Source organism: Euprymna scolopes, chromosome 2, assembly GCF_053919585.1.
Source record: "Euprymna scolopes isolate OS-2025 chromosome 2, ASM5391958v1, whole genome shotgun sequence".
Taxonomy (NCBI): domain Eukaryota; kingdom Metazoa; phylum Mollusca; class Cephalopoda; order Sepiida; family Sepiolidae; genus Euprymna; species Euprymna scolopes.
This window is the reverse complement of record NC_136483.1, coordinates 104,181,894-104,326,072: the sequence shown is the minus strand read 5'-3', so window position 1 is coordinate 104,326,072 and position 144,179 is coordinate 104,181,894. Positions and strand designations below refer to the sequence as shown.

The window sequence follows — 144,179 nt, the reverse complement described above, 5'->3', positions numbered from 1 at the left end:
TTTTCACATTCCTTTTGCAATTCACACGTCAATCATTTCTTCCCAAATTTAATTGTTTATTCTTCTAATCATAATAACTGATCCAGCTACCATCCGTCGCTCAAATCAATTAATAAGAATACAATAACAATAATAATAATGTTTGACCCTTGACCCCGCTTGACACAGTTAACAGATGCTACGCTATTATCACAGCCTAAAGGGTCATAACATTACAATTGGAGAGCTTCCAAAAGTTTTAGTCTTTTAAGGCACAAAGATTTGTTAAATTAAATGCTTATAAGTACCTTCAAGTTTCGAACAGTTACAACGTAATTATTTTATTCAACTATTACCAAAATATTAAAACGACTGACGTCTTTACGAAGAAACCGAAATGCATTATGATGGATCTACTTTCGATATAAATAACCAATTATATATAAGTTGGTCGATTTTTCGAAGTTAAACCAATATAGCAATGTATCTAGCAAATCAATAATAGATTCTGACTAATCAGTCGTTTATGCAAATTATCTGTCTGTGTACTTTGCAAACACACATTTAAAATCCAATCTATTTCATCGATTACATGCTGTATCCGAACCAAAATTTGTTGGAGACACTTCTCGATCTGCACGATTATTTCTTAATGGATACTACTCTCTGTTCATAAGTCAATGAAATTGTTGCATTTGTTACAAATAAAATAAATAGCAAATATATGTTCCATGCGTAAGTACGTTTACAATTTACTTCAATTACTATTTCGTGTTAAAGTTATTTCTTTACGTGACGTTTTCACGATACGTGTATAATCCATTATATACCCAGGTTCTGGATTTGCTGTTAATAAAATCAATCGGACATTGCTGCCAATTTGTAACGTTGCAAAGGAATAGCGGAAAAAAATTCGACTCGGCTTTTTCTTCAATTTTAATAAGAGGCGTGTATTAACGGTACTTTCCAAACCACGCCTGCATCTTTTTTTTTTTTACAGTTCTTCTCGTCTGCCAAGTTGTTAACAAAACTTTGCCGTCTCAATGCGTCTGTTCTATTCTCTCATGCGACCCTAGATTTACATGACTATCGGTACGTGCTTTCCGGTCGCTGCAGCCGCCACGTGGTTCCAAATCTCTCTTTTCCTTTTGTAGTGTAGCTGGTGTATAAGGAGTGTAACGAAGAAACAAAAACGTATGCATATTATATAACCCTCTATATACCATGTATATATATATATATATATATATATATATATATACCTTTTTATTATAAAACATATAATAAACAGCTATAGATACCTTTACCAATAGTTCAACAAACGGGACGAATAGCATATTTGCCTGTTTTCCCAGATAAAGGAAGGACATACCTTTTTGGTCGCAGACATCGCTGTAGTGTTCCAGACTCGCTACTAAAAATATAAGTTATTTTCCACCCCGATAACTCAGACAAGCAAATTGTTTCCCACATTAATAGTTATTCCTGTTGCGATTTTTGTTTTGGGGTTGCGCGCAATTCCTTTCTTGGGGGTTGCATATTACTGTCTTTTCTATCTGAATGCTTCCATAGCTGAACGACTCCCTCCCTGCCGAGAACTTGCCTGTCCCGTCTTCTCGTTCTAATTCGTTCGCTCGAAACTCTCTAACTCCTAACTCTGGTTGCATGTATCTTTAAACTATCTCGTTAGGTCTCGTGACCAAAGACACAAATCGGATGATCCACCTTTGTCACGTATTTTGTTTATGTTAGTTAGCATTCTTTTTCACCAAGTTAACATTCTGGTATCTATTTTAACATAAATAATTTTATCTTTAAATATTTATTTCGCTTCGATAACATTCTTTCTGCAATTCAAACATTCTTTTCTTTGTTATCGAAATGTGTCTAACCTAAACACGGACAAACAGCCATACAGCAGGCTAACTGGTATTTTCCGGGCGCTAATTTGTTACACTTTCCTTTTTCTTCCTTCGATGAAATGTCAACTCCGTCATGGCTTGTTCAGTTGCACACATCGAGATGTCGCAGTTGCTACATACGTGTCCGTGGCTTCATTACAAATTTATTAACTCGTTTATTCAAAAGAGATGAACAGTCACACAGAATAAATAAGGGTTACTTGTGTGCGTGCGAAAAGATAGACCATTAGTTTTTCTCGCTATTCTTAGCTGAATCGTGCGGGACCGTCCCATTAGAGGCGGCGTCTTGAGCACGTCTCTTCTTGGAATATCATCAGAAAAAGACCGAAAAAATTCACATCCAGAAATCCCACCAATACGTCGACTTCCATTTTGGGTTCACCTCTGAATGTATCGTGTCGTTCAAACTTTTCCATTCAACAATATCTTTAATTGTTTAATAATATCTCGGCATATTAGATGATCTGAAGTCTCGTTATCTCACAAGATCGCCAACCTATAAGTAAACGCGGCTGTCATTTTTTTCTTTCTTTATTCTTTTTGTTTGACACGAACACTGCATACTGTAAGCAAAACAGGTTTGTACTAATTCTTAATAACAATTGTACAGCATTTATTCGCTATTTCACATGTTATTTCTGACTATGATTAAATTTAAAGCTATTTTATTGTAAATTATGAGGACTATTTAATAAACCTTTTCCTTTAATTTACAAACCGCATCAGCCACCATGAGTTGCTGGTTTACATTTGAAAAAAAATTATATTTTGGAAAAACAAAAGAGCCAAACGCAAATAATATTATTCTTTTTCATTTTATTAGAATAAACTAAGCATTGTTAGCGCCCTTTTGCAGCGAGAAGGCAACTACTATGTAAGAAACCCATGTCGCTTCTTCGATCACCAAAATTCTTCTCTTGGGACGCCAACCCTAATTCGCCTTTATCTACTGGCTATCGATATCGAAAAGAAAGCTTCAGTAACTAAGACATTGACCTGCAGTAGTGAACTTATTCCCAATAATTTCAAAGTTGTGAAATCATTTTACATAAATCAGGGGTCAATTCTTTTGACTCAAAGAGCTTATCGACAGCATTTTTATGTAAGAAATAACCCAAGTCACAACACAATTGGAAACACAAATTCAAAATAGGCCTGGATTATGGTTCCAATAAGATGGGGCAACGGCACATACGACGAGGGACACCATGGAGCTTCTCAGGCAATGATTTGGTGATAACAGTATCTATCGCTATGGCAATGTCAAATGGCCACCACGTTCCCCAGACTTGACTATCCTCGACTTTTTCTTGTGGGGATATCTTAAAGAAAGGGTCTATGTTAACAAACCTCAAACCCTGTAAGAATTGAAGGAAAACATCAGGACGAAATAAGGGGTGGGTTAATCCCAATCCAGAGATTCTGCAATCTGTCATGAATAATGTTTTGGAAAGAGTACAAATATGCGAGGCTGAAAATGGGTAACATTTAAAAGACATTATTTTTCATAAATAAAAATTGTTTGAATTTTGCATTTATTTTTTAAAATTTCCCAATATCTTAATCAGGTTGTGTTAAAATTACAGAGAGATATCATCAAAAATAAAAAAAATATATATTTAAGTTCAAAACCTTCAGTAATTTTTTGAACACCCTGTATTTCAATATATACTTACTTGCAAAGCGCATATGAACTTTGTTCATATGACTTTAAACTTACATTAATGACATTCTCCTATTAGGTTTTATATCTAAGCAGAATAAAATTGTATGATTTGTATCGTAAACTTTTAACAAAGCTTCTTCCCCAGAACTGGCCACCTTTGGAACACTGTTCCGCTAGCATGCTTTCCGGTTGAATACACCATGGTAGGCATTAAATTTAATGTAAACAAGTTCCTGTTAAGCCGTCCTTCTATAAAATCAAATTTTACTCAATTTACACCATAAGTGATTACTACACCACCACCTTACATTCATTAACCCTTATCCTCGAGTGGCCTTTGGACCTTGATAAGTAGTGACTTCCAAGTAAAAAAATAAATAAATAAATAAATAAAACAGTAGATAGATGGATTTGTCGGTATCTGTGTGAATATTTAACCGATAAACTCTTAAACTACTGGCCATAAAACACTGAAATTAACAGGAAATAGTAATCATTAGAGCTAGGACAACAGCATATTCTTTTCATTGTTTTGACTCTCGAGTGTGTATCCGTTGATATCTTATATGCTTTTATATAGAGTGATGTGGTTCTCGGTTGATTAAATGTATCTACCTGTGTTGAATGTACACTCGAGAGTCAAAACAATGCTAAGAATATGCTGTTGTCATAGCCCTAGTACTCATACACTAAGGATGGTTTATAACGGGTAAAATCTTTGTATAGGTGGATGAATAACACGTACAGAAATATCTCGGAAAGTCGAAATGCAAAATGTTCATTTCAACTTGCGACATATTTCTCTTACTTTTACCCATGCGTAAATTCAGTTATAGCTTCAAATTGTTCAATTTAAAATTTCTCTTATTCTATATGTCGATAGTTGAAACGGTAGGAAGTGCGTTTAAAGTGCTAAATGGTTTGAATCCGATCCCAGCTGATTGCGCCCAAGGCATTTTTTAACTTTTGAAATCAATACTATGCATACGGCACAATATAATATTTAATGAGGAATTGGCTCTGTAATAATAAAAACGAAATCTGCATCAATTAAAACCTATTTAAGCGTATTTTACGATCAAGCAAGGCCCGGCGCTTCCCACTAGTGTTAAGTAATTATAGCTAAGGTCAAATGAGATAATTGTGTATAGATGTATTTATTTTCAATCAAATTTTTAGATGTATTTATTTTCAATCAAATTTTTAGATGTATTTATTTTCAACCAAATGTTTAGATGTATTTATTTTCAATCAAATTTTTAGATGTATTTATTTTCAATCAAATTTTTAGATGTATTTATTTTCAATTAAATTTTTAGATGTATTTATTTTCAATTAAATTTTTAGATGTATTTATTTTCAATCAAATTTTTAGATGTATTTATTTTCAATCAAATTTTTAGATGTATTTATTTTCAATTAAATCTTTAGATGTATTTATTTTCAATTAAATTTTTAGATGTATTTATTTTCAATCAAATTTTTAGATGTATTTATTTTCAATTAAATTTTTAGATGTATTTATTTTCAATTAAATTTTAGATGTATTTATTTTCAATCAAATTTTTAGATGTATTTATTTTCAATTAAATTTTTAGATGTATTTATTTTCAATTAAATTTTTAGATGTATTTATTTTCAATTAAATTTTTAGATGTATTTATTTTCAATCAAATTTTTAAATGTATTTATTTTCAATCAAATTTTTGAGCGATTTTGGAAATTTTAGAGGAGGACCCCTGGAGTAAATGTGGTATTATACTGATTGATTATTTAAATTAAGAGCAGGATAGTTATGGTGACAAAAGATGTCTAACGCCATCCACTTTCCCACACTTTTGAATGGCCGTGTGTCTTATTTGTTCAAATGTTAAAATGTATTTTTTATACTTTGTGCCGGTTCTGGATATGGCCTAAAACTATATCCGGTGGTGAGGCAACAGCTTGCGGGCTTGGGGGAGTGTGGAGCCACCCTTTAACTGTCATTGCTCCCAGGTCCACTTTGACCCGGAATAGTAGTTCCTGTTAAGGTCCCAACTATAGGTTAAATAGAAACCGACTTGAAAAAAAACAACAACTATATTCTAGTAAAAAAATGTTCTTCAAAATAACTGAATTTTGCATTAAATAACCTGAAAAGGGTTGATATGCCGTAAAACAAAAACAAACAACCAACCAACCAATTATACTTTTTGCAAATAAATATTTCAAAAAGTTCGAGTATTTTTTTTTCTTTTTTTTTTTTTTTTTTTTTTGCTTGTTTCCTGTATTCTTGTTTTCATAAGGGTGGAGTATACATTAACACCTCTCTTTTTTCACCATTTTATTATTTGTTCTTTCTACCTCATTTTAGGTAGAGACTTAATCCGTTACTCAAAATCACTCAAATACAAAACACTCTTCTCTATTTCATACATGCAGGATATTTATTTCTCTATTTGTCATTTTTATCAGCAAAAAAAAAAAAAAAAAACGCCATAGATATCTTACACACGAAGAAAGACAGAGATTACGTGACATGCTCGAGAATCTATGAGGAATTTCAAAATGAATCGTTCATTTAAATATTGCTCTCCTTCCGTAAATCATGACTCGATAGAAGTTTCAGTTATTTTTAAGTAAGCATTCTACCATCGTGAACAGAATAATGTATTAAGTGGTTTTCGTAGGTAATACTATTAATGTCAAAACGTTGTCGGGGAGTAGGGGAGCTGGATAGTGACAATTGGTATGATGGGTTGCCTCTACATTGACCAAGGATTTTTATTTTGGGTTTTCCTCACATATGGTCTTTGCTTGGAGTATCTGCCGGAACAGATACTACACTTTAATCTCAGCCCGAATGCCAAGAACAACAGAAAAAAAGGCAAGGTATTTATTTGCTCCCCCACCGAGCAAATTAGGCACAAGGCCGATTTTTAATGTGAGGAGTGAAGGGGAACTGGGGACCAACTCCCCGGGGAGTAGGGGAGCTGGATAGTGACAATTGGTGTGAAGGGTTGCTCCTACATTGACCAAGGTCTTATACGTGGGGTGACCCCCACATATGGTCTTTGCCTGCAGTATCTGCCGGAACAGATACTAAATTTTCATCCCAGCCCGAAGGGCGAGAACAACAGAAAAAAAAGGCAAGCCTATTTTCTGTTTATTTAAAGAGAAAATGCAACTTTGTAATATAAGGGTGGTGGAATTGTATTCATATGCAAAAGACCTAGATAATTTTCATATTCTTTTAAACATTCATTTTAATTAATTCCCTATTAGTTTTTTTTTTTCGATTTTCTTATGGGATGATTATCTTTAGTTAACTATTACATGTAATTATATTAATGCAAATATTCTATATGATTTATACTTGCGTAATATTTGCGTAAAAAGCTTATAGTAAACACAAACCTATTTCTATATATATTTATTTATGTACGCGTATATATATATATATATATATATATATATATATATATATATATATATATATATATATTAATTTGTCTACCAAAATCCTCTGTTGGTTTTTGGTCTACAGACATAAAACTTAATATATAGGGTATTCGAACCCATCTGAAACTTTATATTTGGGGTTTAGCTGGGGTAAATCGGTGCAAAAGTGTTAAAATTTAAAAAATGGCATTTGCCAAGTAAAGTTCAAATGACGGCATTACGAATATGCATGCGTAACGGAATAGCTATTGGTTCATGTTTTAATTCTTAAAATGCAAGTGTGCGTGCATTTCTAGACACAAGATAACTTTAATAAGTTCTTATTGGAGTTTTTTTTGTTTACTAGTTAGCCATTATTTTGTTAGTTGGTATTTACTTTGTAATAGTTGAAAAATAATTACTTCACTGGTTTTCAAAATTAAAGACAAACATGTTTGGGAGCATTAAGAATTGTCGAAAAAGAATACATTTAGAAATATCGAAAAAGAATACATTTAGAATTGTCGAAAAAGAATACATTTAGAAATATCGAAAAAGAATACATTTCCGACTTTAAAGGTAACAATGAACGGACTATAACCTGATCCCTGCTTCCCCCTAAAAAGCAAAATTATTTTATTGGGTCAAGGAAAAACAGAAGAGAATTAGCGATAGCACCTTCCAGAACTCCATGATAAAACCACTGAGGGTGCTGGAATCATGAAGAGGCTCAAATTTCAGAGAAAATAATTAATGGAGAAATTAATGGTTAAAGGCTGATGCGAGAACGCAAATTGATTTGCTATGATTATTAAAAGAAGTGAAAGGTACTTGAAATTGTCAAGATATTTTATCCCTCATACTCCAAGGAACATCACTTGCTTTAGTGAGCTACGATCCTACATGAAAGACTAATGTAAAACTTGAGATATACAAGAATAGGTTACCAAGGGGAAGAACCACATTAATACAAAAGACACTGAAAAGGAAAATCCTATACTACAAACCTATAACATGTCTACAAGTCATGTTGAAAATCTTAACAGCATAGATGAGAGAACTGATCTACCACTTATTTAATAATATAATCACGCTGACACACCGATTCCTGTTAGATCACCGAAGTTAAGCAACGTTGAGCCTGGTCAATACTAAAATAGTGACCACTTATCTCGGCATTGGTTCCAGTCGTCAAAGACCTCTCCTTACCGCTGGACTCAAGCAGTGCCAATTCCGGAGAAGTGTGGTTGGGACATGCGCAACATTTTCCTTATAATTACACGCGCAGTAACCTTTACAGAGTATATCCATTGTCTTTCGAAGAGAATAGGTGCCAGATAAGGAAAGGTTGAGCGCCTGACCTGTTATACATAGATCAAAAGATCCTGAAGGAAATAAAAAGTAGTCATGGCATGGATCGACTACGAGAAAGTTTACATTGTGATCACTCAGGCATGGAGATCGAGTACTTGAAGGTGCTAATATTATCAATTTTATTTAAAAAGCAATGGGAACCTGGAGAATTGAGCTGACAGCTGGAGATCACTACCCACCTAGGAGAAGAATCCAAAGAAGCTTGTTTCAATGAGATTTTTCTATTACCTCTTACTATTCATCATAGTCATGATTCCATTCAAAAACATACTCAGCAATTGTAATACTGAATACAAGTTTACTGATACATAATAAAGAATAAACTACCTCATGTATATGGACGAGCTGAAATTATTAGCGAAAATCAAAATGGAGCTGGAAATGCTGATAAACTCAACCAGAATTTTCAGTCAGGACATTCAAATGAAATTCAGAATGGAAAGGTGTGCAAATGTAGAAATGAGAAATGGAAACTGGAAACAGCGAAGGGTATGTAACTACCCGATCAAAGAGGGGTGGAGGCACTAGGTAGACATAATGCCTACAAATACCTAAGAGTTATTGAAACAGACATCATCAAATTAACATAATGAAAAAGAAGATTGGATGAGAATATCTGAAAAAAGTAAACTTAAATTATATAGCAGTAATTTAGTAAAAATAATAAACACCTGAACAGTATCATTAGTAACATATTCTGAACCAATCATAAACTGAGCCAAAAAAAACCTGAGAAACGTTTACCAGTAGACTAGGAAACTAGTGACCATGCACAATGCACTAAGCCCGAATTATGATACTGACTTGACTTAGTCTACATTAAAATGAATGCCAGTAAGTATGGTAAGTATAGGACACTGTGTGAATCACTCAAAAAAGAATTTGTAAAATGCGTAAACCAAAGCACATAAAGACTAATCACTGTAGCGATAGACATCGTCAAATGAACAATACAAAAAATAGTGAAATACAATACAAGAAATACAATGTAATGTACAGTAGCAGCTAAAAGAACGATCCATAGAACGATAATAAAGCCTCAAGAAAACATCTGTACATGGTTTCAAAAAGGACACTTAAACAAAGAAACAAAATCACTAATAACCGCACAAAACAATTTGATTAGTAGTAACTATATCAAAGCTAAGCAAATGTTGACTCTGTATACGGAAACGAAACAGTAAATACGTAATGAATGTATGCAGCCAATGTATTCCTTCGTCTTCGTTGTTCGCATTGATTCTTCATCGAATGCATGCTCGTGATCTCTTCAGTGTAGATACATAAATAAAACTTTTTTTCAGACAGAAAAATAAGATAAAAAACAACTCAAAATTTTTTTTAAGTTTATTCTTGGAGATATATGCGGCATAATCACGCTGAAACATTGGTTCCCGTCAGATCACCGAAGTTAAGCAACGTTGAGCCTGGTCAATACTAAAAGAAGTAACCATTTGGGAATTCCAGGTGCTGTATCCACTTATCTCCGCATTTGTTTCCAGTAAGTCTTTTGCCTCTCCTTACCACTGGACACAAGCAGTGCCAATTCAGGAGAGATGTCGTTGCGGATTACGCAACCCTTGCCTCACAATTACACGTGCAGCAGCCTTTACAGGGGTATCCATTATCTCTCGAGACTGAACGGAGGAATCGCACTCTTGGAGATAAATGACACACAGAAGAGAGAAAGAGAGAGAGAGAAAGAGAGAAAGAGAAAGAGAGAGAGACTAACTTAACTTCTAATTAATTAAAGAACTATTTAACACAAATGGACAGACAACGAACAGAGATCCTATGAGGTATTTCGCTCTTAGCGATTATCAGAGTTTCCTTTCAGTTATTAGATCATTTCTTATGATTTGTCCCGCGTCAGGTCCGTAGACAGACTGATACTAAAACCTTTGTTTCCTCTCAACTCGACAGACAAACGAGACGTCATTACTTTACTTTTCGCCCATATCTCTCTGCTGTCTGACCCATCTGACCTTTGTGTTTTAACCTACAGCTTCTCTATTTTGCAGTCTGTTTTGCAGATTTTGTGTCCTTACGGTCTGAACTTGAAAGCCGACTCAAAAATTCACACTAGTTCGTTATATATCGCTATTCGCTATAGGGCCATTCATAATGTAACATGTGGTCGTGAATTATCAAGGAGGATGGAAAGACCGAGTATGGGTGGAAACACCTAGGACCCCCACTGGAAGGGTATAAGAAAATATAGAAGTCTTGAGAACGTTTATTGCTACTCAAACTTAACGGTCGGTGACGACGAAAAAAAGCGGTAAACGGCTGTTCTGGTAACTCAAAATGATTTGTTGCAAATAATGGAATAAGACGGAGACTTGTTGCAAGCAATCGAATAAGACGGAGAGATTTGGAAATGTGGAGACGTGTACTTGTCACTCGCACCCAGAGTAATACCATTAGTAATTGACAGCGATCAATTACTGATAATGACTTTTGTGAATACTCCTAGTGAGTATATATATATATATATATATATATATATATATATATATATATATATATATACATCTGTGTCTATGTGTGTATGTGTGTGTTTGTGTATATTTAATACACCAATTAGCCTGACGATTTGTCTGCGATAGCCTTTTTTATAAACATTAAAGTGTTAACGGCAAAAATTTTAGAACTCATGGTGTAAGATTCTTACCCCTCCCCCTCTTGAAAATTAATTGCTAGGCCAATTCGAAATTGACATTGCTTATATGGTTTCCATTATCAACCACTAACCCCGTGACCACGTCTGTGATTGTAATTCTCACTGGTTCATTTTTTTTTTTCAATGTACTTTTATGCGTCTTTGGGAAGAGAACTCTGCTTTTCTCACGGTAAGAAAATAATTCGATGCCTAATGCAAATTATTTAGAATTTAAGAATACGTCATTCTGTATGAGTAGTGGGTAGACATGACCTCACTTTATTTCACCCACGCACACACACACACACACACACACACGCACATAAACACATACACGCACACACACACATACACGCACATACACGCACACACATACACGTACACACACATGCTTAATATTGGATTTTTTTCTGAAAGAATACATTATGTTATGCAGTAAGTTGCTTCTTTGTTGATGGTATTGTTTGCGTGGATAATAACATGAACAAAAAACAGCTGCAGCATAACACACACACACACACACACACACACACATATATATATATATATATATATATATATATATATATATATATATAAGCAAAAATTAAATATGCCGTAAATTTAAAACACGATGCAACTACTTTTCGGGGTTTTTTGGGGGATTTATGTAATCATGCCCATATTCTTTTTATTTTCTTATTCTTCTGATGAGTCATATAATAATAATAAAAGGTTTCCAGAATACAACCAAACAGAAAGAGGAAAGGTGGAAAAAAAAGATGACATTATTTATTCACGGATATTTGATAGCCATTCTCCCCAAATAGAATCAACGTAAAAATAAATATTTAACGTTTACTCATTCTCTTTCGCACCCTCCTCTCACACAACTGCAGCTAGCGCATATTTATTTATTTATTTATTTATTTATTTATTACACAAGAATCACCGCCTATCAAGGCCCGGGGATCACTCGAGGTTAAGGGTTAATGGGTATACATTAGTCAATGTGATTATAGAGTTTTTAACATAGGTAGTGGAATTTTTTGTAAGTTGGATTACATAGGGGGACGGTTCATCAAGAACTTGTTTACATTGGACTTGGAGACAATCAGATTGTATTCAGCTGGGAAGCAGGTCAACGGAAGAGAGTTTCACATGCGTGCAGTTCTAAGAAAAAACCTCCGCTCGTGGAATCTACACACACACACACACACACACACACACACACACACACACATATATATATATATATATATATATATATATATATATATATATATATATATATATACAGGGTGACCACCCCAAAAAAAAAACGGACCCTAACGCTAATTAGGCCCCGTTTTTTAGTGCTTTGTCCGAATGAAATGAAACCTTGGTCATAACTAGTTTATTATATTCAAAGCATCACATCCAAACGCTAGGGTCTTTGGCCTTTTTTTTTTTTTTATCTCAGTTGGCTGTAAAATGCTCAGAAAAACAATTGAATGTCCTCTGTTTTTTTTGAGGGGGGGTCACCTGTATATAGGGGGGGCGTCCAGCTTTGTCTGTTCGAAAAATACGCTTAAGTATGATATTTTAATTTATCCATATTCCGTATATATTATTATAGAGTCGTGATTTCAAAAGTAAACAAAAGTGTTTGGATGCCATCAGCTAGAATCGAAACCGAAAGACAAAATTGTAGCATTCGCAGCCGGTGACGTTACCACTGTAACAACATGACACGTAAATGAACTGATTAAAAATTAAAAAAAAAAAAACTAAGATGAATATACAAAATGTAAAACGATTTTTGCAATTTTGACCCATTTTTGACCCCTTAAAATATTTAAACCAGCTGAAGACCCATAAAAGAACGGTCCATGAAAAATCTAATCCAATAGAGCTTAAACATATGGAGACCAACAGACAGACTGATATAGTGAGTTTTATAAATTAGACTGGCAGGAGACGTCAGGTTTCCCCCGGTCGTAAAATACGCTTAAATATGATATTTTAATTCGTCCAGGTTTCGTATATATCATTATAGAGTCATGATTTCAAAAGTTAAAAAAAAGTATTTAGATACCATCAGCTGGAATCGAAACCGAAAGCAAAACTGTAGCATTCAAAGCTGGTGACGTTACCACTGTATCAACGTGACACGCATATGAACTGATAAAAAATTTAAAATTAAAAAAACTAAGATGAATGTACAAAATGTATAACGATTTTTTCAATTTTGATCCCTTAACAACTATTTTAACCGGCTGAAAACTAATAAAAAAAAAAAACGGTCCGTAAAAATTCAATCATTTGGGGTCCCTGGCGCCGCTACGCGAATTTTATTTGTCAAAGAGATAGTGTTTGAAATTATGGAGATAGACAGAGAGACAGACATATTATTGAGCGCTGTTAGTCCGTTTTTTTTTTTTGCTTAACCTTTTTCAATGAGTTTATATGTTGTAGGAAAACTAAAGTAAAATCTGTTTTTATTAAATGAAATTAAAACAAACGTAATGATCATTTAAACATGACTATTCAAAAATGATCAGTACAACATATACTTACTTAACAAATATAAACTTAATGTTTAAAAATAGATAGCAATAAATCGCATGTGTGGCATTTCGTTAAGAAATATTTGGGAGGAAAGGGCACTTGAATTCGTTGTACTTTAAGAGGGAACATTTATTTGTTGGTTTGTCTGTCATAGAAATTGTTACGTAACACACACAAACACAAACACACCAACGCACACACATGCACACAAACACACACCAACGCACACACAAGCACACAAACACACACAAACACAAGCACACAAACGCACACAAACGCACACAAGTACAAGCACATCAACGCACACACAAGAACACAAACACACACAAACACAAGCATACAAACGAACACACAAGCACACAAACACACACAAGCACAAGCATAAAAACGCACACAAACACAATCGCACAAACACACACAAACACAAGTACACAAACGCATAAACAAGCACACAAACGCACATAAAAACAACCACACAAACACAAGCACAAAACACACATAAACACAAGCACAAACACACACACAAACACAAGCACTCAAGCACATACAAACACGCACACACACACACACACGAACACACGCACACATACACGTGCGCACACATATATGTGCGACCGTGTATGAAATAAAGTAAAGTCATGCTTACTGATATAAAATAACGTATTCCCCATATTAAAAATAATTTGAATTAGGTACCGAAATATTTTTGTACCGTGAGAAAAGGAGCGTTCTCTTCACAAGGACACATAAAAGTACATCGATAAAAAATGAATCAGTAGGAATTACAATCACATATAAACAATGTAAATTTCGAATTGGCATAACAATTGATTTTGAAAGTGGCGGATAAGAAACTTACACTCATGAGTTCTAAAGTTTCTACCGTTAACACTTTGATGTTTGTAAAAGGATGATCGCAAGCGAATCTTCAGGCTCATCTATGTATTATATACATATTGGTGTTACCCTGGAATCCGTGTAAAAACAACAAGCCTTTACAGGTTTACAGATCCCCCCCCCCCCGCCGCCCCGTCTTTTTCAGTTACCGTTGCAAACTATCTTGATTTACTGCAACAAACGTTTGTCACTGTTTTCTGGTCAGATACGACTGTTGGTTTTCTCTGAAATTTCAGTAGCAATAAACCCCCTTCTCCAGACTAGAGAACTCCCCGCACACTGCCAGTGGAGGTTTGGAAGGTTCCCTCACTCACTCCTTAGACTTTCCATTCTCCTTGGTCATTCACAACTACGTACCAGTCGAGCTGCCACCACATATATGTATGTGTGTGTTTTCATGGAATGATAAGTTGGTTTCTGGAGTGTCTGGTAGTTTCAGCTGTATTGGGCTTGTGTGCTGATCTTTCTATGTTTCTTTATTCTATTTCTATTTCAACTTACCCGTGCTTGATTAGCGTTCGTTGGTTATGTGAGTTGTTTTCATTATTATTATTATTATTATTATTATTATTATTATTATTATTATTATTATTATTATTATTTTAGTAGTAGTAGTAGTAGTAGTAGTAGTAGTAGTAGTAGTAGTAGTAGTTACTCACTAGGAATAGTCACACAGGCCATCATCAAAGATTTCTCTCAATAACAACCTATGGTGTTCCCTGAAATTTGAGTGACAACAAGTCTTCCCAAATGTTCACTACTCACCACCCTCTTTCGATAACTTTTTTCAAATTAGTTTCGTTAATCGTAACAGCTGTTTGCCATTGACTTCTCATTGGTAACGACTATCGGCTTTTACTGTAATTTGGATGGCAATAAGCCTCCCGAAAGCCCAGTCCTCTTCGCACTCATCCAGTGGAGGTTTGGTTAGTGCTTTCTTTCCTCGGTCCTTCAATCCTCCTTGAACCTTCTCGATAATTTAGTGTAGTGTGGCATAAGCCAACACAACAATTTTTTTTGTGTGCGAGTGTTAATTTACAATTACACAGTTTCAGTTTCATGATTCCATGTGATATTTCTTTGTGTAGCAGTTTCTATATGTCTGGCTTGCCCCTGTAGCTCATATGCATTAGTCTCCACATTCAATGGTTTTCCTTAATATTTCAACCATTTTCATAATTTTTATCTGTTGTATTATGTCAGTCATTCTTCTGATTATTATTATTATTATTATTATTATTATTATTATTATTATTATTATTATTATTATTATTATTATTTTACTCACTAGGAGTAGCCACACAAGCAACCTTCAAAAATTTCTATTTGAGAACACCTTGTGATGTTATCTGGAGTCTGAGTGATAACAAGTCTCTTCAGATTTCCAGTACTCTCCACCACTGTTATTGCATATGAATTTGCATTATCGCAACAGCCGCTTATTATTGATTTCTCATTAGCAGTAACCACTGGTCTTCACTGGAATTTGGATGGCAATAAGCCTCCCCAAGGTCCAAGTCCTCTGTTCACTCATCCAGCGGAGGTCTTGCTACTGCTTTCTCTCCCCGAGTCTTTCCATCCTCCTTAACCCTCCTTACTTATTTGGTGTGGCTCCATACCCACACACAAAAAGGGGGTTGGACAGGGGTGCATAACTCATTATTAGTTCTTATAGAATCATCATCAGTGATTGCACACTATTAATAACCGGTGGTGTTCCCTGGAATCTGGGTGACTACCTCTTTTAATCACCATTTTAAATGATTTTGCATCATCGTAACAGACGTTAACCATTTTACCATTAATTACTGGCTGGTAACGACCATTGGTTTTCTCTGGGTTTTTGGGGTAGCAATAAGCATCCCCAGTGCTACAATAGTTTTTTATATCTGATGGGGGTAGTTATTTAAATGCTGCCCACATCAGCATTATGTGGCACAAGGCCGGAAAGTGGGAACCCCGCAGGCTCCCCTAAAGAAGGGGCACTCAAAGTTGGGAGATTCTATTTATAAACGCTGCTGCTAGGAACTGACGAATCAAATTAATTCACGTTCTGCTACTAATCAATCAGAAACCAGAATTGTTCCATAAAAATGAAACCTTTTAGCATCCCAGCACATATTTTTTTCATGTCAACACGAGAAGGATCTTTTGCGCTTTGACTGCAAAATTATAAAGTCCGGAAGCTGTACAGAACAGCTGCCCACTGGGAATTCTTCATCTCTAGGATTTGTATAGAATAACTCCCCATCGGAAACGCTTCTGAAACTAAAGATGGCTTACAATTAAAGATTCCGAAACTTTCGTTCCAGTGAAGGTCTGCTTAGTGCTCCCCATTCTCAATCTTTTCATCTACTCTGACCCTAAACGATTGGTGCCATCAGATTTTTAGGGATGATGCAGGAAATCAATAAAATCTTTTGCAGCTCCAGTTTGCTTGGATTCATGTAGTGGTGTTCTTTCAGTTTTTGTTGTCTTTCTATTTGAAGCTGCAATGCAGCCTATTGGCATTTGCATTTTATGTAGGTTGGTTTCCGTATTCGAGGATTTTCCTTACAATCATACTCATCATTGCCTTTACTCGTCATTGCCGTCCGTTATATATTTTCAGCTTTTACTTTGACTCCAGTTTCGCCCAGTTTTTTTTTTAAGTTTTTCGAGGCTGCTTCTAGTGATCCTATGATTATTGGTGTTATATTAACTTTCTAAATTCTCTTTATCCCTTTCAGTTCTCAAGCAAGCTCCGTATATTTTCTTAATTTATTGGTTTTAGTTTTATGCTCTTCATTTTCACCCTGTTATCTGCTGGGACGGCAAAGTGTATGATTTTGCAGAATTTTCCCTTCTTATCAACTATTATGACACCCTAGCTTCTTGCTTAATGTCCTAAAGAATTTTGTGATTTTCGTCATCCAGTACTGCCTCCTGCTTTTTATCTGTACACCTTTCCATTCCATTTGAGTGTCCTGACTGAAGATTCTGTTGCTGTTACCAGTTCAATTTTGCTTTTCTCTAATAACTTCAGGTTTTCCATATGCATGAGGTAGTTTATTCTTTTTATTGTATGAGTAAACTTGTATCCGGCATCATATTTGATGAGTATCTTACTGAGTGGTATCATGGATATGAGAAACAGTAGTGGTGATAGAGAGTCTCCTTTAAGCGTGTCTCTCTGTATCTCACTCCAGTAGTGCCCTCCAGCTATCAGTTCCAGTCTCCATGTTCCCATTGCGTTTTTTAATCAAATTAATAATCTTGTCCGATATTTTGCATACTCTTAAGCACACAATTATCCATGCCTGAATGTAAAATTATAAATTACTAGATGGTCAAAAGTCATAGCCCGTTGATTTAGTATGTAGTGCTTTATACAAAACTGATGGTTGAATATGGTTAAATTTGTGTTCACTTCTGCATCAAATCGATGCCTCCGTTCAGTCTCAAAAGACAATGGACACCCCTGTAAGGGTAACTGTGAGACAAAGGTTGCGTAATTCCAAACAATAATTCTCCTGAATCGCCACTGCTTGGGTACAGTGGCAAGAAAGACCCAAGACTAACTTAAAACAATGCCGAAATAAGCAGAGAGTACACACAGCACCTGGAATTCCAAAATGGTAACCCATTTTAATACTGACTAAACTCAATGTTGCTTAATTTTGGTGATATAATGGGAACCAGCGTGTCAACGTGATTATGCCGTATGCATTAAATACTTATTCCTATTGATCCCTACCTTTTTTTTTACACAGTGATCACCACTTATCAAGGCCCGGAAGCTACTCAGGGATAAGGGTTATTGCACGTACATTACGTTAGTGTGGAGATTTGATGAAGTGTTTACTTAAGGGGGCGGTTCATTAGGAATTTGTTAACGTTGGACTTGAACACATCCAAGTTGTAGTCCGGTGGGAAGCAGGCAGACGGAACAGAGTTTCACAGGCGTGAAGTTCTAAGAAAGAAGCCTTGTTCATGGAATCCACGTTTTGATTTAGGCACAGATAAAGAGTGGGGGAAATTTTTCACAGTGGATTCAGCTAGACGGGTGTTTTTCGTGAAAGATTGGGGATGGGGGACGAGAGATTGGAATTCAGAGGAGCACCTGCCATGGAAATAACGATAAAACAAGGATAGGCTCGCAACGTCTCTTCTGTGGGAGAGAGGTTGCAGGGTAGAGAAAAGGGCACCCCCCCCACTAAGCTACGAAGTCTATTTTGTACTCTGTCAAGGCAGGATAGGCTGTTTTTAGCATCTCCTGCCCAGATATGGCAACAGTATTCCATCCTTGGACGTACTTGGCTTTTATATAGATAGAGAATTGCATCAGTAGTGAGATATCTTCTGGAGCGGTAGAAGGATCCCACCATCTTTCCAGCGACCTTGGCAACAGACTTGATGTACGTGTTCCATTTCAGATCAGGAGTAAAGGTCAAACCCAGAAGCTTGTCAAAACACGGGACCTCTCCCAGACGAGAGCCATTCATCACAATTGATGCCAGATGGGGATCAGAGCGTTGATGATGTAAGGATAGGAGTTTGGTTTCGGATAACTAGCCACGTCTTCCCCCACTGAACCACGCGCTCGAGATCAGAGGAGAGAGAATCAGAAAGAACTTTGTCATTTACAGCCTTTGATGTGTTGCCGTAGATGGTCGTGTCATCAGCATAGATGTCAACGAATGATTTAAGTATGTGTTTAGGGAGCTCATTGATGTAGATCAGGAAGAGAGTTGGACCCAGGATTGACCCCTGAGGGACTCCAGCATTTATATTGCAGGCCTCTGATTTTTGTCCATCGACCACTACTTTTATGAGCCTATCGGAGAGAAATGATTTAATGATTGAGAAAACATTTCCAGTTATACCGTAGCTGGAAATCTTGTGAAGTAGACCCTGTACATGAAACACTTATGCCTATTAATCCCTAACTGTGGATTGAACGGATACCATAATATTTAGTTCGCTGCACTTTACCATGGCAAAACTCCACACAAAGTTTTAGCTAGATCGACTATGTAGTCTTCGAGAAAACGACAGACTAAGAGAAATATATATTATAGATATTCTTGGTATCGCCTGTACTGAGAATTGAACCTTCAACCATAAGAAAATTGTTACTTAGAATTGATTATTAGTTACACTTTCTCCGTTGCGTTGCGAGTCCATGTTTATTTAATTCAGAGGATGGGTGGATTCGTAGCGCAATGGATAAAGCATTGAGTACAATCAGTACGAAGTAGTAGTCTTTTGTAGATCAAAATTTCAATCTTTTTTTACTACAGGTGATAATAATGACTAATAATGCAATCATTAACACTTCTATGCAAGCATGACTTATGGAACGAGAACAATCGCTTGGATTATTTAAAAGGTTCAGTTTGAAAATTTGTATAGATTTCTGCACTTGCCAGACGATAGATATTATAGTTTTATCAAGAATAATCTTGACTGGAAAATTATTTTTATTATTTATTGAAAAATGATGTTTCCCAGTTTGAATCGTTAGAAAAAAATATATGTAGGATCATTAAAAAATAATCCCTTTTATTAAGTGTTTATAATTTATAAATGAAATATTATTCTTGCCAGAAATGAATAGGATAAAAATGTTTACAACATTTAGAATCAAATATGGCCGACAGCATTGGGTTAAGTAAAAAAAGAAAGAAAGTGTTATTCACATTATTTAGATTTTTCGGACTACTATTTTCATCTTGAGTGTTACTTTCACAAGCTTTCGATCGATATAACCTCCGACCTTCATTTTGTCGAACTCTGGAATTTTTCTATCGAACTCGAGAATCTGCACGAAATTTCGAATGGAACTCTCTAGTTAATTCGCGAGGGTAGCATGTTCCCGTTCCACTAACCATGATTGGGTAGAAGCCCTAAGTAATTTGCAATTGTATTTTGAGTGTCGGCCGCACTGAAGTTTGAATCTTCAACCTCTAGAAAAGTGTAACGTTTACAACTGAATTTACTAAGTACTTTATCAACTGCGCCACTGAAAATAACACTAAAGATGAGAACAGTAGTCCGAAGAATCCAAATAATATAAATATTCAATCATCATCCCAATAACTTCAGAAACGTAATATCAAATCGGCGAGAAACTGATGGTCAATGTTAGCAAAAAAAAAAGAAAACACTATACTTCGGAATACAAAACCTTAAGGAGTTAAGCAAAAAATCGTGTATTAAACACGTTAGGTCTGGTTTGGTTTGGTTGTTTTCTTTTACGGCGTATCAACCCTTTTGGGGTTATTTCATGCCGAATTCAGTTATTTTGGAAACAGTTTTTATGCTTCAAGTTTTTCATATATTCAAATATTCATTTGTAGAGTTTGGTTTAGTCGTTTTACGGCGTATCAACCCTTTTCGAGTTATTTAATTTCGAATATAGTTAATTTGAAATAGTATTCATGTTGCATCCACTTATTTTGTAGAAGGTTTTTATTCTTCAGGCGCTTTGTATCTTCAATCAAGTTTGTAGTGCTTGGTTTTGTCGTTTTATAGTGGATTTTATCGTTTTTATTCCTATCCTGCAGAACAGGAATGAGTTTTGCAATGGGAGAGGGAAAGGGGTTACTGTATTAAGGTTTGGTATATTTTAAGCTAGGAAACCAGTCAGAAAGTAGGGGAGATAGAAAGAGAAAGGGGAAATAGGAAGAAAGAAAATGAGGAAAGTTATGTAGTTTTTGGTTTTGGTTTTTGCAGGAATTAAATTTTACAAAAGGAAATAAAAAACAAAAAGCATCAACGTAAGGTGCATTTCGTTTCAGGAAGCCGATATCTTCAGACAACCAGTAAACACGTTAGTATTTTGAATGTAATTATTATTATTATTAGTAGTAGTAGTAGTAGTAGTAGTAGTAGTAGTAGTAGTAACAAATGTGCCAGCTTGGATGACAAAAGGCAGAACCACACTGATACAGAAGGACACAGAGAAAGGAACTGTCCCAGCAACTATAGGCCTATAACGTGCTTACCCACTATGTGGAAAATACTAACAGTGCAACTGAGGGAACAAATCGACCACTCCCTAAATAATCCGGGATTTCTTCCCGAGGAACAGAAAGGATGCCAGAAAGGAAAAAGAGGAACACATGATGAATTTAGCCATTGCATGGATCGACTACAAAAAGGCATATGACATAACCCTCCAAGCACGGATAATAGAATGCCTAAAAACGTATAAAATACCAAGCAGAATCATCAACGTTATTGAAAATGCAATGAGAACATGGAGACTGGAACTGACAGCTGATGGACAACACATAACAGAAATAAACATAGAAAGAGGTATCTTCCAAGGAGATTCACTATCGCCTATATGTTCATCATAGCCATGATGCCCCTGAACAATATACTGAGAAAGTGCAAGCCAGATATAAGTTCTCTAACACGGAGAAAAAAATGAACCACCTGATATACATGGACGATTTAAAACTTTTTGTAAGGACCGAAAATGAACTCAAGACATTAATAAATATCACTAGGATCTTCAGCCAGGACATCCAAATGGATTTTGGTATGGAGAAGTGCACACTATTAGTGATAAGAAAGGGAAAACTGGAGACAGCCGACGGCATGGAACTATCCAACCAAACGGATATGAGGGAACTAGGGGAACAAGACGCCTATAAATACCTGGGAGTTCTGGAAGCAGACGCACTCAAAGCAATAGAAATGAAAGCGAGAATTGGAAAGCAATACCTCAGGGGAACAAGAAAATTCTGGAAACTAAATTATATAGCAGAAACCTAATAAAAAATATAAATACATGGGCAGTATCACCAGTAAGATACTCTGGACCGTTCATAGGATAGACTAAAAAAGAATTGAGACAGCTCGATCAAAAGACCAGAAAACTCATGACCATGCACAATGCACTTCACCCAAAGGATGATGTTGACAGACTTTATGTGAAAAGGAAATACGGCAGGAGGGGACTGGTCTGCATAGAAGACTGTGTGAATGACATTAAAAAAGAACTAGAAAAATACACAACGCAAAACAGTGAAAGAATAATCATGACAGCGAGAGACAGAAAAAATCAATAAAACAGAAAACAGAGAGACAAAGGATAAAACAAGAAAAGGAAAATAGGAAGATACAGAAGATTCATAAGGATGATAAAAAATTAAAATAACGAAAACACTTATATACGAATGCGAAAAGGACACATAAGGCGAGAAACTGAATCCATAATAACCGCAGCACAAGATAACTCGATAAGAACCAACCACATTAAAACAAAGATCGACAAAACACAAGAAAACAGTAAATGCAGACTCTGTGGACAAAGAGACGAAACGATAAACCATATAGTAAGTGAATGCAGCAAACTGGCCCAGAAGAAATGCAAGAACAGACGCAACCAAGTGGGAAGGGCAGTACAGTGGAAATTATGCAAACAACTGCATCTCGAACGCACAGACAAGTGATACAAACATAAGCCGGCAACAGTACTTGCAAACGAGAATTACAAAATCCTATGGGACATGTACATACAAACTGATAAACCCATCCAAGCAAGAAAACCAGATGTCGTAATAATTAAAATGAAAGAAAAACCCAGTCAAATCGTAGTCTTTGCTGTTCCAGCTGACCATAGGGTGAACCTCAAAGAAAATGAAAAACGGAGCAAATACACAGAGCTAACCAGAGAGCTGAAAGAGATATGGAAGATCAATAAAACAAAAATAATATCTATAATAGTAGAAGAACTAGGAACAATCCCAAAAAACTTTGAAAAAAAGAATGGGTGAAATTGGAATCAGAGGAATTACTGGAAAAATACAACGAACAACAATAATGAAAACAGCTGAAATATTAAGGAATATCCTTGGATGTGGAGATTAACACACATGAGCAACAAGCGTGGACCAGATAAACTGCTGCAGAGGCAAAAGATGAAACGCCACATGGAACCAAGAACATCGAAGCCGCATATCTATAAGTTCTCTAACCCCACCCCATTAAGCATTAAACATTAGTGTCTGTACGTATAAAGAATAACTTTTGTTTAATTGCACACACGCACACGCGCACACACACACACACACACATATACAAACACACACACACACATATATATACAGTAAGTTATGAAAATATATATGGCAATTAAGCTACACAGAATATTTCTCGTTTCATTCTCGTGAGAATTCGTCAGGCTTATACTACCAAGCTCTACTTATGTATTGAGCGTTGTTGAAGTAAATACTGAAAAATTTACGCATAAATTATATCTTCGTATATTAATTTATGCGATTAAATGGAGTAATCCTTATATATATATATATATATATATATATATATATATATATATATATATATATATATATATATATATATATAACTTTGTGTGTGCGTGTGTGTGCGTTCCTTCCTCATAGGTTTCGAAACGGATGAGCCAATCTTTCGCAAATTTAAAAGAAAGATAATTTATATGTTTGGCAGTGTTCTTAGATATGTTTTGTACAGAGATTAATCCGATAAGTATCGAGAATCGAAAACAACCGATCTTTAAAATAACTTTTCTTTCTTATAGATAAATAGATATAAAAAAAAAAATAATAATTTTTACAGGGGAATATTTACGCTACACCGGCCAAAGGAGATAATAAAATTTCAGCAAATCATTTCTTCTTTAAAAAAAACATAGTTATTATAATTGGAGATATAGCTTAGTGGTAGAGCATTCGACTACAGCTTGAATGATCCCCTGATTAAGCCCGGGTGTACCTCAACATTTTATTGTATTTTTTCCCTATTAATGAGTTAAATTTACGATGAAATAAGAGGCGCTATTTAAAATCGCCCCAAATCATTTATTCGTTTGCATATTTAAAAACTAAACATTAACCAGAAGTGACTTTTCCAGGACATTTATCCTCAAGCCTAAATATCAGCTGACATGATATTGTAAACAAACACAGACGGAATTTGATGAACGACATTATCATTATTATTTATTTTATTTTATTCTATCTTATTTTTTGCGAATTAGTCCACCAGGCAAATTATTCCTTGTAATACATAATAATAATTCATAGGAAATCTGCATGAATTAAAATATCATGTTTAAGCGTATTGTACGACCTGGCAACGCCGGGCTGCCAGCTTATATATATATATATATATATATATATATATATATATATATATATATATATATATATATATACTAGCATTTCAGCCCGGCGTTGCCCGGGTGTTTGGAGGTGTATGCTGAGCCAAAAAAAAAAAGAGTAAATTTTTTTTTTAATTTGATCCCTATTATGACCCCTTAAAATTAATAGTTTCGGGCTCAAATCACTTTATTAAGTTAGTTCCAGGTTCAAGGAACCTATATCTAAAATTTCAAGTTTCTAGACCCAAAATTGTCGGAGGAGTTTGGTAGAGTTCTTAAAGGCCAAATCGTTGAAATTTGACCCCTTAACAGCCAAATTTCTGGCTGACACCCGTCACATCGATTTTCCCAAATCTCAGTACCCGGTATTTCAAATTTCGAGTCTATGGACTAAAAATTGACAGAATTATGGCGTAGGGAAATGTACACAGACAGACAGACAGACAGACAGACACGTTCACTTTTATATATATATATATATATATATATATATATATATATATATATATATATATATATATATAATGTAATTCAATTGAATGCCCCTTACTTGGCACACTTTTCGGCAAACAAACAACTGATGATGCGTCAATATTTTCAAAATTCTATTTTCTACAATAAATGATTTTTATTGCTTATATTTTTGTGAGTTTTTTATCTAAAAAGTCAAGAGAGTTACCTTCCTCCGCAAGAAAATTCGGGAGTCGCAACTTTGCCATATAAATAAGTATTTTAACTCGCTCTTGTGTTATACACATCAAGAAAACAACAATAAAAAAGGCGTAAAATAAGATGGCGTATTGCAAAAAAAAAAATCAGTAAAAACAGAATACTTTGTTTTGTAGTGTATAAGTTTTAATATCCCCCAAAATGCAGTTTTAATATTATAACAAATTAAATATATGATGACATTGTCATTGTAAATAAGATCATAGCTAAACAATGCATGCACGTATGTAGCAACAATGTTTGTATAAATTACAACGTATACCAAAATACATCGTTATTGCTCACTATCTTATACTCACCGTAGATTCACAAGATTGACATCAATGAATTAACAACTTTACAATCACACTATATATATATATATGTGTGTGTGTGTGTGTGTGTGTGTGTGTGTGTGTGTGTGTGTGTGTGTGTGTGAGCGTTGATGATACCTGTTCATCTCTGACGAACTGTACGATGGCATGATATATTATTTTTTTTTACACAGTGATCACCACTTATCAAGGCCCGGAAGCCACTCAGGGATAAGGGTTATCGCAAGTACATTACGTTAGTGTGGAGATTTGATGAAGTGTTTACTTAAGGGGGCGGTTCATTAGGAATTTGTTAACATTGGACTTGAAGACATCCAAGTTGTAGTCTGGTGTGAAGCAGGCAGACGGAACAGAGTTCCACAGACGTGCAGTTCTAAGAAAGAAGCTTTGTTCATGGAATCCGCGTTTTGATTTAGGCGCAGATATAGAGTGGGGGAAATTTTTCACAGTGGATTCAGCTAGACGGGTGTTTTATTATTTCTACCATTATGGTAACCCTACAAATACATATGCAAACACACTCACACTCACACACACAAAGACACACACACTCATGCATACGCACACACCACACACACACACACACACACACACACACACACACACACACACACACATATATATATAGAGAGAGAGAGTATGTCACAATAAAGCACTATGTATATATATAAATATATATATATATATATATATATATATATATGTTCATCTCTGATGAGCTGTATGATGACATCTGAATTATATTTTCCATCATAATGGTGACCCTACAAACAATATATAAATAGTAATGACAGCTGTTCGGCACTGATGATCTGTACGATGGCAAATATTTTTCATCATGGCGAAACACGTGTAAGATAATAATGGAAAAATAGTGTAATTCGCGTATATCATAAGTAAAAAAAATATATATGCATACTGATTTTGTCTTTGATAATTGGGGTGTAACTTTACAGTATATATTGGAATGTAACTTAACAGTATATATATATATATATATATATATATATATATATATATATATATATATATATATATCCGTGGAAATATTTTTTTATTCACATATATTTCCTTTTTATACATAGCAATCCTTATTTAAGAAGCTCAGTGTACTTACATGGCACATACACACACACACGCATACACACACACACACACACATACATATATATATATATATATATATATATATATATATATATATATATATATATATATTAAAAATAATTGTTGTCTTTTATTTTTCGCCAGCAGAGTCTGACTTTTGGTTAACAAGTTTGAGTTCTGTTGCCATCATCACCGCTTCGATTACCGCTTCCATTTCAAACTCGACCGATTCGCCATCAAGCGTTCTAGTTTGGACAGGGGTGGCAAGTCCCATAATTGTTTCGTAAAACTTCTTCCTGTGGATCTCTCTGTGCTTCTCCTCATGCATCTCCATATACACGTTAAAGATGTCGGCTGAGAGTATGCCGACCATGAGGATGTTCTTGATGATGAAGGCCGAGAACTTTTCGCTGAACACGGACCAAAGCACAAAACGGACACACATGAACAAGATATTGACCAACACGATCTGAAGGACTTTCTGGATCATGACCAGACGCCGGAACATGTGGCTGGAGTGAGCCAGGCCACGATGGATAATAACACACGGGAAGACCGGAATAACCATATTAATGACTACAATCATAAGCACAAGACGGAACATTATCATTTCGTTGCCTCCTGAACGACCATACCTTTCTTCCTCTTCGTATAAGAGTTCTAGCAGGTCCATAGTATCCAACAGATCGATCGTCACAGTGGCACCAACTTCGTGTATAAAACTCTTCATTTTTTGATTTACAGATCGGTGAATGTTTGACACAAGCATCAGGAAGAAGATGACCGAGGTGATACCCACAGCTGTTTGCATACCCGTTGCACCTTGAACAGTCTGTTCTTCCCATTTTTCAATCGATTCTTCAGGGGTCATTGTGAACAAGACAATGATCTTTAATGATATCGTTATGCTGTAAATGAGCCAGGCTAAGGGCCACCAAGGAAAATACGTTTTGTCGTGTCCGTCGCGACATCTAATGGGATCAGGGGTCGATTGAAATCCCAAAAAGGTTTCGTAGGTTTTGGGGGCCCTTGCAAAATGTTTGTACGATTTGATGAAGTAGATTAGGAAAAGGAGAATGGCTACCCAGTCTGGTATGAGGATGAACCACCAGTAAAGCGACTCGCTGTAGAAGACCAAAAGGTAGTCGAGGAAGTGTACTTGTAGGATTATGAGGACCATACAAAGGAGCCGAGAAGCGTAATGGTTGACGTGCTCGCACAGATGAATACATTTTTTTCCGGCTGACATCAGGGTTTTTGTGTTGGAAGTTTCTGGAATCTATAAAAAAAAAAAAACGAAAAATATCTAAGAAAATAATGCATGCTTTTGATTACGATTCTCATCTTAATTGTTATTTTCGCACCGTTGTGATCATGAAGCTCAATGTAATTACAGAGCACACACACACACACACACACACACATATATATATATATATATATATATATATGCATACATTAATCTCGTAACATTACGATACAGCCATATTTCCCTTATAAGTAATGTTGCAATATAAGTTACTTTGATTAATCCTGCTTAGTATAATACACCATCGCTTTATTTCTTCATCATCATATTACACATGAAAACATACACCGTCTCTAAGTACTGTTGTTTTCACGGTTACCGCTGTCGATAAAAACCCTTTAGCGTAAATCCCCTGCATAGACATTATACATCTTACATACGGATAAAATACAACCATAACCCAACTACCCCTACACCTCCCCCCGAATCTTAAATACATAAACTACTTACATTAATTTAAAACTATGATAGAAACCCTATACTTTTTACATTACACTTTATATTGTACGCTCATCATCTATCTTAGAATTCAATATTAATCCTCTTAACAACATCAAAAGTTTTATTTATTTCGTTCCTGATGATTTCCTCGCTAGACGTCACATCCCCATTATGTTACCTAGCACCTTCTCTACTCTTCTGATGAGAAGCATTAGGCTTGGAAATACCTTGGTATAAAGAGTCCCCTTTATCCCCAAAATAATTGCATGTATATCCTTATTAAATAAATTACTCATTCTATATATTCTGTATATATATATATATATATATATATATATATATATATATATATATATATATATATATATATATATATATATATATCCGGCGTTCTTCAGGTGGATCTTTTATTTTTTCGAACTTGATAATGTTTCTGCCGAATTCAGTACATCTTTTAGACTTTGTTGATCTGCCTGTCAAACTCGGTCACTCATACCTAATTTCGAACTGAAATTTCTATTTAATCCATGTGGATAAATCGTTCTCGTTCCGTCAGCCATAACCAGGAAAGAACGTTAATTATTGTATTGTTCTTAGTTACCATCACCTGTAATAAAGGTTAAACCTTTGACCTCCAGAAGCTGTAACTTAGAATTGATTGCTAATCAACTCATTTATCCGTCGTGCTACATGTTCAACTTATCTTGTGTATTAAATAAAGCATTCACTTCGTAATTTCGTATAGGTTACCGAGTTCGGCATTTGCAAATGATTGGAAGTTACGCCCGCCGAAACGGTATGAAAATAACAAAGTGAGAATAGTAGTCCGAATAAACCGAATAACAAAATTATACCCAAAATTTCGAAACATAATTTTACATGTGATTAAAACCATTATTATAGCATCGTGAAGAACAGTCAAGCAAGTTGGCACCACACTGTGGCTCGGCTTTCGTCTGGTGACGAGTGTGTTTATTCCAGCCCACCATCTTGGATTAGAACTGGACGCCTGTCAATGCACTAATAAACGCTTTCAAACAAACAACACTTTTCTCGCGGTTCACATGTATTCTGCTCTATTCGGTTTCTGTAAATGGAAACAGTGGGCGTGTCTGGTGAAAGAACCGGGGAGGGGGAGATACGGAAGACGCCCCTATCGCTAAACCTCAGTTTACTGAAAACGCGTCTGTCTCGACTGAAGTCCAACAGAAAGGAGAGAGACAGACAGACAAGCAGGAAGTTGGAATGATCTTTAACAATTTGGTCGGGATAAGGGCAGATAACTCTCTTTTGATTGCAGCATGTAACATGCATAAATTATAAATAAATATGTTTTTTTTACATAGGCATCACCACATTATCAAGGCCAAGAGGCCACTCAAGGATAAGGGTTAAAGAGTGTACAGTAGAAATTGGACAATATAGTAATCATTAGTAATGAAAATTTGGTAAATTTGATAACTTATATGGAACGGCTCATCAAGAACTTATTTACGTTAGACTTGAAGACAACCATATTGTAGTCAGCCGGAAAGCAGGAAAACGGAAGACAATTCCACAGGCGTGCAGTTCTTTGTTCATGGAATCTACGTTTAGGTTTAGGCACAGATAAAGAGTGGGGGGAATTATTGATAATGTTTACAGCTAGACGAGTGTTTCTTGTGAAAGTTTGGCGAGGGGGTACCATAGATTGAAGCTCAGTCGAACACTTTCCATGAAAATAACGATACATCAGAGACAAACTCGCAACATCTCTTCTGTGAGATAGAGGTTACAAGGAAGAGAAAAGGACATCTCCTACGAGGCTACGAAGTCTATTTTGAACTCTATCAAGGCAGGCCAAGTCTTTTCTAGCAGCTCCTGCCCAGATGTGGCAACAGTATTCCATCCTTGGACGTACCTGACTCTTATATAGATAGAGAATAGCATCAGCAGTGAGATATCTACCGGATATACTACATTCGATGAAATCTCTTACCTCTGCTGCTACTAATGCTGCAATTCATAAAAGACTGTATATTACTAAATAGTGACTATTCTTTAACTGTTCAATTAACTGAAATAAGTTGGCAAGGCTAGTTTACCATAACGAGGCTTTATTAAACAGAATACTATTTAGTTAGATATTTTTTTTTTCACTAACCGGACACTTCCAGTAAGTGAAGTACTAACATACAAAACAAAAACTGTGGAGGAGACATTGATATAATCCAAGTTAAACAGCTGGTCATTAATACGGCTGTGATAACAGAATATTCTTTTCATTCTTTTTACTCTCAAGTACATATCTGACACAGTAAGACACGGTCAATCAACCGAGAACCAAATCAATCCATATAAAAAAACATTAACAGGTATATACTCAAGAGTCAAAACAATGAAAAGGATACGCTGTTGTCACAGCCCTAAGAAAATGTGTACAGGTGTCATTAGATTTCAGAAAATAAATAAAACGTTACTGTAAAAAGCGTTAATCGGACCCCAGTTTAAACAGTAAAATTTTCACAGACCTTCCTCCCCTCACCCTTCTCGTAGAAACTAATTTTCCACTATTTTCTGACTTTGTGCTTCATCTTGTCGCAACAGCAAGCAAGCAACTCCAGAGCACACCGTCAACAACGTGAGATCATACAGAAAAACACGCGGCCAACGTTCCCTTGTGTTCCGCATTCCTCACCTCTGTGTCTTGTGGGAAATAAAGTTTGTTGTATTATAAAGGTTCACACCGCCATTATGATAATATTGTCCTACATATAGCAACGTTGATGCACGTGTACTTAGCTAAGTGATTCACGTTTTCAATTTTAAAGTATAATATCTGACGAGTCGATACATTTTTATTCAACTCATAATTGTTTCTGTTGTTGTTGTTGTTGTTGTTGTTGTTGTTGTTGTTGTTGTTTTCTAATTTCCCGGCCTTGTAGCACAGCCTCATGCGATGGGAAGCAAACGAATATTAACTACACGCTTTAAAACATAGTAGAAATTTATTTATTTTTCTTGTTAAATTAAACAATGACACTTAAAAGGCCGGCAAAAATCATAAGATCTCTCGGTTGAAGTTTATTTTTTCTTACGAAGAGTTTTGTACTATCGTTAATTTCAGCTGGCGATCTCACTTCCCACTGTCTTACCTCAAGAAATTTTTTTTCGCTATACGTGTGTGTCTGTGTGGTAGGAGAAGAAAGGGGATGAATATATATATATATATATATATATATATTTATATATATATATATATATATATATATATATATATATATATAGGCAGCATTTTTCATTCAAACAAATATTATTAAATGCAACTTTGCTTTATGATTCATTTTTTTTAATTTTTCGAATTTCCGTATAATCTTTTGTACATCGAAATCCAAAATATTTTTTAAAAAAATGCCATAGTTGTTCCTATTTACAATGCCTCCCCACGGGACAGAGTTAGACACCAGGGTCGTTTTTTAACGTGGAGAAAAGGAACAAAAATAAAAATTGTCTCAGTCGTGAAGGATTTCTCGTCCACTGCCAGAGAACAAGAAATTGAAGTTCAGCATCTGAAAAACAGACACTACACTTTGATCTTGTCCCGAAGACCATGTTGCGATTCATCCACGAACATGAAACCCATTGCAATGCGCATGGAGGAAGCTTCACATGCTTCTTGGAGTGACTAAATTAACAATATATTGTAGTCCACATTGTTTCTTATGAAATTATAAATTCACAATATATTGTAGTCCACATTGTTTCTTATGAAATTATAAATTCACAATATATTGTAGTCCACATTGTTTCTTATGAAATTATAAATTCACAATATACTGTAGTCCACATTGTTTCTTATGAAATTATAAATTCACAATATATTGTAGTCCACATTGTTTCTTATGAAATTATAAATTCACAATATATTGTAGTCCACATTGTTTCTTATGAAATTATAAATTCACAATATATTGTAGTCCACATTGTTTCTTATGAAATTATAAATTCACAATATATTGTAGTCCACATTGTTTCTTATGAAATTATAAATTCACAATATACTGTAGTCCACATTGTTTCTTATGAAATTATAAATTCACAATATATTGTAGTCCACATTGTTTCTTATGAAATTATAAATTCACAATATATTGTAGTCCACATTGTTTCTTATGAAATTATAAATTCACAATATATTGTAGTCCACATTGTTTCTTATGAAATTATAAATTCACAATATATTGTAGTCCACATTGTTTCTTATGAAATTATAAATTCACAATATACTGTAGTCCACATTGTTTCTTATGAAATTATAAATTCACAATATATTGTAGTCCACATTGTTTCTTATGAAATTATAAATTCACAATATATTGTAGTCCACATTGTTTCTTATGAAATTATAAATTCACAATATACTGTAGTCCACATTGTTTCTTATGAAATTATAAATTCACAATATATTGTAGTCCACATTGTTTCTTATGAAATTATAAATTCACAATATACTGTAGTCCACATTGTTTCTTATGAAATTATAAATTCACAATATACTGTAGTCCACAATGTTTCTTATGAAATTATAAATTCACAATATACTGTAGTCCACATTGTTTCTTATGAAATTATAAATTCACAATATACTGTAGTCCACATCGTTTCTTATGAAATTATAAATTCACAATATATTGTAGTCCACATTGCATATTATTGTACAGTGATAATAGCTTGAATTTAAGTTTAAAATGTAAAAATCAAGTATCATTATGAAAATATGCTTTAAACAGAAGCATTCATCTACTAAAACCACTTTAGGTTTTCAAACCGGAGAATTTGTTCGAGTCACCAGCTCTATGAAGTTTGTCGACCAGGACTAAGGAGGCCTTCCTCCCCCAGTATTTATATCAGAGTTTTCCCTTCTCCTAGTTAAATGATCTGGCAAGATCTACGTGACTATTACACCTAGAGGGGTAACCATGCGCCAGGTTTCTACAATTTGTATTTCTGCGCCCCGCATAGATGAAAATAAAAGTATCTTGCTTTATCAAAATTTTGTTTTATATATATATAAATATATATGTGTGTGTGTGTGTGTGTGTGTGTGTGTGTGTGTGTGTGTGTGTATAAATATATATATAACAAAATTTTAATGAAGTAAAATGCTTATTTTCATCCATATGATCTTGTAGTTCATTATATATATATATTATCAGATACAATATATATCAAATTATTAACGAGGTTGCATTTTTTTAATATTTAAGGAATGAGTGAATAAATAAAAATCCATGAAACTTTGAGAAAGTGTTTACAATACTATTCAGCTATTCCAGTCAGAAAATATAGTATTTAAAGCAGTATTAGCGAAACTATGGAAGAGGATAGGATTGTCTGTTTATTTCAGTGTGTCAAGTTATTAACGAGGTTGAGAAAAAACAATATATCTATAACTTGTGTATTAAAATAATTTTCAAGCATTAAATGAACTAGGAAAAATGCTTAGAACACAATAACTACATAGCAATTTCTACGTTGACATATAGGGGATATGCGATCCTATTTTTATGAATGACTGGTAAAAGACGTTGGTTCACAGAATTGGTCAAATTTGTAATTTCGTCAACAGTTATTCCTTGCGATACATCGGAGAGCATCCCACAACTCATCTTTGCTCTTAAATTGGCGCTTCATGATACTCCAAAGGTTCTCAGTTGGGTTCAAATCTGGTGAATTCGCAGGCCACTCCATCTTCCGTAGCCCAGAAAACTCCAGTTGTTGTAAATACTCTTTGCTTTTATTTGCTGCATGCGAGGGAGCATTATCCTGACTCAAAATAATGGTTCTTCTGTATGTCAACCTTTGCTCCTTCAGCGATGCTTCAAAAAAAAAACTATGTAAGCATTTAACACCATTTTTACGCCTTCTGGGACTCTTCATGAGCCAACTAAAGTACTTCCGATAATCCTAGCCCAGATCATTATTCAATCACCACTTTGTTGGCGCCTTAAACGCTGATGAAGATGTCGTCCATATAGACCCCATCCCTTGCTCCAGCCATCTGGGTCATCAAGAGTGACACGCACTTCATCCGTGAACAAAACTTTGGAAAAATCTGTTTTCATGTTGTCCTCTACCCATTTCAATCGATTTTGTATATGATGTTGCTTTAATGGAGGTTTTGTCAGAGGCTTAAACAGACTTTTCTAGTTCTTTCGACATCGAGTACTTTTTGAGACATTCTTCAATCCAGCTTGATTAAAGATTTCTCGACTTGTTTGCCCAGGGTTCTTAACACTTCGCGTTTAATTTGGAGTAGGGAACGGCGTGAAACAACTCTAGATTTACCTTTACGTACCTTTGTAGGGTCCTTCTTCACAGTTTGATTGTACTTTGCTATAATTTTTGATATTTCGAGGGTAGTTTTCCTGTTGCTAGCTCTTCTGTAATAGTACTCTTTTCAGAACTACTCAAACCACCTTTATGACCCATTTTGTTGACGAAACAAATTGCCTTGTTAATAATTTGACACACTTCAAATACCGTGGATTCATCAATTACGATAGCAAGTCATTTGCATTGCGCGGGACAGTACGAAAATTTCACAGTATGCGCAGCTCTAGGTGTATCAGAATTTGGGGGGAATTTTTGACACCCCTAACAGAAAACTCCGAATAAAATATAAAAAAAACTCCTAGGTTCTCTTTTTAAAGTGGGTTGTGTATTTTCTGTATGGAATATACTTCCAAAATAAACTATTAAAGTTGTTTAAAAAATAATAGAAATTTGTTATTTTTTTTTACAAAACAGTGTTTAGAAAGTGCCGGTGCGCGTTCAACCAGCCATTTTTTTTTACGTATGAAATCAATTAAATTTTACGAGTGAAACGTTTTCAATTTTTAAACTTTAAAAATCTATCAAAATTTTTCTATTGGTTCAATTTTTACAATATTTTCAGGGTCAATGTGTAATTTTATGCTCTTTCCAATAAACCGAATATAATATTTTAGACAAACGTTTTTTTTTTAATTCACCCCCACCCCATTTTGAAATGTCTATTAAAATTTATATAATTAATTTACTAACCTAAGTTTTATATATCACAAATTGAAGATCAATAAATAAAATATTCTAATATTCTAATTTAAACCAAAAAAAAAAGGAAGTGTTTTTGGGGGAAATTTACCTGTAAAGTCTAAAGTGTAAAACCTTTTTTTTAAAACCACGTTGATTTTTTTAATGAAAGCTCATGTTATGCTTATATCGTCAAGTAAATACCGGACGCTGACGACAATTTTTTTTATTTCATTCAATGTTTTCTTTTTTTAGGTATTTGAAAAAAATCACTCGATAAAGTAGAAAAAATATAATAATCCAAAACTCGTGTATTTCATTAAGAGAATTAAAAAAAATCGGTCGACTGGATTTTTGTTTAACGGCAAAAACTTATAAGTAAATGTGTGCTTTTTTTTTTTAATTACGGAGGCCCCAAAATACTAATTTTAATTAACATCACGTAATAAAAAAAGAGACAATAATTATGCCCTTTTGACGAATCCGTATTTGATAAGTTGCAAATTAAACCTGTCATTATTTTAAAATTTTCTCTTTCCTCATTTTATTGAGAGAAAAAATTACGGTTTGAAATTACATTGTCATATTGATTATAAGCTTCGAAACAGAGACAGTCTATATAATCAGATGTTTATTCAAGTTTTTAATGGCGGCTTCTGATACTCCTAGCGTAGCTCAGTATTGCCGACGTTTCCGAAGCTTTTGATACCGATAAGTTTCTGAAACTGGTAAAAAAATGTTATCTTATTAATAATTTTATATATATATATATATATATATATATATATTATCAAATACAAAGTCGTACTAATATTATCCACTAGCAGGCCGCCCGGCATTGCCCAGTCATAAAATACGCTTAAATATGATATTTTGATTAATGCAGATTTCGTATTTATTATTACACTAGCAGGACCCGTTAACGTGCGTTGCCCGATTGAAATATGCCCTCTCCTCGTAAAAAATTAAACTATGGTTGTTGTTGTTGTTGTTGTTGGTGGTGGTGGTGGTGGTGGTGGTGGTGGTGGTGGTGGTGGTGGTGGTGGTGGTGGTGGTGGTGGTGGTTGGTTGGTTGGTTGGTTGGTTGCCAATCCCCAACGTTCTAATGTTAAGAACGAGTTTTAGAATAGGCACCCCTAACCTTCTCAGGCTAAGAACGTTATATGGGTTAGAACGACCAACCTCGCCATGGTAAGAACGGCTTTCGGAATAGACACCCCATTTTATGAAGGAGGACTGTCCAAGTATTTGCCCAAAGTTCAACCTTGATATATGTTCTCAGCATACCCACCCGCAAAGTACACTTTTTTATTGCGCGTGCGTAGAACAGTGAATTACAGGGCATAATGCATGTCATTATATTTCGAAAACTACTTGTCTCCACCAAAGTTAAAATAAGTTGTCTTATTCAGCATTGTCTAAAACCTATAGGAGTCCTCCGTTTAAAGGAAATAGTGTAGTTCCTAACAATGTAAAAAAAAGTACCTAAAAAAGTTAATGTCTGAGCAGTGTGGAAAAGTAGTCCTGAAAAGAGAACTAAATAAAAAACAACTATAGTAATATATATATATATATATATATATATATATATATATATATATATATATATATATATATATATATATATATATATAACAAATAAGCATATAGGCAATGTAGTAAGGGGGAAGTGTGTACTTTAGCAGCATAAATTATTTATCAGACAAAGGAAGAAAAAAAAACTGGCGCAAATGTAGTCAAATACAAACTGAATGAAAATATTTTTGGATATTTTTTAAATTGCATTTTCACCTCAAACAAAGCACATTGGCTCTTTGATGTAGAGGCTACTATCAGGAACATAAGCTACAGGAGTACTATGTAGGGAGTTAGGCAGCAAGATGTCTGTTCACATTACACTTGAACTTCTTCATGTCAGTACAGTTGGGAAAGCAGGGACCAGGAAGAGAAGTTCCGAAGTTTAGCAGTTCTAGAGAAGAAATTACTGGAGTAGAAAGCTCTCTTACATCTAGGGATCTCTACTGTGAAGAGATGGGATTTAGCTGCTTGTCGGGTTTATACGTCGAGAGAGTACAAGTGAGTACAGTTCGCCGGAGCATTCACCATTAAAATACTTGTAGAACAGGCAGAGGGATGCAACATTTCGTCGATGAGACAGAGGCTGAAGCTTAGATGACAGTTCAGGACGTATCGGGTTGGCGACCTTTTGAAGTCTATCTAGGGGCGAGAGACTAGTAGCAGATGCACCAGCCCAAATGTGACAAAAATACTCAATACATGGGCAAATGATGGCCTTATAGAGGTACAGGAAACTTTCAGGGGTTAGTAGTTTTTTAGCACGGAAGAGAGAGCCTACCTTCTTCGCAGCGGTCCTGGCAATGCTCTCAATGTAACTGTTCCAACTCATGTTCTCTGTGAACGTTAGACCGAGGAGTTTAAAAAAATGTACTTTCGGGTAATGAGTCTTTGGTCATTGCTATTGGTGGTAGAAAAGGTTTCTTGTAATTATTGAAGGAAACAAGTTTAGTCTTGGCAGCATCGATGTGACCATCCATTTTTGTCCCCATTTCACTACAAATTGGAGGTCTTCCTCTAGTGTTTCTGACATTTCCTTAGATATGTGTTCATTTGTTTTCCTGTCGTGCCTGTTATAGAGCGTGGTGTCATCAGCATATATACCCATCTCAGAGAAAATTTTGTCATTTATGAATATTAGGAATGATAAAGGTCAAATGATAGACCCCTGAGGTACTCCCGCATTTATATCATATTGTTTAGATGTACGACCGTCGAGGACAACCTGGATTTTTCTATTACTTAAGAAGGATTTAATTATATTAAGTATTCGTCCAGTGATACCGCATGATCTGATTTTCGTGAGAAGACCTTCATGCCACACTCTGTCAAAAGCCTTAGATATATTTAGGGTTACGGCTCTACCCTCCCCTGCTTTGTCTAGTGAATGGTATATACGTTCAGAGGTTACAGTTATGATATCTGCTGTGGAACGGGCTTGCCTAAATCCATATTGTTGGTTGGTCAGAAGTTTAGAATCTGTAAGGTGATGGGCTAAAGTTTAGTTAATTATGGACTCAAATATGTTGGCGAAAAGTGAGAGGATGCTAATGGGGCGATAGTTTAATGGGTCAGTTCTTTCGCCAAACTTTCTTAAAAACTAGTACCACAGAAGCAGTTTTCCAGCAGTAAGGAAAGCAAGATTCATTAAGGGATTTGTTGTAAAGTTTGGAGAGAACTGGAGCTACCTCGGCGGAGAATTTTTTTTAATTTTTACGTAATGAAAAGGATAATTTATCTGGAGGTAATTCAGGCTTAGAATGTGGAAATGTGTTTTATATAAAAAGAAATAGTTTCGGAAGTAAAATATAATTTTTTTTTTTTTTTTTTTTGCCTAATTGCCCGAATTTAGGTTCGGTGCCAGTTTGATGTAGGGGGCTATTACAACTCTCTTTTATCAAGAGATTCGTCGGACGTTTATGTAAATGCCCCCCCCCGTAAATCCCACAATTAACATTATTTTTCTTTTTTCACGTTAATATCATCGATAACAAACGTAACTTACAGATAAGAAAAAAGTAAAAGTGTAAAAAAAAAAAAAATTATGACTTTTATCGTCGGGGATCAGTTTTCAATTATAATTGATCACCCACTTTGTGACCATCATCGAGAAAAATATTATCGCAATATTTTTCTCGATAATGTAACAAAGTACGTGTTTAATTTAGTTGAACGTTTATGTGTAAATAATGTTAATCCAAATAACGCGTAATATCATGTGTAACTTTTAACTAAATGCTATAGTTAATTTTTTAAACATCAGTTTGTAAAATAAAGGATAGTAAAGCATAAATGATTTTAAAAGAGATCAGTTCATTTTAGCATCGGTCAATTTAGGACGGCCAAACAGGATATGATGTAAAGAAATTTGCGAATTTATTTTTTAATGTAACAATGTGTAAATTATGTTAATCGAAATAATGCGTAATGGCATATGTAAGTTTTAACTAAATGTTATGGTTAATTGATGTAAATATATGTATGTATAATAAAGGAGAAACGACGATAGTAAGGTATAAATGATTTTTAAAGAGATCAGTTCATTTTAGCATCGGTCAATTTAGGATGCGGAAAACGGATATGATATAAAGAAAGCTGCGACCTTTTTTATGTAACAATGTGTAAATAATGTTAATCCTAAAAAATGCGCAATGGTATGTGTAACTTGTAAGTAAATGTAAAAATCAGTCTGTAACATAAAGGAAAAGGGACGATAGTAAAGTATAAATGATTTAAAACAATGCATGGCGATTGATCGGCCATATTGATTAAGGGCTGCAATGTTCGTTTTTTGTATGTTAGTGTACAATCAGGAATAATAGAATTTATGGTCGCAGCCAATGAGAATAAGCGGAATGTTATTAGGGAGAAATCATTATTTTCGAATAATGAAGTGCAATGGTAGTTGTATGTGTCTGCGTGTTTAATCCAGTTAATTAGAGTGTCGGGTCAATATAGTTATAATGGTAATATATTTATCCGGTCCTTACTGGGAGGGTTGGAGAATTTTTCAGGTAGAGGGGAAATACGAATTACTATTCTATAGATCTTGGCAATCATGATGATGTCGCTCGTAGGAAGTCAGATAGGATTTTGTTATAACGATTAAATGTGTCTGTCACGGCATTCAAAAGTTACATAAGATGGTGGGTAAATTTGTATGTGTTATCTATTATTGCAAACCTAGGTAATTTGGTCCAAAGGGGAATTTCTGCAATCAAATTATTCTATATAGGGGATTATATTGGACCCAACATATAGTAATGATTTAAAAAGTTAAAAAAAAATGACTAGTGCATCACCACCGAGAATCGAAACGAAAACGTTTAGCTTACGATTTACTTTTTCCTTTGACGTTAATGCCTGACCTATGAAGATCTGTTTGCAGCAAGGCTAAAAATTACAACATTAACCAAGAGCTATTACGTTACGCATACATATTCGTAATGCTGTCGTTCGATCTTCCCCTGGCAAATAATTTTTTTTTTAATTTTCACACTTTTGCGCTTTTTCCCCGGCTAATAGCTAAATATAAGGTTTCGCATAGGTTCGAATATTCTATGTATTAAGTTTCATATTTGTAGACCCAAAAATGACAGAGGAGTTTGGTAGACAAAAGTTTTTAAACAAATATATATATATATATATATATATATATATATATATATATATATATACATAAATATATATAAAAAAGGGGTTTGTGTTTACTATAACCTTTTCACACAAATATTACGCAAGTATAAATCATGTAGAATATCTGCATGAATATAATTACACGTAACAGTTAACTAAAGATGATCATCCCATGAGAAAACCGAAAAAAATTATAGGGAATTAATTAAAATGAATGTTTTAAAGAATATGCAAATTAACTAGATATTTTGCAGAGGAATGCAATTCCATGATCCATATATAACAAAGTTGTATTTTCTTTTTAAATTAAATAAATAGAAAAAAAAATGGGGTTTAATATGAATGTCAATACACACAAAAAATAGAGGAGTATAGATTCTAAAAACATTTTAAAGTATTTGTCAAGGAGAATGAAACTAGTTGAATATTTATTAATCAATATCTACTAACAACTGGAGGGCGGGGGATACACGCTTTGCCAAGGTGTAAAATACGCTTAAATATGATATTTTAATTTCGTATATATTATTAAGGAGTCGTGATTTCAAAAGTAAAAAAAAAGTATTTGAGCTCCATCAGTGATACCGTATGATCTGATTTTCCTGAGAAAACCTTCATGTCATACGCTGTCATAGTATTCAAAGCTGGTGACGTTACCAGTGTACCAACTTGAACCGATTAAAAATTAAAAAAATAAACTAATGTATCACGATTTTTTTCAATTTTGACCCATTTTTGACCCCTTAAAAACTATTTTAACCGGCTAAAGACACATAAAAGAACGGCCGTTAAAAAAATCCAATCATTTGAGGGCCCTAGCGCCGCTCTGCGACTTTTAGTTTCGGAGGAGATGTCACATGATAAGGGCTGTCCCCTTTTCATATAAGTATAAAAATAGAGAGATTAGTTAAAATGAAAATGAAATAGCATAGGCGAAATTCGAACCTCGTAATCTAGGTTTAGAAATAGATTACGTGTGAGAATTTAAAAATGTAAAACAAACATTTGTTTAGAATATAGATAAATATTTCAAGGAAAGAATGTTGCCTATCAAGTTTGTTATGAAATTTTAAATTGAAAGAATGCAGCTTATAAGATAATGTTTTTAACATATTGGAAAAATAGGTTACTGAGAAATAGGAAAAGTTTTGGACACGTATGTCCAGAACACGTGAAAGAAGGCACATGTTTTAACATGTGTATGACGTCACGGAAAATAGAAAGTTCTAGGAATAGAGAAAAACTTTAGTTAGAAAACAGTCAGTGAGAAAACTCAGAGACAGTCAGGCGTCTAGGAAGCGAGACGTCACTTCAAGGAAAAATGTGAGACTTTGAATTCTTGGTGATGGAAATAAACCATTATGTGTTTTGTAAAGCTCGTCTTGTCTTATGATTCTTACAAAAAGGTAAAGTGAAATTGTATTATATATTTGTGCTATAAAATGTCTCATATTACAATGTGAATCTACATCATGTCTACACAATGTCTGAACACTATGTCCTCACTCAAAGAGCTTTCTCCTTCTTATTCTTCAACACATCTAGGAATGAACATTTTAATATAAGAATCTCTCTAAGTCTCTTACAACTTCTCTCTCTCTCTCAGAATCTTTCAAAATCCCTCTCTGTAATAAGACAAACTCTCACTAAGACTCGTATCTTTACTAATAAGAACTCACGTAACATACGCGCACAAGTGGTACCCTCTTCTAATATAACCTTATATAACAGAGATAGAGTTTGAAAATATGGAGACAGACAGATATATAATCTTTTATATATTAAATTATAAAAATTTCACTAAATTTGGAGTTATCTAGAGTTTCATGAAGGGATTTTGTCCCCTTTTTTATCCCTTTGCACAAATTGCACATAACTAATCTAAATTTAGCCCGCATTTGGGCCCGTTATGCCTAGAATAATGACTGATTGATTAGTATAAGAGCTAATTATGCTGTAAATATAAATAATAAACCTATAAACATATTCAACTTAATAAAAATAGAGAGAGAGAGATTAGTTTTCCTTTTCTGTGCGCGTGATAACATTGAGTTTTAAAAGAAAGATTGAAAAGAACAGTCACAACATACTTGTTTATTTAGATTTTTGTCGGACGTATATTAGCAAGGCCGACTAGAAATAAAAGCATGTTACAGATGTTGCTGATATCCAAGAATGTGGCTGTGAACACGATTCTTTTTTATCTTTCTTTTACGACGAGAACAGAGTTACATGTGCACAGAGAATAAATTACTCCCAACGTGTGGACAGGTAAAATGACTATGCGAGTTTCAAATATTCAAACTTTCACACGTATTATATTAATAAATACCGCCAACATATTCAGAATTATGAGTTCTGATATATATATATATATATATATATATATATATATATATATATATATATATATATATATATATATATATATTTGAAACTTATGAAATTTTTATAATGATGTTTTGTTTATTTTTTAATGAGCCTAGGTACCCGGTGTTGCCCGTTGTTTCGTAATTTCATTCATCCAGAGGAATTCTCGCAATAAAGACGAAACATTGATGAAGACATAACTTGATTTGTTCTTTTCTTTATTTCTCTATTTCGTCGGAATACTATTTCCATCATTCTCATTATATATATATATATATATATATATATATATATATATATATATATATATATATATAGTAAAGCATTCTAATATTCGAAATGATTCATTGTTATGCCAAAAGTTTTTTTTTTTTTCAGGTAATATTTGATCTCTGCCAGTGCTATAATAGTATATTTAATTGAAAATATCTTCAAGGAAGCAGCTTTTAGAGGTTAAAAGGATACAAGTTATTGCTTTATCTGGTGAAGAATATTCTCAGGTAAAAATTCCTAGGAATATGGAATGTTCAAGGAAGGGAGATCAAACAACGATTAAAATGTACAGGGAAACAAAGTCTTTCCAAAACGGAAAAGGATAAGACCATAAAAAAGTCTACAACTGCTAGGAAAGACAGATCTTTGCAAAAGAGCATCTCGTTCAGATAAGAAGGAAATAGCTTGTTGCTTAACTTAGAAAGTGCGCAAAACAAACACGTATCAAAAACAGACAGTGAGAAGAAGGTTATTAGGAGCGAGATTAAAAGGATGCAAAGCAACGAAGAACCATACTTGTCTCACGCCAACAAGAAAAAAAATGACTGGTATTTGCAAAAAAAAAAAAATTGGACACCTGTTGATTGGGCCAAAGTTGTTTGTTCTGCTGACGAAAGTAACTTTGAGGCAAGTTAACAGCTTCTATTTCCTAAACTTTGAAAGGAGCAATTAAAATTTTATGTGAATACACATCCATAACATTTATTCAAAAATTACATCAAATTCTCATTTTTTTTTTCTTTTCTTTTCATCAGATTTTTGGCACTCCTGGAGCATTTTATGTTCGCCGTAGGGAAGGAGAGGCATTTTATCCTGATTGTGTAGTTACAACTGTCAGATTTGGTGGACGAGGAGGAGGAGGAGGAGGAGGAGGAGGAAGCGTAATGGTTTGGGAATGCATGGATTCTTCAGGCATATGAGAGCAGAATTAACTCCGCAATTTATATTAACATGCCAATTAAATTTACCAACCCTTTTTGACAAAAATATTCAATTAATAACATTTCAAGTGATGTAATCTGCCAACACGTGCAACACGTCAAAAGTTTCAATGAGTCGGTTTGAGAAACAAGGGATTATCATAATGAAGTGGGCCCTCAATCTCTAGACCTAAATTCCATTGAAACTTTGTGGTCCCAAGAATTAGAGGCCAAACGTCATAAAAAGTGGCAGAAAATAGATCCTACCACCTGCAACATTTCATCCAATAATATGCAAAAAGCGAATAAAAGCTGTTATAAAGACAAAAGGACATGCCAAATATTAATTGTTGTTAAAATAGATTTATTAATGTTTTCTCCACTATTCTTAACCTTTAAATGTATAAGTGTGAATCATGATTTCGATTTTTTATTAGTGCTCCATAATTTTGACCATCTGTGTATATATACAGGGTGTCCCAATAAAATGTATACATACTTTAAATGACCATAAAACCAACATTTATTAAAATAAAGAAAGTTGCATGCATCAAAATATTTTGAATAAATATAAAAACCAACTAATTATCGAACGTGTTCAAATTATTGGCCATTGTGGCCCATGAACAGCTGACAAAGTTCACTGATTGAATCTAAAACGTTCCGAATCAGTTCAATTGATATGTTAACACATCGTCTTTCAGTGGCTACTTTCAACTCATTCATTGTAGCTGGTTCAGTGGTGTGAACCTTGTAGTTTAAAATACCCCTACCTCCAAAATCCAAAGTGGCGATCAAATCCAGGGAGGGCAGTACTCTATACTTCCTCTTTGTCCTTCGAATCTGTTTGGCAGGTGACCACCAAGATAGGTTCTTACGTCATGATAGTGGGGAGGTGCTCTATTTTGCTGGAAGTACCATTCTTTATTCCTAAACATGTCTTGGAAACGTGGCATAGCGAATTCATGTAGCAAGTTGAGATAATTTAAAGAATGCATACATTTTATTGGGACACCCTATATATAAGTATGTGTGTGTGCTCGTGTGTGTGTGTGTGCTCGTGTGTGTGTGTGTGTGTGTGTGTGTGTGTGTGTGTATAAAGAGAGAGAGAGAGGGTGTGTGTGTGAGAGAGAGAGAGAGAGGGGGGGGGCTTAAGATGTATACAATAATAGAGATGGTCGGTAGATGTTGTAACCTCTTGTATTGCAATTTGCCGTAGTGAACGACAAGAGATGAAAGAAACTATTTCATTAGCATAAATCCGTTTCTTTTAACGATGTAAAAACACTAAGTATTTTACCATCCGTGTTTCTCCAGATGAAAAAATAAACTAGTACTTACCTATTGCCATGACAACTACAAGATCCCACCAGATGTGACGAAACATTTTTTATCATTCAAACAAGGTTAGAAAAACGTTAATTACTTTCTGCGGTGCATGTCTTTCTCTTCAAAAGATAATTAATGTAAATATACTTTAATATCACTTTGTAATTGGTGCCGCTTCGTTTAGGATTGTTTATGAACGCTGAGTGAAAACGCACTTGCCAATAAACGACTAATTGTCTATCATAAGACCTACGGGGCTCCAATCAGAAAACCTTGCCTTACATTAAACTATCCCCATGACTAAGACAAAACGTCTTTATCTATATTAGTGTTTTTCAGCGAGAGTTCCATGGAACCTTTGCGTTCCGCCAGTACTGTCCAGGGGTCCGCAATTTCTAAATTAGAACAAAAAACAAATAAACAGATTGTTAAATTCAATTTTGAAAATCTATTTGAATATTATATGCATACTAGCGGGAGATGGGACCTTTGTCCGGGCTTAAAATACGCTTAAATATGATATTTTTATTTGTCCAGATTTCAAATATATTATTATAGTCATGATTTTAAAACTAAAAAAAAAGTATTTGGGCGCCATCAGCTAGAATCGAAACTGAAACCAAAACTGTAGTATTCAAAGCTGGCCACGTTACCACTGTTCCAACGTGACATGCATTTAAACAGATTAAAAATTAAAAAATAAACTAAATTAATCTACAAAATGTATAACAATTTTTTCAATTTTTACCTATTTTTGACCCCTTAACAACTATTTTAACCGGCTAAAGACCCATAAAAGAACGGCCCATAAAAAATCCAATCATTTGAGGCCCCTAGCGCCGCTCTGCGACTTTTAGTTTCGGAGAGATAGAGTTTGAAAATATGGAGACTGACCGACAGACGGACGGACAGACGAACAGACAGACATATATCCTTTTATATATTAGATTTTTAGATGATATATTGTTTAAATATATTAAATTTTACGTAATTAAACTCGCTACATTTGAAAAATTAGATTGTCTTGCCATTATTAGGTTTGCTTTTAAATATTCTTATTATAGAGTCAACGCTAAAAGAATTGCACTAAAAATCATAGGAGTATTTTTATTTCATTGTATTTTATAAATGCTGTTTTTTCGTTTTTTTTTTTTTTTTTTGCATAAGAAAACTAAACTATTGCATAGGGGTTCCATGAGCTAGTAGAATGTTTCCATGGAGTTCTGCTCCAACAAAAAAACACACCCTATGCGACGAAGGCCATCAACTCCCCGAATTTCCTCCTATAACAGACAACACACTATGCAACATATAAATATCTGTGCGTGAGGTCGCCAAGCTAATCAAGAACCTTGATTCCAGTAAAGCAACTGACCCTGACGGCATTCCAATTATAGTGCTGAAAAAGCTTCAACCACAACTTGCCCCCATACTTACAAAACTGTTTAAGCGTTGCCTTAAGGAGAAGTGCTTCCCAACACGCTGGAAAACCTCATCAGTATGCCCTGTATTTAAGAAATCAGGTGATAAGTCCTCTCCCTCTCAGTACAGACCAATAAGTCTCCTGTGTGTCATGAGTAAGTTGCTGGAATCCATATTAAATAGAGAAGTAGTCAACCACCTCAGCAGAAATAACCTTCTTAGTGACACTCAATATTGTTTCCGTTCTGCCAGATCTACAGCATATGTGCTAACGGTTATATCTCATAGGATTAGTGAATCTCCTGACAAAGGCTTCCTTTCTTGGGCAATTGCTCTTGACATATCAAAGACCTTCGATAAGGTATGGCATAAAGGCCTACTTCACAAGATTTCCAGCTACGGTATAATCATTTCTCTCTTATAGGCTCATAAGAGTAGTAATTGATGGGCAGAAATCAGAGGCCCTCAGTATTAATTTTGGAGTCCCTCAGGGGTCCATACTGGGCCCAACTCTCTTCTTGATCTACATCAATGATCTCCCAAAACACATACTTAAATAATTCGTTGGCATCTATGCTGATGACACGACCATCTATGGCAACATATCAAAGGCTGTAAATCACAAAGTTCTCTCTGATTCTCTCTCCTCTGATCGCGAGTGCGTGGTACAGTGGGGGAAGAGGTGGCTGGTTACCTTTAATGAATCTAAAACCAAGCTTCTATCTTTACATCATCAACGCTCTGATCTCCATCTGGCATCAATTGAAATGGATGGCTCTCGTCTAGGGGAAGCTCCATGTTTTAATAAGCTTCTGGGCTTGACGTTTACTCCTGACCTGAAATTGAACACGTACATCAAGTCTGTTGCCAAGGTCGCTTGAAACATGGTAGGATCCTTCTACCGCTCCAGAAGATATCTCACTACTGATGCAATTCTCTATCTATATAAAAGCCAAGTACGTCCAAAGATGGAGTACTGCTACCACATTTGGGCAGGAGCTGCTAAAAACAGCCTATCCTGCCTTGACAGAGTACAAAATAGGCTTCGTGGCTTAGTGGGGGGATACCATTTTCTCTTCCCTGCAACTTCTCTCCCACAGGAGAAACGTCGCTAGCCTGTCGTTGTTTTATCGTTACTTCCATGGCAAGTGCTTGTCTGAGCTCCAATCTCTGGTCCCCCTCGCCAATCGTTCACGATAAATACCCATCTAGCTGAAACCACTCTCAAAAATTTTCCCCACTCTTTATCTGTGCCAAAACCAAAACGTAGATTCCATGAACAAAGCTTCTTTCTTAGAAGTGCACGCCTGTGGAACTCTCTTCCGTTTGCCTTTTTCCCACCTGACTACAACCTGGATGTCTTCAAGTCCAACATAAACAAATTCCTGATGAACCGCCCCCTTAAGTAAGACACTTTATCAAATCTCCAATACTAACGTACTGTACACGCAATAACCCTTATCCCCGAGTGGCTTGCGGGCCTTGATAAGTAGTGACTAATTTATATATATATATATATATATATATATATATATATATATATATATATATATATATATATATATAGGCCGTATGTTTTCATTCAGACAACTATTGTTAAATAGCACAGAGTGTTCTTGCTTAATAAGTTTTCTTTGTAGTTTTTCAATTTTTCTATCTTTCTTGTTTCTCGGTTGAATCTGTGTAAGAAAGTTCCATAGTCGTCTTGGCCATTTTTTTCTTTTTTGTTCTTTGCAAGTACTTTCGACTGAGTTTTCAACAGTCGTCTTCAAGCAGTTTTGATTATTGTTTGTTTAAAATCCGGATGCTTTTATATGCTTCAGTTAAAATTATATTTAAATTTCTTGAACTAGTGAAGCGTCTCGTGCGTAAATAAAAAAAAATTATATACGTTTTTAACGTGTTAGGAACGCGGCTAAAATAAATGTATAATGGTTTTAAAAGAGTGATTTACAATATGGTATAGAATTTACAGTTATATATATATATATATATATATATATATATTAATTATTTATAACTTTACATTATAATGTGTTGTAGTGGCCCCCACTCATTTACATATGTGGATAATATTACTCATAAATAGCAAGGCTCGGTTAGTCTGAGTGTGTGTTAATCAGAAGCCACTGAAAGCTGAGCCGAGAGCAGATATGTTCTCCAGCCAAGACTCTCTTACCTGACAACCATTATGTAAATATACTTTTCCTAATACACTTCTTATTGATCTACCTTTGTTTTGTTGAGTCTTCATTTGTATTGCATTATACGTTATTTGGTTCAACCTGCAAACATAACAGTTGGCGACGAAGATGAACGTCAAACATAACACAATGTAATGTTGAAAATATTGTCCTTTTCAATTTCAAAAAGTCAGATTGAAAAAATGTATTTAAAGTTTCATATCTTAATGAAAACCGGTCTGATGTTTTACTTAAGAAGTATTAGCTTTTTCAAATTGAATACATTTTTTCACCTGTATAATTATGCTATCTTTTTAAAACTGTTCACGATCATTTTACTTGTTTCTAGCCTATAACTTCTAAGCCAATATTGTATATTACTATTGGAAAGTTCACTTAAATATAACCGTATCTACTTACTTCGTGATAGTTTGAGCTTTATAATTTTTCTCATTGCAGATATAATAACTCAATAAATTGACAAAAAGGACATCAAGAACTCGATCCTGCAAGAAACATTCGGATTCATTTTGTTATATTTGTGAAGAGTTTCGAGTAAATGATGAAAAAAGTGTAACAGATTTGATCCGAAAAAACTTATCATGTTTATTTTGGTGTGCATCTCGGTGATCAAGACAAGACTTTGGTTCGACATATAGTTTGCAAAATATGTATTGAACATTTGAGGAAATAGACTCGACGTTCTTGAAAATCCTTGAGGTGTGGAGTACCAATAATTTGGTGAGAGCCACAAAATCACTTCAACAACTGTTATTTTTGTGCAATTTATTTAACAGGAATTAATAAGAAGAAGCGAAAATCCCAGGTTTTACCTAAATCTTTCCTCTGCAATTAAACCAGTGGTTCATAGTGATGAAATTCTGATATCTGTTTTCAAAGAGCTGCCGGATTTACCCTATGAAAATTTAGATAAAGTTTGAAAAACTAGATAATACAAATGATCCAGATTATTACCGCCATCCTCAGGTCATTTTCAAACTGAATACATTAATAAATACTCTTACATAACTTTATTGTTTGATCAAGAAGAACTTAACGATTCGATAAGAGATTGAAACCTCTTTAAAGAATCTCTTGGCTCTCTAAAGAAACTCTTAGCTTCTCAACTCAATGATAGACATTTTTTGCATCCTGGAACAAACATGACTTTTTACCGAACACGGGATGATGAATTTATTAATTTCTTTGAAGAATTGCCAGATGTGTGTGTGTGTGTGTGTGTGTGCGCGCGTGCGTGCGTGCGTGTGTGTGTGTGTGTGTGTGTGTGTGTGTGTGTGTGTGTGTGTGTGTGTGTGTGTGTGTGTGTGTGTGTGTAGATATTCCTGGACGTCTCCTAAAGTTAGGTATAAAAGAATTTAAACTAGATGAATGGAAATTGCTTGGCTCTAAAAGACGTTTGGAATGTGGGCTCTTACATAACTCCAATATGTATACATTACTTATCGGGCACTCAACAACACTAAAGGAAACATACGGTGCTATAAAATATAAAACTGTCTTAACACAGCAGAAATATGAAAATCATCAATGGGTTATTTGTGTTGATTTTAAAATGGTAGACTTTTTATTAGGAGAACCAAGTGGTTATATAAAGTTTCCTTCCTTTCTGTGCTATTGAGATAGCAGAGATAAAACAAATCATTGGAAAATAAAAAATAAAAATTGGCCTGTTCAAGACAAACTAAATGTTCGTGAAAGAAAACGTCATTCATGAGCAACTTGTTCCAAATTTAGGGATAAAACTAGAACTCATGAAACAGTTTGTCAAAGCTCTTGATAAAACCGGACAATGTTTTCGGTACATTTCATCAGAATTTCCAGGATTAAGCACTGAGTAACAAAAGACTGGTATTTTCGATGGTTCTCAAATAAGAAAATTGATAAAAGATCCAAACATTGCACATTCCATGAAAGAAAATTAATTGGCTGAAAATTACAAAGATATTGTCGAAAAGCTCTTAAATAACTTCTAGGTTCTTGAAATAAACATAAACATAAAAGTGCATTTTCTCCACAGGCATTTAGAAAGATTTCCTGACAATCTTGACAATTTCAGTGACGAGCAGGGAGAAAGATTTCACCAAAAGTAATGGAAAAGCGTTATCAAGGCCGATGGGACAGGATAATAGTGTCGGGCGACTGCTGGTGTTTTAAACAAGACAAGCCAGATATTTGCAACTCAAGAAAGTCTAAAAACAAAAATTATTACCCTAAAAATATATATATTATATCATATTGTTGTAAAAATTGCGCTTGTATTCATGAGGAAAAAGCAAAAAAAAAAACAAAAAAAAACAATGAATTTATATTAGTAAATCTGCCCATGAAACCTTTATGTTTTATTTTTTTGCCACTTTACAAAATTTTCTTTTAAATAGATAATTTTTATAATAAATGCAACATTTCATAGCTAAAAAACTAGAGCTAAACAGGCAAAATGAGTATGATTTTTTGGAATCAACACCTTTGAATCAGCCAATATTAGTTTCAAAATTTTTCGGAATCAACACCTTTGAATCAGCCAATATTAGTTTCAAAATTTTTTGGAATCAACACCTTTGAATCAGCCAATATTAGTTTGAAAATTTTTTGGAATCAACACCTTTGAATCAGCCAATATTAGTTTCAAAATTTTTTGGAATCAACACCTTTGAATCAGCCAATATTAGTTTCAAAATTTCAGACACCAAATTTTTTTTTTTTTTTGTAGAGCTGTGTTGTGATTTAAGTGGAGCGATAGTGCATATGGGAGGAAACCCTCTAAAAATCAGAAGAACTAATTATATCAGTAATAAATTTATCAATAAGAAATAATTTCTCAATTATTATTTTTTAATAGGATTTTCACAGTATAATAAAATCAGTACGGTGTTGTTTGGCCATTAAATTATTAATTGAACTGAAAGATATTTATAACAAGAATAAAAAAGCATTGGAAATGCAAAAGGATATCCCTATATAGAGAGTGCTACCGCCTCTCTGATATGATTGGATGCAAATGCCGAGTAAAATCGCTATTTTTTCCAGTGCGGCCGTATCCGAGATTGAACTCACTATACGAGTTTGTAGTGTAATTCAAATCTTGTTGGTAGCTGAATACTTGATGTTTCGCCAGGGCTATGAAGGGTATTGTTTTTTATCGTGACGCCATCACTAGATTGTGTGCCTACCACAGCTTAAGAGAATCCCATCTACCATGAAGAGAAGGATAGACCGCGCCAGTTTCTCAACCTGGTATTTTACCTCACGATACATACAGCACCTCGCCTTCCCAAATAGCCACCCATCTGGTATGAACCAGGTTCAACGTTGCTTAACTTCGGTGATCTGGCGAGAACCGATGCGTCAACGTGATTGTGCCATATAAGTGCCGAGTGAAAACACACTTGCTAATAAACGACTAATTGTCCTTCATAAGACGTACAGGGCTTAAAGCAAAAAGCTTGTCAGTCATTAAACCAACCTCGTAATACAGAAAGAACGTCTTTATTTAAAGAATACATCCATTTAATACGCCTCCCCTCCGTAATGCACGACTTATAAGATTACTGCGTTAATGTCATTTAGATTGTTGTTAGTGTCCCAGTACCCACGAGAACAGGTGTACAAATTTGTCGCGGCATCTATATCTTAAGATTGCCATCTTAACAGTGTGAAACGAAGGCGCTTAATACCTTTTCAAGAAGGAGAGTCTCTCGTAGGTGACTCGATACTAGATATCAGATTACCAGAATTACCAGGACGGGCATAAGAGTGCCTTACTATGCGTAGCATATTTACATGATGTTTGCTTGTTTCTTTTCCGGAGGAATAAAATTGAAAACTCAGACCTATACGAAGATCAAAACTTTTTATCGAATTTGTCCAATTCTTTTTTTTTTTAATAAGATTTTAATAGTTTTATTAAATAATAACGATGCCGTTTGGCCATTACATTATTTATTGCACCGAAAGATAATGTTTTGATCTCTATTTATAAAACGATGTTATGTAAATAACATTCTAAAGTTTTAACCTTTTAAGAGATGGCGATTTGGTTAGAATTTGTTGTCACACATTTATAACATAAGATACATTCCATGTTGAATAGTGATGTATCCTGAATTAAATGTATACGTACATACACACACACACACACACACACACACACACACACACACATACACACACACACACACACATATATATATATATATATATATATATATATATATATATATATATATATATATATATATATATAACAGTATAGTTACATTCCAAGATCCAAATAATTATTTTTCATGCAAAACAGCTCCTCCAGCATGTTAAAATTTCGGGAGATTGAATTTTTTAAAGATCCGTTTCGTTATGCAGAAGCAAACAATTATTATTATGTCATTATGTATTAGATGAACAAATATGGCTGCTGGAACAGACATACATCTATGAACTTTTTTTTTTCTTCTTGCAGCATTATATTGTCATGCAAGAATTTTTTTTAAGTATATGCACGAAAAGAAATGGTATAGACATTGCATAACGAAACGGATATGTAAAAAAAATACACCTAAGTTTTAGCTTGCTGTAGGAGCTGTTTTTCATGAAAAATTAATATTTTAATCTTGGAATGTAACTATACTGTTATTCTTTTGTGTATGTTTTGTTGTTGTATTTACCATACATTGAGTTTTTAAACAAAAAGGATTAGTGTACACAAAGAGTGAAATATAATTGAAAAAAAATCTTTTTTTACCAAGACAACATGTATGTGTGTGCTTTCGAAAGTTAGACGAGTTAATATATACAAGCGTTGCTATCTATGTCTTTAAAAAGTCAGCATATGTAAGGGGAGGAAACTCATGCATCTCTAATGGGAAAATCTTCAAGGTTCAAGGAAGCTAAAAATACCAGTTATATAGTTATTTAAAAAATAGTAATAATAAAATAACGACATAAATTAATATGCTATAAATTAGCAAGTAGTTTCACACAGGCCCTTCTACCGCGGTGGTTAATGCACTCAACTATAGTCCTGGTGGGCATATGTTCGAATCATGTTATATTTAGCCATGATGATGAGTCGTAGTGACGGAGAAACACGTGTCCGGGGATAACAATTTTATCTATAATAAACAACAAATATATACATATGCATATGTTTGTGTGCGTGTGTGTGTATATATATATATATATATGTATGTATATATATATATATATATATATGTATATATATATATATATATATATATATATATATATATATATATATATATATATATATATATATATATATATATATACTAGCAGTTCAGCACGGCTTTGTTCGGGCTGTATATACTGTTTATAATCTCTCTTTCTCTCTCTCTTTCTCTCTCTCTCTCTCTCTCTCTCTCTCTCTCTATATATATATATATATATATATATATATATATATATATATATATTAAAAGGTTTCACTCATGTCCAGGTAACTTACATCTTAAATTTCAAGTGTTTAGAACCAGAATTGGCGGAGGAGTTTGGTAGAGTCTGTAACGGTCAACTCTATCAACTTTGACTTCTAAGCAGTCCAAATTTCTGACAAAAACTAGTTAAAAAAACCTGCTGCATGTGTGAATACAATTTATGTAAAATTTCAAATGTTTAGACCAAAAATTGACTGAGAGTTCAAATTTTTTAAAACTTTGATCCCAATTTTGGCCCCTTGACATTTATTGTTTTGGGCTCACATCAAGTTAAAAAGTTTGATCCATGTCCAAATAACTTACATCTAAAATTTCAAGTGTTTAGACCCAAAATTGGCGGAGGGGTTTGGTAGAGTTTGCAAATCGTTGAACTTTGACTTCTTGACAGCCAAATTTCTGGTCGAAAACCGATTTAAAATTTTTTTTCCAAATCACAATACCCCTTACGTCATGTCTCGAGTCTCTAGACCGAAAATTAGCAGAGTTATTTGCTAGGGAAATCCACACAGACGGGGATACACTAACAGAAACAAGTTCATTTATATATATATATATATATATATATATATATATATATATATATATATATATATATATATATATATACTAGCATTTCATCTCGGCGTTGCCAGGGTGTTTGGAGGTGTATGTTGAGCCAAAAAGAAAAAAGCCGTAGTAAAAAGACAGGCTCAAACCCGTACCCCGAAGGGGGGAAAGAATGGCGAAAAAACGTGACGTCTTTGCTGTTACGACCACCGCCAAACCGGATGTGATGTAGGTTTCAATTAAGGCTAGACAATCGAAAGGAAAGGGTGACTTTAAAAAATATCGGCGAAAAAAAGCGACCCCCCCCCTGTAGAAAATGCCCAGTTATATTAAGATATTGATGTTTTTAGCTAATTTTTCGATATTTGTCGTATAAAAGGTCGGGTTTAAAAATAATACTGATTTTGTTAAAGTCTGTCGTTTCTGTCGAAAGTTTTAGGCACACATGCAAACATACATACATACATACATTTATACATTGGTAACTAAAAAATTTCGAACCAAACCGATTAAAAAGCTTGCCCTATCTCTGAATACCTTTTATGTAAAATTTCAAATGTTTAGACCAGAAAGTGTCTAAGTAATTTGGTAGAGACCGAAGAGGTAAATTTTTTCTTAAATTTGACCCCTATTATGACCCCTTAACATTTATTGTTTGGGGCTCAAATCAAGTTATTAAGTTAGATCCATGTCCAAGGAACATATATCTAAAATTTCAAGTGTTTAGACCCAAACTTGTTGGAGGAGTTTGGTAGAGTTCTCAAAGGTCAGATCGTTGAACTTTGATCCCTTAACAGCCAAATTTCTGGCCGAAAACCGATCACAAAGATTTTCCCAAATCTCAGTACCCTGTATATCAAATTTCAAGTCTGTAGACTGTAAATTAACAGAGTTATTGCGTAGGGAAATGTACACACACACACACATACACTGACACGTTCACTTTTATAGATATACTAGCATGGGTGCCCGTCGTTGCCCGCGTGTTTGGATGTGTATGTTGGGCAAAAAAAAAAAGTGGTAGTAGGAAGGCAGGCTCGAACCCGTACCGCAGAGGAGGAAAAGACGGGAGAAAAACCTGACATCTTTGCGCTTACAACCACCGCCAAACTTGAAGTGACTTGTGTTTAAATTAAGGCTACACAATAGAAAGGAGAGGGTGACTTTAAAAAAATATCGGCGAAAAAAGCGACCCCCCTGTAGAAAAGTGCCTAGAAGTGTGCGTTCTATCCCAACCATTATCAATGGACCAGAGGTCATCTCGTCAGCGTCAGACAAGGCCAAACTATTTGCAAAGAACTTTGCAGCTAATTCTACCCTATGCGACGAAGGCCATCAACTCCCCATATTTCCTCCTATAACACAGAACAAGCTAGGTAACATACAAATATCCGTGCATGAGGTCGCCAAGCTAATCAAACACCTAGATTCCAGTAAAGCAACTGGCCCTGACGGCATCCCAATTATAGTGTTAAAAAAGCTTCAACCAGAACTTGCTCCCATACTTACGAAACTGTTAAAGCGCTGCCTTAAGGAGAAGTGCTTTCCGACTCCCTGGAAGACCTCATCAGTTTGCCCTGTATTTAAGAATTCAGGTGATAAGTCATCTCCCTCTCAGTACAGACCAATAAGTCTCCTGTGTGTTATGAGTAAGTTGCTGGAATCCATATTAAATAGAGAAGTAGTCAACCACCTCAGTAGGAATAACCTTCTTAGTGACACACAATATGGTTTCCGCTCTTCAAGATCTACCACAGATGTGCTGACGATTATATCCCACAGGATTAGTGAATCTCTTGACAAAGGCTTCCTTTCTAGGGAAATTGCTCTTGACATATCAAAGGCCTTCGACAAGGTATAGCATAAGGGTCTACTTCACAAGATTTCAAGCTACGGTATAACTGGAAATGTTTTCTCAATCATTAAATCATTTCTCTCCGATAGGCTCATAAGAGTAGTGGTAGATGGACAAAAATCGGAGGCCTGCAATATAAATGCTGGAGTCCCTCATGGGTCAATCCTAGGCCCAACTCTCTTCCTGATCTACATCAATGACCTCCCTAAACACATACTTAAATCATTCGTTGACATCTATGCTGATGACACGACCATCTACGGCAACACATCAAAGGCTGTAAATGACAAAGTTCTCTCTGATTCTCTTTACTCTGATCTCGAGCGCGTGGTTCAGTGGGGGAAGATGTGGCTGGTTACCTTTAATGCATTCAAAACCAAACTTCTATCCTTACATCATCAACGCTCTGATCCCCATCTGGCATCAATTGTGATGGATGGCTCTCGTCTGGGTGAGGCCCCGTGTTTTGACAAGCTTCTGGGTTTGACCTTTACTCCTGATCTGAAATGGAACACGTACATCAAGTCTGTTGCCAAGGTCGCTGGAAAGATGGTGGGATCCTTCTACTGCTCCAGAAAATATCTCACTACTGATGCAATTCTCTATCTATATAAAAGCCAAGTACGTCCAAGGATGGAATACTGTTGCCATATCTGGGCAGGAGCTGCAAAAAACAGCCTATCCTGCCTTGACAGAGTACAAAATAGACTTCGTGGCTTAGTGGGGGATGCCCTTTTCTCTACCTTCTCTTTGTGTGTCTGTCTGTGTACAGGAATGCGCTTTTAAACGAAATTTCAAATATATATATATATATATATATATATATATATATATATATATATATATATATATATATATAAGTGAACGTGTCTGTGTTTCTATGTGTCTGTCTGTGTGTCTGTCTGTGTACAGGAATGCGCTTTTAAACGCAATTTCAGATTAAATATTTCTTTTAATCGTTTCTTTTTGTTTTTGTTTTTTTGTTGTTTTTGTTTTTTGCTCTTATTTCTGGCACATTCAAATTCCCCCGTAGTGCTCTTTAATTTCGCCAGTAATATTGTTTTTGTATGCTATCAATTTCTCCTGACGAGATGATAGCGGAAAGAGCTCTCGAGAAATTCCCGTATATTGTATCCAAACCCTTATATAAATTTTGTAGCTCCAAACATTTATTTAAATATTTACGGAAGAGGTACAGTCAATCTCAGATTGACAAGTTAAACGATATTATTCGGTTAATGAGCAAAATTAGATCTGCCAACCTTTCCGTAGTTCTTTTTTTTTTTTGCGTTCTTGTCTGAAACAAGATGTGGCCCCACTCTACATTAGTAAACGCATTGCTGCATCTAAGGTTAAACCCAGCTTATCTATGGAGCATGCATTTATATGAGATGATATTGATGAGATGACGGAGGAGCTGGAATTTTATATTAGTACCCGCCGTCATCTCTGGTCCGTAGTGAATGGTTTCTTGTCCTTTTTTGACTATTTTCGTTTTTGCAAGTATTTATCTATCGGTGATGAATATGCTAAGCAACATGCTCCCAGTGATAATAAATAAACAACTTGCTCTTCTGGTCTGAAGAAAATATGGCTGTGAGCCTAATAACGGAAGCAAACATATTTTTAATTTTTCGAAAACTGTTCTTACAGACATCGAAAATCGAGTTTTATCTAAGGGGTTAGATTTCTATATCTCCCCCCCCCCCATTGGTATAAATAAAGAGAGAACATTCTCTGCTTTTGAAGTTTTGTTTTTTCAACTTAAATATATAATACTCCCTATTCCGTGGAGGACATTTCTGGGATGAAATCAAGCCTTAGCTCACCGATATAGCAATGTATGTGTATGATTTCTCCTGACGACATGATAGCCGAAAGAGCTCTCGAGAAATTCCCGTATATTGTATTCAAATCCTTATATATATATATATATATATATATATATATATATATATATATATATATATATATATATATAGTCGTGCCATCTTGCACTGATGATTCCCGAAAAGATGAAGCATTAGTGTCAGTAGGTATTTAATAATTATTATAGTATATATATATATATATATATATATATATATATATATATATATATATATATATATATATATAAATGGGCGACTTTCTAAAACAAAAAACGGATCTCCGAGGCGGGGACGTTAGCCTTAATATCGTTTACAAAAATCAATAACAAACTCCGTAAACAGATAAGCGATAACAACTAAACAGTAAATTGTCTGTGGCGTCATAGCGTAATGGGCTAGGGCGCTGGACTGAAATATGTAAGGCCAGTGATTCGAATCCCAACAACAGTCAAGCTACGCTAAAGAGGAGTAGGACTCCGAAACAGTCGTGTCCGTAGATTACTGTTTTTAAGAATAATATATATATATATATATATATATATATATATATATATATATATATATATATATATATGTGTGTGTGTGTGTGTGTGTGTGTGTGTGTGTGTGTGTTAGTGTGGGGACGCTTAATCAGAATCGGAAAAACGGAACTTTTGAAAGTATAGGAACCAGTATCGGAATCGGAAAAAAAACTGAGCCAATTTTCCGATAGCAAAAACGATTCTTTTAAGTGTCTATTTTATTTTTCGCTTATATATATATATATATATATATATATATATATAGAGAGAGAGAGAGAGAGAGAGAGAGAGAGAGAGGGAGAGAGAGAGAGAGAGAGAAAGAGAGAGAGAGAAATAAAAATGAACAAACCGTATTATGTGTTCATCAACGTTTCGTCTTTATTTCTCTCGAAAAAAAGACGAAACATTGATGAACACATAATACGGTTTGTTCCTTTTTATTTCTCTATTTTGTCGGAATACTATTTCCATTATTTTCATCATATATATATACATATATATATATATATATATATATATATATGTTTTATTTTTGTGTATATATATCTATTTATATTTATATATATAATGTTTTTATCTTTATATTTTATATATATATATATATATATATGTATATATATATATATATATATATATATATAGAGAGAGAGAGAGAGAGAGAGAGAGAGAAAAAGAGAGAGAAAGAGAGATGGAATTTAGGGAAAAGAAAGAGGGTGATACACACATACACGGACAGAATGAGGAGGAGATTACATCCACTATTTGTGAAAAATTAATTGTCTCTAACGAAATCTGAAAAATTGCGCGTTTATTATTATTTTATTTTTATTTTTTAACAATAAATGAGTATTGGAGGTAGTTTGCTTACGGACAGTATTTGAAGAGTTCTCGTGAGAAAAATATCGATTTCGGACAATAAGGATTTATTGTGAAATAAATGCAATTATTCATTTATTTGTAACTTGGTACACGTGTGTGTGTGTGTGTGTGTGTGTGTGTGTGTGTGTGTGTGTGTGTGTGTGTGTGTGTGTTATTTCTATCTTTTTTTTTTCAAATTTTGCAGCAGATTATTATTGAATAGACATTAATCTACCAGATTATCAAAAAAAATGAAAAACGTCAATATTTAAATATTCGTAGGGGTGCTCAATCTCTCCTTCTTCTCTTCTTGGCCTTTTTATATTGTTTTCTTTTCTCCTCAAAGTCCATGGCACCTTTGCGTGCCAGGCTCCTCCATTTTGTCCGATCCCTGGCAGCCTGTTCCCACGAGGAAGGGTCGATGTTAGTCATTGCCAGGGTACCCTTTAATTGGTCTTTATAGCACCGTTTAGGTTCTCCTCGTGGTCGAGTCCCATTGGGGAGCTCGCCATAAAGTATTTTTCTCGGCAGGATCCATCCTACTGATGAGGCCTGCCCAACAGAGGCGATGGTGAATGATGGTTGCCTTAACGCTGGTCATTTTAGTCCTGTCCAGTACTTCCAAGTTAGTGGCGTAGCTCTCCCTGGTGACATGCAAAAATTGCCTCAGCTTCTGTTGCTGGAAGCGTTCCAGTTTTTTTTTTTTTTTTTTTTTTTTGTATCGCTTCTGTACAATGTCCATGCTTCACAAGCATAAAGAAGTGTGGAGAGTACTACTGCCTTGAAGACCAAGTGGCCAATTTCAGTTCGTGTTTGTTAAATTATATGTATTGTGCATTCTTTCAATGTGATCGTACCGTAGCAAAAGACGGCATATTTTTTCATCCAAAAAGATAAAGAAAATTAATATTATTAAAAGGAAGCCTGGTTAAGAACTACATGCCGTCTATATACAACTAAAAACACTGCAGACGTATATATGTTTAAAATTAGCAGCATGAATTCACTCTAAAGTCCAACCTTCTTCCTCCTAGTAGGGGCGGTGGTAATGTTCGCTGTGCAGTTTGAAAATCCGATTCTATATCAGGCAGGTTTGGCACCAAAGGTATTATGGCCGCAACCCGACTAACAGAGCTCTGGAGAAAATGCAGAAGGAGTTAACACCATGATCTCTCGTCCTCTGGTCTTCTCTCTCTCTCTCTCTCTCTCTCTCTTTCTCTTTCTCTCTCTCTCTCTCTCTCTCTCTCTCTCTCTGTATGTGACAAGCAAAACAAACAGGTCCTGGATATGACCTTAAATTATATACAGTGGTGAGGCTCCAGTTTGCGGGCTTTGAGAAATGTGGAGCCATCCTTTAATTGCCATTGCTCACAGGTTCACTCTGACCCGGAATGGTAGTACCTGTTAGGGTCTCAACTATGGGTTAAATAGAAACCGACTTGAAAACAGCAAATATATTCTATTAAAAAAATTTTCTTCAATCTTTGGATTCGGCATTAAATAACCTGAAAAGGGTTGATATGCCGTAAAACAAAAACAAACAACCAAAACAAACAAAAAATCAGCAGCAACATAACAGACATTCAGTAAGGAGTGTAAAAAAAGGAAGAAAAAGATTTTTTAAATGCGGTTTTGCCACCACCACCGAGAGAGTAGGCCAGTGAACATGAGAGCGTAACGTCACTTCCTGATCAACTTGTGGGTATAGAAAGTTTCCGGTATTCAACCACGTGGTCACGCTAACAGACATAAAAAATATGGCTGTGTTACCGTTTGTCCATGTATGTTCTAAAGAGAAAGAATAATTCTCCATTTGGATAATAATTATTATAATTGCATATTGGAAGAATTTTAATCTAACAAAATATAGTAAGTGAACTCATTTTTGAAATTTTTATTTCTATCGGAGAAAGTCGAATATTTTATTTTATTTATTTTTTACTGCAAAAAAGAAAAACACTTTTTATATAATATTTTTCAGTCCATTCATTTAATAATAAAACTTTTCACTGAATATTTCCAAATATTGTAAAGCTAGCATTTTTCACGGCAGTTTTTTTTTTTTCTTTTTTCTTTTACGATCGGTGAATTTTCAATATCTTAGCACCGGGCGTAATTTATTTCTGTGAAATATATTTTAAACTTCAAATTTTTGTTTTTTATAACATTTTAACTGTAAATAATTTACATGTCGAGTTCGTTTTACTATACACATAGATTCGAAAAAGTTATCCAAAGACAAATATATAACAAATAAATGTTATCAAAGGCAAGATAAGTTACTTTTCTACCTAACGATATTTTTTTAGTGTTTTATTTAATGTAAAGTGTTTCTCCGGCTCGAAAAACATATGATGGTTCCCGATGTATTTTAAAAATGCAAATGGCGGCATGCTTTCTGTTGCACACGGTAAGTTTGGGAAAACGAGTTTAAACAAAAAAATATACAAAATACTGTTAGAAACTCGCTCAATATATTTTACCATGACATAGGCGACATATATTCGGTAGGTTTCTACAGTATTTTGTATAATTGGTTTGCTTGAACTCATTTTCCCAAACTTACCGAGTTCAATAGCGAGCATGCCGACATTTTTCTTTTTAAAATATATCGATAAACATTGTATGATTTTCGAAGCGATTACACGTTTTAAAGAGAGCAAAACCACTAAAAACCTTTCCAGATAGGTAGAAAAGTAACTTATCTTGCCTTTGATAACATTTATTTGGTATATATTTGATTTTTGACAACTTTTTCGAATCTATGTGTATAGTAATACAAACTCAAAATTTAATTTAACTTGAAAATACTATTTAAAATTCACATGCGCACACTGCACAAGCACCCTTATTATTATCATAATAATAATAGTAATAATAATAATAAACTGGTGTAGATGACATCGACTGGCGCCACGCCAACTAGTTGTGAAGGGTCAGGGAGGGTGGAAAGACCCAGCTGGGAGAGTACTAACCAAATCTCCACTAGAAGTGTGCAGTTCAAATCTGGTACCTTGGGAAGGCATTCTGTCAACCAGACCCCAGGAAACACCAATGGCCGATGCCAACGAGAAATCAGTGACAACGGCTGTTGCGATAACATGCAATAATCTGCGTAAGTGGTCAAGAGGTGGGGAACACTGGAAATCTGGGGAACTTGTTGTCACTTGGTTTACAGGGAACACCACAGGTTACTGCCAGTGAACGATAACTGAGGGTGGCCTGTGAGACAACTAATATGCTACACATTTTGATGAAAAACATGGGGGAAAAATGGGCATAGAAGAACAGAAACCCAAAACTGTAAATATAATTTCTGTATTTAAAGTAAGAGTTATTTAAATATTTCAACATATAATCTTGTGGGGAAAATCCAGCTTCCCAATAAGGGGCACTCTGGATAGGAACAAAAATAATCTCAGTCATGAAAGATGTCTCCTCCACCGACCAAGGACAGAAAAGGTAAAATGTAGCATCAAAACAGATACTACACTGTGATCTTGTTCCGAAGGCCAAAAATATTTGTGTTTAATGTTTCTTTAATTGTTTGTTCCCTAAATTCATAATTCAGTTTTATCAGTATTTATATTGCTTTAAAATTACTTTTTACATAGATAATATTTATATTTTATATTGAATAAAGTTCAGTTTCAGTATTAATTGAACTGTGTTCCTTTTTATTTTTAAAAATGTTTTATTGCTCTTTTTCAAATGGCCCTCATATAGTACTGACAATCCGACAAATCTTACCTACATTGCCTGCAGACATTTTCAGTTAACAGGCCTTCTTCTTACTTTCGGTGGCTGTGGCTTTACGATGTATACGCGTTAGTCCGTCAGCTAAGGTTGCTGCTGAGTGGGGCGAGGTGATCTCGACCCAATTACTTACCATGGTCATCAAATGTTTATTTTAGCACACTCCAGAGAAACAAAAATTTGGGGTGTACTTATTTTTCTTAGTGGCATCATGCCACGAGAGAAGAAAAGGAGGAAAATAAAACTGTGTCTATCCTGACAAAGACGTGATGCGGTCGAAAGTTAGGTTTATGAACAAATAATTGTTTCTTTTTTTTTTTTCTACTCTGCGTTGAATCAGCTTACTACACTAATATTTGGAATTTATACTTAACACTTTTATCATGAAGAAAAAGAAAAAAACTTTCATATTATTTACAGGACTTTACAGAGAAGAGCGAGCTTCTTTTTGCTGGGATCAAAAGGGGCAAGCTCATTTATTATCCATCAGTGAGGAGACAAGTTAACAGACTTATCTTCACTCTTATATAAAAGTCACTTTGTATGTGTGTGTGTGTGTGTGTGTGTGTGTGTGTGTGTGTGTGTGTGTGTGTGTGTGTGTGTGTGTGTGTGAGAGAGAGAGAGAGAAAGTTCCTCATAGGTTCCGAAACAGCTGAACCTATCCTTTGCAAATTTCACATAAAGCAAATTAAAATGTCTAGCAGATGTTACATGATAAGGGCTGTCCCCTCCCTTTTCATGTAAGTATAAAAATAGAGAGATTTAGTTAAAATGAAAATGAAATAGAATAGACGAAATTCGAACCTCGTAAATTAGGTTTAGAAATAGATTACGAGAGAGAATTAGAAAATGGAATGTAAAACAAACCATTGTTTAGCTTAGAGATAACATAGTTTCAAGAAAAGAATGTGCGTTGTCAATTCTATTATGAAAAATTCAATTGAGGAATGCAACTATACAAGATAACTTAATAAACATGTTTTTAACATATTGGAAAAATAGGTTACTGGGAATATAGGTTAAAATTCCTTTTGTAAACAAAGGAAAAAGTTTTGGACACGCATATCCAGAACACATGAAAGAAGACACATGTTTTAACATGTGTATGACGTCATGGAAAATGGGAAGTTCTAGATATATCAGAGAGAGTCTGAGGACGACAGACGACAGTCCAGACATGGACATTCGAACGTCTAGAAGCGAGACGGTCACTTTTGAAACTTAATATGTGAAGCTTTGAATTCTTGATGATGAAAACCACGGCCGGTCGTGAGAAGAAATAAACCCATCATGTGTTTTTAGAAACGTCGTCTTTGTGTTGTAATTCTACCAAAAGGTAAAGTGAAAATTGTTATTATATGCCTTGTATATCATGTGGTTTAAAATGTCTTTACATACACAATATGAACACTAAGACTGTCTGAACAGTGAACACTATCTCCTCACTCTAAAGAGCTTCCATTACACTTCTAAGTAGAAACATTTTAATATATATAAATATGAATCTTCATAACACGAACACGGAACGCAACAATCTCTCCTACAATATCCCTTTCTCTAAGACAGCAACGACAAACTCTCACTAAGACTCTCTAAGACTCTCTAAGCATCACTTTTAATAAAACTTAACAACGAACAATAACAATAACAGTAACAACAAGAAATACGAACGAAACAACAATAATAATAATAATGAACTATATAACATAGTGTTCTTATGCTTGGTACAGAAATTCATCCGATAAGTATTGAAAATAAAAAAATCCGTGATTCTCTCTTATAGATAAAAAAGAATTTTTACAGGTGAATATTTTACGTTACACCGGCCAAGGGGGAAAAATAAAATCTCAGCAAATCATTTCTTCTTAAAAAACAGATTTTTTGTGTCATCTGGAGATATAGCTTAGTGGTAGAGCATTCAACTATAGATCGAACGATCCCCTGTTCAAGCCTGGGTGTATCTCAACATTTTATTTTAATTTTTTTCTTATTAATGAGTTCAGTTTACGATAAGAGAAAAGGTACAATTTAAAATCGACAAATCATTTCCTCATTTGCATATTTAAAAACTAAACATTAATCAGAAGTGATTTTTCCAGGGCGTTCATCGTCAAGCCTAAATATCTGACGTGATATTGTAAACAAACAGACAGAATTTGATGAACGACATTGTTATTATTTTTTCTTTTCGTTTATTTATTTTATTTATTTTTATTTTTTATTTATTTATTTATTTATTTTTGCGAATTAGTCCACCGGGCAAATGCATGAATTATAATATCATGTTTAAGTATATTGAGCGACCAGGCAATGCCGGGCGTCTATCTAGTTTTAAAATAATGTTGGAAATTTGTTGAATCTTTTAACAGGTTATTTTAAAGTGCAGGTGAAGCGAAGAAAGGAGCGCTTCATTTTGGGGAGGAAGCAAGAGCAGAAGCGGAAACCTCTCCCAAACAAGTGGAGCGGATAAGACCATGTTTATTAATTGTTGTTTCACAAATAAATCGGACGCATCTGAATTTTCACGTCCACCATTTCTTACCTCCTTTGCACAAAAACTAAATTAGCTAAATACAGTCCAAATTATTTTTTTTAATTAACGTGAACACTAGGATATTTCAATTAGAAGTCAAATATGAACAGGTAAAATTATAGAGGAATGAAAGGCGAATGAAATAAGGTATAGGTTGTTTAAACAGTTACATTAAATTCGGCTTAAATTTGCGAATTTGGAGAAAAAAATGACAAGTGTGGACTTTCTTTTTGGCGCGACTATATATATATATATATATATATATATATATATATATATATATATATATATATATATAGTCATCGACATACAGTTTTGTTTCGTTGTATCACAACTCATCAGTGCCGCTATATATATATATATATATATATATATATATATATATATATATATATATATATATTTAAATAAATGTTTAGAGGTACAGAATTTGTATATAGTTTTAGATAAAATACTAGGCGGAAGTTTCTCGAGAGCTCTTTCGGCTATCATCTCGTCAGGAGTAAATCGATAGCAATCTAAATAATATTGTAACGAAAATAAAGAGTTCTATTGGGGAACTTATTAAATGTGCCAACGTACGGGGACATTAATTAAATTTATTTACGTTTAAAAACGATTAAAAATATTGGCACAACGAGGGAGAAAAAAAAAAAGGCGAGAGAAAAAATTCAAAGTTCCTCAAAGAGAAACAATGCGTTTGATGTTTCTTTTTGCCGGCACAAAGAAGGTTGACGCACCGCGATAGAGACGGCCTCCAAAATCTTTAAATGGCTTTTGGAGTCCGCTCTATGTAGCACCTCGAACCAATCTATTTTATATCTATCGGCACAGCACGGGTTGTCAACCAAATGCTGGCCAATAGCAGAGTCCAAGGCTGCAGAAATAGGGAGACCACCAAACACCATCCTCCCTTGTCTGATCTTCGATGGAACATGCTGGTTTATACGAGTCAAAAGGTGCAAGGATGTTCGCCCAACATAACCAGCATCGCACTGGCATCTAAACTGATATACAATATTACTATTTTGGATGTAAGGCAAACTATCCTTACGGAAAGACGGAAAAGCAGGTCTCGTAGTATATACCAAACGCAAGGTCACCGAATTGAAGCATTCGTAAATACTTCTTCGAATCTGTTTGGAAATCTGATGGAAATTCTATTACTCCCCTCCCCAATCCACGGTAATTTCAAATAAACCGGGCATTTCAAGGGTCCAAACTTTTTAGGGGATTTAAAATCCGCAACCTTTTTGAAAATACAATCATCAATAAGGTCAACAGGATAACAATTATTGATGAATATTTCCCTGATCTTATCGAGTTAAACATCTAATCTGTTAGGCGAACAAATCATGAGGGCTCTATGTACCAAAGTATTAATTAAGCCGACCTTACGTGATTTAGGTACAAAAGACAACCAGTTCATATATAGGCCAGTAAATGTCGGCTTTTCTATAAATTTGGCGTTCGACAAGAACATCCAAGAAAGGAAGCGAATTGTCCTTCTCACTTTCCATAGTGAACTTAAGAGCCCCATGTAAAGAATTCAACCTATTAAAAAATATTGACGCTTCACTTTGCGAAGGAAAAATAGCAAAAGTGTCGTCAACATATCTGAAATATGCAGTGGGTTTAGTTGTAGAATTAAACATAACGGATTCATAGTACCCGACGAAAATGTCCGCTAAAGTTGGGGCCAACGGACTCCCCATTGAAACCCCGTCAACCTGACAGTACATAATATCACAAAAACTAAATTCCACGGATTTCGTACACATTAAAATGAGTTCAATAAGAATCTCTTTAGAAAACCGTGGAGCAGTCAGGCGACCATCATATAAAGCGTCGGCACATATGCGTATAGTCTCATCCAACGGTATGTTGGTGAAAAGACTAGAGACATCAAATGAGCACATGAAAGACGTCTCTGCATTAGAATCCAACCCACGTACACAATCAACGAACCGAAAAGAATCTGGGATACAATGCGTGGTGTATAACTCACGCACAGGTTGCAGAATTTCCACAAGCCACTGAGCCAAAGAATGTTGCGCTGAACCAACCATTGATAAAATGGGTCTCAGTGGAACACCTTGCTTGTGAATTTTGGGGAGACCATACATTCTGGGACGTTGTGACCCAAAGGGCCTAATCCTGTCATAGATATCCTTGCAAAAAAAATCGGTTTACTCCTGACGAGATGATAGCCGAAAGAGCTCCCGAGAAACTTCCGCCTAGTATTTTATTTAAAACTATATATATATATATATATATATATATATATATATATATATATATATATATATATATATATATATAAAGACAGACATTGTTGAACAGCACGGAGTGTTTTTCCTTTTTTGTAAGTTCTCCATTTTTCGTATGATCGTTCTAATATCTCAGTCGAATTTGTATAAGAAAGTTCCATAGTCGTTTTTGTTCATCTGTTTTTTTTTTTGTTTTTTGTTTTTTGCAAGTACTTTCGACTGATTTTTTTTTTTTTTCAGTCGTCTTCAGGCAGCTTTTGATTACTGTTTTGTTTAAAATCTGGATGCTTTTTTTATGCTTCAGTTCAAATTGCATCTAAATTACTTAAAATAGTGAAGCGTGTCAAAGTATTGTTTTTTATCGCGTTAAGAACGTGGCTAAAATTAATGTACAATGATTTAAAAGTGTGATTTACAAAATAGTATAGAAGTTACAATTTCATTTTTATTTAATTAATCTATAAATTTACATTACAACACACACACACACACACACATATATATATGTATATATATATATGTATATATATATATATGTATATATATATATATATATATATATATATATATATATATATATATATATATATATTGTATGGTTATGCAGCCAAACACTTTAAAATGTCATTGCTGTTTTCAAAATTTATTTTGTTAATTTTTAGTTGCTTCGCTCTTTTATGCAGTGCTTCCAGTATATTTAGTCTTTTATAGGATTAACTCTACACCTTTCAGATACAAGCTCGATTTTCCAACACCTAGAAACAACATGGCTTCCTACATTTCCGATTTAGAAAATTTCTAGCTGAAAACACGAAAATCATCCAAACGTAAAAAGAAAGAACGATTTTGACCAAAGTTAACACGCTTATACAGGTTAACATCACAAGTGCATTTGAGAAGTTTTATCACCGTACAAGCAGAAGGGTTCAGCGTATAAAATCAACAGTAAGATTTTTGATAAGACATGGATGCGTTTAAAATGAATGTTTCTGTTTAGAGAACAATGAAGCATGATACTTGATTTTTGCCTTTTAAGTTTTAATCCAAGCCATTTTATATTAAAAATAATTGGATAAAATCAACAGTAAGTTCTCTACAGTGCAGTGTAGACCACTGCGTATTGTGCACTAAGTCACTGCGGAGAAGCATGTGAAGTTTTTTCCTAGTGCAAAGCGGTAGGTCCCCGACTAGACCAAGCAATCAATCGATTTGATTGAAAAAATGGCAATAAAATTATTGGAAGTCTGGAACATTCCTTGATCGTCATTCAGTCCTGGGCAATGTTGAGTCCCCCTGCTAGTTTTTATATGACACTTAGAGATTTTGCTTCTTTTCATCATGATTCCAGTTTTAACGAGTAACCTCGATCCAATCACACATGCCGTCATCCAGAAAATTTACTAAAGAATCGTTTTTATTTTCTTCAGCTTTTATGTGTCATACTAAGTTGATTTTAATTCCAATACAAGTTCAGCATGTTATAATTTTTTTTTAAAGTATAATTTTCATGATTTATACACAATTCATGTTGAATCTTTAAAAAAAAATAATCGTGCCACTTAATATGCAAATTATTTCATGTAAATTCATAGCACTGGAAAAAAATAGCACCGGTAAAAATGGCACCGGAAAAAATGGCAAAAGTGAATAACTCGGTAAAACTGGTACTTTGATGATGGAAAATTCGGACCCAAGTGCAGGTTAAGCTTCCATTCCTCTAGTTTAAAATAGAACTAAGCCCTCTTTTCTTTCCCCAAAAATCAAATAAATATTTTTAATAGGCATTTACACTGGTAGAGGAGGAGGGTAAGCATTTTTTAACTAGGGGCTAATCACGATCAACATAAAAATAAAAATTCTTTTTACTAGTTTGAACGATTTTTTTAGTGAACCAGTGTGAAGTCTTTGTGGAGGTAGAGATAAGGAATTAAAACTTAATTCCTCGTATGTCTCCTCTCTTTCTTTCATTATAATTTATAATCCTAGCCAAGTCAAAAGTCACACTACAGAACAACTGAAAACAAAACTCATAACAAGTGAACTAGTCCAATACCACGCAATACTGATATTTATTATGTTTGTCCCTTTTTATGTTCTTTGTTTCTGGTCAGATAACTTTTAATTTTTACCAGTTGCTAAGAGGCTCCTCATCAATATTGAATCCAAAACTATATAGTACAATTTTGAAGGGATTTTTCTCAATAGACAATGATTTTCAAAATAATAATGTCATTATTTCAGTACATTCCGTACTATTCAGCATAAGTACCCAAGGCTCCAATAATAGCTAATTTTCTTTCACAGCAGAAAAGTTATAATTACGAATCGGGGGAAAACATAAACAAACAAAAAACAAAACAAAAGCACTGATAATTTCATAAATATTGGCAAACCAGAAGAGTATTCGATTCAAAGTTAACAGCAAACGGTGTTTGAACAGATTCTGTCCGTGATATTAAACTTCATCAGTAATATAACTTCCGGCGAGAGTTTCAATTTCCCAAGTTTGTTTATTTATTAAATAATTTGGCCAATATATACTAATATACGAGATCCATCGATCATGATAAACGGTGAGGAATTAAAGGTGGTAACAGACGTTAAGTACCTGGGAAGCACATTGACTTTCAACGGACGTGCAGACAAGGCGATACGACGCTGCTGCATCTAGACAGCGTGTGTTTCGTTCGGAAAACTAGAACAACAATCATTGTCAAGGAACGGCATGAGACTACAAATAAAATTCAAAGTTTATAAGCAGTGCCATTATCTGCTCTATTATATTCAGCAGGAACCTACACACTGTACAGGGACCACAATAAAAAAGGTTGGAAGAAATACAACAGCGTCACCTAAGAAAAATTACGTAAATTGAATAGAACGATCTTACACCAAATATTGAAGTACTCAACAGAGCCAACATCGACAGCATAGAAGTCGTACTCGCCACGACACAACTGCGATGGACTGGACATGTGGTCAGAATGGAAAACAATCGTATCCCAAAAGTTCGAGTGTATGGAGAATTGGAAAATGGGCACAAAAAAATTGGTGGACAGAAACTCCGCTACAAGGATGTGATAAAGCGCCACCTAAAGGCAATTAATATTAACACGATAAATTAGGAAGAGCCAGCAGCAGACCAAAGCTGCTGGGGCAGTAGCCTTCACAAAGGAAAGGCAGAAATAGAGGCAAGAATAAAAGCCAGATCGGAACAAAAACATTACGAAAGGCGCAACTTGTAGGGAAGCATTCCACACTGAACGTGAAATAAAGCACCGAGACCATGGTTAGTCATCTTCAATTATGAAGGATTACGTGATGCTGCTGATGCTGCTCCTGCTGATGATGATATAATATGGCTATATTATTCTACTACTTCTCCCTACTCGGTGTTGCACAGGAGTCTTCATTTTATTTTATTTTTAACTATGTCGTCTTTTGTTGCTTGATTTTATCAAATTATTAAATTTAAATAGAATTTTGAAAGTTAAATTTAATTATTACGGTATCATTTGGTCATTAGATTATTAATTAAACTAAATTGTTATAAAATTATGACTTATTTTACTAAGGAAATGTTACTTTGACATCTGCCTATTAAAAATGGATGTAAATAATAATATGAGCCCTATGAACAATACAGAAAAAAGTTTAAAAGGGAATGGGAGAGATTAGAATCAGAGGGATGGCTGAGAAGATAAAACGGATAGCAATAATGAAAACGGCTGAAATATTATAGAAAACCCCTTGAATGCGGAGATAAATGCACATGAGCTGCAGGCGTTATCTGGACATATAAAAACTGCCACCGAAGTAAAACACAAAGAAACACCACATAGGATCAAGAAAACTGAAACTATATAATTGTAAGTTACAGCCACCCAATCCCCCCAAAAATTGTCGGCATCGATTGGCACCACATCCAATAATCGATGAGGATCAAGGAGTATGGAAAGACCGAGGAGAAGAAGGCGCTTATCAGTCCACCACTGGATAAACGCGAAATAGACTGGAATCTTGAGGAGGCTTATTGCCATCCAAATTCCAGTGCAAACCAATGGTCGTTGCCAACGAGAAATCAATTGTAAGCGGTTGTTGCCATAACGCGAATTAACTTTCAAACTTTATCAAAAGAGGTGGAGAATACTGGAAATCTGGGGAGACTTGTTGTCACTCAGACTCCAGGGAACGCCACAAATTGTACTCAAAGAAAAATCTTTGATGATGATGATCTGTGTGAAAACTCTTGGTAAGTGAATAATAATAATAATAATAATAATAATAATAATAATAATAATAATAATAATGATGATAATAATAATAATAATAATAATAATAATAATAATAATAATAATAATAATAATAGCCTACCGCAAAATTGTTAGCGAAAAGTCGATAGCGTCACTGATGGGGAATTTGTGAAGAAAGCGGTCGTATCGTTGAGTGATGATGAGTCTTTTCATGTAGAAGAAGAAAAGCTTCCGTTTCGATCCGTTCGTCTCCCATGAAGTTAAAATGAAATTGTTGTAAATGTTTCTTCTTTATATGTGCGATGCACGCGCACGAGCGTATCTTGTGGGTTTACATTACGTCCGACGGTCAATTTCACTCGTTGACTTTTTTTTTTTTATGTATCAGTTTTTTTTCTTTCTTTCTTTCTTGAATTCATGTTTCTTGTTGTTGTTATTGTTGTTGTTTTTTTCTTTTTATAAGAAGAATGGTGGAGTTATAAATGATAAAGGCGGAGTTCTGACTGGTTTCCCGCCTTTCTTCTTTTTCTATTGTTGTTGTTTGTTGTTTTTTGTGGAACCAATCATCAACTGCAGGTATTTTGAGTGTGAAAATAAAAATCAGACGCCTCATGATAAAAATCCGACTCATAAGTTGTTTTGATTTTATCGATTATTCAATGATTCACACTTAAAATATTGATTGATGAAATTTTACAAGTCTATTTATCAATCAATTATTATATGGTCGGCTATGAGTAACCATATTTCCTTTTGTTTGTAACTTTGTTGAGATCTAAGTATTTCTTCTGTTTCATTTGTCACACGAAAACGGAAATCGTATATTTCTATTTGATTAAAATTTTGATATAATTTTACAGAATTTTTGGACGAGGATTTGCAACGTTACCCATCCGACCTAGACATCCGACGCACAATACGTTGTAGCAGAGTACGTTTCAAGGAACAGAAATCTTGTATGTTATTCTCACAACTTTTCGGCCGTTGTAATCTATGACCTTCTTCAGGTGCGTATTGCCGTGCGTAAGAGTCGAGGTTTTTATTACTTTTCCTAAGTAATAGAAACCTCGACTCTTGTGTTTTTGTAACAACGACATTTATTTTCGGGCACCTTCCCGAATAAAACGTGATCGTGCTCCTTCTCTGACCTCTGTCCTCTCGAACGTGCTCCTCTGTCTGTGCAAAGGTTCTTTTTTATAACCATTTTCTTTTTCCCTGCCGTAACGTCATTTCGCACACAGCTTGGTATTTGCATATAGCCGCCATACGCGCGTCCGTACTCTATTGCAGATCGATGATTTGTGTTACTTAGAATATTCGAGCTACTGTTCCCATCTTGGATACTAATATGATAGGCATCTAAATAATACTAGCGCTATATATAAACATTTGATAAAAGAACATAACTCTCCCCTCTCTAATCTTAGAAACAAAACTTAGAACAACATAAAAATTATACAATCTTCTCTCTCTCTATATATATATATATATAAATAAAATGAACTCATTTTTTCCCGTGGGATTTTGACCTTAATAGGATTAAAAATCAAGATATTTCATGCAAATACATTATGCACAAACGGCAGAACAATATCTGAGGTTTGTTATAGGCTTATTAGTTCTCAAATTCCTCGATAATCTTAGATTTCTATACTTTTTCTGCTGAGAAGTCACGGCCAAAATCGGTTAAGATCAATGGAAGTGGTAATATATTTTCTCTCTAAAAAATTCCTCCTCCCCCTGCCACCACTTAACACCGTTTGGAGATCATTCACAAGGAACAGTTGAGAAGAGAACACCGGTTTGGCTTCGTAGTTCTTTCATGTGAAGTTATTTAAAATTACTAAACTCAGCTGCAGTGCTCTGTGGCGTAGTGGTTAGCGTGCTGGACAATTCACATTATATTTTCACGTTCGCGCCGACCTACCGTAGTCGTTTTTTTTTTCCTAAACAACTGGAATGGACTTTTCTTGGTGGCCGAACTGTTAACGTTGCAGATGTTTTTTTTTTGTTTTGTTTTTTTTTTCACACTTTATTTTCCTACTTTTACTCATGACTCCGGGTTTGATCCTTCCTACTTACCTACCATAACATTTTTTGAAACTCCCCCCCGTCCCGGAAACAAACACTCGGGCAACGCCGGGTACCCCCGCTAGTATGAGAATAATATTAAAAAATTTTAAATTCTTGAAGCGTCATATATTAGAACCCTTCAATCCACTATAAATGATATTGCATTCAAGAAAAGTAATAACGTTCTAAAATGTCTTGTGTGGTTCGTATTGGACGGACTTTGTTAACGGCGTCCACGAACCTGCTGATTTTAATATTCGAATTTACTTATATTTACCTTATATTTTAGTTTTCACTTTTAATTCTCATTTTCGCTCCTTCGCACTTGTACTTCAACACCTGATGATGATTCGTGGACGAATCGAAAGCGCTCGTGACAGCAACAATTATGGAACGTTTATTAATATTTTTGATTTTGATACAAAAGGATTATACGGAAAATCGAAAAATTTAATAAAAAATGTATCATAAAGCAAAGTGTCTCCGTTGCATTTAATAATATTTGCTTGAATATATATATATATATATATATATATATATATATATATATATATATATTAAACTTGAGCCTAATTTCCAACTTCAAAAACAATTTTTTTAAAAAGTTAAATTCAATTTTTCATTTTGTCACTAATGATAAAATAATGAATATTTATTGCATTTCGGCCTTCACGCTTAAAACTATAATATAGAAAAACGCATTTTAGGTAAATGTATAGATAAAATAAAATGTAACACACACACACACACACACACACACACACACATATATATATATATATATATAGAGAGAGAGAGAGAGAGAGAGGGAGAGAGAGAGAGAGATAAAGAGAGAGAGAAAGAGAGCGTGAGTTGCTGATTATTTGTTTAGATTTTTAAAAGCATTTTAAAGGTAGTTCCACTGTAATGAAACCATGGTACATCTCTGAAATATACAGTATATATATATATATATATATAATGACCTTTCTGTCTGTGTGAGGAACGGTCTCTACTAAAATACTCTGTCAATTTGGGGTCTACAGAACTGAAACTTGTATACAAGGAATTTAAACTTGTGGAAAAAAACGACTTCGTTTTAGCCGGTAGAAATACCTGCTAAAGAGTCAACATAAGAAAAAATAATGGAACCTGACAGGCATAAGTCGACAAAACGTGTTATTTCTACGCATACGCAAATATACATTGATATTATAACAATGTTATTTCTTAATAATAAGTTTTTAAATGCTTATGGATTTAGATCAGACACTAACGAATAATGCTGGGGAGCATGTTCTGGTTTCGATTCTAACTGATGACACCCAAGTCATATATATATATATTTATTTTTGAAATCACTTCTATATATTGGGTACAATATAATAATGAATAGAGTATTGGCTCTATAACAACGAATGTGAAATATGTAGAAATAAAAATATCATATTTAAGCGTATTTTATGACTGGGCAAAAAAGTTACTTTTTCTGTATGCATGCTGGGCGGTCTCAACCAAGCTACTGTGTCAATTTTTAGTCTACAGACTTGAAACGATACCTAGAGAATTTAGATTTGTTTTTTTAGCCGGTAAAAATAACTGCTAAAGGGTTAAAATCGAAAAATTAGAACTTGGCAGGCGTAAGTTGACTTGATGTGTATCCTCTACGCATGTGTAAATATACATTATAGGTTTGACTGCTGAAGTCATCTTTAAAAAACAAAATTTTGAAAGCACTATTATATATTGAGTACAATATAAAAATTTGCTCTATAATAATAAATATGAAATCTACATAAATTATATATCATATTTAGCTTATTTTAAGATCGGATAACGCGGAGCAGCGCGCTAGTACACACACACACACACACACACACGCGCACACACATATATATATATATATATATATATATATATATATATATATATATATATATATATATATATTAGATTACCAGTATAGCTACATTCCCAGATCCAAATATTTTTTTCATGCAAAACACGTCCTCCAGCATGTTAAAATATATTAAAAAAAAAAAAATAGTATATATATATATATATTAGATTACCAGTATAGTTACATTCACAGATCCAAATATTTTTTTCATGCAAAACACGTCCTCCAGCATGTTAAAATATAGTAAAAAAAAAAAAAAAATAGTATATATATATATATATATTAGATTACCAGTATAGTTACATTCCCAGATCCAAATATTTTTTTTCTCATGCAAAACACGTCCTCCAGCATGTTTAAATTTCGGTACATTTTTTTTTTTTGACAGATTCGTTTCGTTATGTAGAACTAATCTGTTATTATTATGTCCATGCCGACTCTTTTCTTGTATATACTACTCAGAAAAAATAGAAATTCTTTGGTTAGACAAAAAAAAAAAAAAAAAAAAAAACACATGACAATATAATGTCAGAAAAAGAAATAAAATCCATAAAAGACTCAACATAGTGTGTTAGTTCCGGCAGTCATCTTGCTTCATATATATGTGTGTGTGCGTACGCGTGTGTGTGTATGTGTGTGTGTGTTTGTGTGCGTGCGTGCGTGTAAGAACTTCTTTATACTCAAACAAAAATACCCTCCAAATAAAAATAAACCATGCATCTTTTAACAATATTAATACATCGTTGATTTGTAATTTAATAACAGTCAGTCACATGCATACGTATGATACTCGAGTGTACATAATGCGATGATCTACGCCAACTAGAAACGTGCCGGCGATAACAGATTTCAGATCAGACGTTTTTGTTTGCGGGTGATTACTGGAATGCAACCATTACTAAAATAGATAATGGGAACTTTACTATTTTGTCAACAACGTTCAATGACGCTCGCATTTCTATTTGCGGTTTAGAAAGTGAACTAGGTTCTCAAGAAATAAAACAAAAACAGTTAGTCCTTCATTTTATTTTTAGAATCAGAAATAGTCACGTGATATAGACCATTCTTCGCACGGTAACGATTGTGATAATTAAGCCACGCCTGTTTTTATAATGATGTTCTTGAATGGGGAGGTGATAAGAGTGATTGCACGTTGCATATAAAAAAGCTCTGCTTCTATAATAACTCTTCCGCCTTCCCCCCCCCCCAATATGAACTGCGGCTATTTGTGTTGCTATCTTTCGTCGTAGGTTTCTCTTGCATTGTGAAATATTTCTTTTGTTCACCACAGATGAAATTACGAAATCGAATAAAATTGACTGTTAATTTCAAGAAACATGCATCAGTTATCAGCAAGAATCGTATTGGAATTATAAGTGATGCCTCTTTATATAGTCCTATTATGTCTGACTTGAGAAAGGAACAAGCAACTTTAATATACGCATCAATGAGGAATATATGTTATCCCATTTAATATCATATCGATTTTCACAAGCCCGGAAGTTTGCTGGAATATAAGTTTGACTTGAGGACATTGCCAAGGCTGCTGCAAAGAAAGTGGGATACTTCTACCGTGCTAGAAAATTACTCACACCAGAGAGTATCCCACATCTTTACAAGGCTACAATTTGCCCATACGTAGAGTATTGTTGCCACATCTGGGCTGGTGCATCTACCACTAATCTCTCCCTTATAGGCAGGGTCCCAAAAAAAGAATCACAAATATAATAAGTCACGTACTATCGGTCAAGCTCCAACCTCTGTCCCATCGCCTCCATGTTGCTTCCCTGTGTCTGTTTTACAAGTATTTTCATGGAATGTACCCTGATGAACTCATAGCATTTGTACTCCCCGATGGACATACTTCCGACTAATCCGACAATGTTGAGGTCCCTAGATGTTGGAGAGTCTACTATTCTAATAGTTTTTTTCTTCGGACTGATAAACTTTGGAATTCCCTCCCTGTTTTCTGCTTTTCTGACTGCTTTAACCTAAAGAAGTAATGTGAACAAAAATTTTAGAGTTCAACTCCCCCACAGTCCCCTGTTAGACACGATTCCAAATAGTAGCACTTTACATTCAATTGCCAATATGCCTTGTTTCAGGGAGAAAAAGAGCAGAATAAGTGAGGCGTGCGTGGTTCCCCGTGAGTGCACAGTGAATGAAGCATAAAAAAATAATATTTAATAATATAAGTTCAGCATTTGCCCCCCCCCTCCATTTAACCCCAAAAGTCCTGGTGAAAATGAACAAACAGGGCAGTTTTAGGCCTTACCATATGTAAATTTGAGTTCTGCACCATGCAAAAAAAAAAAAAAAAATGAACAAGTCATTTGCACCTCCTCATTCAGCCCCAAAAGTCCCCAAGGCCTTAACATATTAAAATTTAAGTTCAGCACCATGCAAACCTGCTAAATAGACACACAGAGAAAATTTTGGACAAATATGGTAAAATAGTCCCCAAAATGGAGTGTTTTTATTAGCCCTAAAAGAGCCCCAGAGGCACACCCAAGAGTTATCGCGAAGTATAGACAAACAAAATTATATAGAAATCAGTTAATTACAAATTTTCAGATAGTTTTATAAAAAATCCAAGCCATCAATTTTTTTTTTTTTTTTAATAAGCACAAAAGTGTCAATTTTAGCCATTTAAACCCGAAAGGCGCCCCTGGAGGGGGGGGTGCAATCAGAGTTTTCCCGGAAAATCCGTTCTGTTACTTTTTTACTTATACCATGTTTAATGTTTGTGTAAAACTTCAAAAAATTCCAAGACGTAGTTATTGAGAAAAGTGCGGACGGACGAACGGGCGAATGGACAAGAGTGAATTTACGGCTCCACCCTCCTTTTGTCGGAGGGGATCCAATAAATAAAAAAATAAATGGACATGAATTTCACTAGCAATTTAATCAGGTCCACAATTGAATCGACCCTCTCGAGGTTAAAGATTAATAAGATTGTTAGTTGGATGCTGAGAGGCTTGAAAAGAAGGAATGAAAAAAAAAATTAATAAAACTTAAGAACGTAACCTGACAGGTATTCTTTGACATTGTACTCGAAGACGATTATGTGGTAGCCTATGGGGGTGCAATACCGCGGCAATGTTTACACAAATGGTAAGGAAGTACTGGAAAAGCCAGCCACATACACACGTATAATACTCTGGTTTCTGTTATATGAAGATCTGCGCTGACTAGAAACATACCGACGATAACAGATCGATTTCAGATGTTCTTGCATTATGAAATGTTTCTTGTGTTCGCTCCAAATAAGGCGTAGGGATTTGGGTAACAATATCTTTGCACATCAACATTTATATATCTGCACATTTATACTGTTGCGAACCAGGATATAATAATGCCCTAACTCGCTACGAGAAAATAATGAAACGAATGGAATTGAAGGAAACAAAGGCTCGCACAATACTGTCGAGGAAACAGGAAGCAGGAAACAGAGAGGAAATTTCAAAGCAACCGGCCCGAGAAAAAGAAAGCTATCAGTGTCGAAAATCTTCCAGTATCTGCAGTGAAGGGATGGAATTTTGTTGCTCATCGGTTGGTTCGGCCGTGTTTTATTAAAAGAGTACAAGGACGGTTAGTTCATCGGAACACATTCTGTGGAAATATTCATGAAATAATCACTGGGACGCAGTACTGTGACGATGTGAGAATTAAATGTTAAACCGTTGCAATTGTTTCAAGAATCCCTTCATTGCGGGGAGCCTATAGTACAACACATTGAATGATATTCAAGAGTTATTGAGTCCTTCTTGTAAAACATAGCAGCAGCAAGAACTCGCATTCTACCACCGCTTTTCTTTATCCTTTTCTTTTATCTCTTTTTCCCCTTTATCCCCCACCCCCGAGCGTCCAAGGTAAAATGGAATTTCCAGGAACAGAGCTTCTACTCAGGAACCTCACAATTTGTAAAAAAAACCGTTGCTATAAACTTGCTTTCCTGAGGGCTACTACATGGCCATCTTCAAATCTGATTTAAATCCAATATGCATTTTTATAAACCTTTCGTGAGGATCATCAAATTTTATTCATTTCTTTTTTTATCTTCTATCCTCACATATTTGTAATTATTCAACTGAGTAAGTTAACACCTTACACAGCCTAACATCACAAGCGCATTTGAGAAGTTTTATTTCCGCACAAGCCGAAACGCCCGACATATAAAATCAACAATAGGTTCTTTGATACGACAGGGGCGTGTTCGAAATGAATGTTTTTGTTTAAAACTCAATTACACCATGATACTTGACTTGTTCATTTTAAACTTGAATTTAAGCCATTATCACCACACAAGCAGTAAGGCCAGGCATATAGGATCAACAGTATGGTTTTGATATGACAGGGGCGCGTTTCTGTTTAGGGAACAATTGAAGCATGGTACTTGACTTTTGCATTTTTAACTTTAATTCAAACCATTATAAAGAATAATTTCATAAATCAACAGTAAGTTATCTACAGTGCAATGTAGACTAGAATGTGGTGTGAAGTAAATCACGGGGGGGGGGGCATGTGAAGCTTCCTCCCGGTGCACCGCAGCGGGTTCCCAATTAGAGCAGGTAACCAATCGATTTGATTAAAAAATGGACAATTTCACCGATTTCGATGACAATAAAAATATGGGAGTGTGAAACATTTGTTGATCATTATTCAATCTCGGGCAACGTCGGGTCTATCTGCTAGTTTGCGATATAATTGTATCTATCCGTCGTTGCACAGGAGTACTTTTTTTTTACATATTTTGTTTCGTATTTAAACGTTTAAAGGTTATGTATATAGTATTCTAAACGGTAAACGATATACGTAACAAGGATCGGATGGCAAAAAGAAACGAGAAAAAGAAACCGAATTTCTGGATGGTTTGTTCTTTCATTTCATCGCTCTTATTTCATAAGCTATCTGTTTCGATCTCATTTGCGTCTTTCTGTAACTATATTTTGAAAAGGTCTTTAACAATTTCATCATTTTGCCTCTTCTTCTCTTACCCACCCTTCTCCTTGGCGATTTTGATATTTTTACTACCAGGGTCGTTCCAAAAGTAAAGATTCATATTGTTTAACTCAAAAAGTAGTAGAGCTATTTAGACGGGAGTAGTGCCATTAAAACAAGCGACCTTTTGTGTTCCACTAGTTATTATTCTATACAGTCACTACTATTCTCAACATACTAGCGGTAAACGATGGCTATGCGTGAGCGTCCGGAGCGCACTTTGTCATAAGAGGGTAGTTCCAAAAGTAAAGTCTCCTATTTTTTAACTCAAAATTTTTAAGATCTACAAAGACGAGAGTGGCACCATTAAAACGAGCGACCTTTTGTGCTACTTTTCTACACAGTTACCATCATTGCCAGAAATTGAACACATTTCTGCTTCTGACGCACGTCCATAACATAACAGGAGTTGCTTTCATAGAGTCTCACACCGTCAATATCTGCAACAGAGAGATGAAACTTTCAGGTCCTGAATGCATAAGTTCAGTCATCATAACAATGTAATTTGCAACCCCTTCTGATTCATTCGGGCGGAATAAAAAAATAGGGGGCATTACTTTTTGAACGCCCCTCGTACTATTCAAAATTGCTTTACTTGTTCTCCTCTTACTTTTCTCACCCCCACCCCCATCCCGCGAATAGATGACTATTATTAATACGATATGGCCTTGGAGAAATTATTTCTAAACACTCGTAATCATTTTGAAAGAAAACATCTATATATTAATAGAACAACGTGTGTTATTTATTTCGTGTGTCACGCTTACATCCGAGTGATTGTCGTTTAAGTGTTATGGATTTCCATTTCTTGTAATAAATAATTTTACCAAGAATTCTTCATAAGTTATGTTTAGGTTCCGATTATAGATGAAGGCACTCAAGTTATATATATATATATATATATATATATATATATATATATATATATATATATATATATGTGTGTGTGTGTGTGTGTGTGTGTGTGTGTGTGTGTGTGTGTAACTTGAGTCCCTTCAGCTAGATATATATATATATATATATATATATATATATATATATATATATATATACATATATATATCATAAGTTTTGGTTTAGGTTTCGATTCAAGCTGATGTACCCAAGTCATATGGATATCGCAACTTTATAATATATAAAAATCGATAGAACCTTAACTCTATAATAATATATACGAAATCTGCAAGAATTAAAATATCATATTTAAGCATACTTTACAACCTGGCTACGCCGGGCGTCCCTACTAGTGTAGATAATATCGGGGCGTCTCTATTTACACTGAATATCTACAAAATGCCAACATCAATATATTACATATAAAAGAATCGCCTGTGGGATTTCCACAGGTCATTTTAATTACGCATTCATAATAAGGCTTAAAAGACGTGTACTTTTGTTCTTATAAAGTAGTTATTAAAATTTTAACCCTGAGCAAAATGAAGATTGTTACGTTGTGAAAGTTGAGAGGGGAGGGGGCAAAAATCATCAGGTAAAATTGTTGTCTGCTTGTTTAGATGACATTTTCTTTCCAATATGTAATACTGGCTGGCAGCAAGTGTCAGACAAAATTTGTTATTCATTGATGTTTCATGCAAGATAATAACTCATGTTGTTTGACCGTATTTTTAAAGAATTACGAAACCGTCACACCGTAAAAGAAACAAAACAAAAAAATAGGCCGGTGTCAGATGGCGGGGACAGAGACTTTTAAAAAGCACAGGGTGTATGGCACAGTGTTGTAAAACACATGTGCGTGCGAAAAGACTTTTAAAAGATAATGAAATGCGTTGTTTTTGAAGAACCAATAAGACTCTTTGTTGCCACAGTAAAAACAAAAAACAAGAAAGAACAGTCCTTTTCTATGGTGCTGAGGCATGGACTCTTACAAATGCGCTGAAGAAGGGACTGGATGACTGTTACACTCGGATGCTCAGGATGGCCCTCAATACATCATGGCTGAGCCACGCAGCAAACTAATAGCTTTATGGTGACCTACCACCAGTATCATTGAAAATACAGCAGAGAAGGATGAGAATAGCCGGTCACTGCATGAGACACAGCGAAGAGGAAACCAGCAGGCTAGTTCTCTGGATACCAACAGATAGACACCCAAACCGTGGTAGAAGAACAATGACCTACATTGATAACCTGCTACCGGACACAGGATTGGAAAGTGTTCGGGACCTGTAAACTGTCATGCAAGATTGAGGGAACTGGAGAAGTCTTGTGGATTCGGTGCTGAAGCGTCCCGAAAGACGACGGAGATGAGATGATGATGAGACTGAAGAACCACAAATAAATGCATTTCATTTGCACTTAAAATAAAATGCCGAGTCGGATTTTTATTTATCTCCTTTTTTATTTGTGTGTTCCTTTGCGATGGTACCAGACAGCATGTGGATCCGAGAGATATTAAATATAACGACACAGTTAAAACGTGACGGCCACGTTACGCATTGTATGTTGGGTGTGTTAGATTGCATAGAAAGAACTTATCATTTCAATGTTTCATTATGTAGTAAGGAAATGTATTGACATAAATGAACCAACCACTCCATTCCCTAGGTTGAAGTTCTGTACTTCATTATGTGGCGAAGCTCTCAGAATAGAGTATACGAAATTTGAATTTTCTTTTTTGTTATTTTTCCTGAAAGTAATGATGTGGAAATTTTGGAATTTCCTTTTTTATTATTATTATTATTATTATTATTATTATTATTATTATTATTATTATTATTATTAAAGTTCTATATGCTCACGTTTCTGCTTAGATTAGTAACGGAAAATGTACGTGCTTTAAAAGTATTTTAGCTGAGGTAAGTATTTTCATAAGAGAATCGAAATAAAATGTACTCTTACCAATAAAAGAATAAAAAAAACACTAGGCTAATTCGAATCAAATATCAAATAAATATCGAATTGATATTTAAGTCTGATTTATTAAAAACTAGCAAGATAAGTTTATATGTTAGGGTAGTGGAGCTACTCAATGTTTCTCCTGTATCATATAGAAATGATATCAGATATAAATACAAAAAATTATATCGTCTTTAACGTTAGACAAATGAACAGAAAACGATTTCACAAATTGCCATTTTAATTTATAGTAAATTATTTGCAACTTATTTTAATTAACATTTATTATTTGAAATAAATAGATTTGACATATTTCACTTTCTTCTCGATCTCGAGATGCAATGAATATTATTTATAACAATGGCAAGTCTATATAGGAAGTCTATATTGAAGCATGGGTTGCGCAATCATCAACCGCATCTGAACCGGCATTACTTTAGTCCAGTGGCAAAGTGAACGCTATGCTTCAAGTGTCGAAATCCTTGAATCACTTGGAGATCGCCGCATATGCAATTGTTGCTTCATCTTCAGCAGCACAGATATCTTCTGCGGCTTTCCTGGTTGAAAACCCTCACTTCCAGCAGTAATAAATCAAAACTCGCAGCTCAATGTTATCAATTGCAATCTGGAAAAGAAAGATTAAGACTACTATAACAATATAAACGAAAAAAAAAAACAATTAAAAATTGAATCAAAGTTCAATTTTTTCGCAATACTGTTTCTATTTCCATATCAAGTAGTGTAGCAAACGATGAAAATCATTTTTATGCAGACAAAAACTCAGCAAAACGTGATCCGAATTCGTTTCGTAAATCCAGGATTAAATTCATAAATAACCCTCGAATCATCTTGCTTCTTTGTTTGGAATGATGGAAATTGAGCATAACTTTTATTTCTAAGTTGATGTTTTCACGACACAAGTTTTTTGTCAAAGGGAATAATATGATCATGCATCGCATTTATTAGCTAAGTGTAGAGTTGAATGTAAAAAGTAAAGAAGAAAGCGTCCACGTGTGTGTGCATTATGTGGCTACACGACTTTCCTTCCGGTGGGATCTGAGAGAGAGAAAGAGACTAAAGATGGCGGCCGTGGACTTATAAAATGTAGTTTCGTGGGATCGCACGAGTTCACACTGCATATGCAAATGGCATGGAGTCAGTTTTTTTTTTGTTGTTGTTTTTTTAAATTTTAATAAAATGCATGTTGGCAGAGGTGGGGAGATAACGCATGCTGAAAGGTGAGAGAGAAAGTTGATAGTGACGAATTCTAGCTGAACTTTTGTTTATTTATTTATTTTATTTATTTATTTTTATTTTATCTATTTTTATTTTTTAGTTCTTTTACTTATTTTTTATTTTTTTATTTTTTTTACATGGAGGTCACCACTTATAAAGGCCCAGAAGCGACTCGGGGAGAAGGGTTATTGTGTGTACAGTAATCAATGAGATAGTGTTGTAGTATTCGTTAGTATTGGAGATTTGATAAAGTGTCTTTACTTAAGGAGGTGGTTCATCATGAATTTTTTTAGGTTTTCCTTGAAGACATCCAAGTTGAAGTCAAGAGGAAACAGGCAAGCGGTAGAGAGTTTCACATGCGTGCAGTTCTAAGAAAGAAGCTTTGTTCATTGAATCTACGTTTTTATTTAGACACAGATAAAGAGTAGGGAAAATTATTGACAGTGGTTTCTGCTAGACGGGGTTTATCGTGAAAGATTGGCGAGGGGGACCAGAGATTGGAGCTCAGACGAGCACTTGCCATGGAAATAACGATAAAACAAAGATAGGCTCGTAACGTCTGTTCTGTGGAAGAGAGGTTGCAGGGAAGAGAAAAGGGCATCCCCCACTAAGCCACGAAGCCTATTTTGTACTCTGTCAAGGCAGGATAGCTTGTTTTTAGCAGCTTCTGCCCAGATGTATCAGCAGTATTCTATCCTTGGACGTACTTGGCTTTTATATAAATAGAGAATTGCATCATTAGTGAGATATCTTCTTGAGCGGTAGAAGGATCCCACCATCTTCCCAGCGACCTTGGCAACAGACTTGAGGTACGTGGTCCATTTCAGATCAGGAGTAAACGTCAAACCCAGAAGCTTATCAAAACATGGGGGCTACTCTAGACGAGAGCCATCCATGTCAATTGATGCCAGATGGAGATCAGAACGTTGATGATGTAAAGATAGGAGCTTGGTTTTAGATGCATTAAAAGGTAACCTATTTTTTTTTTTTTTTTTTTGCTGTTTACCAGCCCATTTAACTGCACTTAGTTTTACTTAGAGGCAGTAATTTTAGAATCACTATATCCACAATAAATGCTAAAATGTAAGATGTGTAGTTATTTTGGTGAATTATTTGAAAACATCGCAGTCTCTTCTCTCCTAAATAATGGGAAGTATAATCCTCCTTCGGGGCAAGCATGAACACTCACACTGAATTTATTTCTTTTTGAATAAGTAAGTACAAAGAACACTGGTTGCATTCATTTGAATTTTATTTCAGCATTTAAAACATTTCTAATTTTATTCAGTTTATTTACAGAAAAATTCAAGCGTGATATATGGTCCGTGTCGAGCCGGGCAGCGTACAAAAATATCAGTGAAAGGCTGTTGTTTGAGAAGAGGGAAATATAGGATAAAAACATGGCCTATTCGCATATTCCATCAACTCGCATATGGTAGGTGGCAGTGATAAGAGATAGGGAGTTACTGTTGGAGGGATGTAATAGAAAGCCGACTGAGACAATATTGTCTCTTTGAAGATGTTTCTGTCTAATGTTTGTCGTCGATCGGTCGGTCAAATCAGCTCTCAGTTTTTATTTTATGCTTTTATTTGTTTGTTTGTTTAATTTTTTTTTACGTGGAGTTCACCACTTATCAAGGCCCAATGGCCACTCAGGGATAAGGGTTATTGTGTGTAAAGTAATGAAAGGGATAGTGTAGCAATAGTATTGGAGAATTGGTAGGTGTCATTACTTAGGGTGAGGGCGGTTCATCAGGAATTTGTTTGTGTTGGACTTGAAGACATCCAGGTTGAAGTCGGGAGGGAAACAGGCAAGCGGAACAGAGTTCCACAGGTGTGCAGTTCTAAGAAAGAAGCTTTGTTCATGGTATCTACGTTTTGATTTAGGCACAGATAGGGAGTGGAGAAAATTATTGACGGTGGTTTCAGCTAGTCGGGTGTTTTTTGAGAAAGATTGGCGAGGGGAAAGGCTGACTGGGAAGCTATCAGAGATCTTATCAGAGACGCCCTATGGGGAAATATTTTTTCTCTTCCTGCTGAACAGTGTGCAACTGAGACCACTGAATGGTTCAAAACTGCAATCGAAGCGCATGTTCCCATGCGGAAATTCTATAGCAAGCCCCACTCTCCCCAATGGTTTACTTCGACTTGCGCAACTGCCATTGCTCAAAGGCAGCATGCATTCCGCAGGTTTAACCGACATAAGTCCAGTTCAAACAGACAAAAGTACAAAGAAGCTAGAAGTAACGTTAAGAAAGAAATAGCGACAGCTAAGAGGGAATTTACGGAAACCACTAAAAAACGCATCGAAGCACAAAAATTAGGAACTCGTGACTTCTGGAAAATCTACAACAGTGTAGTAAATAATGGGCAATCAACAATTCCCCCACTAACCAACAATCACGAGGTTCTTTGCTCAGCAACCGAAAAGGCTAACATGCTTGCCAGTCGGTTTGCCTCCAACTCTACACTGGACCCTCTAAACCACCCCCTACCTGACTTTCCTATGCGGACAGACGCCACGCTAGACGATCTGGAAATCACCCCTGCTCAGGTGCATGCTATCATAAAAAACCTTGACACTTCCAAAGCATGTGGACCCGACCTCATCCCAGCTGTGCTATTAAAAAAGTGCTCAGCCGAAGTAGCTCCAGTTCTCTCCAAACTCTACAACAAATGCCTTAATGAATCTTGCTTTCCGAGCTGTTGGAAAACTGCTTCTGTGGTACCAGTATTCAAGAATTCTGGCGAAAGAACTGACCCATTAAATTATCGCCCTATTAGCCTCCTCCCACTTTTCGCCAAAATATTTGAGACCTTAATTAACCATGCTCTAGTCCAGCACCTTCAGATGCTAAACTTCTGACCGACCATCAATGTGGATTTAGACAAGCCCGTTCCACGGCAGACATCCTCACTGTAATCTCTGAACGCATATACCATTCACTGGACAAAGCGGGAGAGGGCAGAGCGGTAGCTCTAGATATATCTAAGGCTTTTGACAGGGCATGAGGGTCTCCTCAGGAAGATTAGATCTTACGGTATCACTGGTAGAATACTTAACATAATTAAATCCTTCTTAGATAAGAGAAAAATCCAGGTTGTCCTCGACGGTCGTACGTCTAAACAATATAATATAAATGCGGGAGTGCCCCAGGGATCTATCCTTGGTCCTCTGCTGTTCCTGATATTCATAAATGACCTCCCCGACAAGATTGCCTCTGAGATGGGTATATATGCTGATGACACCACACTCTATAGCAGGCACGACAGGAAAACAAATGAACATATATCTAAAGTAATGGCAGAAACACTAGAGGATGACCTCAAATCAGTAGTGGAATGGGGACAAAAATGGATGGTAACGTTCAATGCCACCAAGACAAAACTGGTTTCATTCAATAATTACAAGAAACCTTCTCTACCACCTATAGCAATGGCCAACAACTCTTTAGCTGAGAGTACGTCTTTCAAGCTCCTTGGCCTAACGTTCACAGGAAACATGAGCTGGAACAATTACATCGAGGGCATTGCCAGGGCCGCTGCGAGGAAGGTGGGCTCTCTCTACCGTGCTAGAAAACTTCTAACACCCGAAAGTATCCTGTACCTCTATAAGGCCACTATTCGCCCATGTATGGAGTATTGCTGTCATATTTGGGCCGGTGCATCGGCTACTAGTCTCTCGCTCCTTGACAGGGTTCAAAAGAGAGTCGCAAATCTGATAGGCCCTAAACTGGCATCAAAACTTCAGCCTCTGTCCCATCGTCGAAACGTTGCATCCCTCTGCCTGTTCTACAAGTATTATAATGGTGAATGCTCTGAAGAACTGCAAGCACTTGTGCCCCCACGACGTGAACACCCTCGACAGACCCGACAAGCTACAAAATCCCACCCCCACACTGTAGAGATCCCTAGATGTAAAAGATCTTTCTACTCCAGTAGTTTCTTCCCCAGAACTGCTAGACTTTGGAATTCCATTCCAGGTCACTGCTTCCCCAACTGTACTGACATGCATAAGTTCAAGTGCAACGTGAACCAACATCTCGCTGCCCTAATCCCTACATAGTACCCCAGTAGATGTTTCCCCTGATAGTAGCCCCCTACATTAAAGTGGCAATGTGCCTTGTTTGGGGTGAAAATGTAATAAAAAAAAAAAAAAAAAAAAAAAAAAGGGGGGGACCAGAGAATGGAGCTCAGACGAGCACCTGCCATGGAAGTAACGATAAAACAAGGATAAGCTCGCAACGTCTCTTCTGTGGGAAAGAGGTTGCAGGGTAGAGAAAAGGACATCCCCCACCAAGCCACGGAGTCTATTTTGTACTCCATCAAGGCCGGATAGGCTGTTTTTTGCAGCCCCCGCCCAGATGTGGCACCAGTTCTCTATCTTTGGACGTACTTGGCTCTTATATAGATAGAGAATTGCATCATTAGTGAGATATCTCCTGGAGCAGTAGAAGGATCCCACCATTTTCCCAGCGACCTTGGTCACAGACTTGATGTATGTGTTCCATTTAAGATCAAGTGTAAAGGTTAAACCCAGGAGCTTATCAAATCCTGGAGCCTCCCTTAGACGAGAGCCATCCATTTCAATTGATGCCAGATGGGGATCAGAGCGTTTATGATGTAGAGATAGGAGCTTGGTCTTAGATGCATTAAAGGTAACCAACCACCTCTTTCCCCACTGTACCACGCGCTCAAGATCAGAGGTGAGAGAATCAGAGAGAACATCATCATTTACAGCCTTTGATGTGTTGCCATAGATGGTCGTGTCATCAGCATAGATGTCAACGAAAGATTTTAGTATGTGTTTTGGGAGATCATTGATGTAGATCAGGAAGAGAGTTGGGCCCAGTATGGACCCCTGAGGGACTCCAGCATTAATACTGTGGGGCTCTGATTTCTGCCCATCAGCAACTACTCTTATGAGCCTATCTGAGAGAAATGACTTAATGATAGAGAAAACATTTCCAGTTATACCGTAGCTGGAAATCTTGTGTAGTAGGCCTTCATGCCAAACCTTATCAAAGGCCTTTGATATGTCAAGAGCAATTGCCCTAGAAAGGAAGCCTTTGTCGAGAGATTCGCTAATCCTATGAGATATAACTGTTATCACATCTGCTGTAGATCTAGCAGAGTGGAAACCATATTGCGTGTCGCTAAGAAGGTTATTTCTGCTTAGGTGGTTGACTACTTCTCTATTTATTGTGGATTCCAGCAACTTACTCATGACACACAGGAGACTTATTGGTCTGTACTGAGAGGGGGATGACTTATCACTTGAATTCTTAAATACAGGGCATACTGATGAGGTTTTCCAGGGTGTTGGAAAGCACTTCTCCTTAAGGCAACGCTTAAACAGTTTGGAAAGTATGGGAGCAAGTTCTGGTTGTAATTTTTTTAACACTATAATTGGAACACCGTCGGGACAAGTTGCTTTACTGGAGTCAAGGTTCTTGATTAACTTGGCGACCTCACACACAGATATTTGTATGTTGCATAGCGTGTTGTCTGTTATAGGAGGGAATATGGGGAGTTGATGGCCTTTGTCACACAGGGTAGAATTTGCCGCAAAATTTTTGGCAAATAGTTTGGCCTTGTCGGATGCTGTCGAGATGACCTCTGGTCCATTGATAATAGTTGGGATAGAGCGCACGTTTCTGTTCAAGATCCTATTTGCTATTTGCCAGAACTGGTGGGAACCAAGCCGCTGCTCAGCTACTTTGGACTTAATGGATTGCGCATATAGTTCTCTTGCATTTTTTATTACTCTTTTACAGTGGTTGTTGGCGGTTCTGAAAGCAGCTTTAGTTTCAGTGCATCTATTACGTTGGTAGCTATGGAAAAAGTGATTTCTGTGTGCGATGGCAGCAGCACATTCGGAGGAGAACCATGGCTGGCTGTTAGGTTTTTGTTGGAATTTTTTGGATGGTATGAATTGGCCTATGCCTACAAGTAACCATTCCATCAGATCTGATACTATAGAAGACACATCCTTTTTAAACATGGAATGGAGAGGGAGATCAGATTTTTGCGCAGAAATAGAGATTATTGGGGTTTAATCGTGCTTTTGGGATCATAGTATTCTAATTTGGTTGAGTGGATCAGAAAAAGGAAAATATTAGGCCTTTTATTGACTACGAAAGCCTTGTCTCTCATATTAGAAATAAAGTCACCGGTACCAAGGTCACAGGCTGCTAGAAAATGCATTCGTTGGCCGGATACAGCCGTTGGCCGTAGGTTGCCGATCCTTGAATTAAAGCATAATAACGTGGTGCACCATCTCGAAACGCAACAATGTCAACAATGCCATCACTGCAAGAGTTGAAAAAACGTAATGTTGTCATCTCCCCTAACGGAAATATACATGCGACTGGGAACCGCGTGTTAATTTCATATGTTATATAAAACTTCCTCCTTGGAGGAAGCCGATTAAACCCGAATAGGGTGAGTGTCGTTTCACACACACACACACACACACACACACACACACACACACACACACACACACACACACACAAGCACACACGCGCGCGCACACGCACACACATACATGCCATCATTCACAAGTTGAGGCTTTAAAATAGTTGGAGTATGTCTCGATAAATTATTCTTGGAGCAATATAGTCTTGAAAAAAAAAAAAAACAGGAATCGACCATAAATTTTAAACTTTGTTATTTCTAGACACGTGTTTACTTTGACGAATCTCTTTCCGATTCTATAAACTGAGTTGATCTTTCATTCGTCCAGATACGGCAATTATGTCAATTGACTTTAATATACATGTGAAACGTTATTTTGTCGCCGAATAAAATGTTATCACAAATTTTCCTTTTCAATTCTATCTACAAATTCAGAACACCTTAATGTTCGATTAGGATAGAGAGAATAAAACATTTGAATGTGATGAACATTTGCAAAATTACTCAACTAAAATCCTTGCCTAGCATAAGCATATCGAGAACATAACCTGATTTTTTTTTTTTCAATTCAGTTGAATAAAAATGTTACATTTGGTCATTTCTGTCGGGAATTTCAACCTTTTTTTCGTTATGCACTGATCCTGCCTTTAACTAAGTTCGCAAGTGAAGGGGTCGTTTGGTCTGCAGGGCCAACTTATAAAATTTATTTTAAACTTGTCCTGTAGTTTATCATTTTTTTGCTTTTCAAAAACGTGCAATTACGACAAAAAAAAACAACTTTTGATTAAGTTATCACAGAAACGTGTTAACTCAATATTTTTCAATCAATAAAAATCGTTTCAAACTCAAAAAGTAATAAGCCAATATGTCAAATTAACAAACTTTATAAAAACACGTTCACGAAAATAGCGTTCTCTCACCAAAGCTCAAACCAGGCGTACTACGAAGAACCCAAGAACGTATTCTCTCAATTCCCCATTCCCACCCCGCTTCCTCCGCGCTTTTGGCCGAATCAGGTGAAATGAAGTAGAACACTTCAAAACTTGCGTGCAAGTTCCATTATCTCTTGCATCCATCCGTTCTTGCTGATATCTATGGTGGTTCTTCAATATTTGGACCCTAAGTTGCAGTCTATTTATGCTCCATTGTTGTGATCGTCTAAATGTTCATACGCAGGTGTGTGTGTGTGTGTGTGTGTGTGTGTGTGTGTGTGTGTGTGTGTGTGTGTGTGTGTGTGTGTGTGTCATACATGTATTTTCGACATACCTTATTCAACTGCATCGTTGATTTTGGTCCATCGTCCGTTTAATATGCTTTATTTTCTATGAACCTAACAAATGTGAAAGTGGGTCAATTTTATTCAGCCTTTTTAGACACTAAAGCAATCCCACAATCCCCTTGTGTAACATTTATAGATAATTCATATTAATTGTTGGCGCAGTACTTGACAAAACCCAAAGACGCTATCGACATCAAAAATAACTCTAGCAAGACCAGGAGCCACTGCAAAATCCCCCCTCGCCCCTTCCTCCATGTATTAAATAAAGAGTCCAGTTCGAAATTTAATGCAGATTCTCGAATTCGGAATAAAGATTCCTGAATATTGTTTCGCAAAGTTTCGACCAACTATTCCTCTGGCCTCTACAGTTTCAGGTGAGAATTGTCTGAAGATAGCGGTTTCAATCCTACCCAAAGCTGGCCAGGGGGTTACTTGGCCAAAACGTGGTGAGACAACAACTGTGAATGGCATTAATTGCTGAGAATACAGTTAGGAGATTCGAAGTTCCTATCCCGTCGCGGTTACCACCTGAAGAAGGCAAGAGGAATAGTTAGCCGAAACGTTGTGAAACAACAACTAATAAAGATGAGGATAATAGTCCGCAATAGATAAATTAATAAATAATACTCATCTCAATAATGAATTCCAATTAAATAATATATAAAGATTCCTGAGTTTGACAGGACGCACTTGAAGAAGGACGGAAATTACATTGGCTGTAACGTTGTAAGAATAACACCAAAGCTGAGAACAATAGTCGGAATAGTCCAAATAACTAATTCCACATTGTCATTAAGCAATATGGGATGATTTTAATAATAATGAATATGCAACATCGCGCATGAGTAAACGCTAAAATGTGTTGTCCGCTATTTTTATCCTAATGTTCTTGATGAACCTAACCATTGTGAAAGGAGGTCAATTTTATTCAGCCTTTCTTGACACTAAAGTAATCCCACAATCCCCTTGCGTCTTCTGCCATTTTTTTTTTTTTTTTTTTATTTATCTTTCCTGTAAAAGATGGGTGTAGCCGTTATTAACTGACTTTCCTAATCATGAATTACTTTTACTGGGTTGTACTTACTTTTTAGTTTATTTGTTCAGTGTGTGTGTGGGTGTGTGTTGGGGGAAGGCGGATATTGTTTTTTTTGTTTTTGTTTTTTTTCGTTAAAGAGAATCATCCATTTGACCTGTTTATTCGAACATAAAACCTTTATTCATCCAGCAAGGATATCCGGCGTTGCTCGGCGAGGAAGGGGGGGGGGCACGGATAAAATATAGCAGTGTTTACGAAAAAGAAAGTGTATGCAACATTTTTCTTTGGAAACTTTTTCCCTTTGCACATCCTCACGCTCTCTCTCTCTCTCTCTCTCTCTCTCTCTCTCTCTCTCTCTCTCTCTCTCTCTCTAGTTTGACCTAGTGTCAATGTTATTTTTCGAATAATTACCTGTAAGAATAAAGGAAATAATTTTTTTCTGGCCTCTTCCATGCTAATTTGTTCAATCGTGACAAAAAGGGTACGTATATATACATAACGAACCGGTAATACCTGTAGGAGAAAAGAAGTTTAAGTGAAATTAAATCTCTTTGCCCTAAATAAAATAATAAAAAAAAGGAATAAAACAAAATGACACCTCTTTTTCGTTTAAAATGCACCGCATTTATTTTTCAACAAAAACAACAAGATGAATAAACAAAGGTTCGATCGGTGAAAGTTCTTGCGAAGTCATTATGATTAGAATGTTAGATGAAAGTCCTTCGAGGAATTAATAAGGTTAGAAGGTCTTGTGTGAAAATACTGTCCTTATTTTAAGGTTGGTGTTTTAACTGGCGAAGTTCGCCTTATTCAAAAGTCCCATACGGTAAGTAATTCTTAAGGAAAGTAATTCGTTGTTATTAATTAGAAAATGTGCGGAATGGGTGCGTGTGTGCATAAGTGTGATTTTTTAGTGCTCGCATAGCGTATGTAATTATGGTTTTGACGGCTTTGACAGCAACGATGTTATGAAAACGAGAGGTATGTTCTCGTGTGATGTCGAAGTGAGAAGAAGGGAAAAAGAAGGGAAGAAAGAATGTTTGATGCGTTTTTATACATTTTGGACCGGCTCCAAAACAAGATTGCTACTGCTGATATTTTGTTTTTGGAAAAGCATTAAAAAAATAATCTTCTAAATTTTCTCATTGGTCGCTTGTGTCACGTGATACTGTCGTCCGCCAGAAATATGTTCATTTTACTGTTTTTGTTTGTTGTTGTTGTTGTTGTCGTCGTCGTCGTTGTTGTTGTTGTTGTTGTTGGAGGAGGAGGAGGAGGAGGAGGAGGAGGAGGAGGAGGAGAGGAAAAGTGTGTGGGCGTATTTGAAATTATGCCGTTGCTAGAACTTATTTGCGTGCAAAATGCGCGGAGTAATTGAAATGAATAAACGTTCGTTTATTTGCGCACTAGCGCGCGCATGTGTGTGTGTGTGCTTGTGCGTGTGCGTGTGTGTGTATGTGTGTGTGTGTGTGTGTGTGTGTGTGTGTGTGTGTGTGTGTGTGTGTGTGTGACTGCACATACTTAATGTAGTACTTAGCTCTGGTCGAGAAATGCCGGCGTCTACCCTTAAAAGAAATAAAATAAAATTAACAAGCGGTCCCAAGCCACATGAATATCCGGGACACGGGAAGATGACATAAAATAAAGAAAACAGACCAAAATTTATGCCGTAAACAATGAGTGCAAATCCAGAACAACTGTCACGCAGACGGATTTGTATTCGTTGTTTTCACGGCATCTTTTTTCATTCTTTTTTTTTTTTTTTTCATTTTGAAAAAAAAAAATGGTCTTAAAATTATCAGACGTTTTACTATCTCGATTATATTTGACAGTAAGTCCATACTCACTTATGCGGCAAAATCACGTTGACACACCAGTTTTCGTCAGATCACCGAAGTTGAGTCTGGCTAGTACTAAATGGGTGACCATTTTGGAATTCTAGGCGTTGTACGTGCTAACCGCTTATCTCGACATTGTTTCCGGTCATTCTCAACCTCCACTTGTCACTGGTATTTAACAATGTTGACTTCGGAGAGTTGTGGTTGATAATTGCGCAACTCTTGTCGCAAAAATTCCACGTGTAGGCACGCTTACAGTGGGTATTACAGTGGTCGATTGAACCCTATACACGTTTTCTCTTCTCGCGTTCTGTTGGACGATTTGTTTGGGGCAGACTTAAGTAAACCATAAGATGTTGTAAGGAATGAACTCTATCTCCTATCCATATCCACTGGACACTCCAGCATCGACTATCTGGGCCTGAAGATAACTGCTGCCAGACCTTCGACAGCTAAAAGAACTTTCAACTCTTCATTTTCTTCACTCGGATACTGTCCAACTTTGTTCCACCTACACTGAACGATGTCCGTAACTTTATCGAAAAATCCTTTCATTGATCATATAAAAAAGATTTTGTTTTAACTTTTGTGCGACGGTTTTCGTTATTTACTACTAATATATAAGTGCGTCTGATTTTTCTAATGACTATTGTTAGTTCAAGAATAATCTCATCTGTACACCCTCTTAACATTATTATATAGTGTGACACCTTCCTCTTAAAAATTGCGGATTTGTTAATTAAATTCACAATCCTTTCTGCAACCCAAACATATTTCATAGAAATAAACTTCCACCTATGCCTGCATTGCTCACCAAGTTTTAGTCATAAATATCCAACAGTCTTCGTTTTATTGCTGTACAATCATATGATATGATCGATTGTCAAAAAGATAAGTTAAATGTTTGCTGCTTTAAGAATCATTTTCGGCAAAAATTTACACAGGTGTAATCAATTCAAACAAAATCAGATCAATTCAGTGAAACAACCATCGCTGAAAAAAACACCTATGGAGCTTTGTTACAGTGAAAATGCTGTTCCAAAGTTCACAAATGATTATATAATAGCAAATGGAAATGTATATCGGTGTTGGTTGATGCTTTTGGCCCAGGAATAATCAACCCATCAAATTCCTGTGTATGTACTTCTACACTAACAACCAACTGTCCATCACCATCATGGATAACAAATATATTTTCATATATCACTGTGTTGTCATTTTGTTAAGCATAGCAGAAATGCATCATTTAATCCTGAAAATGTTACACAATAATTTTTTAAACTGCCTCAGTGGTTTCATTTTATAGCGTGGAACGATAAAATTATCGCCATAGAAAAGACGATATGATTCTATTTTCGTTTGATGAAAACAGGTTTTCTTTTCTTTTTTTTTTTTTTGTTGCAGACCATCTACTAGTTGGCCAGTTGTTTGTAAATCCCAAGAGCAATACGAGCCTTCTATCATGTCTGAAAGTGACACAATGTTTAACGAGTAACATTGGAGATGCACTGCTGTACAACTCATGCTTTCCACCAATCCAAGTTATGACAACAGGACTATTGCCAGCACCCTCAAAATGCAAATCCAGATGGTTTAATGCTTGAAGGTACATGGTCATGGTTTTGGTTTTTAGTGTAGATTTAAGTGAGGGCCATATCTTCAAACTCAACACCAAAGTGTACCTGGATATTCTGAAGAGTTTGGTGACCCCCTGGTACAATCAGGTGGCCGCTGGCAGATCCTGGGTGTGGCAGCAGGACTTTGTACCGGCCCACAAATCCAAAGAGACCCAGGCTTGGCTTCAAAAGGAGTGCTACAACTTTGTACCCTTTTCTCTCTTCCCCAGACCTGTAGCTGCAGGACTACTTCGTTTGGTCATATTTCGAGAACATCACCAACATAACCTCTCACAAAACCAAAGCTAGCCTGATCGCCGATATCCGCCGAGTATCCACAGAGCTCTTGCCAGCGCTTGTGAAAAAGACATGGGCCCAGTTACGGATCCATATCAAGACAGTGATTGAGGCTGAAGGCAGTTACATTGAATAAATGTAAGGTCTGCTACATAATCAAGTTACCTTAATTGATTTTTTCACTAAAAGTTTTAAAATAAAGTTGTAGTGTTGTTTTCTTTAGGACGATAAACTTATCGTCCCACCCTGTATTTTACGTTGACGCCCTCAGCAACATATTTACACTGTATTAAATAATCTTATCAGAAGAACATCTGAAAACAGTGGAGTCTCCTTTCCAACGTGAATCCATTGGCGATAAATCGTGAACGAGATTAGAAATTCCTGTTGATAACAACTGTGTTTGTTTTATTAATAAACATTTCTTGCAGATTAGTGTCCTTCCTCATAGTTTCACCCCAGCTCAACACAAGTTTCTGGCTTAAGAACAGGAGATTCCTATAAATTCTAAATGTTATTTACTTTCTATACAAATTAAATATACCTGATGGTTTATATATATATACTAGCATTTCAGGCCGGCGTTGCCCGGGTGTTTGGAAGTGTATGTTGAGCAAAAAAAAAAAAAAAAAAAAAAAAAAAGCGGTAGTAGAAAGGCAGGCTACAACTACCGCCAAACTGGAAGTGACGTAGGTTTAAATTAAGGCTAGACAATCGAAAAGAGGGGATGAATTTCGAAAATATCGGCGAAAAAAGCGGCCCCTCCCTGTAGATCTCTGCGATCTCTGCCAAATAACTCAGCTAATTTTTTGTCTAAACATTTGAAATTTTACATAAAGTGTATTCAGACATTTTTAGTCGTGTTTTGGCTGGAAATTTGGCTGCTAAGGGGTCAATGTTCAAAAGATTTGCCCGTTGCGGTCTCTAGCAAACTATTCAGCCAATTTTGGGTCTACTCATTTGAAATGTTACAGAAAGGGTATTCAAACATGCAGCAAGCTTTTTAATCAGTTTTGGGGCGAAAATTTGGCTGCCTAGAGATCAAAGTTGAAACAGTTGACCTTTGCAGACTCTACCAAACTCCTCCGCCAATTTTGTGTCTAAACACTTGAAATTTTAGATGTAGGTTACCTGAACGTGAGTCAAACTTTTATATATATATATATATATATATATATATATATATATATATATATATATATATATATATTTAAAGTGATGGTTGTGTAGTTCCAACGAGAGAAAAAATGTATATTTAGAAGAGTGTAGCCATCAACAATTGTGGTTTTTTTTTTAAAGGTTTTCATCATATTTTTATTTTAAAATATTTTTATAACGCGTTTCGAGCTTTGGGTGTGCTCTCTTCAGATATTTTCGTAAAAAGTTTTTCTTTAAAATGGGAGTTTGTAGAATTGCCTCCGCTGATATTAAATATGTTTTTCCGAGTGATGTTCAGACATTCTGTTGTTGTTGGTGTTCAGACATTCTGTCTCCAACTGTAAGTGTTCAGTGTCCGGTCAAAGTTGTTTTCAAAGAGTGTTTTTTAGTCCATATGGTGAAGGTTTTTATGGTTTTTTAGGGTTCTTTTTAAAGACTTTCTTTCCCCATGTATAGCATACACTCACACACAATCAAACACGCATACATATATATTCATGTACATGTACACATGCACACGCACGCAGGCACACACACATACCCACACGTACATACATAGAAATATATGAAGGAGCATACATATATACATATACACATACCCACCAACACACTCACACACGTACTCGCATACATCCACCGCTAACAATTATTTTTATTTTTTTTATTTTATATATATATATATATATATATATATATATATATATATATATATATATATATATATTACATACATATATATACACATGTACATATATATATATATATATATATTTTCCCTTCCAAAACACGCATGTATACATGCGCTTAATCATTCAGACATACGTACACGCACCCACACACACACAAGTAAGATGGAGAATAGGTAGAAGACATATATACACACATACACACATATATGTACACACATATATGTATGTGCACATACACTCACAAACATCCACATACTATGTGGGCACATACACATGCACACACACAGACATATGCAGGGGCTCACACATACGCGTATGTCCATATCCACACGAACACATTTACCCACTCATACACGTGCATACATATGTATATATATACATATACACACACATACATACGGATGTGTATACACTCATCCACCCATATATATATATATGGGCACATGCACTCACAATCACACACATACATACATATTCATACATCCCACCTTATGTATATATTGGTTGAAGTTTCCTTTCCAATCCAAGCACATATGCATACATGGATTCGGTCACCCAAACATAAGTGCACGTACACACACAAACAAGATGTAGCATAGATAACAGATGATATATACATATACACGCACGCATACACAATCATATGCGCACACCCACGCACACACACATATACACACGCACACACGCGCGCACATACCCATACATACGTTTAATTTCTAGTTGTTTGTTTAGTTAAGAAAAATGGTACTGTACTGGGTATGGGCGCGCGCACCCGCGAAAGCTTGCGTGTGCCTTATTGTGCTTTTTTTGTTGTTTCGTGTGTGAGGGTGCACACCTACCCAAGCATGCATGCGTGTAAGTGTATTTTGTGTTTTGCCTATTTATGTGTATAATTATGGAGAGATGTTTAAGGCGGGGTTAAACTTTGCTATGAAATTTTTTTCTTGTGTTAGCAAGTAGAAGTAGTTGTCAGTTTGGAAGATGGGCATTATCTCGAATCTGCCTCCACTGCATGTGTGCATATGTTGTGATACATGTAGGTGTCTATTTTCCGCGATTTTGATGTTGGATCGGTGTAGGGCTACTCTATTACTAAGGTTTTTTGTAGCGCCTATGTAGGATTTATCGCATGCTGGACATTTTATTACATAGATCACGTTTTTTTAGGTGCAATCCAGGTTTTTTTTAATTTTGAATGTTTGTATGGGGTTCGTAAATGTGTATGTGTTTCCCTGTAATATTATGTTGCAGACTCCACATCGTTGTTTGTTGCATTTTGTGACTCCTTTTGTTGCGTCTTGATTGAGTTTGGATGAGGTAAGAATGCGTTTTAGGTTTTTGGGTTGGCGTTTGCTTTTTATTATTTTTGTTGTTTTAAGGAAGTTGTTTAGTTTGCTGTTTTGGTTAAGTAGGACGAGGTTTTTCGTTATCTCTGTGAAAAGCTCTGGGTTGTTTGTGTTGTGTGTGGAGACGTATGTTAGGATTTGTTCTTTGTTTCGTTCTTTAGGGGTTCTCAAATCTTCTACTGGTATATTTGTCGCAAGTTGGATCCCTTTGTCTATAAGTTGTGATGGGTATTTTCTTTTTCTTAAATTTATTCGTAGTTCCTTGAGTCGGATTTTTCGAAGGTTATTGTCCGTGATTATGGTGCAGATTCTACGTGCTAGGGTGTAGGGAATTGATTTTATGCAGCTTTTAGGGTGGTGACTTTATAAGTGTAGGTATTGTTGGGTGTCTGTAGGTTTGCGGTAAATGTCTGTGATAATGTTATTGTCTTTAATCTTTATCAGTATGTCTAGGAAAGGTAATTCTGTAGAGCTTTGTTCTATGGTGAATTTAATTTTTGGGTGTAGGTTCTGGAGTATGGTGTGTAAGTCTGTGATGTCCCCCCATGTGGGTTTCCATAGGATGAAGCAGTCATCTAAGTACCTTTTCCATGATTCTACAAACAGTATTTTAGTGCTGTGGCCAAATTTTTGTTCTATTTTTTTATATAAGGTTTCTTCTTGGTAGGCTAATGTAAGGGTTACGTAAGTCGGTGCCATTTTCGTTCCCATTGCTGTACCTAGTGTTTGGATGTAGTTGGTATTGTTGAATTCGAAGGAATTGTTATTTAGAATTATGTCTATACTATCGATAATGAATTGCTTTGTGAATCTGGGATGCAGTGTTTGTGCGTGTCTGTTGATCCAAAATAGTATTGCTTCTTTTCCTAATTCATGGGGTATATTACTATATAAACTGCTAACGTCAAATGTAACTAATAGTGTCCCGTTTTCTACTGTATGTGGTAAGGTAGTAAGAAAATGGATGTCGTCCCTTATGTAGCTCTTAACTTGATCTGTGAAAGGTTGTAATAAGATGTCTATTAAGTTGCTAAGTCTGCTTGTCGGACAGGCTGGTCCTGCTACAATGGGTCTAAATGTAAGGTCACTAGGGTTTGGAGCGCTAATATATTCTGAGTTTTGTGTATCGATGGCAAGTTTTATTGTGCCAGATTTGTGTATTTTAGGCAGTCCGTAGAAGTTGTTGGTCTTTGTAATGAAATTTGTGAGGAAGTCCTTTTCTTTCTTTTTTAATATTTTGTTGTGTGTTGTACAAAGTTTTGTGATTTTTGAGATGGTGGTGTTATCTATGTTGGTACTAATGGGTTTATAGTAATGTTTGTCATCCAGTAATTCTGTAATTTTTGTTTCATAATACGTTTTGTCCATGATTACTACGGCACTGCCTTTGTCTGCTTCTTTTATTATTATGTCATTATTATTACGGATCTTTTCGAGTGCTTGTTTTTGCTTATGTGTGAGGTTGCTTGTGGTTTTGTGTTTTTTTTGGAGGTTAAGGTTCCAGAGATTTTCGAAGTAGCTGTTTAGTTCTTTTGTGTTGTTCTGTTTATTAGGGAAATATGTTGATTTGTTTTTTACTAAAGAATCATCTTTGTCTCCTTTGTTATCTAGTGTTTCTATTAGTCTAAATTTCCGTTCGAATTCTTTAAGGTCCTTTTTTAGTTCTGCTATATTGCTTTTAGGGGTGGGGCAGAATTTGAGGCCCAGCTTCAGTATTTCCATTTCGTTCTTTGATAAGGAGTATGTGGATAAATTGATGATTTTGGGTCTAATTTTTTCTAACCTGGAATTGTTGTTCCCTGGGGGCTTCCTAAAAAATGGTGTGTGATTGTGTGTGAGTGTATGCTATACATGGGGAAAGAAAGTCTTTAAAAAGAACCCTAAAAAACCATAAAAACCTTCACCATATGGACTAAAAAACACTCTTTGAAAACAATTTTGACCGGACACTGAACACTTACAGTTGGAGACAGAATGTCTGAACACCAACAACAACAGAATGTCTGAACATCACTCGGAAAAACATATTTAATATCAGCGGAGGCAATTCTACAAACTCCCATTTTAAAGAAAAACTTTTTACGAAAATATCTGAAGAGAGCACACCCAAAGCTCGAAACGCGTTATAAAAATATTTTAAAATAAAAATATGATGAAAACCTTTAAAAAAAAAACCACAATTGTTGATGGCTACACTCTTTTAAATATATATATATATATATATATATATATATATATATATATATATATATATATATATATATATGTATATATATATGCACATAAAGTTATGAACAGTACATAGGGCCCGAGCAAAGACGGGCTGACTTGCTAGTATGTATATATATATATATATATATATATATATATATATATATATATACTAGCAGGGAGACCCGACGTTGCCAAGGATTGAATTATGATCAACGTATGTTTCACACTTCCATAATTTTATTGTCATTGAAATCAGTACAGAACCTGCTATTGATTTTATAAAATTATTTTTTATATATAATGGCTTGAATTAAAGTTTAAAATGCAAAACGTCAAGTATCATGGTTCAATTGTGCTCTAAACAAAAACAATCATTTCGAACGCATCCCTGTCATATCAAATAACCTACTGTTGATTTTGTATGCCTAGCCTTACTGCTTGTGCGATGATAATGGCTTGAATTTAATTTTAAAATGAAAAGTCAAGTATTATGGTGCAATTATGCTTTAAACAGAAACATTCTTTTTGAACGCACCCCTATCATATCAAAGAACCTACTGTTAAGTTTATATGTTGGGCCTTTCGGCTTGTGTGATAATAAAACTTCTCAAATGCACTTGTGATGTTAGGTTGTGTAAGGTGTTAACTTTGGTCAAAATTACCTGTTCCTTCTTTCATTGGATTTTTTTTTTTTTAATTATTATTGGTTACGGATACTTATCGAAGATATTCCAATACAAACCCTATCTAAGAACACTTCCAGGCACATAAACTGCCTTTGTGTGAAATTTCATAAAAATCATCCCCCCCGTTTTTTAGTTCACACGCGCGCGCGCGCGCACACACACACACACACACACACACACACACACACAGTTCCTTATATATAACAGTAGATAGATAGATAGAGAATATAAATAGTTATTCCTGATGTTGTTTTAATATCTATTTCTAAAGTTTTTCGATGTAAATAACTTCCGGAACTTTCCATGTTTTAATGCGTGAGGAATAGCAAAGAAAGTTAAATCAGAAAAGGTTGAATTTCATGAGAACTCACTAAAAAGGCTGAGTTGTTTTTCTCAGCTGCGTAAATGTATTCTTATAGCTTTAACGTAATTTTTAATTTTTTTTTCTTCTTAAATAGGATTTTATTTCATGAAGTAATGCATTAACATTGCTAACTTCTTTCTAAGAAATCGAGATGCATTCTAGTGGATTTAGAATTTAAATTATTTTGTGTCTATATTTTTTCTAAATAGAATTAACTTTATGAAATAATGCATTAAAATGACTGACTTGTTTTCTAAGGAACTAAAATGCATTCTTATGGATTTAATGAATTATTTAAATTATTTTGTATAAATATTTTTCCTAAAAAGAATTAATTTCATGAATTAATACTAACTTTGCTTTAAAAAAAATCGAAATGTATTTTAATGAATTTAATTCATTAATTAAATTTCTTTTTGTAAATATATATATATATATATATATATATATATATATATATATATATATATATATATATATATATAGTGGAGATGGTAATTAATAAAAACTGAAGAAAGTGCTCAATACTGTTGTAGAGCAAATATGCGTTTTATTTTTTATTACCGTATCTTTCTGTTAAGTTACATTATTGTTTCGGCTACACGGCCGTTTTTTTTGGCCGTCTGTAGCGTCCTCAGACTTTTACAGAAATGTTCGCACTCTTTCATCCCAAAATAGCGAACATTTCTGTAAAAGTCTGAGGACGCTACAGACGGCCACAAAAAAAACGGCCGTGTAGCCGAAACAATAATGTAACTTAACAGAAAGATGAGGTAATAAAAAATAAAACGTATATATATATATATATATATATATATATATATATATATATATATATATGACTACTTCATTTAACCACATAAATTAATATACGAAAGTAGAGATTTATGCGTAAACTTTAAGTATTTACTTCAACAGTGCTCAATACGTAGGTAGAGCTAGGTAGTAAGTTATAAAATATATATGGCGATTAAGCTACACAGAATATTCCGCATAAGCCTGATGAATCCTAGCGTGGATGAAACGCGGAATATTCTGTGTAGCTCAATCACCATACATATTTTATAACTTACTATATATATATATATATACGTATATATATATATAGACACGCGCGCGCGCACACACCACTACCAACAATAACTCACACATTTTATCTGTATTTTAATCTAAACATAAATACCATGAACAAAGCCTCTGTCTTAGATCTGCGTAGCTGTAGTACACTGTTCTGCTGGCCTGCTTTCCAGCTAGCTATAATATAGTCGTTTTCAAGCCCAATGTAAACAAGTTTTGGATGTTTAAATAAATAATCAAATTCTACCCAATTTCCACCACTAACGGTCATTAGGCTGTTATCTTAGTGACCACCTTACACTCATTAACTCTTATCCTCAAGTGGCCTTCGGATCTTGATAAGAGGTGACTCCCTTGTAAAAAAAAAAAAAATAGACAACAAAATTAAACTGACCCTTGATCATGAAATATGTCTTCACATGTTTTTTTTTCCTCTATTTTTTTAGTGCAGGTATTTTAAGTGACTGTTTCTGGTCATTTTTTTGGTTTTTTTTTTGCTTATTTTCCCTTTCCATTTGAAACAAAAAATTCTACATTTTTAAGCATGATTTTGACCTGATTATAATTAGACTGGAACAATCTATGCTAATTAGGTTTAACCACTTATCAAGGCTAAAAGCCACTCGAGGACAGAAATATTATCAGTTGAATGATGAATGACATCATGAAAGGATTGAAAATGATGAATGGAATAGATAAAATGTGATTACCTATGAGAAACGGTTCATGAACAAGTGCTTGTTGGCAGTGGATTTGAAGATGATCGTGTTGTAGTCTGCAGAGAAGCAAAATAGGAATTTCTTGGAAAGAATCTCTGTTTATGGAAATCTTGTTGGCTGTTAGGCACACAACGGAAGAAAGGAAAATTCTTTGCAGTTGAAGTAGCTAGACGAGTTTCAATGTCTTACAAGGAGGAACCAGAGATTGGAGCTCAGTCGAACACCTTCCATGGAAATAATAATAGAGCAGAGAGAGATTAGCAACGTCTTTTCTGTAAGAAAGAGGCTGTAGAGAACAGAAGAGATCATTCCCCATCAGATTGCAATTTTGTATTGCATACAGGAATGTTTTGAGTTACACCTTCCGAGATGTGGAAACGGTACTCCATCTTATGACGACCCTGACTCTTATATGGGTAGATCATTGCAGATCATTTATTAAGAGCAATTCTTGGTACTCATGTATCTTTTGATCCAGATTACCGTAACATTGACTCGAGTTCGACTGGTAGCTGACAAGAACTGCTGGAACAAGCCGAGTGAAATAAAAGATGCCGGTAGGAAACATAATTAACAACATTTTTTTATCGATAATTTAAAAAATAAAAATAACAAAAAAATAGAAATAAAAAAATAAAAATAACAAAAAATAGAAATAATAAAAAATAGAAACAATGAAAAATAAAAATAACAAAAAAATAAAATAACAAAAAAATAGAAATAACAAAAAATAGAAATACAAAAATATAGAAATACAAAGAAATAAAGATAACAAAAAAATAGAAATAACAAAAAAATAAAACAACAAAAAAATAAAATAACAAAAAAATAGAAATAAGCAAAAAAATAGAAATAAAAAATAGAAATAATAAAAAAATAGAAATAATAAAAAATAAAAATAACAAAAAATAAAATAACAAAAAAATAGAAATACAAAAAAATTAAAATAACAAAAAAATAGAAATAACAAAAAAATAGAAATAACGAAAAAATAGAAATAACAAAAAATAGAAATAACAAAAAAATAAAAATAACAAAAAAATAAAAATAACAAAAAAATCCTACTTTAAGTTTAATAAATATTTTTATTCATTTTTTCTAACTTTCAAAAATTGTTAGTAAAAATATGTTAACGTGTCTGTGAAAGTTTATACTGTTTATATTTTTTTTGTTCAAGAAAAGTTTCAATATTTTTTCAGTTATTATGTGTTTTTATTTTGGTTTCAGGAAAAGTTGCAATATTTCTTTTGTTTTTATGAGAATGCTTTTTTTTGTGAAAATTTGAACTGTTTACTGTATTTTTACAGTTTTATCAAGAAAGGTTGCTATATTTTAGTTTTTATGATTTTTTTATTTTTGTTTCTATAAAAGTTTCAATGATAAAAAATCTATTTTAAGTTTAGTACATATTTTTATTATTATTTTTTTTTAATTTTGAAGAATTGTTAGCAAAATATGTGAATGTTTTCATTAAAGTTTATACTGTTTATGTTTTTCAACATATTTTATACCAAATGATTTGAAAAATAAAAGTAAAAATATATCCCCTCCTTCATTACCCCCCTCCTCAATACTCTAATACTTTTTTTTTTTTAAAAGCAACAAAAAAGAAATCAACTATTTTTTTTTTTTTTTTTTGTTGCTTTTTTTTTGTTCTAGTGTTTTAATATTTGATCAGCACTCAGCTTGTTCTAGCGGTTTTCATCAACTGTTGATCGAGCCTGAGCCAAAATCATTGAAATCCAGGTCAAAAGATGTATGAATAGCCAATTGTTAAACTCAAAGCAGTTATATAATTACTATCTATTCATTTTTGCATTTGCTTGTTCTCATTCATGAAGTGTTTGCTGCATTTATGATTAGAAAAAGTTGGAAGGCTCTATTTATAGACAAGGGCGATGGGAACTGACCAATCAAATCGAACGACGCTCTGCTATCAACCAATCAGAAACTGGAATCACTCCATAAAACATACTGGATCTTTAAAATTCCTGCACATAATATTTCGTGTCTACATGAGAAGGAATTTTGCTCTTCATCTGCAAACTTTTGCAATTCAAGACTTCTATGGACTGACTACTTAGGCACTATTTGGCTAAGAAAAGTGATAAAATAACTTGAACTCAGTCTCTTTTGAAATGTCAATACAACAAGTCGTTATATTTCTCTCCTCGTCTCTTGTAATGGTTTTGCTAAACCAGATGAAACTCGTAGACTCAAGTCCATTTCTATAGAACGTATACAGTGGCAGATTGAACTCATTTTTGTACTCCTATTTTCATAACTCTCTCCAGTTGTCTGTTGACAAAACTTAATTTAAATTGTAGAGAAATTTATCCTTTTAACTAAGATTTGGTGACTCCTTTTTGCCATACCAAAAATGGCAGTAGGATAGATACTAACGCAGCAACCCTACTACAAAAAAAAAAAAATAGCCATCTTGACATTCTTTTGCTATTTCTACAAATTCATTAAAAACAACTTTTTTTTAGATCATTAAAATCCATTTTTTCACTTTAAATTGGTTCAAATCACTAAAAACACAGAGGATTTTAATTTTGTTTATTTTCATGCGAACCTAAAAGGGCTCCAAACTTTTCAAAAACAAAATGGCCACCAATCTTCAAAACGTTTGCTAGTCCGGAGGTGGTTGTTCAATCTAGATTAAACTTAAATATGAGGATGAACTTCCCATTTTGAAAATTAAAATTATGAGGGGTGGGTAGGAAAAATGATTCCAGTCTAACTAGTTAGAATTTACTTACATGCCATCAAAGTAAAATGTGGTACAAAGTCGGAAAGTGGAGATAGCTAACCCCACCCCCGCCGCTCCTCAAGTGAACACTGGCTAAATACAAAAATAGCCAAGCATTTTCAGATACGAGCACCTTAAGCAATTAACAATAAAGCAACCTCAAACCAACTAAAAATATGAGGCACTGCTTGAAAATACTGTATTTTATAGAACCAAGCTCTGCCCCGTCCCTATCGGACTGACTGATGAGAACAGAGAGAATGGTCTTGGTGTGTATGAAAAAACTATGCACAAAAAAAGAGTAGAATTCAATTTATTTTTTTCTTAAGTGAACTCAGTATAGTTGCCTATAAATGGTTTATTCTTCAGTTTCATTCTAATCTATAAATATAAAAGTGAAAATGTATGTATGTATGTGTGTTCGCTTTTTCTGTGTGTCTACAAAAGGCTTCTTTCAGAGAAGTGGTTGCTCGCTTCACAACTTTTTAAAACTTTTTATATCACATATAAATCGTAATATCTCACAGTTAACAACAAAGCTCGCCTGTCTATTTAATTTGCTCGATTTCGGGAAGAAATTCAATATTTGTCGCTCGCCGCATGTGGGTTAGTCTTTTTTTTCCTATAACATCTTGGGGGGGGGCGTTCAGCAGTAAATGAAATCCCGCAGTCAAACTTGACCTCATTAACTCATTAAAACGAGCACCTGCCAAATCCAAGTAATTAAATAAATTCAAACGTGTTTCCATTAGTATCTCGCGGTGGGGCAATCGTTAACGTTGCACGTTTTTCTTTTTTTCACACTTTAATTTACAACTTTGCCTCAACGGTTCGGGTTCGATCCTCATACTTACTTTTTTTTACACCCCCCCCACACACACACCTCCAAACACCCGGGCAACGCCGAGTACCCCTCGCTAGTATTTAATAAATCACAATTGCAAAAAACAACTACCGTCAGGGTTAAAAAAGGCTGTACACCAAAATGTACACAAATTAATCTGGTATTTTTGTTTTTAGATAATCAAATAAAATTATTCCCATGCAAATCTAGGAAGACATCCTTAATATGGGAGGGGATGGCTTTGTTGACTCTTTGCTTGTTTGAATAAAAGATTGAGTTATGTCCTTTGTCCATTAACCTTAATAAAGACCGAGAATAACCAACGAGAGATTTTTACCAATTTGATAAATTTTTTGATCATTACCAAATGTTAAGATAAAAAAAAATTATCAAATTGTTGCTTCTTTATTATAATAGCAAAATTCGAAAATTGAAATATTGAATTTCAAATAAAACCAATGGTATCTACTTAACTGTCGTATTGCAGTAATGAACATATCTAAAAATGAGGATGAACGATGGAGTAGAAAAATAATTATTAATAAAAATAATTTTCGAAGACAATTAGTGAAAATTTAATTTTGCTAAAAAAAAGAAATAAAGTGGAGAGTTCAACAAAGGAGGTAATTATTTTCTAAAAACTAAGATAAAAGATTGGGTTTGGCAAGTTTTTAGAAAATAACATGTCAATTTTTTATCTTATCGCTTTTTTTTTATTTATGGATATTTTCATTCCTGTGACATAACAATTAAGTGGATACTTTTGGTTTTACTAGAAATTCAATATTTTGATTTTCGAATTTCGCTATTATTATAGAAAAGCCATAGGATCTTTATTTTCGTAATTTAAATACTATAATATGTTGCTTTTAAAACTTTATATTTCATTTTTTTTGTTTAGGTTGTAGGTTTGAATTTTTACGATGCAAGGGGAGACAATTCTATTTTTTAAATGTACAAATTAGCTCCCTTTATTATTTTGCAGAGATGGGATTCATTTTAAGATGCTTTTATTCTTTTATTGGTGGACCCATATCGATCCGAATGTTTCCAATCGTGATTTATTAAACAAACTGACTAAACCAGATCACGATTTGAAACCTGAAAAAAAAGGGTAAAAGTCACACAGCATTAAAACAAGCAAATATATAAGGGTTAGGTTTAAAATACCCCCTCCCCACCTCTTAAAAATGCGGTTAAAATACTTACTAAAAATATATAAATAAAAGAAATAAAGTTTATTCACTTTCTGAGTTAAAGAAAATAATAAAACTCATTTTTAATACGAAGGAGTGGGGGGGGTAGCTGACCTTAATCTTAGGTTAGGGAAAAAAAATTTTTAAAGTTGCTTTATTCAATGTCAATACCAATTGATTGTTTGACGACGGCTCCATGAACATAGTTTCTTTCCAGGGGATTTAGATCTGTAAAACACATTACCATGGGATTGCTTCCCTGAAAATTACAACATCGTAATTTTCAAATCCAATGTCAATACTCGTCATTAAACTGTTCTCAAAATCAATAAAATTTTGTTCATTATTATTGATCATTTTTTAATCATCTCATGTTATACTCTATCATACAAATGACAAGTTCGTTTATCGCATTAATTTTTATCCTTGAGTGGGTTTGAGTCTTGATAAGTGCTGACTCATTCAGTATGTTTCCTAAATCACAATTAGAAACATTGAGATCAATATGTATTGTGAACTATAGGATTACCTCCCTTTTTTCTTTTTTTTACAATATTTAAACAAATTTAGGAAAATGCATTTTTCATTAGTCAATCAGGAGGTGACGGTGACTAAGTGGTTAACAACATGGACTGGCAATCTGGTGTGCCAAGTTCAAATCCAGTATAATTACTGGATTTGAACTTGGCACGCAAGAAGTAATAACGTTATATTCGTATCGGAATCAAAAAATTTGTACATATTTTCTGATACCAAAAATGATTCTTTTAATAGACATTTGTTTGTTTTGTTTGTTTTCGTTTTTGTTTCAAAATTGATTTATCATTGCTGGTGTTAATGTTCCATCCTAGTTACCCTGCCCAAGGACAGACTGATGATCTCCCCTTGTATTGGAGGAGGGCCGCCAGGGGGCGGAAAGGAGACGGACAGTTCATTACTTCTCTTCGAGACAAGTCGCACATGTCGGTACTCTGAATAAACATCTTCCATTTACCACATCATCGTCTGGACATTATTTATTTCGCTTTAACATCTGGTAGCAGAGCGAAACAAAATGAGTTCCAGAATATTTGAACCACCAAAATTAAACCCGGAATTTTACGAATAATGGAAAAGAGAAATTCAACTATGGCAGTTAGCAACAAATATTCCGCCTTCTTGCCAGGCACCGGCCGTATTTTTGTCCCTCACGGGACAAGCTCAGGCAGCTGTATTAGAAATGAACATCTCATTACTAAATGCTGAGGAAGGAATGGACAATCTTGTTGAAAAACTGGATACACTTTTTATGGAAGACAAAATCAATCTACATTTATTTGTTACGAGAATTTCGAAAATTACCATCATTAACCCGACACTTCCATAAATCACTATTTGATTAAATATTTCAAATAACTTTACCTGAACCAGTCCTGGCTTATTGCGCCCTTAAATCTGACAATCTCAGCCACGAAAATGAGAGATTAATTAGAGCAACAGTAAATAACCTCACCCTAAACGATATGACGATACACTTTAAAAAACTATCACGCATGGAAATGTAATCCCTTTGGGCCGGGATCAAAGTGCAGTATCTGTTCTGGCAGATACTGCAAGCAAAGACCATATGTGGGGGCAACCCCACATATATAAGACCTTGGTCAATGTAGGGGCAACCCTTCATACCAATTGTCACTATCCAGCTTCCCTACTCCCCGGGGAGTTGGTCCCCATTTCTCCTTCACTCCTCACATTAAAAATCGGCCTTGTGCCTAATTTGCTCGGTGGGGGAGCAAATAAATACTTCTTGGCCTTCGGGCCGGGATCAAAGTGTAGTATCTGTTCCGGCAGATACTGCAAGCATAGACCATATGTGGGGGCAACTCCACATATAAGACCTTGGTCAATGTAGGGGCAACCCTTCATACCAATTGTCACTATCCAGCTCCCCTACTCCCCGGGGAGTTGGTCCCCATTTCCCCTTCACTCCTCACTTTAAAAATCGGCCTTGTGCCTAATTTGCTCGGTGGGGGAGCAAATAAATACCATCTGTTCTGTAGATGTTGCACTTAAGATAATTTGTACCAGTCAATGGAGGGGAAACCCTCTATACTGGGACAATTATTATATTTGGTAACCAGAGTGCCCCCTTTTTGCCTACTTTTAGGAGAGCTGGTTTTTATCCCACATTAAAAACGGCCTTGTGCCTAATTTGATTTGGTGGGGAAGCAAATAAATACATTACAGCGTGTCTACTGGTGGCGGCGGTGGCCTCACTTACAGTCAGGTGGATACACATACACAGAATGACGAAATCCTATACGCGTGACGTTATCACAAGCCTTCTCCCTTAACCGTTGATTTCGCCCGCGATAGCAACAGTAATAAGAAAAAGTGGTCACGCTGTAATTTTAGCCAGTATTCAAATCGAAAAATCTCGAATAATTGTTACATTTGTGATTGCAAATTTCACTTTGTCAACAAGTGTCCCTATTCCAAAAGTAATTACCACACACAAGAAAGCATGGTATTATTAAATGAGTGTAAAAACGATCGCCATGATGTAAATGAGAACTGTGAAGAAATCGCCAATATAGTGTTGCTTAAGCAAGAGAAAGTTGACAATACGCTTTTTGGTCAAACAATAAACTCTGCCATCTTGGATTCAGGAGCGAGTGCCACCGTATGTGGAAAGAAATGGCTAGAGTGTTTTCTTGAAACTTTGCCTGAGAACACAAAAAAACAAAGCAGGCACAAAGTCCTTCAAATTCGGCAATGGCATTAAAATAAAATCACTCAAAAGGGTAACTCTACCATGTATCATTGCTAAAATGAACATTAAAATAACATTAAAATGACATTAAAATAACATTAAAATGACATTAAAATAACAAGTGATGTTGTTGATGCTGATATCCCTCTGTTATTAAGCAAAACCGCAATGGAAAGGGCGCAGACGACCCTCAACTTTAATGATGACACAGCAGAAATGTTTGGCAAAAGAATAAAATTACTGTGCACCACTTCTGGCCACTACCACATCTCTATATCCAGACCTCTACCGGACCGGGGTAAGTTACAATATATTTTATTTCTAAACAATATAAATAAAAAAGACAAAGAAGAAAAATTAAAAATTGCCACCAAATTAAATCGACAATTCAGCTACCCCAGTGCACAAAAACTATGTGATCTTGTCAGAAGTGCTGGTTCAAAAGATGCTGAATTTATGGACATCTTAAGGAAACTCCCTTACTTGTCAGACCTGCATCAGGTATAAAAAACCTGCACCTCGATCTGTTGTAGGATTTCCCTTGGGAGCTTATTTCAACCAGACTGTAGCCATGGACATAAAGGAAATTAATGGAGATAAAGTACTACACCTGGTTGACCATGCAACAAGATATAGTGTTGCTGTCCGGCTTACAGGTAAGGAAAGTTCTGATATCCTTATTGCTATCTTCAAACACTGGATTGCATATTTTGGTGCCCCTGGAGCCTTTGTTACTGATAATGGCAAAGAATTTGACAATCAATTCTTCCGAGACATGGCTCAAAACTTGAATATTGTAGTCCATACCACTGCCGCACAATCTCCTTGGAGTAATAGATTAAACGAAAGGCACAATGGTGTTCTGGGAGAAATGGTCAAGAAGACACTAGAAGACGTCCAGTGTAATTTTGAAGTTGAACTATCTTGGGTTGTCAATGCCAAGAATTCACTTCTCAATTCATATGGTTATAGTCCTAATCAGCTGGTTTTTGGTAAAACTCCTAACCTGCCTTCCCTTTTGAATGATCAACTTCCTGCACTAGAAGGTGTAAGTACTAACCAAATTGTTGCCGACAACCTCAATGCAATGCATGCTGCAAGGAAAGGTTAGAGTGTGAAGCCTCTGAGAAATTGAGACGAGCCCTTCGTCATCAGGTGAGGACCACCATAACTGATCAAGACAAAAATGGTGACCTTGTCCTTTTTAAAAGAAATGAATCTGATAGATGGCTTGGTCCTGGTGCTGTCATAGGCTGGGAACATAAACAAGTACTGGTAAAACATGAAGCCACATATGTTAGAGTGCATCCCTCTCACTTAATTTTATATCCTGAAACACATCATAACACCTCTGAGCACCATGACACCAGTAGACAAATAAAACATCAGAACCAAAATAATGACACAAATGGATATATGCCAGTAGATGACGGGAGTGAAACTGCTGATAATCCTGAACAGAATAAATCTAATATATGTGATACCCCACCAAAAATGATCATCAAGTCTGTGCCATTGCCTGACAGGAGTGAAACTCCTGATAATCCTGAACAGAATGGAGCCAATGTATGTGACACATTACCAAAAATGATCACCAAATCTGTGCAACTGCCTAAACCAGGCCAAACTATAATATGCAAATTCATCAATGATGAAGACCAAGAATGGAAGAAACTGAATGTGATCAGTAGAGCTGGTAAAGCCACTGGCAAAAATAAATATTTAATGAACGTTGTTATCGTGGAAGGTGATCCATTCTGGGTCGATTTTGAGAATGAGGTCTTGGAATGGGAAACCAATAATGACGACCAAACCCTCACTGAACAAGCCCCAGAAGTAAATCTAATTACCGACTCCTCTAATGACGAATATGACAAAGCCAGGAAGAGAGAACTCCAAAGTTGGGCTGAACATAATTCTATACACAAGTGCTAGATCAGGGCCAACCAAAGATAAGCACAAGATGGGTCAACACTAACAAAGAATCCAATGGCAAACGAACCTTTAAGGCCAGACTTGTTGCCAAAGGCTTTCAAGATAAAGATGCCTGCAATGTTAGAAATGATTTGCCAACATGTTCCAAAGAAAGTTTAAGGACAATCTTAGGAGTTATGTCAGCAAGTGGTTGGATATGCAAATCCATGGACATTAAAACTGCCTTTTTACAGAGCAAACAGTTAGATCGACCCGTTTACCTTCTTCCACCAAAAGAAGCCAATGTACCTCCTAGTTGCATTTGGAAATTATCCAAATGCGTATATGGTCTAACTGATGCATCTCGATCCTGGTACCTAACACTTAGAGAAGAACTGGTAAAGCTAGGGGCCACACCATCGAAATATTCCCAGGCTATTTTCACTTGGCATTTTAAAAATAAGCATAATTGCCACTCATGATGATGATTTCTGCTTTGCTGGGTCAGAGACGTTTGAAAACAAAGTCATTAATGAGCTTCGTAAACTTTTCAAAGTAAAATCTGAAGAAGTTGCTAAGTTTCAATATATTGGATTAGAAGTTAAAAAATTCAATAATAACATCAATATTGGGCAAGATGAATATACAAAGAAACTCAGACACATTCCGCTGCAGAATAGAAGAAGGTCGGAAGATAAGCTAACATCAACTGGGATCACCGAGGCCAGGCAGCTAATAGGTCAGCTCAACTGGCTAGCCACCCAAACGAGACCTGACCTCAGTTTTGATGTTAGTGCCTTAAGTTCCATTTTAAAACAAGAAAATGTGGAATATATTAAACAAATCAATCAAACCATAAAAAAGGCCAAAAAGGAGAAATCTCAAATTCATATTCCAAATCTGGGAAACCCTAAATTGCTGCAAATCACAGCATACAGCGATGCATCCTTTGCTAACCTAACTGACCGTGGATCACTAGGTGGCTACATAATTTTTTTTGGTAGATAATAACAACCAATATATTCCAATAGCCTGGCAATCTAAACGCATCAAAAGAATAGTCAAGAGCACTCTTGGTGCAGAGACTTTGGTCATGGTTGATCTCACTGAAGCCTGCCTTTATTACAGAAAATTGATATTAGATCTGTTACAAATGGAAGACAACCCTACTAATATCAAGATAAAATTCAAAACAGACAATTCCTGTTTGTATGATGCAGTGCATTCTACCATATGAATACTTGATAAAAGACTGCGAATTGAAATGGCAATTCTTAGAGAAATGGTTGACAGAGGAGAAATTGCAGAGATATCTCGGATACCCACTGATAAACAGATTGCTGATGGTTTAACCAAAAAGGGAGTCCCCTCCTTTAAAATTCTTGGATTCACAACTGAATCAAAGGAATCATCAGTCTAATTTTAAAATGTGGAATCATACAATTTTGTTCAATCATTTTCTCTTTTTTTCTTTTTTTTTCTTTTCTCTGCAGATAACTTTTTTGATGCTGTCTCCTGAAAAGTCCATCCTTAGTACGAGAAAGGAAAGTGTTAATGTCTCATCCTAGTTACTCTGCCCAAGGACAGACTGATGATCTCCCATTGTATTGGAAGAGGGTCGCCAGGCGGCGGAAGGGAGACAGACAGTTCATTACTTCTCTTCGAGACAAGTCGCACACGTCGGTACTCTGTATAAACATCTTCCATTTACCACATCATCGTCTGGACATTATTTATTTCACTTCAACAGCTGGTATCAATGATAAATAGTTATTGATTTTAAGCTACCTGTAAACATAAAATCACAAGTGTACTTTTACATTTGTGAGAACGTGCATACACATATTACAGAGTTTTTATGGCAACCTAAAAATTTATTTAAGAAAAAAATAGAAAAAAAGAACAACTCTAGCTAAATATTTAAAGATTGTAATAGAATCGGAATTGAAATCAGTCAATTTATCAGAATCGGTAATATAGAAGAGAATCAGTAATTGTGTTACATGATAAGGGCTGTCCCCTTTTCATGTAAGTATAAAAATAGAGAGATTTAGTTAAATGTAAAAATGAAATAAAATAGACGAAATTCGAACCTCGTAATTTAGGTTTAGAAATAGATTACGAGAGAGAATTAGCAAATGGAATGTAAAAAATAAACCATTGTTTAGCTTAGAGATAAAATAGTTTTAAGAAAGAATGTGCATTGTCAATTCTGTTATGAAAATTCAATTGAAGAATGCAACTATAAGATAATTTAATAAACATGTTTTTAACATATTGGAAATATAGGTTACTGGGAATATAGGTTAAAATTCCTTTTGTAAACAAAGGAAAAAGTTTTGGACACGCATTTCCAGAACACGTGAAAGAAGACACATGTTTTAACATGTGTATGACGTCATGGAAAATGGGAAGTTCTCGATATAGTTAGAAACTTTAGAGTTAAGCAGAGAGTCTGAGGGAGAGTCTGAGAGAGAGCCTGAGGACGAGAGACGACAGTCTAGAGTCCAGACATGGACAGTCGAACGTCTGGAAGCGAGACGGTCACCTTTGAAACATAGAATGTAAAACTTTGAATTCTTGACTAAGAAAACCACAACCGGTCGGAGAAGAAATAAACCCATCATGTGTTTTTATAAACGTCGTCTTTGTGTTGTAATTCTACCAAAAGGTAAAGTGAAAGTTGTCATTATATATCTTATATATCATGTGTTTAAAAATATCTTTACATACACAATGTCTCGACATCACATATCTACAATGTGAACACTAAGACTGTCTCAACACTACCTCCTCACTAACACTTCTAAGTATGAACGTTTTATATATATGAATCTTTTCATAACACGAACACAGAACGCAACAAACTTTTAATAAGACTTCCTAATAAGAAATCATAACAAACAACATCTCTCTTAATAAGACTCTCTCTTAATAAGACTCTCTAAGAATCTAAGACTCACTAATAATAACCACTATATAACAATTGTAGTGAAATCAGGGAAAATATCAGAATCGATCCATCACTAATATCGGTGAAACCAATGCCAACAATCCAATTAGTTGATTCATACAAAATCAGTTGATACAAAGTCGATTTTATTTTCAAGTTCTTTAAGTAACAATCAATCTCCTTCATCCATTTCTTCACATCTGGAACCTCTGCTGCAAATCCGATTATCTAATAAGTCTATCTTAATTCAGCTGTGCAAAATAATTTCATTTAAAGGAGATTTCGACCTTCGTCAACAAATTATGAATTTACCAAAAGATGCAGACAATAAATTTGGAAGATCCCCTACTCCTCACAAAAACCACTGGAACCTAACCCTAGCCCAGCCCTAACCCTTACCTTAAGCTAACCCTATGTCCAGATAGCAAATACTTTTCCCTTAAAAAAACAATGAAAGAAAAACAGGAGAATATTTTTTAACAATTTATCGGTCCTCTACATCTATTTGCCTTCCCCAACATAAAAAAGCACTGGTTCTTATCCTAACCCTAAGCCAACCTTAAGTTCAATTGGAAACAGACCCTCCCCCCCGCCAAAAAAAAAGACCAAACGAATAATAAATAAAAAAAAGAAATTTATCAGCCTCTTCCTCCATTTAAAGTCAGCACACTCAAAAAAAAAAAAAAACAAAAAAAAAACAGAACACTAGAATCCCACCATTAACTTTAACACTAAGTCTGGATGACTACAAACTGCCCTCCCCCTAAAAAAGAAGAAATAAAAAATAGTTTCTCGTCCTCTGCCTTCTAATTGACATTTGCAGTTTTCTCCCCTCCTTCCCTCAAAAAAAAAAAACCTGATAAAATCAACAAAAAACATTAAAGATATTTCCCCAGCAATAAAAAAACAACAATAAATTGTTTTCGTGTAGAAAAAAATTTATTCCATTCACCGAGCATTCAGATAGTTACATGTGTCATAACTTGGAAAGTACTGAAACTTTTAGATGGCTATTCTGCACGAGCATCCCACAGCCTCACTTTCAGAACTCACAGTTCAAACAGAATGTTTCTTCTTTATGTGTCCAGTTTCTGCTTGTTTATGTCATGACGATCTTGTTTGTGAGTTGGCACTCCTAACAAAGCCGACTGTTTTATCATAAACAACCTTAATTCTTGTAACAGAAAACCATGAAGATCCTTTTTTTATGTGCAAAACAAACAAACAAAAAAACTAGCAGAAAAGGGTGAGGGTTAATAAGGTTTCACCTAGCGCTCACCATAAATAAGTAAATCTGACACTAACCTGAAGTTTAACTAAAAATAGTACCTATTGCTAATGGAGATTTGGTATCTGCCTGTCTGAAGACGAACTATACTATCACTTCTATTAATTGTACTATCTTTTAATGTTTGATTCAGTTTACTATACTATTTCAGACTTATATATTATCTTTCAATGCTCAATTCTGATGGGGTAAGTAAGGGGTGGTGGTGTAGTAGGGTTAATACTTAAAAGGACTCACCATGAGTAATTATATACGGTATTGGTCTTAAGTTTAATTAAATAATAGTATCTTTCTGTCTGAAGCCAAACTATACTAGTACTTCTATAAGTGAAACTGAAACTATACTATTGCTATCTTTTAATGCTCAATTCAACTTACCGTACTATTTTAGACTAATATACTTTCTTTCAATGGTCAATTCGGGCGGGAGGAGGGGAAGTAAGAGTAGTGTAGTATCTCTTGTGTTGTCACAAAACTATCCTCCCTGGCATTGCCTCCTCCTCGGGAAGAGCAGTGTGTAATGATATCAAATAAAGTAGTATGTAATGAAATCAAGGCGTTCATCACGTAAACAGAAGAATCTATACGACCGGAGTTTGTTCATTTCAGGAACAATTTGATTTTGTCATCATTTTAACACACAAATCTATGAAATTACATTTTAACCTCTTTGCGTATGAAGACAGTAAACAGTTTGGAACGTTCTCGAAACTCGATAAAAAAGGCTTAGCACAAAAAAAAATAAAATTCCGTGTTCCCCAACCAGCTTTTCGCAGACTGAATAACCGCTGCTCGAAATTATCACCATGTGGACGTCAACTGCCAACATAAAAAATGCGGCTCAAGTAGAAGAATATCAAAAAAAAAACTGTAAACGGACAAAATGCTCTATCCCATACTACCCATACTAAAGAAGCTTAGACGAATAACAATGAATGAAGAGTCTATGCTTACAAACTTTTTCTCCCTAGTATTTCACATACATAAAGTTTTCTTCGTAAAATTATGCTGACATTAATAATTTCCTCAGTCTCGGAGGATTTCTTCAGTCACTACAAGCTTGCAGCAACATATTTACAAAGATGTAATATTTTTTTTTTTCGCTTGAATGATGTTCCCAAACTTTTGTCTTATAAAAAATACACATCTCACCGCATTAATAATGGACCCCAATTTTTTTAATTTCACCCACATGGGGAGACAATGCACATTCAAGAAAGACTGTGACTTGCGTATATTGCACACACACAAAAAAAAAATAACCTATATCTAGTTAAATAAAAATAATTATTTTAAATGTTTGTAATTGTTTCCGAGTCGTTGCTATTTGCTGATGTTTTTTTTTCTTGTTGGAGAAAGGAGTTTCGGCTCATGCTCTTGTCTTCGTCATGAATTCGGAGACCAGTCGACCCCCCTTCTTTCTACAAGTGTAGTATATGTTCGTTCGTCATGATACTATCTCCCCAGGCATTATCTCTTTTGTTTTAGAGGTGTAGTGTAGTATCTGTTCTAAGGTACTGATATCATCCTCCCTGGAATTACCTTCTTTTTTTAAAGGAGGGAGAAGAAGGATGATGATATACTAGCAAAAAGCTAGTAGTCCTACTAATAATAACTAGCGGGACCTGTGGAAATTCCACAGCGGCATCTTTCATATGTAATATATTGCTGCTGAGCATTCTGTGGACGTTCAGCATGAATGAAGGCACCATCATATTATTCTAGCCCTTTTGTTAAAACTGCATCGGCCCTGCCCCTACTAAAATATTAACTTTGATATATTGCCTAGACTGTTTATTTCATTACAAACACACCAATCAATTAACTCACATTTACTCATTTTACATAATTCTTGGATATGTTACTAATTTCGACAATCATTTTTCATATTTTTAACACACATAATCGCCCCCCTTACTAAAATAATAACTTTGATTTATTTTCGAGACTGATTAATTTATTACAAACACACCAATCAATCAAATCACATTTCATCATTTTTAATAATTCTTGGATATGTTACTAATTTCGAAAATCATTTTTCATAATTTGAACCAACATTATCGCCCCCCCCCTCTTACTAAAATAATAATTTTGATATATTATCTGGGCTGATTATTTCATTACAAACACACCAATCTATTAACTCACATTTCATCATTTTTCATAATTCTTGCATATGGTACTAATTTCGACAATCATTTTTTATTATTTTAAGCCACATTATCGTCCCCCTCTTACTAAAATAATAACTTTGATATAGTGTCTAGGCTGATTTTTTCATTACAAACACACCAATCAATTAACTCACATTTCAGAATTTTTCAGAATAACACCCCACTTACAAAAATAATAATTGTGATATATTGTTTGGGCTGGTTATTTCATTACAAACATACCAATCACTTAATTCGCATTTTATCATTTTTCATAATTCTTGTATATGTTACTAATTTCGACAATCATTTTTCATAAATTTAACCCACATGATCGTCCTCCTTACTAAAATAATAACTTTGATATATTGTCTGGATTGATTGTTCTATTACAAATACATCAACCAACTCTGTGTATTGACTTACTCTATATCCCCCAACCCACTAAAATATACATGAAATAATGTAATGTCTAAATCGTAAACTGTTTCAGCCATTTTTGGGACTGATTTCATATCCCCTCACCCCACTGTTAAAAATATACATGAAATAAAGTAATGTTTTATGCGTAAGCGGTTTCAGCCATTTCTGGCACTGACTTCATATACCTCACCCACTGTTAAAAATATACTTGAAATAAAGTAATGTTTAAGTCATAAACTGTTTTAGGAGCTTTTCGAAATTAATACATAAAAACAATGACACGGTTAGAGATTAGGTAACCATTACTTCAATATAAATTTCTGAGTGTAGAATCAGTCTCAGCATTCCAGTGACTTTAAGAAGAGTTAAGAAGAGTTTTTGCAATTACTGCCATGAGGAAATTAAAGACGAAAATATGAACTCAGGACCACTTGATATATTTATATGATTTTTGGAATATTACAAATAAGCCCCTAGTGTGCACTGATCCATTTACCTGATTTTTGGAATCAGCAGTATATCCATGTGATCTTTGGAATATGACATCTTATGTCAATGTAGTACATCATAAATATATTTTATTCATCTTTTTTAACAGAATATAATGATGTTATCACCCAAATTAAACGTCAGACTATCACCCCTCCACTCGAAAAGAAGGAGGAGATTATGCCTGGGACCTAATTAAACACTCAGCAAATCCATTAACTCACATTTAGTATAATCTATATATTAATATGATAGCATGTGTGTTCTTAAATCTCAACCAATGAAATTTGCTGGAAAGCGTGACACACAAAAGAACACACACACGCTATCGTATAAATATATAGATAAAAATGTGTGTGTGTGTGTGTGTGCGCGCGCGCGTGCGTGCGTGCGTGGAAGGGGTTAAGTGTTGGTATAAATCAATGAAATAAATGCATTCCTAGAAAACAGTTACTTCCTACCAAGATTTAAGGCATTCTCGGTTGAATTACAACATGACCTTTGAGGTCAGAGTGAAGGACTGGTGTTTTGAAGAAGAGGGAAATTTTTTTATCCCTCTTCCTCGGCAGGATGATGCGACACAAGGGTTGGAAAGTGGAATTTGAAAAAAACCAACATCCTAAAGGAATAGCATTCTGACCTAAAATAAAATGCCTGGGCAGTTCCGTCGGAATTTCCTGATAGGGGTGCCTCACGTGATTAAACTAACCTGGCAAGGTGGACCTCCTAGAATTGCACAGAACCAGAGACATTTCAGTCAACAGGAAACATGCCATCTTAACGATGGCTTAGACTCTGTTGGCTTTAGAGCTAAGGGACTCTCCCCCAACCCCTTTGAGTGATGGTTAAAAGGACGATAGAGAGTGGGGATGGCTGATCCAGGTAAATTTTCTGGAGGAGATACCCATATATATATCATAGCCGAGTAATATATTACAGAAACAAAGGAGGGAAACAATTGATTTTTAAAAATTTCTAGTTTTAACAGTGTAAAAGAGTAAATTCATCATACAAGCTGTTTAGGCCAAGTTTTCGCAGTTTAATTTTCTTTTTAATTAAATAAATTAATAAAACATTAGTAAATTTCGTGTACATAAAATTGAAACATTAACTCGTATTTAGTTATAGAAACCTAATAAATAACGATAAAAAGAAATATCTCCCCGGCGGGGAATTGAACCCCGGTCTCCCGCGTGACAGGCGGGGATACTTACCACTATACTACCGAGGAGTCACGCTAATAGTCGCATTTTTTAAGATTAGATACTGTAATGAACCTCGATAACTTTTCAATTTGTAAAAGTTTATATTGATATAAGTATATATTTCATATATTTTAATTTAAGGATTATTGGCTATTTTAATTATTAATAGTGATAAAATTATAATAATTTCAACTAAGATTAAAAATAGAGATTTGGAAAGCCGTAAAATCAACAACAAATGAGAGTGAGAAAGAGAGTAAGACGAAAAAGATACGAAAATAAACAACGCCATGTTCATTAAACGTACGTATTCAAACTGAACGTGGTATCCAGATAATACGCATCATCTGATAAATTTGTAGATTAACATCCTCCACTGAAACACCCTCCCCAACCAAAAAAAAAAAAAAAAAAAAAAACTACGAGATTCTACTTTTCAAGCGATTACGTATGAACACCATAAAAAAATTGTCGGAAAAAAAAAAAAGGCCAAACAGATTTAATTTAAAGTCGGAGATCAATTTCGTATATAAATTTAATGTAAAATGATCCCTCATTTCTGAGGCATTCTAACTTTAAAAACACTAAAAAAAAATAAAAAAAATACATTCCTACCTTTTAAAAAAAAAAACGAAAAAAAGGCACCAAATGTATCTTCCATATTGAAAAAAATATATATTGACATTTTTTTTACTAGAGTACCCAGCGTAGTATAAACACCCCCACCTTCCCATATTAAGAACGGCTTTCGGAAATAAACACCCCAACCTCTTCATGTTAAGAACAGCTTTCGAGGTTGAGGTGTTTATTCCGTCATAAAAAATTTTTTTTCAATTTTTTTTTTTTTTTATTCTGAAACTTAGTCTGTAATCGATGAGATTTACCTGAAAATGTTTTTAAAAAAAGTGAAACTTGTGGAATTTAAAGGTGGGGGCAATTTCGTAGACGTCTGCCTTAGAATTGGTTCCTGATATTAAACTTCAACCGTAATATAACTTTCGTTAATATTTTCAGAAACCCTGCATTTAAAAAATTTTTTTTTACAAAGGAGTCACTACTTATCAAGGTCTGAAAGCCACCCGAGGATAAGGGTTAATGAATGTAAGGTGGCAGTGTAATGTAGTAATCGTTAATGGTATAAGTTGGGTACAATTCATTTAAGTGGATGTTCAACAAGAACTTATTTACATTGGACTTGAAGGCTATGCTATGCTATTGTAGTCGGCCAGGAAGCAGGCCAGCAGAACAGTGTTCCACAAGCGGGTAGTTCTAGGGAAAAAGCTTTGTTAATGGAGTTTGTATTTAGATTTAAGCACAGATAGAGAGTGGGAGAAATTATTTATAGTAGGTGTAGCTAGCCGAGTGTTTTTTGTGAAAGTCCAGCAAGGGGGAACCTAGATTGGAGCTCAGACGAGCACTTGCCATGAAAATAACAATAGAGCAAAGACAGACTCGCAACGTCTCTTCTGTGGGAAAAAGGTTGCAGGGAAGAGAGAGGAGTATCACCTACTAGGTTTCGAAGCTGGTTTTGAACTCTATGAAGGTAAGATAAGGCGCGCCGAGCAGCTCCTGCCCAGATGTGGCAACAGCACTCGATTTTGGGACATACTTGGCTCTTCTACAGATAGAAGATTGCATCGGCAGTGAGATGCCTACTGGAGCGGTAGAGTGATCCAACCATTTTTCCAGCGAATGTTCAATAGTTTCATTTTTTTATATATTGTTATTTGTTAGAATGTGATAAAACTATATTCGATTGGTAGGAAGGGATAAACTTTTCTACAGTTTCTTAAGTGTTTAGACCCAAAATTGGCTGAATAGTTTGCTAGAGATTGCAAAGGTCAAATTTTTAAAACTTTGACCCATTGGCAGCCAAATTTTCGGTTAAAAGCCGACTAAAAAGCTTGCCCTATGTCTGAATACACTTTATGTAAAATTTCAAATGTTTACACCAAAAATTGGCTGAGTAATTTGGCAGAGACCGCAGAGGTCAATTTTTTTTTAACTTTGACCCCAATTATGACCCCCTTAAAATGTATTGTTTTGGGCTCAAATCAAATTATAAAGTTAGATCCATGTCCAAGTAATCTGTATCAAATTTCAAGCGTTTAGACCCAAAATTGACAGAGGAGTTTGGTAGAGTTTTCAAAGGTAAAATCGTTGAACTTTGACCCCTTAACAGCAAAATGTCTGGCCGAAAACCGATTCAAAAGATTTTCCCAAATCTCAATACCCTGTATGTCAAATTTTTAGTCTATAGACCGAAAATTAACAGAATTATTTGGTAGGGAAATGTACACACACAGACAGACACACACAGACATTTTCACTTTTATAGATATATAGATTACTAGCATTTAAGCCCGGCGTTGCCCGGGTGTTTGGAGGTGTATGTTGAGCAAAAAAAAAAAAAAGCAGTCAATTTTTTTTAATTTGACCCCTATTATGACCCCTTAACATTTATTGTTTTGGGCTCAAGTCAAGTTATTAAGTTAGATCCATGTCCAAGGAACCTATATCTAAAATTTCAAGTGTTTAGACCCAAAATTGTCGGAGGATTTTGGTAGAGTTCTCAAAGGTCAAATCATTGAACTTTGATCCCTTAACAGCCAAATTTCTGGCCAAAAGCGGATTACAAAGATTTTCCCAAATCTCAGTACCCTGTATATCAAATTTCTAGTCTGTAGACGGAAAATGACAGAGTTATTGCATAGGAAAATGTACACAGACACACACACACGTTCACTTTTATATATATAATAGACTAGTATTTCAGTCCAGCATTGCGCGGGTGTTTGAGTAAAAAAAAATAGTTGTGGTAGGAAGGCAGGCTTGAACCCGTACCGTGAAGGAGGAAAAGAACGGGGAAAAAAGTGATATATTTGCTGTTACGACCACCGTCAAACCGAGAGTGACATAGGTTTTAATTAAGGCTAGACAATCAAAAACAGGGGATGAAAATATCGGAGAAAAAAGCGACCCCTCCCTGTAGAAAAGTGCCCAGTTGAGGGTGAAGAAATTAATGTTTTTTGCCAATTTTTCGATATTTTTTGTCTGAAGGGTCGAGCTTCAAACGATACTGATCTTGTGAAAATCCGTCGCCTCAGTCAAAAGTATTAGGCAGACATGTAAACATACATGCATACATTTATATATTGATAGCTCAAATTTTCGACCCAAACCGATTAAAAAGCTTGCCCTATCTCTGAATACCTTTTATGTAAAATTTCAAATTTTTAGACCAAAAATTGGCTGAGTAATTTGGTAGAGATCGCAGAGGTCAAATTTTTTTAAATTTTGACCCCTATTATGACTTCTTAACATTTATTGTTTGGAGTTCAAATCAAGTTATTAAGTTAGATCCATGTCCAAGGAACCTATATCTAAAATTTCAATTGTTTATACCCAAAATTGACGGAGGAGTTTGGTAGAGTTCTCAAAGGTAAAATCGTTGAACTTTGACCCCTTAACAAGCAAATTTCTGGCCGAAAACCGATCACAAAGATTTTCCCAAATCTCAGTACCCTGTATATCAAATTTCGAATCTGTAGACTTAAAGTAGAGTTAAAGTAGCTTAGGGAAATGTACACACACACACACTCACACACACACAGATACACACACAGACACGTTCACTTTTATAGATCTACTAGCAGTTCCGCCCGGCTTTGCCTAGGCCCTATGTACTGTTCATAAGGTTTTGTGCATATGTATATATTAAAAAGTGTGCATATGTAAAGTAATGCCTTTCTGTATAATAGTTTCCTTAACTACCATAGAGAAAAGACAGACAGACATTTTCACTTTTATAGATATACTAGCATGGGTGCCCGGCGTTGCCCGGGTGGTTGGAGGTGTATGCTGAGCAAAAAAAAAAAAAAGAAAACGGTCAGGTTTTTAACTTTGACCCCTATTATGACCCCTTAATATTTATTATTTTGGGCTCAAGTCAAGTTATTATGTTAGATCCATGCCCAAGGAACTTATATCTAAAATTTCAAGTGTTTAGACCCAAAATTGTCGGAGGAGTTTGGTAGAGTTCTCAAAGGTAAAATCGTTGAACTTTGACCCCTTAACAGGCAAATTTCTGGCCGAAAACCGATCACATAGATTTTCCCAAATCTCAGTACCCTGTATATCAAATTTCGTGTCTGTAGACTAAATATTGACAGAGTTATTGCGTAGGGAAATGTACACAGACATACAGACAGACAGACGCACAGACATGTTCACTTTTATAGATAGATAGATTATAGAATTATGATTTCAAAAGCAAAAAAAAAGAGTATTTATGTGCCGTCAGCTAGAATCGAAATTGAAACTCTAGCATTCAAAACTGGTGACGTTACAACTGTACCAACATGACACACATACGAACCAATTAAAAATTAAAAATAAACTAAGATGAATGTACAAAACATTTAATGATTTTTCAATTTGGACCTATTTTTGACCCCTTGAAACCAATTTTAACTTGCTGAAGAACCATAAAAGAATGGTCCATAAAAAATCCAATCATTTGAGGCCCATTGCGCTGCTCTGCGGCTTTTACTTTCAGAGGAGATAGAATTTGAAAATATAGAGACAGAGAGATAAACAGACAGATAAACCGACCAACAGACCGACTGACAGACAGCTGTTTATATATTAGATTTATATATATTTTACAGATTTATTTTAAACTAAAACAGGAAGTCCGGCTTGGTAATCAGAACATTTTTACATCGAGGCTAGGTTTTTTTTTTTTTTTTTTTTTACATAGGCATCACCACATTATCAAGGCCAAGAGGCCACTCAAGGATAAGGGTTAAAGAGTGTACAGTAGAAATTGGACAATATAGTAATCATTAGTAATGAAAATTTGGTAAATTTGATAACTTATACGGAACAGCTCATCAAGAACTTATTTATGTTAGACTTGAACACAACCATATTGTAGTCAGCCGGAAAGCAGGAAAACGGAAGACAATTCCACAGGCGTGCAGTTCTAAGAAAGAAGCTTTGTTCATGGAATCTACGTTTAGGATTAGGCACAGATAAAGAGTGGGGGGAATTATTGATAGTGTGTACAGCTAGACGAGTGTTTCTTGTGAAAGTTTGGCGAGGGGGGACCATAGATTGAAGCTCAGTCGAACACTTTCCATGAAAATAACGATATATCAGAGACAAACTCGCAACATCTCTTCTGTGAGATAGAGGTTGCAAGGAGGAGAAAAGGACATCTCCTACGAGGCTACGAAGTCTATTTTGAACTACCTGACATCGGTATGGTTGCACTTTGGGTCGCCTATGCTTCTGAATCGCCTGTAAAAATGGTCTTAAAGTTTAAAAAAGTAAAACATGACAAACGAATGAAAAAAAAATTATGATATCGAATAATACAAAATTTCATTTTATGATGCAATGAAAAGTTAAGTACTAGCAAATATATACCACTTCCGGTAGTCTGAGAAGATGGTTTCATATAACAGAACATATACTACTAAGGAGAAGGTAATACCTGGAAAGATGGCATCATGACAACAGAATAGATACTACACTACCTACATCCCAAACAGGTTAAAATAATCCCTTGGAAAATAGTCGCACCAAACCAGCATACGAGGTGATTCAATAAGTTTCCAGACTTTCTCCGTATGGGCATTTTACTCTGATAGTATGCACATGAAACTCTAGTCCCCTTCAACGTAATCTCCTCCAGCTGTAATGCACTTGTTGTGCCGTTCCAACAACTTCTGGAAGGCTCCATCAAAGTCCTCTTGTGTGAACGTGTCAATGACCTTTGTCACAGCCTCTTTCATCTCCTCAATTGTCTTATAATGACCCCCTCTAAGGTTTTCCTTGAGCTTAGAGAATAACCAAAAGTCACAGAGAGCAAGGTCTGGGCTATAGGAAGGGTGAGGAACTGTCTTGTTGTCCATCTTGGTCAAATCGTTTGTGACAAGGATGGAGCACCCTTGGGACAAACTTTGCACAAATTTTTCCACATCTTCAAGTTCTCACGAATAATTGTGTGTGCAGTTCTCACACTGACATCAAATTGTGCACTTATTGTTTCTATAGACACATGACCAACCTTATCCATGAAATTCTTTATTTGGCCAATCAACTCTGGTGTTCTAACTTCCTTACTCCTCTCACACCTTTCATAATCTCTCACGGACTCCCTGCCTTTCTTGAATTTCTTATGTCACTCAAAAACTGATGCTCAATTCATGCAAGATGGTCTAAAAGAAGTCTGAAGCATTCTATATGTTTCTGCGGCATTTTCCCAAGTTTAAAACTTAATTTTATTGCATATCGTTCTTCTAAAGTGTCCTCACGTCCAGATTGCATTTTTAAAATTCACCAGCTGTAACAATCAGGCTTTAGTAGAGTGTATTCCAATTCCTGCTGTAGCTGTTCAATTGAACCCGAAATCATAAAAATTGGTTAGTCATCTCATAAGCTGTATAGCAATAACATACAGAATTTTCAAGAGTCTATGACAATTTTAAATGCCTGTATAAAAAAGTCTGGAAACTTGTATGCTATACTGTCTTTCTCTCCCAAGGAGAATGTAATACTTGGGAAGGTAGTATCATGACAAAATCATGACAAAAGAACAGATATTACACTACCCTCCTCCTGAAGAGTATATTAGTTTAAAATAGTATAGCAAACTGAATATTTTTTATGGAAATCGTTTCAAACAAGGCGTGAAGCCATTTGATGTAAGGAGTTAACAAGAATGAAAGATGATTATCGCAAAGACAGAAGATGCCTGTTGGCCTTAGTCTTGAAAAAAAAAAAAAACACAGGTAAGAGAAAGACAGTCAGTAGGAAGAGTTCCACAAGCTTGCAGTTCTTGGAAAAAAAAACTACTTCAATTGAGTTTTAAAAAGTAATGCAACTGTATATTAATAAAAACCAAAGTATATGTTCAACTTATGACACACACAAAATCTCCATCTGTATCTATAATGTTGAGTGTTTTCCAATTCTTGCATTTATATTAAAGGCCTACTTTTTCTATTTAAAAATTATTAAAACGAACTTCTTAATATACTCAATTATGGATATGCAACCGTTTGCATGAAGGTTAACTAATTTTCGTATTCCTTTGAAAAACGGAAGTTCATTAATTGATTATTCATTTTTTTTATGTTTTTTATTAGCTGATTGGTTTCATTTTACTATTATGCTAAATTCTATTATCCTACAGACTGGATAATTGTGTAGAATTTAGTATAAAAACGTTTTAACACATGGAAATGTTTATATATATATATATGTATAATATATAAAAATGACCTTGCCGATGTGTGTGCACAAATTCTCTGCCAAACTCCTCTCTGATTATTTGATCTTCAGACTTAAAATTTGATATATAAGGTATTTGGACACTGGGAACACTTTGGTTTTTAGCCTGTAAAAATAGATGGTAAGGGGTCAAAATTAAAAAATAACAGTTGACCTTGACAGGAGTAAATCGACTAACCTTAAACCATGCATACATACACACTAAAGTTGCTTAATTTTTAGCATTTTTTTTTTTATCTCATTAGCAATGGCTCAAATGGTAATGAAAGCTGAAGCGTTAAATAATGACTAAAGCTGAAGTGCTGAATATTTTGGTTTTGATTCCAGGTGAATTTTTTTTAACTTTTGAAATCATTACTATATATATTGTGTATAATATAATAATCAATAGAGAATTGGCTCTATAAATAAAACTCTTTAAGCGTTGCCTTAAAGAGAAGTGCTTCCCAACACCCTGGAAAACTTCATCAGTATGCCCTGTATTTAAGAATTCAGGTGATAAGTCCTCTCCCTCTCAGTACAGACTAATAAGTCTCCTGTGTGTCATGAGTAAGCTGCTGGAATCCATATTAAATAGAGAAGTAGTCAACCACCTCAGCAAAAATAACCTTCTTAGTGACATACAATATGGTTTCCGTTCTGCCCGATTTACAGCATGTGTGCTAACTGTTATATCTCATAGGATTAGCGAATCTCTTGACAAAGGCTTCCTCTCTAGGACAATTGCTCTTGACATATCAAAGGCCTTCGATAAGGTATGGCATAAGGACCTACTTCACAAGATTTCCAGCTACGGTATAACTGGAAATGTTTTCTCTATCATTAAATCATTTCTCTCCGATAGGCTCATAAGAGTAGTGGTTGATGGACAGAAATCAGAGGCCCTCAATATTAATGCTGGAGTCCTTCATGGGTCAATCCTAGGCCCAACTCTCTTCCTGATATACATCAATGATCTCCCAAAACACATACTTAAATCATTCGTTGACATCTATGCTGATGACACGACCATCTATGGCAACATATCAAAGGCCGTAAATGACAAAGTTCTCTCAGATTCTTTCTCCTCTGATCTTGAGCACGTGGTACAATGGGGGAGGAGGTGGCTGGTTACTTTTAATGCATCTAAAACCAACCTCATCATCAACGCTCTGATCCCCATTTTGCATCAATTGAAATTGGTGGCTCTCGTCTAGGGGAAGCTCCATGTTTTGATAAGCTTCTGGGCTTGACCTTTACTCCTGACCTGAAATGGAATACATGCATCAAGTCAATTGCCAAGGTCGCCGGAGAAATGGTAGGATCCTTCTACCGCTCCAGAAGATATCTCACCCCGATGCAATTCTCTATCTGTATAAAAGCCAAGTATGCCCAAGGATGGAGTATTGCTGCCACATCTGGGCAGGGGCTGCTAAAAACAGCCTATCCTGCCTTGACAGAGTACAAAATAGGCTTCGTGGCCTCGTGGGTGATGCCCTTTTCTCTTCCCTGCAACCTCTCTCCCACAGGAGAGACGTTGCGAGCCTGTCTTTGTTTTATCGTTACTACCATGGCAGGTGCTCATCTGAACTCCAATCTCTGGTCCCCCCCCCCTCGCCAATTTTTCACAATAAACACCCGCCTAGCTGAAACCACTGTCAAAAATTATCCCCACTCCTTATCTGTGCCAAAATCAAAACGTAGATTCCATGAACAAAGCTTCTTTCTTAGAACTGCACGCCTGTGGAACTCTGTTCCAGTTGCCTGTTTCCCACCTGACTACAACCTGGATGTCTTCAAGTCCAATGTAAACAAATTCCTGATGAACCACCTCCTTAAGTAAGACACATTATCAAATCTCCAACACTAACGTACTGTACACACAATAACCCTTACCCCGAGTGGCTTCCGGGCCTTGATAAGTGGTGACTTCCTTGTAAAAAAAAAAATAAAATAAAGGATGGCCATAAATGGTGTCAGTCCCTTTAGTGGGCCAAACTCCTCTGTATAGGGCAGAAACCAACCACTATCCATCCAGGTCCCAACTCATACTTGTTCGGTAGCGTTTGGAGAATTATGGCTCACTGTACCGGAACTCTTTACAAAGGGGGACTTTTTTCCTTGATCACCTTTTTGTTCCATACACATGTCTATCTGTTGCTGATGAAGGTTTACTCATCAAGTGTGAGTGAAATACTGACTCTTTTCACTTAAAGTTTGCCCATTTATGTTCAGCAATTCTCGCCACTTCATGTGGCTTGTCTTGTCCTTCTCCATAAAACATAACACACCTCTTGCGTCTTCTCTTGATTTTCTTGTGCTGACAGTAAAGAAAGCATACCTTTTGCTTCTTTGAAGGGAGGTTGTTTGCAGCATTACTACTGCATTTTATTCTTTTTTTTTTCGAATTTGCAACAGTAACTTCACTCAAATATATGTAATTTGAAAGGATGGAGTACTGCTGCCACATCTATCCTGCCTCACCTTTTATCTGTGCCGAAATCAAAATGTAGATTCCATGAACAAAGCTTCTTTCTTAGAAGCGCACGCCTGTGGAACTCTTCTGTTTGACTGTTTTCCACCTGACTACAATTTGGATGTCTTCAAGTCCAACATAAACAAATTCCTGATGAACCGCCCCCTTAAGTAAGACACTTTATCAATGCTAACGATTACTACGATATTATCCCATTGATTACTGTACATGCAATAACCCTTATCCCCGAGTGGCTTCCGGGCCTTGATAAATGGTGGCCTCCATGTAAAAAAAAAACAAATAAAACTAATAATTGTATTTGGCTTAAAGTTTGATACGTGCCATGTGAAGGGTAGTACTTTATAAAAAAAATCATATGAATTTTTTATTAGTAGCACCATCTATATGTCAGGCCTGCAAATTATTAAGTGATATTATATTTAAACTTGCCTTTAGTAATTGAGTCTCTTGTTTTCATGTGTTAAATCGTCCCTTTGTTCTTGCCTCTTCGATATCAAATATAGGTTGTATTGTTCGTTGTTCCTTCCTTTTCATAGTCATGTTGCTTTATTGTTGTTTATTTCTTTCTCGGTTGGATGTCATCTTTGTGGCTTGAACCTGCATCTCTCATCAATGTGCATATAAGTTCTTCATTGCATTATAAAAGAAGAATTAAGATAGGAAAAATTCTAGAATGGAGGTTTATTCAGAGAAAAATATTAAATGAGTTACTAGTACATCCTATAGTTAATTATGACAGAGAGAGAAAGTAGTTAGATATTGATATGTGCCACAAAATGGACATATTTATTTTAAGTAGTTGAGCGTTCTTTGCTAATGTATTCGAAGAATAATATTGTAAGTCAGCTTACTGAATGAGTGTTTGTGGTCTAAGTTGGTATATCATTAGCGTGAGGTTTTCAGCATACTTTTCTATCTTTTTTCCGGGAAGCTCTACCAGTCAGTATTAAGCTTGCCTTTAGTAATCAGCCAATCATATTTTTGTAAGAAGGAAGAACCCGGATGTACTCATATTCATTACATCAGACAGATAGCAAGATAGACTAACATACAGATAGCCTAATAGATAGATAGATAAATAGACAGATCAGCATTGATTGTCGCAGGTGATTCTTAATAATTTTGTTACTGTTAACAGTGATGTGCGCAGAGAAATTTTTCAGGGCAGGTGCTCAAATAAAAAAATAAAAAATAGGAGTAAAAAGAGCAGGTGCTTAGGCACCCCTAGCACCACCTCCCTAACCCTAACCCTTACCCTAACCCCTAGCACCACCTCCCATTGCACATCTCTGACTGTTAACACATGATTATTAGCAACCAGTTGCATTGAGTCCAAACCCAGTTCTGATTTCAAAATCTAACAGTCTTCATCACTTTGTTGTCCCGTGTGAGGTCTCATCTGCTTAATCTCCTGCATATCGCTTTGATTCTGACCCTTTTGAATCTGTCTCATCAAATCTTTACTTGATGTCAAATTACTCCAGAATACGCTTTGAGAACTTTATTGTTTCACACACTGCAAGTTCTCTGTGACCGTATTCATTCACATGTATTAAAAGCTATACTAGCAGATATACCGCCCATTATGTACAATGTTTTATCATGTTCTTACGTTCGTTGTTGACAAACCTTTGAGAAAAACAATTTATATATATATGTATGTTTTGACATCGTCCGAAATACCTCCGTTCGATTTGTTTACACAAAGAGCGTCGCTTATATGCTAATGGTAATTCGTGTATCACTTCTCAATATGCTCAATTCGAGATGAGGAGCATTACAGTCATCCACATGCAGTACTGTTTCACAGCTCATCAGTGCGGCTAGACAGGCAACTACCTCAAGCCAAGATTGAAACCCGACCGTCTGTACGACAGTCAAGGCTCCTAACCATTACGCTATTGGTGGCTGCTGAGCGAGTAGTGAGTTTAACGATATTTTGACATCGTCCGAAATACCTCCGCTCGATTTGTTTACACAAAGAACGTCGCTTATACGCTAATGGTAATTCGTGTATCACTTCTCAATATGCTCAATTCGAGATGAGGAGCATTATACTCATCCTCCACATACAGTACTGTTTCGCTGTTTCACAACTCATCATATATATATATATATATATATATATATATAATTTACTTTACATGACCTATGTATTCTCTATAATGTGTAGGGCTGTGACAACAGAATATTCTTTTCATTCTTTTGACTCTCAAGTATATATCCGACACAGTAAGATATAATTGTAGTGACTCGCTACAAATATTAAGTGATTGTACAAGCAACATTTTGGTTCCGCGTACATCCGTGGTTTATACACACGCAATTTTCACGATCGTAACAACTTGCAGCAGCTTATGATCGTTACTAACAAGCAGAGCTACATCTCACAGCTTCGAGATTTGAAATTCATTTACGCCTGGTTTGTCCAATCACAAGCCAGCTCTCTATCACGTGACAGAGTTTATAAAAGGCAAAACCTGAAACCATTAACCCTTTTTCTAGCTGGTCTGCCGTGAGTACCAAACAAACTTCTCTTCTGGCTATTAGTTTTTGTGTGCGATACCCTGAAACGAACATTCTTTATCACGCTGGAACATACATCAATACAACTCGTACTCACCCCACGTCAACACGCTGGGGATTTTGCCTTTCTTTTCTTTTTTGTCGAAACGACTACTGTTGTAAACATGTGCGCACACGAACAAGGAACTATTGTCTCCTTCAGCCGGCCGGCAATGTGTCAATTCTATCTTGGAACATTTTCTCTCTATCAACGAATTCTTCATGAAACCTATCAGACTAAATACAAATACATACATAGTCCTAGCGACCATACAAGAAGTTACAAGCATTAAGTTTATTGCCAAAATATTCCTTTCCTGAACATTTTAGCTTTATCCCCTTCATGACTCTCGTGCTAGACGAGCACACGCACAAATAAAAATACATCAACACAATAACATCATTCGCCTTTCTTATATTGTTAAATAAAAAATCATGTTGAACTGTTAAAATTCGCCTTTGTCTTAATCCCATTTCTAACAACCTTCTATTTTCATATTTTTGTCGGGGATTGGGAAACATTTACCTATGCTCACATCACAACCGTGATACCAGGCATTGGTGAATGTCGACCAAGCTCCCCACACAATCAATTACCCGAGAATCACATCCGTCTATATAAAAACATATAAGATATTAACCGATATATACTCAAGAGTCAAAACAATGAAAAGAATATGCTGTTGTCACAGCTCTGATAATATGTTTACCTTAGCAATACATGTTTATTTAGATTTATTATGTAGGAACTATAGTTTTTTTTCATCTCTGATTATGTATCATGTTTTATTATGTTCTCTTACGTTTGTTTTGTTAAACCTCCATGAGAAATAAATGCATGTATATATGTAAATTTACTTTGCATAGCCAATGCATTCTATATAGTGTGTTTAACTTATTCACACATATTTCTTTCAATTGTGTGTCGGGATTATAGTTTTTGTCCCCTTTTATTTATCATATTTATCATGTCTCTCTTACGTTTGTCTTTGAGAAACTTTCTCTGTGAGAAATAAATGTATGCATTTATATGCAGAGTCAACTGTCCCTTTCCTGTTTCTTCATCATTGCCATTTAGAATTTATGTCTGACCCTCTTGTGTTCTCAAGAAAACACATATTCAAAATGATGACCGCCTTTTCGGACAAGACAATTCAACATGTGGTTTCTACACAAACATAAAAATAGAATTTATAACGTCAGGGTATGAGTTCCGTTATAGAGGCGTTGATTTAATTTGAATAAGATAAAATACACATCAGGTGCGCTTGAAAGCCAAATCACAACGCAATATTATGAAAATAAACAAATATTTTACTTGTTTGAAATTTATGATTTAAAAATATTTCGGAGTCAAATTTCATCCTCAGTATTTTGTACATCTTTTTTTCTTTTTTTTTTCTTCTTCTTTCTTGCCACGTTGTAAAGTTGGAGAAAGAAAAGTCAGTTAGTAAAGATCTGTGCATTGTCTCTCAGCGGTTCTATTTTGAAATGCCAGAATGGTGTGTTGGCTATGCGAGATTAAGGTCAGGGGTGTGAGTTCCATCATAGAAGCGTTGATTTAATTTGAATAAAATGAAGTAAACGTCAGGTGAGTATTAAAGCCAAATCACAATGCAATATTAGGAAAATAAACAAATATTTTACTTGTTGGAAATTTATGATATAAATATATTTCGGAGTCACACTCCATCCTCAGTATTTTATACATCTTCTTCTTCTTCTTCTTCTTCTTCTTCTTCTTCTTCTTCTTCTTCTTCTTCTTCTTCTTCTTCTTCTTCTCCATAAATATATTTTGAAGTCAAACTCCATCCTCAGTATTTTATACATCTTTTTCTTCTTCTTCTTCTTCTTCTTCTTCTTCTTCTTCTTCTTCTTCTTCTTCTTCTTCTTCTCCATAAATATATTTTGAAGTCAAACTCCATCCTCAGTATTTTATACATCTTTTCTCTTCTTCTTCTTCTTTTTCTTCTTCTTCATAAATATATTTCGGAGTCAAACTCCATCCTCAGTATTTTATACATCTTTTCTTCTTCTTCTTCTTCTTCTTCTTCTTCTTCTTCTTCTTCTTCTTCTTCTTCTTCTTCTTCTTCTTCTTCTTCTTCATAAATATATTTCGGAGTCAAACTCCATCCTCAGTATTTTATACATCTTTCTTCTTCTTCTTCTTCTTCTTCTTCTTCTTCTTCTTCTTCTTCTTCTTCTTTCTTGCCATGTTGTAAAGTTGAAAAAAGAAAAGTCAGTAGTAAAGATCCGCGCATTGCCTCTCAGCGGTTCTATTTTGAGATGCCGGAATGGTTCCTTAGCTACGTGATATTAACGTTAAAAGTGTGAGTTCCATCATAGAAGCGTTGATTTAATTTGAATAAAATAAAATATGCATCAGGTGCGCTTGAAAGCCAAATCACAACGCAATATTATGAAAATAAACAACTATTTTACTTGTTTGAAATTTATAATTTAAATATATATTCATCCTCAGCTTGACTCTGAAATATATTTAAATTATAAATTTCCAACAAGTAAAAAAGTTATTTTCGTAATATTGCGGATTTTATTTTATAGAATTTAAAACATTCCAATTTTATACACTCGTCCATTCTGTACAGAAACGTATTGTAGTGTTTGCATGACAGATCTATTTTGTTTGTATGTACATGCAATATCTTGCGTTACATTCAGTTGTGGTCGGCTTTTGCACATGTATAGTGATGCCTAGGCATTGACAAGAAAACACTTTTAAATCAAGGAGAGTAGAAAGTTGATCTAGAGTGTACTTTCGGTATCGGTGAAACTCTTGCTTCACTTATTTTACCTTTTAGTCCTCACATTCTATGAGCGATGCTTCTGACAAAGATGGAAAAATTGCTGTTTTCTGGGTCAGAATATATTCCATTTAACGTTTATTGTTGGCAATGTTTTGACTTTGAAGTAGTTTTTTTTTAGCTCCTTACATCAAGTGGCTTTATGCCTTGTCTAGAGCGATTTCCATTTTAAAAAAAATGGCACTAAAGTTTTGGTGTCAAAGACGATTTAGTTACTGATATGATGTCATGACAACAAGATGTCATAACTTGTTTTCATCTTTTGAAAGGACAAAAGGAGATGGAACTGCAGTATACCACATTCTATTTTATCAAAAGCCAGCCCACTGAACAACTCTCTTTATATTCCAGCATTCTCTTTGAATAAAGTTGATTTATAGTTTAGTTTAGTGGAGATGTTGGTGTTTTCTGTGGAAGATGGTGACCCTTTTCTTATTAAATATGCAGTTCCAGTCTGATGTGTCCAGGCATGGACGACTCTACAAACTGGTTGTTGTTAGATGTTTGAGGTATATTAAACATACATTAAAAAAAAAAAAACTAAAATTCTGAGTTCAAAGAAAAATAAAAAGTATTTATTGTACATAAAAACGAAGAAACAAAAATATTTACAAATGATTTAAGGGAGATAAGCAAATTCTTAATTCAGTCTAGTTTAAGACTGAGTTATTGAGAATTAATAACTGTTACAAGCAAGCGCGATTAAGTGGTGATACCATTACAAGAGTCATGTAAAATGTGTGACGACAAAGATTCTCCTCCCTATTCCCTGATTAGATTTTTATTAGATTGGTGAAAAGAAAAAAAATGATACACATGCAACGTAAATGGTGCAGACGGACAGCTCCTCCACACTTCTTGTCACATCACACATTTCTTTATCCCCTTACCCTCTCCATATGCGTTCTTCCTCCCTAAAGATAAAGAGAGAGGGAAGGCAAGTAATTTGAAATAAAATTGGTGTGAAAATGAAAAAAATATTAAAAAAATAATCACGTTTCTGAATTTTTGAGATGAGGATTGGTTATTCGTATTATTTGAATTCATCGGACTACTGTTCACATCTTTAGTGTGATTTTCACAATGTTTCAGTCGATGTAATCTCCGACTTTCTTCAGGTGTATCTTGTCGAACTCGGGAATGTTTTTGTTGAACTCATCCAAAAGTTTGACAAAAACATTCCTGGGTTTGACAAGATACACCAGAAGAAGGTTGGACGTTACATCGACCGAAACATTGTGGAAATCACACTCAAGATTAGAACAGTAGTCTGATGAATCCAAATAATATAAAAATAATCATTCTGAAATCAACCGCCATAGCGAGCAGCCGTGAAATGACAGAATCCATGGTAGAGAAATTGTTAAATTTACCATGCATCCAATCTCAATTACATAGATAACTTCATAGGATAAAGGGCCAACATGCCTATATATTTTTATCGCTACAGCAGAGAATGGCAGATACCTAAAAAAATCATGGTTACAGCAAAGCAAGGAATGGACGTGTAACTGCGAATATCAAGGAACTGTTAACATTCCGAGAAGCTCGGAATTGGATGATGATTTCGTTTGAATACTTCTGTGGATCATTCATCTCATTCAGATTATACCTTTTCTGCGAGATAAATACTCTGTGATTATAAATCCCTCCTATTTTATCGCAATCCTATCCACTCCTGTGAATAGCCGAATGCAAATCTTCAGACATTTGTTTCATGTGACTAGATATCTTATCTATAAATATAAAAGCGAAAATGTATGTATGTATGTATGTGTGTTCGCTTTTTCTGTGTGTCTACAAAAGGCTTCTTTCAGAGAAGCAGTTGCTCGGTTCACAACATTTTAAAACTTTTTATATCACATATAAATCGTAATATCTCACAGTTAACAACAAAGCTCGCCTGTCTATTTAATTTGCTCGATTTTGGGAAAATAAATATTCAATATTTGTCGCTCGCCGCATGTGGGTTAGTCTTTTTCCTATAACATCTTGGGGGGGGGGGAGCATTCAGCAGTAAATGAAATCCTGCAGTCAAACTTGACCTTATTAACTCATTAAAACGAGCACCTGCTAAATCCAAGTAATTAAATAAATTCAAACGTGTTTCCGTAAGCATGTCGCGGTGGGGCAATGGTTAACGTCGCACTTTTTTTTTCACAACTTTGCCTCAACGTTTCGGGTTCGATCCTCATACTTACTTCTTTTTTTACCCCCCCCCCCCCACCTCCAAACACCCGAGCAACGCCGGGTACCCTTCGCTAGTCTATTATATAAATCTTACCTGTCTGTTTAAATGTATGTATGTATGTTTGTATGTCTTGCAAAAACTTCCGACAGAGGTTCCTAACAAGATTGGTATCATTTTGAAGCTCGATGTTTCGGACAACAAATATTGAAAAATTGGCCAAAAGCATTAATTCTTTCACCCTAAACTCAGCTGTTTTGTACAAGGAGGGGTTGATGTTTTTTTTTGCCGACATTTTAGCAAGTCATCGTCACCGTTGGATTGACTTTGGTTAATTTCAATGCTTTTGACTTCCAGTTGCGTCATGGAGACATCGGCTAAGATCTCAGATTCTCTTTTACTTTATTTTCTGCCTTCGCATCACGAGTTCGAGCCTGCCTACCTACTACCATTTTTTTTTAAACACCTCTCTTCACCCTGGCTGCCTACTGTTGTTTTGAGTCTCTCCTCAGACTACTACTATTTTAATTTTTTTAACTCCTCTCTCCATATTTATGGGTTCGAGCCTGCCTGCCTACTACCACTTTTTTTTTTTTTTTTTTTTTGGCACACACCTCCAAACACCCGAGCAACACTGGGCAGCCAGGCTAGTATAATATAAAGAAAAGAAAAAGAGGGAAAAGAGAGACATTGGTTAACGTGTTAACTTTATTCTTTTGCCTCATTTTATTTTGCACCATTGATACATTGCATTCTAAGTTTTGTTTAAGAGATGAAAAGAAAGACATTGGTCAACTTACAAACTTCCTTCCTTTGCCTCACTTTGTTTTGAACCATTGAGACATTGCATACTATGTTTTGTTTAGTGTTAATCAAATTTTATTGCACAATAAAATAGCTGATATATGTATAAATACATATGTATAATTCTGTTGTTATGTCAAGTCATTTTTTTTTTCTTGTCTTGCTGAATTGTGCTCTGGGTTATTTCACGACGGTACTGATCAAAGAACCTTAGATTACCTTGCTATTTCAGCCATAACATTCCACGACCAACATATTTTTTTTCTTTCTCTTACATGATACGTATTTGGGAATAAATTCCACTTTGTAACCTTTGAGGGGTGTATCGTAACATTACAATATTTCCTTGGTCAGAGAGAAGGTCAGAAAATCTTTATAATTACCAAATGTCCAGTTTTTCTTTGAGGGTGCTTGTAATTGATTGTTTTTATAAGATTTCTTTCGATCGGATTTGGATCCCAGGAAATATTAACCGGAGCTAATCTAGCCAGTATTTGACAACCTAAGAAAATTCCAGAAACTCTTAAAAAGAACGACGACGTTGATGATGATGATGATGATGATGATGATGATGATGATGATGACGACTTAGGATGTTGATGACCTTCTCATCGTCCCTTCTATAAGTGCTCAATGTCTTTTTAGAACGAATTATGACTAGAAAAATATCAGGGAAACCAATGCTAACAATAGAATCTTTGGATTCATACGATGATGATGATGATGATGATGATGATGATGATGATGATGATGATGATGACTTAGGATGTTGACGGCCTTCTCATCGTCCCTTCTGTAAGTGCTCAATGTCTTTTTAGAACGAATTATGACTAGAAAAATATCAGGGAAACCAATGCTAACAATAGAATCTTTGGATTCATACGATGATGATGATGATGATGATGATGATGATGATGATGATGATGATGACTTAGGATGTTGACGGCCTTCTCATCGTCCCTTCTGTAAGTGCTCAATGTCTTTTAAGAACGAATTATGACTAGAAAAATATCAGGGAAACCAATGCTAACAATAGAATCTTTGAATTCATACGATGATGATGATGTTGACAACGACAACGACG

The 144,179-nt window shown here is 35.2% G+C and overlaps 1 protein-coding gene and 1 non-coding gene across 2 annotated transcripts; both read right to left on the bottom strand.

Annotated features, from left to right (window-relative positions):
• Positions 1-26,867: 26,867 nt before the first annotated feature.
• LOC145241554 (uncharacterized) lies at positions 26,868-73,518 on the bottom strand. Its single transcript, XM_080104623.1, has 2 exons — positions 73,301-73,518; positions 26,868-28,016 (listed from the first exon to the last, which is right to left on the bottom strand). The coding sequence occupies exon 2, from the start codon at positions 27,984-27,986 to the stop codon at positions 26,868-26,870; it is 1,119 nt and encodes a 372-aa protein (XP_079960749.1). The 5' UTR covers positions 27,987-28,016; positions 73,301-73,518.
• Positions 73,519-124,889: 51,371 nt separating this feature from the next.
• On the bottom strand, positions 124,890-124,961 carry Trnad-guc (transfer RNA aspartic acid (anticodon GUC)). Its single transcript has one exon. It is a non-coding gene; the product is annotated as a tRNA-Asp (tRNA).
• Between the last annotated feature and the right edge of the window lie 19,218 nt (positions 124,962-144,179).

What these genes read in the sequence shown, in the direction of transcription:
- LOC145241554 (XM_080104623.1), bottom strand. Translation starts at nt 27,986, where the DNA reads ATGTCAGCCGGAAAAAAATGTATTCATCTGTGCGAGCACGTCAACCAT.